Source organism: Molothrus aeneus, chromosome 9, assembly GCF_037042795.1.
Source record: "Molothrus aeneus isolate 106 chromosome 9, BPBGC_Maene_1.0, whole genome shotgun sequence".
In the NCBI taxonomy this organism is placed as follows: Eukaryota; Metazoa; Chordata; class Aves; order Passeriformes; family Icteridae; genus Molothrus; species Molothrus aeneus.
In genome coordinates, this window is record NC_089654.1 from 28,498,235 (window position 1) to 28,637,733 (window position 139,499).

Here is a 139,499-nt window from a genome sequence, read left to right on the forward strand (position 1 = left end):
CAGCCCCAGATCTGGTGAAGAAAGACAGCAGATAAGAAATGTTGGTCTGTTTGGGGCAGACACAGAGGGGTCTCCTGTGAAATTCCCATCCCAAGCTGAGCAGATGAACTGACAGTGACCACACTCAGCACTGAGGTGCCACCAGGAACCTGCTTTGAAGGCAAGAAATTTACCCCAGCGGGGAGAGGGGAAAGGTTTTGTGGCATTTACATTCTCTGAAAAAAGTTCTTTTGTTTAAGATTTTGCTCTTGAGAAGCTAAGAAGCTTCAAAACAAAGAAATTTCTTATTTCATTTGCTTCTCCTGTGTTGTGCTCGTGTGTAGAATGTGTTTGAAAATTGTTTACCCACAAGTGATTATTTCATTAGTCTCCAGTGTAAGTTGTTTTAACTCATTAGCCAGTCAGGGCCAAGCTGTGTCAAAACTCTAGAAAGAGTCACGAATTTTCATTATTATCTGTTCAGCATTCAGTATCTTTTCTGTATTCTTTAGTTTAGTATAGTATTCTTTAATATAATATAGTATCATAAAGTAATAAATTAACCTTCTAAAAACATGGAATAAAATGCATCATTCCTGCCTTTGTTGGAGCAGTTTCCCAACAAATCCAATAGGGTTTCATTTCAGGACTGCCCAAGTGTGCCTGCAGGGCTGGTGATTTAAAAAGTGACATTTCACAGCATCACAGGATGGGTAAGGTCACAAGGGACCACCTGAGTCCAACACCTCAGCTCAAGCAGGGTCCCCTGAGCCCAGTACTGAGGATTGTGCCCAGATGGTTCTCAAATATCTCCACTAAGGGAAGCTCCACAACCTCTCAGAGCAACCTGTTCCAGTGCTCAGTTACCATCACAGTGAAGAAGCTTTTCCTCATGTCCAGGTGGGAATTCCTCTGTTCCAATCTCTGCTCATCCCATTGCACGGCAGCACCGAGAGCAGCCTGGCTTCCACCCTCTGCACATCCCCTCTCCAGGCACATACAGGCACTGCTCAGATCCTCTCTCAGTGCTCTCCTCTGCAGGATAAGCAGGCCTGGAGGGAGCTGCTGAGAGCCCTGCAGCCCCCCAGGAGTCACCCAAACAAGTGTGTCACAATCAGGGTGGCACTTCGGAACACAGCACCGGAACACTGCACCATCATGATGACTGCTGGTGAGTTCCCCTTTGCTGGGGGCTTCAGCCCCTCTAAACACACCCCAAAAGGTGGAAAAAGGGGGGGGGGAGGGAAAGCAAGATTAAGTTTTGAAATATAGGTTCTCCCTGCAGCACAGCTGTGCCTTGGAGGAAGAGGGCATTTCCAGGGGCACCCAGCCACCAGCAGGCTGATGCCAGCACACCTTCCTGCATCCAGATCTTCCAGAAATGAATAAAACTTCACAGGGTGGTGGGAGGTGTTGGCCACTGACACTTGCACTGAGTCCTGGGTGAATAAGCTGTGTTATTCCCAGTGTCCGGGTGGGGCAGAGGAGCACAGCTTGTGCCCTGCAGCCACTTCCCTTCTCCTGCCCTATGGATGTCACCACACTTGTGTCCAGCCTCTGTGAACCTTTGCTGTTTGGGAGGCTGCCATTCAAACTCCCCAGCTCCTGCATGCTCCTGAACCTGGTGCTTCCCAAAGAGCCTCTGCCACACATCCCAAATCACATTTCACAGACTGTCCCAGCTCCAAATCCTCCCCCTGCATGAGCACAGGACAAGCTTGTACCACACATCTCCCAAAGCTGATTCCCCCCCAGAACTCCTCCTCTGGCTCACAGCTTGCCACAAAGCCCAGGTAACTTTCTCTTCTCCCCCTGTAGCATCCATAGCCTCCACGGACATGGGGTTGCTGCTGCAAGATGATGTTTTTGTTGACTTTTTCAACATCTTTCTGAGCCTTCCTGTAAGTCCACTCTGCACCATCAAACCTGAAGCCTTTCAGAGCTCTCCTCAGGTGAACTTTGTGTGGCATTAGAGGCTGCAGGAAAACTGGGAGTTCACCACGTTCAGGCTGGAAAATGAGGGAAACCTGAGGATCTCAGCTTGGAGATAAAGGGTCTAAAAGGGAATTTGATGCCCTTCTGTGTAGTGGGAACTAACTAGAACAGCTGGGCTCTGTGCTCCTCTGCCACCCTCCATCTCTTTCAGCTCTCCCTTTGTGTTTTAATGCAGATTTTTGGGCAGACACCCCTTTACATCAGTGGCATGGGCCGGTGGTGCCTGTGGCCAGAACTGCCGAGCCACCTGGTGAGAACTTGTTAGAAGGGAGGAGCGGGAGGAAGGGCACAGGGCAGGGGAGGGAAGGAGCCGGTTTGGCACTGCCAGGGCCGCTCTCTGTTCGTGCATCTGTGAGCGATCATTTCAACCCCGGCCGTCGTTTCGCTGTTAAGCCCTGGGCGGAGCACGATCCATTTAAAGTCCTGCTGCAGTTTATGGGGTCTATCCATAAACACCGAGAGCATGTGTGGCGGCACAGAGGGACACAAACATCATTCCCTTGTCCTAGATCCCTCCTGAATTCAACAGGAGCCAAGCCCTGCTGGTCACCGGGCTGGCTCAGCCCTCCCTCCCCACTCGTGCCCGTTCCCCACAGCCCTTGCAGCGCTCAGATCCCAAAGCAAACAGGAATCCCCGCTCCTCTGGAAGCCCCCGGGGAGCTGCCATGCCTGGGCTCTGGGAAGGCGGGTGAGGAAGAGGAAGGAAGCCCTGCAGGAGCTCGTTTTGGGCACGGGCAGCGGCTGTAACTGGAGTATCCCCCTTGTGCCTCAGCACCACCATCGCCATAAAGCAACGGGGCTCCTTCCCCACCTCCTCCCCCGTAGCAGGGACCTGTTACTCACCCTAAAAGCCCAGCAGGATCCTGCTCCTTGCTCGCAGCTAATCCTCTCCTTGGGCACCGCAGGATGCCAGCCCCGCGGCTTTGCTGGCTTGGTTGGAAAAGCACCGTCTGCCTCACTTCTGCAAATCCAGCCTGTGCCTGCACCTCGTCCTCTGCCAGAAGCTGCTGGCTTTCATTCGCTCGGGGGAAGCAGGTGAGTCATCGCGGCACGGAGGAAATCGGATCGGCTGCTCCTCTCGCTGCGGGGCTGGCACTGCCAGTGCCTGCCCACTGGGTCGTGCCTCTGCTCCCGCTTAGGAAGGCGTTGCACGTCCCATTTTTAGGGATGTGCAGGGGTTTACCCCAGCACGCTGTTATAAAAGTACCTGCCCAGCAAGGTTTACTGAGGGGTCCAGGGGTGGAGCGGGGCTGGGGAGCATCGTGGGGCACGGGAATGCCGATGGTTTGGGTTTGCTGCTGGGCAGGGATGCTTTGGGAGGACAGGCTATGATCTCTCTTACTGCCAACAGCTCGGGATTTTGCTCACTTTGCCCCTAAAATGAGTCTTCTCCGTCTAGCCAGGTATTTACTCAGCCTGTGTGTCAATTGCCACTGGAAAGAAAGCTGTGGCAGCAGGAATACTGATTCTCATTTCAGAAAAATAAGCAATTCACCGAGGCTTTTCCTAAGTACATTGCTGCTGCTTCTCCAGTCGGGTTGAAACTCGAAGTTGGAGGAAATTGAGGGCAAATCCCAAACTCAGGACAGAAAAGATGAGCATTTGCAAGGAAGAGAGGCACAAGAGCAGGGCATGCTGTCCCAGACAGGAGCGAGTTATCCTTGCAAACACCCCGTGTGCATCCCACAGCCTGCCCAAAACTCCCAGCTCAGGGTGATTTGCTGGTCTCCCTAGAGCAGCCTCTTCCAGGGTGGGAGCTGGAGAGTTTCCTTGGGATCTGGCAGGCAAGCCCTGATGCCCTCTGTGCTGTGTGTCCCACAGCAGAGCTGCTGAACTGGCACGGTGCTGACCAGTGGCTGCTGGAGAGGTGCATCAGCGGGAGCCAGGGCATGCAGCACCTCTGCGCCTTCCTCCGAGGAACTGCAGGTGGGCACGGGATGCTCCACAGCCCCCTCCCTGCCAGCCAGGGCCACCTGCCTGCCAGGAGGCTGGCACAGAGCTGGGGGCATGGGTAAGATGCCCGGGAAAGCTTTGGAAGGTGAGCCAGCAGCAGAGATGGGAGGAAGATGCACAACCGTGGCTTTGCTCCCCTCTGTTCCCTCGGTTTGGCTTCATCCACCCTCGGGGCTTCCGGGGGCTCCTCCCTGTTACAGATGTTTTTTATGAAAAATCTTTTCCTTAAGATTTTTCTTCTTGAGAAGCTGAGAGGTTTTAGGGACAAAATGTAAACATTGATTATTTGTTGCTGTGGAATGCAACAGGTGGATTTCTGATTGGTCTCATGTAGTTGTTTTTAATTAATGGCCAATCACAGTCACCTGGCTCAGACTTTTTGTCTGAGCCACAAGTTTTTGGGGTTTTTTTCTATTTTTAGCTAGCTTTCTGATGATTTTTTTTTTATTCTTTTAGTATAGTTTTAATATAATATATATCACAAATAATAAATCAAGCCTTCTGAAACATGGAGTCAGATCCTCGTCTCCTCCCTCATCCTCAGACCCCTGTGAACACCATCACACCTCCCAACTCCCATCCCTTGTCTGATCTGTAGGGGAAGAACTGATCGACTTCTGGCTCATCACTGAGAGGCTCCTGGGTCTGGATGAGTCGGATGGGAGTCAGAGGGAGCTGTTCTTGTCCCTGGAGCACAGGCTGAGAGCCACTCACCTGCGTGAAGGCTCCAGCATCCTCACCTTCTGCACCACCATCATGGGTAAGAGTCATGGGAGTTGGGATGAGCACTGCCCTTCCAGAGAGGGGATCTTTCCTGGCTGCTCCCAGGGGGATGGGATACCATCCCCTCCCTGGGGAACAGCCTGCACAGAGCCATCTCCCTGTCATAATTCCCTGCATCCATCTCAGGATCCCTTCCAAAAGCCAGGCAGATCCAGTCCATCAGCACCAGGAGGGAGATCCTAAGCAAGATGCAGGAACAGGTCCTTTGCATGATTCAGAGTTACTGGCTCCCTAAATTCTTCGTGCACTGCAAGATGGGAATGGAGGAAGAGGAATTGTGCTGGCCTTTGCTGCAGGAATATCAGGAACGTTTATCACAGGCTGGCTGGCAGCCCCCAGGCCTTGCAGAGCTCCTCCCCACCATGCACATCAAAAGGAGCCAGGGTGTGCCAGGGCCCTACTGCAGCCAGAAGGCCAAAGCAGAGGTCTGGGCTCTGGTCAAGGAGGGGAGAGACAGCCAAGAATTGAAAATGGCCACTTTTCAGGTGAAAGCAGAGAAGCAGCCAGGGCCAGCTGGGAGCAGGGAGGAATTGAGTCTGGATAAGGATGCTGTGGGGTCCATTCCCCCCCAGCAGTCCCAGCATCCTACCTTTGGAGGCAGAGGAGGAGCAACATTTCCTGGCAGACCTCAGTCCAGTGCAGTGCAGGATCTACAAAACCTCTGTAAGGAGAAAATCCCCCCTGACCTGCTTCCCTCTGCATCCCTTGCCCGGCTGCCATCCCTGAAAAAGCCAATCAAGACCTTGGATTTCCTTCCCTGGGCCCTGAGTGCCGAGGCCTGTGCTGGAAGGCCCTTCAGAGATTTCCTGCAGCACCAGAACCGGCCCATGGAGACTCTTCTCCTGGACCTGTGGCACGACCTGGAGGAGTTTCTGCCCGTGGTGCTGGACTCCAGCAGAGAAAACAGCTTCTTCCTGCGCCATCAGATTGGGGAGAAGATCTGCAAGACCTACCTGGAGGACAGCAGCATTGAGAAGCTGCCCTTGGAGACCAGGACCCTTGTGAGTTTGTGGAACCGTCTGATATATGGAGAATTCTCCCCCTGGATATTCAGAGCCCAGAAGGAGATTTGCAAGGTACAGAGGGGTGCTGGCTGCAGTCAGGCTGGGAGGTACAGCTGGCATTGGCACCCCTGTGGTGGTGTGAGGGCTCTGGGGATGTTTAGGAAGTGAAGCATTTGGAAAAGGAAGAGGAAAAGGGATTAGGAAGGGAAGAACCTGCAGTCACCTTGCAGTGGGCCCGGAGAGGAGCATCCTCACAGGTTTGCTGGGCAGTCACTGAACATCTCTGGTGACCCTGGCTAGGTGCACATTCCAGGACCATCCTTTTGCACCCATCATGGTTCCAGCACAACCCCAGTAAAACCCATTTAGCGTCCCAGCCCTTCTGGGCAGCCCCATGGACCAAGCTGGATGTGCAGGCCTGTCCTGGGCATGTCAGCAAGGTGTGAGCCACCCGTGGCACCAGCACTGTCACCCTGCCTGAGGACAATCCCCCTTTGCTCCTCCTCAGGTGCTCTGTGGCCTCTATGAGGAATTTCTGGCTGCTGATGACAGGACATTCCTCCAGTTTATGGTAAGGGGGATGCACAGGGGCATCCTTGGGGGTGTGCAGGCTCCAGTGGAGAGGGAGTGAGGGACAGAGGGAGGAGAAGCCCAGCATTAGCTGCAGTGGTCTGGCATCCCACAATATCCCCAGCCAGTGCTGCCACAGGGTGACACAGCAGATCCTACCCTGCTCCAGCTTCCTGTTCAGCTGGCAGCACTGCAGGCACAACCTGTGAAAGCTCCCCTGGGACAAGCTGTGACCCTGCCTAAAAGCTGGGAGAAATGTATTTACAGGCTTTTAGTGTAGGCATGGGTGGGCCCAGCACTTCTGGGAATTTAGCTGCCCTTTTTTTCCTTGCCCACACTATTAATGTGTAATTATTACTGCTATTTATGTGAGTCATGTGCATGACACACATGGGATAAGGCTGCCCCAGCACCAGTGCCTGGTCAGCACAGGGGGGAAAAGGCCATGCAGCCTCTTAGCCTATGACTCAACCACCCTCAAATTTTCCACTTCTTTTTTTCCACCAAAAAGGATGATATACGAAATCAGAGTCACACAAGCCCTCTTCCCAGACTATTATTCCTCCCGGCATCAGAAATCCCATAAAACCTCCCCAAATTCCAGCATTACCCCCAGAAACCTCCTTGCAGGCAGAACCCCCTGAGCATCCCACCTGCCCTGGTACCTGCACAACCTGTGCAGGCAGTTCTTCTCACTGCAGATGATGTTCTTCAAACCAACTGCTTTCCCAAAATGAAATGTAAAATCAGCAGCTGATCCTGGGAATGTCAAGGAGAGGCTGTCAGGGCTTGGTGTCCTCAAAGACCTGGCTCCCAGAGCCTCAGCCAGGGAGAGCTGAGCATTTTGGAAAAGTCAGCAAAGTCAGCTGGCAGCTCCCAACTGCTCTTAGTGGGAAGCTAATTAGCTGCCCAGGTTTTTTAAGCACCTCTTGTGGAGGAAATCTCCCCTGTGAGGCCAGAGCTGCTCTGGGAGTGCAATTAGCACTTCAGCAGGGTCGGGCCCTGCTCTCTGTGGGCACCATCCCCTGAGCCAAACTCCTCCCGGCGCTGCTGCTCCGCTGTCAGGGGAGCTGCTGGCAGCTTAGCAGGGTTATTTTTGGTGTCTGCTCTCAGCTCCCAGCCAGGAATCAGCCACTCTACCCCTTGGGCTCGGTGAGCTGTGCAAACTGTTTGTCTTTGGGGAGAGGTAAAACCTGCAGGAGGGTTGGGGGAATGAGGGAGGCACTCCCAGGGCACCAGCTGGTGACAACAGCCAACAAAAACAGCACACGAGGCTGCCAGGCTGCTGGGGACACCTTCAGGGTTGTTTCCAGCACTCCTGAGGGGATGTTGAGCCCTTCAGGAAAGCTGCAAGGCCGTGTCTGGCCTACCTCTGGCTGCCTGTACATCCCAGCCAGCTTGAGCTCTCTTTGTGCTCTCACAGGTTCCTTCCAGACTGCTTAAAGCTCAAGCAGAGGTCTAAAGCAGGCAGGTCTGGAGTCTGAGGTGCAGTAAAACATGTGGGTGATGCCTTGTGAAGGCTGACCTAGAACAGAGGCTGGACAGAGCTAAAGAATAAAGCAGGGATTGATTAAAGGCCTCAATGGATCCACCTTGGGCAGCACAAGAGCCCAGCCAGGGCTGCACCCAAGATGAACCAAAATGGTCACAAAATGGACAACAGGTCACGGGGTTTCTCCCTTTTATAGGTTCTGCTCCATTTCCATATTGGAATTAATTGTCCAATTATAGCTTTAGGTTATGCAGTCCCATCCTTCTTGTTTTTCTCTCTTCATTCCACACTGTTTGTGCTCCTGGGCTGAGATTTGGATCATTTGTCCTTGGTGCCCAGCTGGAGCAGGAATTGTTTTGTCTCCCTGCTCTGTGCACAGAGCTCACCATCCCCTGATATGAAGCCCAGACCCACACACTAAAGCAGCACAGAATCTGAAAAACATAAAAGCTCAAAACATAAAAGCTCAAACCTGAGGCATCCCGGGCCCAGTGCTGGAGATGGGGAAGGTGCTCTGTGCCATCACCCTGCCCTGTTCTCACTGCAGGCTCCAGGCATGGATGTCCCCGTGGCCAAGGTGCCAGGCCATGCTGCTGGCAGGTGGGGACATTTCCACCTGTCCCAGAGGATGAACCAGGCCCTGCAGCTGGGCCAGGCCTTGCATGGCACGAGGAGCTTGGAGGGGGTCTCCTCCAAGCACTGGCAATTGCTTGCTGCTCGGGACCTGCAGAAAGGGGGCTCCATCCAGGCAGAGATGGAGCTGCTCCTGGGCAGTGCTGGTAAGAGGGGGCTCTCCATCCCTGGTGGGGCTCATGTTGGCTGAAGCCAGTAAAACATGGTTTATACTCTGGTGGTAGCCCTAAACAGGTGATGGACATCATGGGGTGGGTTGGTACAGTGGGTCTGGGAGCCTTCATTTGTAATGAAAGCTTTGGCAGCTTTTTTTCCTGTCAAAATCAGTCAAAACTGCCCACTGGGATTTTAGACAAGGGCCAGATTCCCTCCTTCCAGTACCAGGGGCACCAAATGCCACATCCCTGCATTGTCCTGGATCACCAGATCAAATGAAGGCTGCAGCAAAGTGGCTGAAGCCCAAAGCCAGCACTAGCTCCTGTAACCTCAGTTTCCACATTTTGGCCTCCTGAGGATGCTGGGACTGCCCATGCTGGTGCCACTGGTGCAACCCCTCAGCTTTGTTCTGTCATGCAATCCTTTGGGAATGACACCAATTTTCTGTGCTGCACTGAAGGTGACAGCAGTCACCTGTAGCACCCCTGTAGCTTGTGTGCCCTCAGTTTTACCCAAGAAATGCAGCGTCATGGGTAGATCATGAAGCAGGACACACAAGGGGACAAGGAAGGTGACAAAACCCAGTCCTCAGAGCCAGTGCTGAAGGGTTGTAGTAACCAGAGGTAATGGACATGGGCTCTGTCCCCTCTCCTCTCTCTGATGCAGAATTCCAGAGGATGATAGCAGATGAGCTGGCTGTGAGCAGCCCCAGCAAGGAAGAGGAGCTCCTGCAGCTCATGAGTGCAGCACTCGGTGAGTCCAGGCAAGAGGCCAGGTGGGCTTCCAGACATCCAGCACCCTTGGGGAGCTCCTCCACAAGGAAAGGCCTCTCCAGCCACCACAGGCTGTGCTCTGGGGCATTAACCCAGCCAGGGAGGGTGGCACTGGGGGATTTCTCTGAAGCAGATGCTGAGGAGGTCAAACCATGAGAGGTGAAGTATTGGCGATGATGTGAGAGATGGGGAGACTGTGAGGTGGTCAAAGAATCCAATTTTATTGTGGACTACAAATGCTTCTAGACTGTTTTAGGAAGGCTTATAATGTTTTACTACAATGACTGGGTTAAAGATCACATAAACAAACTTATACATTTTAAACATCTCTTGCTTGCAGAAGTCTGATGTAATTTTCTTTTTCCAGTAAACCTGTCTGATTGAATCTTCCTGCAGTCTTGATTTAATCCTCAAAGTTCTGTTTGCTCTTGCCAAGGCATCCTGTTATCAAATCTCTTAAGCTAGCCAGGTCCAAAGTCCATCATCTGCCCTGTGTGTCCCAGTATCCCAGTAGTGAAGAGCTCCCTCAGTGTCTCCTGGGCCAGAGTCACCACAGAGACACCACGTGGAGGCTCCAGGGTCCAGCTGTCTGCTGTCACCTCTGGCTGTCACCTGGGAAGAGGCCAGCCCTGTTTCTGTCCCCACAGCTGTTGCATCTGAGAGGATTGCTCGAGAGAATGCTGCTGCTGCTGCAAGGAAGAGGGCAGCTAGAAAACGCAGGTCTGGCACCTCTCACCACACAGCTTTGCTCCTTACCCTCCTTCAGGTGTTTCCCACTGCTCCCCTGTAGTGCCACTGCTCCCTGTTTGCTCATTTGGACCTCTCAGATGTAGGGCGGCCTGTGGGTTTAAACTGCAGAATTTCCAGACAAAGGAGAAAAATTAACACCCCCACCACCCCAGATTCACTCTTCACACCTTCTGCAAATCTTGTGCACTTCATCCTCAATCAACCCCCAGAATGCCACCTGAGCAGTGCTTAGATTCCCAGAAAAATCACTTAAAACCACACTGTGGACTTACATCTCACCTCCTGGGAATACTCCAGCCGTGAGTCCTTGCACTGGGATATAAAGCAAATGGAAAAATGATGGTGAGCACCTGAGCTGAGCTGGTTTCTTCAGCCCAGTTATGCAAATGCACCCTGCCCAACATCCATCCCACCCCAAGGGGCCAGACAGCAACTGCTATAAATGAATTTATTTATGGTCCATCAGCATTGATATTCCATCCAGACCCTCACCCCAAACCTACCAAATCACTTCTGGGCCTGCAGGCTGCTGGACTGGAGGAGGAAACACTGCAGATAAGCAGGACAGACACTCCCATGTGCAAGAAGAGAGTGCAGGGGAGGGTATCTAGTGCCCTCTACCATTGTCCAACCTCCTCCAGGACCAGAAATCCAGTGAGACCCCAACCCCAGGGCCATCTCCTATCAGCTGCTCCACACCTTAGCCCCTGTTCTATCAAACCAGTGCCCTCCTCATGCCCCTGGCTGCCCTTGATGCTCTCTCTGCTCTCCCACCTGGCAGGCTGGAGGAGGAGGGTGAGGAGTATGAGGACGACGAGGAGGATGAGGAGGATGAGGATGAGGAAGAGGAGGAAGGACCCTACTATCAGAAGAAGAAGAAGCAGAAACAGACGGAGAAGCAGAAAAAGACAGGGAAGGAGAAAAAGACAGAGAAGCAGAAAAAGACAGGGAAGGAGAAAAAGACAGAGAAGCAGAAAAAGACAGGGAAGGAGAAAAAGACAGGGAAGGAGAAAAAAACAGAGAAGGAGAAAAAGACAGAGAAGCAGAAAAAACAGAAGCAGAAGAGGAAGGAAGAGGAGCAGGAGCAGCAGCAGGATTTGTTGCCCTGGAACAGAAAGCCCAGGTCTAGGCGTCCTCAGCTTGTGCAGGAAGGGACAGGGGACCTCAAGACACAGAGGATGGTGAGGAAAGACCCTGTGTGAGGGTGTTTGCCAGGCAAGGCAGAGGGGAGGTGCTGTGAGACAAGGGATGCCACATAAATGGGGTGAGGGGCTCAGACTTGGAGAGCTGCAGAAAGGCAGCAGGGAAAGGCTCCCTGAAATAGGGGTCTCCTCCAGCCAGGTCTCATTGAGCTCTTGGAGATCTATTTCACACCCAAGATAGCTCAGCTACCTTAGGAGGCATAAAATCAGCAGGATGGCTTCTGTGGTAGTGTTGGAAACAAAAAGGTTTTAATAAAAGGCAAAAGAACAAAACTTTTTACAGAGAAAAACCGAGCCAGGTGCAAGAGGTCCTTGCACCTGGTAAAACACCCCACAAAAGCAATTAGTTTCTTTGTTCTCTTCTTTTTCTAGTGAATTGCTCAGGCAGGACTTTTTGGCTTCTGTCTAATTAGCTATCCTTAAATTTGAGGTGAAGTTCCCCAGGTCCCATGAGATGCCTTTTTCACTGAGGAAAGAAACTTCTGGGCTTTTTTCCTTTTTAAGGAGACAAAGCATAGTTTTGTCACTCCATCAACAGGGGGCACATTTCTACAGCTCCCTCCTGCAGGCTCAGGACTGGCTGAGGGATTCACACCATCCCCCGTGGCCAGCAGGGAAACTGAGAAATGCTGGAAAGCAGAGATGATGGCTGGGACACAAATCCCACTGCCAAGGCTGCTCCAGCTCACAGGGGTGGGTCCCAACAGGAGGGCTCAGCCCCAGTGCTTGTGGTATTTTCAGGGGCCCCTCTGGCAGTAAGGAAAGATGAATCTTACTCCATGTTCTTAGAAGGCTAATTTATTAATATAATATAATATAATATAATATGTAATATTATATTATATAGAATGTAATATGTTATCTATAATGTAATTTATATTATATTATATTATATTACATTATATTATATTATATTACATCATATTATATTACATTACATTACATTACATTACATTACATTATATTACATTATATTACATTATATTGCATTATATTACATTATATTACATTATATTGCATTATATTACATTATATTATACTAAAGAATACAGAAAGGATACAGACAGAAGGCTTAACAAGGTACTCATGAAAAACTCTTGACTCTCTCCAGACCCTTGACACAGCTGGCTGTAATTGGCCATTAAGTTAAAACAATTCACATGAAAGCAATCAAACAATGACCAGTTGGTAAACAATGTCCAAACCACATTCCAAAGCAGCAAAACACAGGAGAAGCAAATCAGATAATTATTGTTTTCCTTTTTCTCTGAGGCTTCTCAGCTTCCCAGGAGTAGAAATCCTGGGCAAAGGGGATTTTTACAGAAAATATGATGGTAACACTGACACTGATGCCACCTGTGTTGTGTCCCCACAGGCATGGGCCTGGGATGCCATCCGGGAGCTTGTCAGGAGCTTCTGCAAGTTCAAGAGGGACATGAAGAATCAAACACGCCGTGCAGAATTTCAGGAGTTTCTCCGTCAGGAGCGAAGAAACAAGAGGGAAAGTATGTCCAGTGTGTCCTGCCACCCCTGCTCCTCCCTCCCCTGGGTTTAGATAGAGAAGAAAATGGAGAAAACCTGTCCCTTACCTCCCACCACCATCACTTAGTGCCCTGCTATGCTGTTGCATCTCTCTCAAGCAATGTTGTTTATGCAAGTTTGCATCCCTGCCTAAAAAAAAAAAAAACAACCCAAAACAGGAAACAGTAAATGGAGCTAAGGTGAGACAGGCCAGAAAAACAAACAAAAGGAAATTGTTTTCTGGGTAACAGGGAGCTGGCCTGAACAGAAAGTTTACACACAGGTTTGAGAGGAGGCAGGAAAAGCAGTTAGAAAAGTAATCTACTCAACACAAGAAACCCTATTTTGATCAAGAGAATTTTGTATATGGGGGAAACAGATTTTTTCCCTTTCATCCTCACTCATTATCTGCTTGTAGGCTCTGTGAGGGCCAGGGCCAACAGCTAGACAGACCAGCAGGCTTTAGCAACAGGCCATTCCCTGTGGAAACAGTGAACATAAGCACTCTGTGGGTGCAAAGAGGAGGAGGGAAGGAGGAGATCACCAAGCCAGAGGGGAAGGTGTAGCTCACAGGGGTAGAAAGGCCCCAGGAAATTGCATGCAGCTAAGGGAAGCCCAGGTGAGGTGAAGGAGCAAGCCCAGTGCTGGCCAGCAGCACACAGCATCTCTTCCCCTGCCTCAGACTTGCCTGTCAAGGAGAAGAAAAGCAAAAGTCCTGCCAAGAGCCCCCGCAAGGAGAAGGACAAGGACAAGGGGCAGCAGCAGAAGGTGACGCTGATCAAACGCCGCATTTTGGACAAACAGATCATCATCGTCAACTTCCTCGTGGATGACCTCCGCTTTTACCTGGAGATAGACAAGTAAGTTCTTCCTCCACCTCCTTCTAGGTGCTTGGGCACCTGGTGCTACAGAATCCCAGAATGGTTTGGGTTGGAAGGGAGCTTAAAGGTCATCTCATTCCAGCTCCCTGCCTTGGGCAGGGATGTGTCCCACTGGACAAGGTTGCTCAGAGCTCCACCCAACTTGGCCTTGGCACCAGCCTGCCTTGACTATGGCCCAAACCCATCTCTGATGGAGACCTCCAAAGCCCCCATTTCAGCCTGCACTCATCCCCTGGCTCAGGGTTCCTGTTTGAACTCCTTTTGCTTCGGTAGTCCCAAGCGATTCAGCATTTGGCTACACCATTCTGGATGTCCCAAGTGTGGTGGCATTTCCCCCTTGACTTTGTCCACGTTCCCAACAAACCTCTAAGCCCAATCCATGGCCAATGGGCACAAAACCTGCAGCCAATATCCCCAGAACAGGCAAATCCCCAGCTTTTAGTCCTCCTCTTTTCCCAAGAAGTGAATCTGTGACCATGAGGGTGGCAGAAGAGGGAGGTGGCTTTCCATTCCTCCTGTGTCACTGCTCCATGGGATTGCTTTGAGGATTGAGGGTTGAGGATTGCTTTTCCTGGCCAAGCAAATACCAAATTGTCAGATTAAGCCCTTTTCTGACCCAGAGATGGGGCAACTGAGAGGCATTTAAAAAACTTTTATTCCATTTTCAGTCTCAAGTGAAGTGAAGACAATACACGTCTGGGTAACAGGGAGCTGGCCTGAACAGAAAGTTTACACACAGGTTTGAGAGGAGGCAGGAAATGCAGTTAGAAAAGTAATCTACTAAACACAAGAAACCCTATTTCGATCAAGAGAATTTTGTATATGGGGGAAACAGATTTTTTCCCTTTCATCCTCACTCATTATCTGCTTGTAGGCAGATAATTCAATCTATTACAATCAGAAGCCAATTATTTCTTAATTACAATACACTATAAGCATTTCTTGGCCTATCAGCTTTAGCCACACCATGCTGTAAATGCCTTAAAGCCAATCACCTAAAATTACTCCTCATGGGTCCCACTGCAATGCATCTTTCATAGTTCTATTTCTCTAAAGTCCTTAGTCTTTTTTGCAAGGCCAAAGGAATTTAAGAATTTTCTACAAATGCACTTCCCACACCAAATTAAGCAAGAACAGGAGTGTCTAGCCTAGCAGTTAAGCAGCACTTGTCTCAGAGCAAGACCCCATGTGCCTTTGCAGGTTTTCCAGGCTGGCTGATGCCATGGAAGATGCAGAACCCCAGAACATGGAGTCAGAAAACTACGGTTCCTTTCTCAAAAAGAAACTTGAGGTCATCAGCAAACTTTTCCTGGACTCTGAGATCCCCCCCAAGCTGAGGGTGAGACCCCAGGATGTGCCCAGGAAGGCTGCTCATCGCTCAAGGCCATGGCAGCACAGCTGTGAACAGTGGTGGGGAAAGAGGAACAGGGTTTGGATCTGCTGGGGGGGGGTTTGGGGTGTGCTCTGGAGCTTGGGGCTTCCACATGGGCTGGGAGGGGTGGGAAGCAGCCCCCCAGCAGGCCCTGATAAATTGAGAATAAGAATGTGGATAAGGATGGGAAAGATGGGGAAGATTCTCCAGCATTAACTACTGGAGAAATGCCAGGCCTGGGGTGCCAGGATGGTGCTGCACACCACCAATCCAGTCCTTTCACTCCTCAGAGGCCACTGTCACCACCATCCCCTTCCACTGCACCCACCCCAGCAGCTCTGCCATCTCCCCTTCCCACAGAAATCCAGGTGGGATCCTGCCCTTGTGCCTGGGGCAAGCAGACAGGATGGAATTTGGGTCTGTGCTTAGAGACTGCTGAGGTGGGGTCAGGCAGAGAAACCTGGCCCCATCTGAGACATAAACTTTAAAGAATTCCGGGATTTTATAGGAGCTGAGGTTTTAGTTAGAGATAAGCTTTATTTGAGTTAATCAAAATAAATGGGTAAGCCTTGATGAAGTTAAGAGTGAGTAGTTAACTAATAACTGATTGCTTGTCAACACTATGTTTGGTTAGCTGGGTTTGTAATGAAGAATATAGAGACTGATAAATGGCTTTTGGAAACATAAGACAATTGTGGCCTCAAGATGGGGAATGGGAGTTCTACCAAGGGTTCATTTGTTATATTTGCATTGAGAAGGTAGAAAGGTCAGAACGAAGAAGACTTCATTTACTTCCTCATTTTGGGACCCCTCCCCATGAAAGGGACCACCAACCCATTTCAAGGAACAAACTGTGCATGTTTAATGGCTTTTGAACTAATAACCATACGAAGCAGGGACTAGGATATACCAAAGTTATGAATATGCATTTGTATTTTAGATATTCAATACTTGTATAGATGAAAGGACTCTGTAATCACTGTGAATTGCAGTGTGTATTTGGGAGCTATCCCATAATAAACACACACTTTCTAACTCTGAACTTTTAGTGTCCATCACAGTTGGATATCGGCACTAGATCAATATCCATATTGGGAATGGGATGTACCAAAGTTATGAATATGCATTTGTATTTTGGGTATTCAATACTTGTATAGATGAAAGGACTCTGTAATCACTGTGAATCACAGTGTGTATTTGGGAGCTATCCCACAATAAACACACACTTTCTAACTCTAAACTGTTAGAGAGTGTCCATCACAGTTGGATATCAGCACTAGATCAATATCCATATTGGGAATGGGATGTACCAAAGTTATGAATATGCATTTGTATTTTGGGTATTCAATACTTGTATAGATGAAAGGACTCTGTAATCACTGTGAATTGCAGTGTGTATTTGGGAGCTATCCCACAATAAACACACTCTTTCTAACTCTAAACTGTTAGAGAGTCTTTGTCCGTCACAGCTGGATATCGGCACTAGATCAATATCCATCTTTTGAATCAATCACATCAGGAGTGCTGCAAAGTGCTTTGCTCTGCTCTGTGCCCAGGTGAACATCTCTGAGAAAGAGAGGGATTTCATCCGGCGTTCATCCTCCAAGGGGCCGCTCACCCGCGCCATCTACCACAACGCCAAGGTCACCCTCTTCCCCATCCTGATGTACTTCTGGAGAAGGTACCTCTCCATCCCCTCTCTGCCAAGGTGGAGGAGGCTCTGGGCATGCCACCCTTTATCTCCAGCCACTTGTTCCTCTGCCATCAGGGAGGTTCCCAGGGAGGAGTTCTGGGCATGGAGAGGGACATGGGGTGCTCCCAAGGAGGTGTTCTGGGGATGGAAAGGGACCAGGGAGGAATTCTGGGCATGGAGAGGGATCAGGGAGGTTCTCAAGGTAGAGTTTTGGGCATGGAGTGGGATCAGGGACGTTCCCAAGGTGGAGTTTTGGGCATGGAGAGGGATCAGGGACGTTCCCAAGGTGGAGTTTTGGGCATGGAGAGGGATCAGGGACGTTCCCAGGGTGGAGTTTTGGGCATGGAGAGGGTTCAGGAATGTTTTCAGGGAGGAGTTCTGGGCATGGAGAAGGATCAGGGATGCTCCCAGGGAGGAATTCTGGGCATGGAATGGGTGAGCAGCGGTGAGCTTGAAATGCAGATGAGATTCTACCTCAGCTGGAATTGTCCCCTTGGAGCTCTGCTGTCCCCGCTGTTTCTCACACAGGTTCTGCACCTGGAAGGTGATGAGGACCTTTCAGGCCTACCAGGAGTTCAGCAGCTTTGGGATTCCTGAGGAGGAGGAGGAGAGCTTTGAGCTCCCTGAGGGGGACAGGAGCTCTCAGGACCCCAAGGGAGGCAGGAGCTCCCGGGGCCAGCAGCAGGACAGGAGCTCCAAGGTCCCGCAGCAGGACAGGAGCTCTCAGGAGCCCAAGGGAGGCAGGAGCTCCACGGTCCAACAGGAGAAGAGCTCTCAGGAGCCCAAGGGAGGCAGGAGTTCCACCGTCCAACAGGAGAAGAGCTCTCAGGAGCTCAAGGGAGGCAGGAGCTCCCGTGGCCGCAAGGAGGGCAGGGTTCCAGCCTCTTCACCAGCAAAAAGCCCCTCCAAAGCAGCCAAGAACCCTGGTCCCAAGAAGCTAGAGGCCATTGCCTCTACTACACATCATGCTCCAGGTTGGTTCTTCCAGTGCAGAAACACCCAGACCTGACATCTTTTAGGTTGACCCCCTCCTTCACACAGCTTTGAGGGTGTATGTGGTGCAGGCCTGCTGGGAAAATGGAATGGATTTTTTTTTTTTTTCCCTGTCAAAATCAGTCAAAACTGTCCAGTGGGATTTTAGAAATTTTCTTTGGTGAATAGGGAAGTGAGCACAGAGACTTCCTATGCAAAGAGCTGTTGCATAATTCCTATTTATTTCAATAGCCAAGTTAAAAATAGTCAGGCACACCCCCTGCAACAGAAATAAAAACCCCCAATCTTTTGGGCTGCAAGTCAAATGGGAGCAGGAAAAGGAGAACAACTGTGCAGCCAAACACCAGGCATTCCATGGAGGGTGCTTGGAATATCTGGAGTGGAGAATAAGCTCTAATCAGGCTTTGAGGTGACATCTCCAGGGAAAGAGATGTTTTTTCTTCCTCAGCCCCTTGTTTAGTTTTGATACACTGAATAACTCTAAACTGGAAAACACAAAGTGATGCTGAGCGCTGTCAGGCTGCCTGACAGCCCTCTCCTTGGCTTGAATATTCATTTGGAAATTGTCTAATTGATTTTTGATTAAAAGGGAAACCAAAATAGGCACATACTAATCTTGCTTTGACGGATGAGTGGGCGTCAGCAAGCTGCTGCTCTGCTCCCCTGTCATTTATCACTGTCAAGTTCTGGCTAAAAAGCAGCAGAGTTCGAGGATTTGGATGGCTCCAGGCAGGTGCTGGAGCTCCTGCTCCCCAGCAGGGCTGAGGTGACACAGCCCTGTGCCCCAGGAGTGCCAGGCCATGTCCATAGCTCCAACCACCTCACCTCTTGGCCATTCCCATGGAAAACATCCACTCTTCAGCTTGGGTCTCCACCTTGTTACAGAGGTCTTCCAGGACCTTCTCAAAAGTCGTTGTTTTAATGCAAAAGTCACAAAAAAAAACCTCATCCATCACAGATGTATTCCAAGCTGGTGATAAGGCAGAAACCTTGTGTTAGAGTGGAGTTATCCAGTGTTTGCCAGGATCTTCAGGGAGCAGAGAGAGTGACGTTCAAACCAATTCAGATCAGAGATAGGGAGTTGTTTTTAACACTAGAGGGTGGTAAAACACTGGTTTAGGTTGCCCAGAGAAGCTGAGGCAGCCCCATCCCTGGGAATATTCAGGATCAGGTTGGATGGGGCTCTGAACGACCTGAGCTTAGTGGAAGGTGTTGGGGGCTGCACTGGATGGCTTTGAAAGGCCCCTTCCACCACAAATGATTCTGTGTTTAAATCAGTGCAAACTGCTGCAAGGCTTGGGGCAGTGCCAAGCAGCAGAGCCCGTGTTTAACCACAGCCACAGAGAGTGACTGCACTGGGAGCTGCTCTGGACACACAGAAAAGACCCTGATCTCTCCAGGATGGACATTAATCCCACAGGGACTACACTCCCCAAGCCACCTCTCCTTGCTGCATCTCACAGGGATGAGTGAGACATGGGGTCAGAAAAAACAGGAACATTTATTTTTAACACCAGCCAGGCAGGAAAAACCCCTCAGCTTGCCTGGCACGTGGGGGACAAGATGTGTGACCCAAAATAGCTGCTGTGTCTGACTGTGCTGATGCTCACACCAGCTCCCAAGACACTTTTCTGCACTTTATGCTTCCAACAATGACCTTTCTTTAAGGGTCATCTTCTAACCTTTAGGTAAAAACCTTTAGGTTAAAGTTTTACTTTAACTTTTAACCTTTAGGTTAAAATTTTACCTTCAGGTTAAAAAATTGCTTTTGAGCTGTCATTTTAAAAAAAATTTAAAATTGCTTTTGTTGCCTTTTAAAAAGCACTGAAACTGCTGAGGAAAAACACCTGTAAATGCAGAAAAACCTCCTCCTCTTTTATTTTGAGGGATGTGCAGACCTGGTTTGAGCAGGGCTGGGTGGTGGCAGGCAGGGACCCATCTGCCATCATCACTGTGGCACTGTCCTCAGGCAGGCACAAAGCCTGGCACACCTTTCTTTTTGTAGAAAAATTCTTTTTCCAGTTTGTTTTCTCAATCATCCACGGATGTGGTTCAGAATGCTTCAGCTTGGCAGCTGAGAAATGCACAAGCTGAATTACTAAAGAGTGTCCCAAGAAATTTGAGGACAAACCTCCTAATGAGCCTGTATTAAAAAAAAAAATTAAAATGAAAAATCTCCCATTTTTGCCCCAGAGCCAGGGTGGGACATGTCACCCCCGAATTGTTTCACTGTCAAGTCCTTGCTCAGCCATCCTTCCTTGTGCTCTGGGTAACCTCAAATGATTGGAGGGGAGCAGCAGTGCTGTCCCCCCTCTTTTGCCACCAGAGCACTGCATGTCTCTCCCCTCCCCAGGTAAAAAGGCTCTCCTTTCCTACACAATGTCAGATGGCCTTGGGCTCCTGCTACCACGGCCCCCAAAGAAAACTGAGCCTCCAGAGCAGCACAAAGGTGAGGAAGCACTGAATGGAGCACTGAATGGAGCCCTCCTGCTCCTGGGGGCTGTGGGGATGGCAGCTGGGCTGGAGGGCTCCCTGCAGCAGCCCTGGTGGCATCTTTGTGCTGTTGTTTCCCTCAGCTGCAGATGCCAGTGGGGAGAAGAGGCCCTCGCTCAGTGAGCCCGCCCTGCAGGCTGGGTAGGTGCTCCCAGGGGTGCTCACCTCCCCCAGAGCCCAGCAGCACAGCCTGTGGCCCCCTTAAATCACAGGGCTTGGTGCAGGATGCTGGGCAGCCCCACCAGCTCTAGAAACAGCCACAGAAACTCCCAGGTGCTGCACAGAGCCTCTGTGACCAGAACTGCTCCTTGGGAACATCCCTGATCCCTCTACATGGCCAGAGCTCCTCCTTGGGAACAGCCCTGATCCCTCTACGTGGCCAGAGCTCCTCCTTGGGAACAGCCCTGATCTCTCTACATGGCCAGAACTCCTCCTTGGGAACATCCCTGATCCCTCTACATGGCCAGAACTCCTCCTTGGGAACATCCCTGATCCCTCTACATGGCCAGAGCTCCTCCTTAGGAGCATCCCTGATCCCTCTACATGGCCAGAGCTCCTCCTTGGGAACATCCCTGATCCCTCTACATGGCCAGAGCTCCTCCTTGGGAACATCCCTGATCCCTCTACATGGCCAGAGCTCCTCCTTAGGAGCATCCCTGATCCCTCTACATGGCCAGAGCTCCTCCTTGGGAACATCCCTGATCCCTCTACATGGCCAGAGCTCCTCCTTGGGAACATCCCTGATCCCTCTACATGGCCAGAGCTCCTCCTTAGGAGCATCCCTGATCCCTCTACATGGCCAGAGCTCCTCCTTAGGAGCATCCCTGATCCTTTTCCATGGCCAAAACTCCTCCCTGGGAGCACACAGCCATGTGCTACCCCTGCTCACCCTTTCCATGCCCAGAACTCCTCCTTGGGAACCTCCCTGATCCCTCTCCATGCCCAGAACTCCTTCCTGGGAACATCCCTGATCCTTTTCTATGCCCAGAACTCCACCCTGGGAACATCCATGATCCTTTTCCATGCCCAGAACTCCTTCCTGGGAACATCCATGATCCCTCTCCATGCCCAGAATTCCTCCTTGGGAGCATCCCTGATCCCTCTCCATGCCCAGAACTCCTTCCTGGGAACATCCCTGATCCTTCTCCATGCCCAAAACTCCACCCTGGGAACATCCCTGATCCTTTTCCATGCCCAGAACTCCACCCTGGGAGCATCCCTGATCCTTTTCCATGCCCAGAACTCCACCCTGGGAGCATCCCTGATCCTTTTCCATGGCGAGAACTCCTCCCTGGGAGCACACAGCCATGTGTTCACCCCTTCCATGCCCAGAATTCTTCCCTGAGAGCCTCCCTGATTCTCTTAAATGCCTCAAACCCCTCCCTGGGAGCATCCCTGATCCCTCTCCATCCCCAGAACTCCACCCTGGGAGCCTTCCTGATCCTCTTCCATGGCCAGAACTCCTCCTTGTGAGCACACAGCCATGTGCTCACCCCTGCTCACCCTTTCCATGGCCACAACTCCTCCTTAGGAGCATCCCTGGTCCTTCTCTATGCCCAGAACTCCTCCCTGGGCACTCAGAGCCCTGTGCTGGTCCCTTATCACCCTCACCCTGCCTTCAGCACCAGCAGCCACTGATGCAGCATCTCTCCCTTCCCTGCAGGACCTAAGGGAAGCTCAGCCCTCCCAAAGCAACACCCACACAGGTGTGATCCAAGGAAGCTGAGCAGCCTGGACGCAGGGAATTGTTTGCACTCAGCAAGAAGAAACCTAAAAATAAAACAACTGACAGCATCCTCCAGCTTACCTGGTGACAGCACAGCAGCTCACAGCTCACAGCCCTGGCAGGGAGGTGCTGTGTGACACATGCTTGCAGCTGAAACACCACACAAATCTCCTTCCTCACGTGGATCTGGGAAATGCACCTCAGCTCCTCACCTTCCCACACAAATGAAATACTTCCTGTGGGTAGCAAGGCTGAGAGAGCCCATTTGGTTCACTTGCCCAGCTGGGTGCTGAGATGGGGCCTGCTTTGCAAAAGCCTTTCTGAATTTCCAGCAAAAATCAGCTACTGTCTGACTGGGGCTTCAGCATGCTTTGTTTGGTGAGGTTTGGGTTTTTTGTTGGTTTTTTTTAAGCCTGTGTGTGTTTACAAAGCACGAATCATAGCAAGGGCCTTAATTCTCGCCAGGTGAAACTGAGTCAAAGTGACTTTGCCAAGTCACCAGGAAGCTGCAGAAACCACACATATTCTTTGGACCTTGTGAAGAAAGGACCACAACCTTTATCAGTTTGTCAGAGGCAAGCTCTCAGCTTTGTCATTTTGAGCTATTTTTAACCACTTTTTGATCCCACATCCTAGAAGAATACATCCTGGGAATAACACCAGGTGCATTGGAAGGCAGAGGACAACATGTTTCTTATTTATCACTTCTGATTATCAACACTTTGCTCTGGAGGATCAAAAATACCCAAACCCAAGAACATTTATTTAACTGAAGGGCCTGGGAAGCTGATACCATTCCTACAACACAAAATGTGACCAACTCTCAGAACTGCTGTGCTGGAAGTTGATTTTGCCCTGAAAGCTTTCAGCCCCAAAACCTTGCTGTGTTTTTATGAGCTTTTCACCAATGCTCCTGAGCCCAGCTGAGCCCAGGCTCTCTAAGGCCTCACAGATGTGCCTGAAGCTCAGCACAGCAAAACCAAAGCCTAAGAACAGCCTTCACTGCACTGCCTCTGTGGGCTGCTTTGTGGGTTTGTTTCTCAGAGCAGCAGATGAGCCACGGGGAGCTGGGAGCATCCCTGTGCACACAAGCATCTACATCCTCAGCATGCCAGAGCCAGGAGAGGCAGCACCTGAGCCCATCACTGGGCTCAACCAGCTGTCCTGGGGAGCCCCAGCAGAGGAGAAAGGCAGAGGCACGGCAAATGCAGGCAGGAGAGCAGGGCAATGGAGCGTGTGGGCTCAAATCACAGCCCTGAGGCAAAGGCAGCACCTCTCACATGGCCATTGATGTTGGCACAGCTCACAGCACTAATTCTGGCAGCTGGTTCTGCCCCCAGCTCCCCAGGGCTCCTCCATGGGGCTGTGCCCCAGACATTGCCACAGCACCAGCTGCAGCACTGCCCAGCAGTTTTCCATCCTGCCCGGTGTCTCACTGGCCCATCCTCCTGGCAGAGGCAGCCTGGTGTTTTTTACAGAATCACAGAATCACTGGGTTGGGAGAGACTTCCAAGATCATCAAATCCAACCCAGCCCCAACAGCTCAACTCAACCCTGGCACCCAGTGCCACATCCAGGCTTTGTTAAACACACCCAGGGATGGGGACTCCACCACCCAGACCATTCCGGAACTTTATCACCCTTTCTATAAAAAACTTCTTCCCAATATCCAACCTATATTTCCCTTGGTGCAGCTTGAGGCTGTGTCCTGTGGTTCTGTCAACACTGCCTGCAGAAGGAGCCCAACAGCTTTGCTCAAACTCCTCAAGCCATAACCACCTTGTTAGGGTGAGGAAAAGGCTCCTCCCAGCATGCCTTGCTGTGATATGCAGATTTAATGTATCCCATTGGCCCTTCCACCCCTGTGCCCTCATCCCATTGGCCCTGGTGTTCTGCTCCACCCCTCAAAATCCATATATAAACCCCTGCTTTCCCCGTTTGAGTAGCTCTTCACCTGTTGACTCTTGTGATGAAGAGGCTCAATAAAAGTCTCTTTGGAACCCCACAGGAAGAGCTGAAATGACCTGGAGTGAGCACAGATGTGCCTGTTCCATCAAGGTGTTTTTTCTAAGAAGCTTCTTCAGGAAAGCTGTGGCACTGATGCTCCAGGAGCAGTCTGCTCTGTAGATGCTGTGCTTGGATCAGCTTTCTTCTCTGGCACCAGAACAGAGCACAGGAACAATCCCTGGAAATTCTTCCCAGCAGCCAGATCACCCCAGAGAGATAAATCACAGCCTGGCTGGGTTTAGTCCCTGCTCTGTTTTGAGGCTGCCTGTTGTGTAACAGCAGGAACAACAAAATCTTGTGCCAGCTCTTAGTGCCTCCCCAGCCAGGGTGCCCTCTTGCACCTGCCTGCTACCACAGCAGGATTCTCCCCTCAGTGACATGGGGACAGCAATGAAATCACCACATCCCTTAAAATGTAGCTCAGGTGCTGTTCTTGAAGGGTTTCAGTTGGGATGGATTCTATGTAGGACCAAAATAAAGAGTAGATTTTCCCACAAGGGAAAATGCTGATCAAAACAGGGCCCTGACATTATTTTTTCACACTGGGAAAATATGCAGTGATGTTTAAAGCATGTCAATGAAATATTTGTATGGCTCTCTTTTAAACACAGCATATTTTGTAGATGATAATGACAAAAAGAAGTCATAGTAGAAAACTTACTCACTTCTCACCATTAAGGTAAGTGCCTCAGCCACAGTGCAGGCTCATATGCCCATCCTGACCCAGCCCTTCAGTGGAACAGCACAGTGAGGGTAGAAGTTGCAAAGGTCCCAGAAAGCAGGAAATGTGGCATTTTACAGGGGGCTGGAGGAGCCCAGCCCATGGCCTCCCTTCTCTTCATGCAAGAGCAGAAATGCTGCCATGGCCCAGGGCACCCCATAGCCCCTGCTCCCCCCACTGCTGAGACCTGAGCACGCATCTCTGGGTGTCCTCCTGCCTTCTGGGCATGAGAAACACACGCTGAGCAAGAAAACAAAAAAAGAGCAGGGAGGAAAGGTAAAAAAACCAAAAATACTGGTGCAAGAGGAGCCAGCATTCTCCAGGTTGCATTTTCTCACCAACAGCTGCGTAGTCAAACTTTCAGAATGTACTTAAGAGGTTCCCAGGAGCCTCAGAAGGACCTTTGCTCCAATGCAGGAGCACTGATGCAGCTGGTGGTTTGACAGTGCTGCAGAACCTCTCTTCATGTGCAGAGGGGATGGGGGAACCTCCTTTCTGAAAGAGCGTGGAGTCAGTTTTCTAGTCAAGTTTATTTCAACTTTATTTCTGCATGGGGTCATTGAAAGAACAATGATTGGAGTTTGGGAAGAAAACCCCACAAAAACCAAACCAAAACAAACAAAAAACCCCACCAAAAAAGCACCCCCAAAACAAACAAACAAACAAACAAGCAAACAAAAAACCAAAAATGAACAAACCACCAAACAAAAACAAACAAACAAACAAACACAAAAAAACCCCACAAAAAACCAAACCAAAAAAAAGAAACACAAAAAAACCCACAAAAAAATCAACCTTTTCAACACCTAAAAAATATTTCCATAAGCAACATACAATAACAGAGCAAATCAGAGCACCCAAAGCTCATGGTTGTTACACCAAACTCCTTGGAATCTTTCCTAATTCAAGTCCTCCATCCTCCACACTCCTACAGAGTATGGGTGTGCTTTATCCCATCTCCTTACCCACATCTTCAGCTCTTTTTGAGGTGAATAAATAAGCAATAAAAGGAGTGATGGTGGATCAGACATGGGGCAGGAGGCAGTGACATCCTACAGAGGAGGCTCCTGGAAGTCTGCGAGGTGGCTGTACCTGGGGTTCTGCCGTAAGCTGTTGTACACATACATGGTGAGTTCTGGGAAAGCCTCCAGGAAATACTCAGCATAGTCTTTTATTTTGTTGGTGATCCTGAAAGAGAACAAAAGCAAACAGGATTTTTAAAGCCTGTCCAAGGGGAGGATGTCCTTGCAGAGAAAAAGCCATTTCAGAGAGGCTTTCTGATAACTTGGAGAGGTTTCCTAGAAATCCCAGAGCTGCAACTTTTCTACTCCTCAATCCTTTTTCTTTTTCTTTTTTTTTTTTTTTTTTTTTGGCTATTCCTCCAACACCTCCATCTGTCTTTCACTTTCATCTTGGGTAGATCTCTCAGGCACGTGGTGGGGATTCTTGGGCTTGTCCTGGGCAAAGACAGGACTTGGTCATCCTTGTGGGTCCTCTCCAACTCAGGATATTCTCTGAGTCTATGGCAGAGGCAAGGATGAGAACACTTACTTTTCATCTTTGTGTTCATCCATGTTTCTCATGAGCCTCAGGAGTTGGGTGACATCATTTCCATATTTGGTAGGTTTTGCATTCCTGGGTTTTTCCATGGCATGTAAAATATCTTTGTCAATCTGAGAGAAAGCACACAGATTATTCCCTGCCTTTCACACCCCACAAGAACCAAAAGACTTTGAAGGTTTGCCAACCAATTTGAGAATTATCAACCCCTTTTATCACCCCAGTTAGCAGAGCTCCCTTTAGCATCAACATCTTCTGACTACATGCCTTCGACTGAATTGTTTTTTCCAGTTGTCTGTATTTTGTGGGGGGCTACTTTTTCCAGTTCCATTTTTAAACATTCAGAAAATCTGCCTGAATGTCCAGCTCAAACCTGATACCAACCCAAATTGAAGAGGATTACCGTTTTGGTCCACTGTGGATAAGGAAAAGCTTTCTTAGTGGCATTAGGATCCTGAAAAATACTTTTTTTGTTTCGGACATCTTTGATTTTATTCCATACACTCTTCAGGAAGTTGAACCTGCTGTGGGATGAGAAGCTTCATTAGCTGCAGTGGGATCTCCCAGTGGGATTTCCCAGCACTACAGGCAATTCCCATAGCAAGATTCCACCTCCTTTGTACTCCCAGGCCTTACCTCTGATTGCTCCAGAAATAGGGATGTTTGCTCAACCCTTCCAAGCCTCGTTCATCAGGAGAGAACAGGCTTTGTACCAGGTCCAGAGCCTCCATGTAATCTGGGGAATTACGAGCCAAATCCTCAATCCCAACTTGCTGGAGGGGTTTCCTACCCCCTATTAAAATGTAGAGCACAAGCCTGCCCAGGGCCTGCAAAGAGACATCAATGCTCCTGTGCCACTGGCACCCAGCCTCAGCCCTATGGAAGAGGACTCGTGTCCCCAAACCCTGCAGGGGCCCAGAAGTATAAAATACACACCTGTTGGAACCCTGGTCACTGAGAATTTGAGACTTTCTGTACTGACAGGCACTGACCCCCAGGAGAACACTGCATTTGACCTGAGGCCGTGGAGAGGGTTCCAAAATTGAATGATAGAACTGAGATTGTGGGTGTGGAGTTTGATTTAAAGTGTGTAATATCACATGGTGGAAAACTTAGAGTTTGAGTTTTAGACTATAGTAATATACATAAAGCAAGATGGAGGTTTTAGGGCCATGGCTGGTCCTTCTGCTTCACCTTCGTCTCCGTGGGTTTGGGTGGTTTTGTGTAATTGGATAAAAAAGTCCACATTGTGGGCTACAGGTGGTTGGGTTAAAAGTAAAAATAATTTAGGTGTCACTTCTTAATTGGACAGTTTATCCTTAAAAGCTATGTTGAGAGAGATGGGGCTCCATTTTTAGTTTGTTAGAGTGAAGTGCTGTAGAGCTCACGGTTTGTGAGACTGCAATATAGATAAGAACTAATAAATATCTGAGTCCCAACAAGAAATACCATCTCACACATTTCATCCCAACCCTGGCAAAAAGAAGTTAAGACTCAACACACCCAACACAAACCTTGAAGCTGTGTGCACCAGGACAGAGGAGATGGGCATCCAAACCAACATCCCTCTTATGCAACATCTGTCACTACACTGATTTCCCCACAAATCAAAGCATTTTCTAGCTGGGAATGCAAAAAGCCTTTCCCTAGGACCCACAGTTACAGAGCACCCAACATTTTAAACCATAGGTTGGTTCACAAAGAACTTACCTGTAAATCTGACTTGACAAGTTCTTCTTGGCCTTCAATCAATCTTCTTTTATTACCAAAGTCCGCCAAGTAAATTTTGCCACCTAAATCTGGGGAAGTAAGAGAAATTGTTAGCAAATAAAGGTGGCAAACCTTCATTTGGTCCATTGCTGAATTCTGGATGGCCCCTTCTTTAAAAAACAGTTTCTGGAGGCATCTGTGATGGGTTGGTCTGACTGCAGAGCCCTGGAGAGGCAGGCAGAACTAATGGGATGTGTAAGCTTGTTCTCTCTGTGAACCTGTCTGTACCTATTTAAAGAGGAGATCTGTCACAGACATGTTTTATGAAAAATCCTCTCCTTAGGATCTTTTCTCCTGAGAAGCTGAGAGGCCTCGGAAACAAAATGTAACCAATGGTTATCTGCTGCTGTGGAATGCAACAGGTGCATCTGGGACTGCTCTCATGTGGTTGTTTCTAATTAATGGCCAATCACAGTCAGCTGGCTCAGACTCTCTGGTCAGTCACAAGATTCTATTATCATTCCATTCCTTTCCTTTCAAGCCTTCTGATGAAATCCTTTCTTCTATTCTTTTAGTATAGTTTTAATATAATATATATCATAAAATAATAAATCAGCCTTCTGAAACATGGAGTCAAGATCCTCATCTCTTCCCTTGTCCTGGGACCCCTGTGAACAGCGCCACAGAGATCTAAAGCCACCCCCTTCAGCACAAAGACATCTCTACTTTTACAGACAGCTGTGAGGCACCTTCTTCTCTAAACTTCAGGGAGAGCAAAATTGCTCTCCCTGAAGTTTAGAGAAAACATAAAGAAATGAAATGAAAAACATAAAGAAATGAAAACATAAAGAAAGCAAAACGAAAACATAAGGAAATCAAAACGTAACCTATTACGAAGTTCCTGGGCTGTAGATCCTGGTGAGCAAATCCAAGGGAGTGCAGCTCTCTCAGTGCCTGGAAGATGATCTTCAGAGCAGCTTTGTAATCCTTCTGGCCTTCAGGGTCCTGCAGGTGCTCCTGGAGGTTTTTCTCCCAGAGTGGGAAGCACAAGTACATGCAGCCTTTTTCCTTCTCGCACTGGAAGAGCTTCAGTAGATGTTCGCTGTGAGAACATTTTTCAAGGAACTCTTTCTCTCTGTTACCCTCTGCACTGCGGGTTATTTGCACTGCCACCTCTGTCCCTCCGTGGAGCCCGAGGTAGATGCCATCCTGAATTTTCTGCTGGATGTATGGAAATGTCTTCAGTTTGCCAATCATGGGGCGATACATTTGATCCAGGTTTTTCAGCTGGGCCCTCCAGCGTTTGCTGTGTGGCTCCCATGCTCTGGGGGTCTCTGGAACAAACCTGACCTCGTGCTCACGAAGAAGGTTTTCCATCCTGGGAGAACGATTCCTCCTGGCAACAGCAATCAGGTTCCCACGGTCCGTCCTCGCTCCCTTTTCACACAACAACTTTGCTATTCTGCAATCATCTTTCTCCACAGCCACCATCAGGGCTGTGTTGCCTTCCTCATCTGCATCATCAATATCTATCTCATCCTTCTCCAACAGAGCTGTCACCAGCTCCGGGCTCTGCATTTCAACAGCCAGGATGAGGGCAGTTTTCCCACATTCATCTTTGCTCTTCACATCCACACCGTGCTCCAGCAGGAAGTTAACTATGGGCACAGGTGACTCATGCTTTCTTTTGCCTGAAGCCTCCTTTAGGGCGTGGATCAGGGCATTCCTGTCTCTGTTGTCACAGATGTTCACGTCAGCCCCCATCTCCTGGAGCAGGATTTTCACAGCCGAGAACTGGCGCTCCCTGCAAGCGTCCATCAGTGCTGTGGCCCCTCCTTTGTGCAGCTTGGCTTTCTCCTCGCTGGGCTCCCTCCTCAAATTCACCTTTGCCCCTCTGCTGTAGAGGAACCTCAAGGCTTCCTCCATCCCGTACCATGCAGCCTCCATGAAGGCTGTGAAGCCATTGATGTCCTGCTCGTTGATGTCTGAGCCCTGCTCCAGGAGGAGCTCCAGGACCTGCACGTTCCCTGCAATCCCTGCCTCAATAAAGGCAGTGCCCCCATTGTCCTTCCTGGCATGCACGGAAGCTCCTCTGGCCAGCAGAAGCCGGACCAGCTCCTCCTCATTGATTCTCACTGCAGTCTGCAGGGGTGTCCAGCCACTGTCCACCTTGGAATTCACATCTGCCCCTTGCTCCAGCAGCTCCAGCACAGCTGTTTTGTCCTTGTTGTACACAGCAGCATTTAGCTCTGAGTTAAGGACTTCTGCTGTCTTCGTCCTGGGAGGGGTGGAGGTCTCCTGGTTGTGAGCTGGGGACTCCATGGTGCTCAGAGGGAGGGCTCTGGGCTCACCACCAGAACCCAGGGCTCCACAGGAGGAGGGAGAGGTGTGGTGGTCACAGGGAGGGCTCTGGGCTCACCACCAGAAGGATGAGAGAGGTGGGATGGTCACAGGGAGGGCTCTGGGCTCACCACCAGAAGGATGAGAGAGGTGGGATGGTCACAGGGAGGGCTCTGGGCTCACCACCAGAAGGATGAGAGAGGTGGGATGGTCACAGGGAGGGCTCTGGGCTCACCACCAGAAGGAGGGAGAGGTGGGATGGTCACAGGGAGGGCTCTGGGCTCACCACCAGAAGGATGAGAGAGGTGGGATGGTCACAGGGAGGGCTCTGGGCTCACCACCAGAAGGAGGGAGAGGTGGGATGGTCACAGGGAGGGCTCTGGGCTCACCACCAGAAGGATGAGAGAGGTGGGATGGTCACAGGGAGGGCTCTGGGCTCACCACCAGAAGGAGGGAGAGGTCCAGGGCTCAGTGCTTTCAGAGTAGGGCATGTGCCAGGCGTGGCCATCGAACACTGGGGGCACTTTTGAGGGCTCTGTGGTCTTCACCTGATTAATGAACAGAAAATGCTGTTTCATTAGGCTGTGAAAGCTCACCATTTACACTCCATATGTCCTGTGAGAGGGGCAGCTGAGGACAGCAGTGCCAGTGCCAGCTGGGAGAGCCAAGGCCTGGAGAGAAGCACAGCTTTAGCACTGATGGACCCCTTGTTTCCTTGCCTGGCCCCAGACCCTCTCACAGCCCCCCTCCCACAGGTGTCCCTGCTGCTTTTGCTGTAAATTCATCTCACACTCATCCCAGGTTACCTGATAAGCCATCAGTGTCAGGTGGAGATGGGCATTCCCCTTCAGTTTTGGCTGGCAGCCACACACAGTCCTGACTGCCCCTGATCCAACACCTGCAGTGAGACAGAAATCCTTAATCCCTCCTGCTTCTACAGACCAGGAGGAGACCCCACCTGACAGGAAGCCTCTCCTAAGCTTTTCACCATGTTAGGAGATTGATCAGGTAGGGCTTAATTTGCCTTTTTCTGTGTGGTGTCTAGAAAAAGTGGAGCTCCAATACCCATTTTCTGATCAGCACTTTCAGGAGTTACTGCCTGACAAGCTGAACCGGAAATAAATTACCTAAACAAATCAGGAAAGGGATAGAGAAGTCTTAAGTTATAAAAGCAAAGTATAAATTTACATGAATTTACCCTCAGGAAAGCCAAAGATTGGTTATTGGATGGTTTCTATCCCCTGACCAAGGAATAAACACAGAATTTCAAGAAACAAATACAGCATTTCATTGATTTCGATGCTTTTCATTTTCTTGTATTAATTTCTATACCTTTAGCCACACATTAAAAAAAAAAACAAAAGTTACTTTCCTGGCCAGAAAAGCAGCACAGCATCCCCTGGGCACAGTGGGGCTGAAGTTCCTCACCTCTGTCAGGACAGCAGAACCCTGGGGAGGAGGAAGAGAGGGGCTGAGCACCTTCCTCCTCCTCCTCTGAGCAGCAGAGTCACAAGATCTGCACTCCCGGAAATGTTTCAATATTTCTATCCCCGCCCCACTGACTTTTGACCATGCCCGGGTGTCCTCACGTGTCACCCAGCCCTGCCTGCTGCCACCCACAATGACACAGCCACCAAGGTGTCCCCAAATATGTGCTGGCCCTGCCAGGAGGATGCTGGGGTTCTGGGGGAGGTGCATGCAGGAAAGTAAATTTTTTTTTTAGGTATAGAAATTAATACAAGGAAATGAAATGCATCGAAATCAATGAAATACCATGTTTATTTCTTGAAATTCTAGGAATTTTGTGTTATTTCCTGCTTGGCAGGGAAATAAACCATCCAAAAACCAATCTTTGGTTTTCCTCGGGGTAAATTCATGTAATTGGTGCCTTTTTTTCAGCATGCAGCAGAGAAATCATGAGCCAAGTGCTCTCCCCCTGCACCCAGACCCTGCTCAGAAACATCTGCTCAGTAGTGCTTCAGGAGCTGAAGGCCTGGAGGCATTGAGTGCATCAGGGCTGTGGATTTGTGGGGGCATTTGGGGTTTCATTTTAACCTTTTCCTCACTGTGAAAAATGCGTATTTTATGATTGCCTTTCTGCAAATATTCAAATGAATATTATATGTGTTGTGTTAGAAAGTGATGCTGTACTCATTTTCTTAATTAGTGTGTTAAATACAGTTTTAGGTTATAACATAATGTTAAAATAGAAACTATGCTGTGTAAGATATTTTTTTTAAAGAAAGGAGTCGGACTGAGATAGCAGCCACAGGACACCTGAATCTTTCAGAGAAAGAGAATTTATTGCTCCATTATCAGAAGAAATGAACTTCTTCCTGCCTCGCTCAGCCCTGGAGACACCATCAGCATTCAGAAGAAGAAGCTGACACTGCCCAGACAGAATCCTGTGTTTGAATGGAATTTATGCATCATGGATGAGGTGTATGAATATGCAACAGGCTGTTGCTTTTAAGGGTTAATCCTCTGTTAACGTGGGTCCTTTTTCGGGCTTATTTTGCCCAGAAAAAGGTACCCAGACTGTCTGTAACTATTTGTTTCTGTTGTCTCACTCTGTCCTAATCCAAATTGTCCAAATTATTATTACTCTAATTATATTGCTATTTTTATAACCATTTTATTATCCTTAAACTTTTAAAATTTTAAAACCAAGTGATTGGCATTTTTCACACTCACCTTTTTGGCAAATCCATCCATGTGAGGGGATTAAGTGCTGCTAAATGACGCCCAGGGAGTCGCTGAGCTGCAGATATGTGGGTTCCTCCCTGGCATTACCCTGGCACCCTGCCCCTGGTAGGCAGCTCTGTGTAAACACCCAGCCTGCCCCTCCAGGCCCTCCTTATCTGCCTGGAAAGCCTGTGCAGCAAACACACAGGAAGAGCCCAGGCTCTGGTGATGGCCCACCCAGTTTCCTTTGTGGGGGTACCAGCTGTGGGTTTCTCTGGGTCTGGATTGAAGGCACTTGAGATAGTATTTCATGTTCAGACTCAAGTGTTTATTATTTCTTATCAGTGAAACAGTCTCACTACTGTGAGCTCAGCAACTTTTCAGTAGAAGGCACAAAATGGCCAACAATCTCTTGGTACAAGGTCTCCTAAGACTAATCTATCCTATTAAGAGCTGACACCTGGATTATTTTCCCAATAACTGATCCCAAAGAGCCCACAATGAGGACTTTTCTGCCCAATTGCAAAATGCCACCCAAACCCATGAAGGAGGAGGAAGAAGAAGCATGAAGAAGAAACACAGGACAGCACCCTGTGCCCTCCATCTTGCTTCCATCCATAACACACTAAAAATCCCAAAACCTCAATTTTTCACCCAGTGATACACCTACACTGCTCTCTATAATCTATTCCACACTTTTGTGGATTCCAGTCTATCTTGAAGTCTGGGAAACTTTCTCCATGGATGAGGGTCAGAGTCAGTGCTGCCCTGGGGGTCAGGGCACCCCAGAGCAGACAGGGAAATATTCCCAGTGCCCTGGGTTTCCACATCCTTCACTGCCCTGTGAGATGAGATGAGCTCAGCAGAGCCTGTGCAGCTCCCCAAGGCACCTCCACTGCACTGTGCCAGCAGCAGGATGCAGCTCACACCTGAAATCAGGCTGGAATTGTATCCATCAAATCATCCCCGACTTTCCCTGGTGCCTGGGCACATGCACAAACTGGGAATCTGCATTTGGACATGGAGACATGGCCTGATACAGGCACAAGGGCAGGGAAAAGCCCTGAAAGGGCAGGGTGGACTTTGGCTGGCTGGGGAAGAGCTTTTAAGGTAGACAAGTACTTTTGGATTAAAATTTGGCTCTTCTGGCATTTGAATTTTGTAAAGCTCAGCCAAGGTAATAGTTTTTTAAAGGTAAATAGATAATTACAAGGTCTTGGCTTGTTATAGTCAGCAATCTCATTTTGGCTCTCATTATAATTTGAGTGATCATCTCTATAATTGTAAAAACTGTTTCTGGAGTCTGCAATTGTGCAGAGCCCAGTGTAAGGAGGGGATGATGTGTGGGACTAAAAGAGAGGCGTCCCATCTCTGGGTGCAGCCCTGTGTGTGTTTTCTGTGTATATCTCACTCCCTTGCTCACATCTCCACGCCAGCTCTCACCAAACTCTGCCTCTGCAGGAGTCACATCCCGGTACCTTATTGGGCATCCTGCTTCCCACAGCATCCACAGGCTCTGGGAACATCCCATGGTCTCTGCATGGAATTCTGCAGGGTTTGTGCTGCCACAGGAGGCCTTGACACAGCCCCAAAGGGACAGAGACTGTGCAAACTCAGGGGCAGTCTCCAGTCTGTCCCACGGCTCTCTGGATCTCATTTGAATTCACAGCAAGAATCTCTCCCAGTTTGACCAGGGCTGTGGCTGCAGCTGCTGGTGCTCAAGTAGCCATTTTCAGGCTGCAAAGTAGACAAACAACCACAGCAAGGGCATATTTCGGCTTCAAAGCCAGTAAAGACATCCAAAAAAGCCAAAAGGCATTAAAAAAAAAGGCCAATATAACAACATCACATCACCCACCCCCCCGAGTACAGGAGCCTTCTTCAGCTTGCTGGTTTAATTAAAATCATTTATTATCTTATGGTGGGAAGATGAAAATCCCTAGGATGGTAGGAATCCAAACCCTACAGTGGTGGGAATGAGGTGTTTGCAACCAGCAGGGCTGTGGCAGGAGTGTCCTGTGCCTGCATCCAGTGAAGAAGGGTTTGCTGCCAGTGTTTTCCTGATCCAAATTGTTTTTCACAGAGCCCTAAGTTTGAACTCTGAGTCCCTGCAACAGGCAGTTTCCAGGGAATGAAAGGGTCTCCAAGGAGTAACAGAGCTCCTCTCCACCATCACCATTCTGTAGTCTCTGGGTTATGGAGTTCCTGCTGTATTTTTGTACATCTGCACAGTCATTATTTGCCCCCACGCACCCAGGGACTCAGGAGATGAGCTGCTGAGACACAGACAGCAGGGAAATCAAGGGCACAGCTAAACAAATCTCCCTTTTCCTCCATTCTGATGGACTCACACCCATTTTTGCATCCCTTCCCCTGAGATGACATCTCCCGAGAATCCTTGTCCTCCCAGCAGCCACAAATAGACACAGAGCAAAATGTGGCAACAAAAACTGCCTGCCAAGGGCAAAATCATTTTTTAAAGGAGCTATGAATAGTAGGATGAGGTTTTTTCTTCATGTTCCCTTCATGTGCTTTCCTATTATATTTCCAAGTGGGAATATCCCAGGGTTTATGTGCTTGGCCGTGCTGATGTGACTCTCAGTGCTGGAACACAACCCTGGAAAATAATCCACAGAAGGATGGCAGGTGATGCTACCCATGGAGGAGCATCAGCCACTTCTCACAGAATCATTTAGCTTTGGGAAAGACCTCCAAAGTCATTGCGTCCAACCTCCATGGTCATTGAGTCTAACCATCATCCATCATTGCCAAGTCCAGCATTGAACCACATCCCCCATATCTACGCCTTTTCTGGAGTATTTTTACCTTTTTTAAACTTCATTTTTTAGTTTTTTTGGTCTACTGCTCAATCCTCATCACCACCAAAAAAGAATTTTTAGCCAGCAGGGAAGGAGAGGTGAGGGCAACAAGGAGGCAGGTAGGGACCTCACCAAGCAGGGCAGCACATCCCAGTCCCTGGGCAAAGAGAGCAGGTCAGAGGCATTTAAAACAGCCCAGAGCAGCCAAAACAGGTCAGAAAAGGAGTGAGGCTGAGCTTAGATGCCTTTCCCAAGGAGAGCAGGTGGATCTCCAGCAGGATTTCTCCCAGCTGTTCCTCATCCCCATCCTTCCCCCAGGCTGTGGCTGTGCCATGCCCCAGGCTCCCCTCCAGCGCAGGCAGCCCAGCCCTGGGGAGGCAGGAGGGCTGGTGGATTAAGCCCTTTTCTGACCCAGAGATGGGGCAACTGAGAGGAATTTTAAAGACTTTTATTCCATTTTCAGTCTCATGAGAAGGGTGAGACAATACAGGTGTTACAATTCACACCATCACAATCAGAAGCCAATTATTTCTTAATTACAATGCACTATAAGCGTTTCTTGGCCTATCAGCTTTAGGGTCTCCAAGGAGTAATATATTAGAGTAATATATTATTATATTAGAGCATTATATTATTATATATTAATATATAATAATAAATATAATATATAATATATTATATAATATATATTGTATATAATAATTTTATCCCCTTCAAGGCTTTTATAATAATATATATATAAAATATATAATATATATTATATATATTAATATATAATCATATATTAGAGTAATATATTATTACTCTAATTATATTGCTATTTTTACCATGCTGTAAATGCCTTAAAGCCAATTATCTAAAATCACCCCTCGTGGGTCCTACTACAATGCATCTTTCATAGTTCTATTTCTCCAAAGTATCCAGTCTTATTTACAAAACCATCCTTTAAAACTTGTTTCTTGTTCCATTTCTCTCTCAATGTCCGTCCTGTTCCCTGGCATTTCAAAATCAGCATGCTTTATCTCAAGGTTTGCATTCACATGCACACTATGTGAACATTCTGTCAAGAATTTTCTACAAATCCACGTTGGCTGCAGACCCCAGCACTGCCCTTGGTGCCCCAGCAGCAGCAGAGAGCAAGAAAATCACCTCTCATCGTTCCTCAGCTCCCGAGGCAGCCCAAGGGCACAAATCCTTGAGTGCAGCTGGGGTGGATTGGCAGCCTTGGCATTCAGCTGCCTGCCCAGGGCAGGGGGAGCACATCACTCATCAGCTGTGAGTGCTGGCACCTCGTTCAGGCAAAGGCCTTGCAGAGGGAGCTGCAGAGGATGGCATCCAGCTGCTCCCTCCCTGCTGCCTGCCCCGGGGCTGGCAGAGCTCTGCAGGACACGGGAGAGACGTTTGGCGTGCTTGGAATGGCTCAGTGCATCCCCTCTGCTGCTGAGCTTCCTCCAAAAACATACCCAGATAGCATCTTACAGCAGGCCTTTCTTGAAAAAGAGAAATAAATCATGGATGTGCACACATGCAGCTGAGCTTCCTCCAGAAACATACCCAGATAGCATCTTACAGCCTTCCTTCATGGCCTTTCTCTAAAAAGAGAAATAAATCATTGGTGAATACCCATGCAGCTGAGCCTTCTCCAGAAACATACCCAGATAGCATCTTACAGCCTTCCTTCATGGCCTTTCATTAAAATGAGAAATAAATCATGGATGTGCACACATGCAGCTGAGCTTCCTCCAGAAACATACCCAGATAGCATCTTACAGCCTTCCTTCATGGCCTTTCATTAAAATGAGAAATAAATCATGGATGTGCACACATGCAGCTGAGCTCTCTCCAAAAACATACCCAGATAGCACCTTACAGCCTTCCTTCATGGCCTTTCTCTAAAAAGAGAAGTAAAGCATGACTAAACCCATGTAGCTGAGCTTCCTCCAAAAACATACCCAGGTAACATTTTACATCAGGCCTTTCTTGAAAAAGAGAAGTAAATCATGAATGTACATACATGCAGCTGAGCTTCCCCAAAAAACCATATCCAAATATGCATCCATATCCAATAAGCATCTTAGAGCCTTCCTTCATGGCCTTTCTTTAAAAAGAGAAGTAAATCATGACTGTACACACATGTAGCTGAGCTTCCTCCAAAACCATACCCAGATAACATTTCACTGTTCCTTCACAGCCTCTCTCTAAAAAGAGAAATAAATCACGGGTGAATACCCATGCAGCTGAGCCTTCTCCAGAAACATATCCAGATAACATTTTACAGCCTCATGGCCCTTCTTTAAAATGAGCAATAAATAATGAATTTACACACATGTAGCTGAGCTCCCTCCAAAAACATATCCAAATAACATTTCACAGCATTCCTTCATGGCCTTTCTTTAAAATGAGAAATAAATAATGAATTTACACACGTGTAGCTGAGCTCCCTCCAAAAACATATCCAAATAACATTTTACAGTGTTCCTTCACAGCCTTTCTTTAAAATGAGAAAAAAAATCACAGATGCACACACACGCAGCCTGCTGCCACACGTGTGTATCCACGGAAAATGAAAAGCTCAGAATTCCTGCACTTAAATATCTGCACATCCACCGGGCTAAATCCTCATCCTAGTGCACTCCTGCATCCCCATCCATGTCCTAGGAGCACCCCAAAGCTGCCTGGTCCCACTGGAGCAGGGATCTTCTGGCTGCTGGGAATGCTCCAGCTCCCAGGGCATGGGGAAACAGCTTTGTTTTAATTTTTTTTTTTTTTTCCCACCAAATAAATCCACTCCTCCCCATCCTGGCTCATGGAAAGCTGGCCCAGGAGCAAGTTTGTGTTCACAGCCTGGGGGCAGGGCAGCGCCAGCCCCATGGTGGAGCTCAAATCCCCTCAGCTGCTTCCAAATTTGCAGCCTCCTCCCTGGGAAACTTCAGCCTGGCTTTATTTGAGTGACCACAGCTGGATGAGGAAAGCTTTGGCTCCAATGTCTCAAATGTGGTTTTGTGGGTTGGGTTTTTTTTTTTTTATCCCCTCTCTGAGGCTTTAAGGTTTTGTTGTATGAGCACTGGGTTTTGGCAGCAGGCATAGCTGGCTTTTAGTGACTGGGTTTTCTCTTTGGGAAGCAGCTCAGAGGAAACTGGGCTGCAAATGGGATTGTCCAGGATCAGCTGTGGGGTCTAAGAGCTGCCACCGAGGCTGAGGCTCAGCTTGGGCCATGGATGATGCAGCAAAAATGGACACAGCCTCACATTTCCTTCTAAAGAAAGCTCAAAAAGCTTTTAATTCTATATTTTTATCAATTCTTTTTTAAAAATTTAATTATACATTTTATTTTAATAATTTAATTTTAATTAATACTTTTTTTAATTTTTATTTTTAAATAATTTGATTTTTAATTAATTTTCTTATTTTCTTATTTTTATTTTTAAATAATATAATTTTAAATTTATCTTCTTATTTTTATTTATACATCATTTATTTTAAATTAATTTTATTACTTTTTTAAATGGAGAATCAGTTTTAAATTAACTTCAAGGTGTGCAAGACAAAGTCTTCAAATTTTTCATTCAGAAGCTGCAGGTTTTTTTTAAAAAAAAGGCAACAACAACAACATTTTTTTGATTCTGGCTGCTTCTAGTCTGCCTTACTGCTCTCTTTCCTGACAAGTAACTTAAATATTTCCTGGCTACTTTCCATCTCATTTCTTCCCTCTGACACGGACAAAGATCAGATAGAGATGCAAACTGCTATGATCCCAAATCACCTGGCTTGTAGGACAAGGCCATGCTTAATTTAAAAGGAAATGAGAGGTTGAGGGGGAGCTCAGCCTGCTTTCCTCTGGATGGGTGGGGATGGAGCAGAGTCCATGTGTTTTACAGTGCCTGCTGATCCTTGGCCCCTGCGTGGCTGTCACAGGGCTCAGGAGCTTCTCCTGCAGCTGCAGCTGCTTGGAAAATGCATTTGAGTGGCAGGGGTGGCTTGTGCTTGTGAAAAATGCATATTTTATGGTTGGCTTTTGGCAAATATTAAATGAATATTATATGGGTTATGTTGGAAAGTGATGCTGTATTCATTTGCTTAAGTAGTGTGTTAAAATATAGTTTTAGGTTATAACAAAATGTTAAAATAGCAACTATGCTATGTAAGATTTTTTGAAAGAAAGGACTTGCACCAGATAGCAGCCACAGGACACCTGAATCTCTCAGAGAAAGAGAATTTATTGCTCCCTTATCAGAATAAATGAACTTCTTCCTGCCTTTTTAAGTCATGAAGGCACCATCAGGATTGAGAGGAAGAAGCTGACACTGCCCAGACAGAATCCTGTGTTTGAATGGAATTTATGCATCATGGATGAGGTGTATGAATATGCAACAGGTTATTGCTTTTAAGGGTTAATCCTCTGTTAATGTGGGTCCTTTTTCAGGCTTATGGTGCCCAGAAAAAGGTACCTGAACTGTCTGTAACTCTTTGTTTCTATTGTCTCATATTGTCCTAATCCAAATTGTCCAAATTATTATTACTCTAATTATATTACTATTTTTACAACCATTTTATTATTCTTAAAGTTTTAAAATTTTAAAAACAAATAACTGGCATTTTTCACATGCTCCTAGTGACACCTTGGAACATGCACATCCTGAGTTATTCCCTGGGATTCCAGCTCCTCCTCATCAGCCCTCTCACACTCTGCTGATGCAGGCCAGTTAATTTTGGCTTCCAGAACATGCAATAAATAGAAAGAAGGCAACTGAAATAAAACTATTTTTCTGTTGGGTTTTTATTCCAAGCACTTCTTCGGGCTGCACTGGGCTGCTCCTCTCCAGCCCTGGGTGCTTCCATGGAAATCTCTTCCCATGCAAACTTCCCCTCCCCTCCCAGAGCATTTGAGGAAGCTGCTCAGACCTCACTCTGCACAGGAATAAGATTTTTTTTAACCTCTCTTATACCAGAGAGTTCCCCCCTTGTCAATTAATTCAGTCATCAGGTGTGTTACTGACAAAAATCAAGTATTTTTTATGTCAGTGACCCAAAAGCAGGGTTTTTCCCTGCATGCTCTCAATTTTATGACATTTGTGGTTTTACTAATAGCAGATATTGGGAACTGCAGTGCTGTAAAGGGCTCAGAAATGATGAGCAATACAAGCAGCACTGCATACCCTGGCAGTTCATATATTGAAAGCTTCACTTCTGCTTTCATGCTTTCTATGAATCACTCCATTTTCTTTGATAAACCAAATACCACAAAGTTTTATGCCTCAAAAGTCTTCACCCTTCCTCTTCTGCTCTTGACACTGTCACTTTTAAAGTGACTGGAAATGCCCCCTGAGTCACCCAACACAGGCAGCTTTGCAAAGTATCCAGAATTAGAATGTAAAATTTAATTGAAAGTCCATGACCAGAAAAATAAAGACCCAGCCCACGTTGTCAGGGTATTTTGCTCTTTACTTTTATTTTATTTTTATTTTATTTGATTTTATTTTGTAAGGACAATGTTACGTCAGCAAGGAGAACAGACCATTGTGCATCGCTCGCTTCAGTTACACAGCAAAGGTGGTTCCAGTTGTAAAAATAAATAATAAATAAGAAAGCAGCTGATATCTCCCTGTAAACACAGCCAGGACAACAGCCAGAGGCTCAGAGGTGGGATCAGGATGGGGGTGGTGGAAGAGGGCTCGGAGTAACATCCCCAACCTGGTCCTTGGTCCCTTGCTCTGCTCAAGCAGCTGTGAAAAGCCCAAAGGATGCTGTGCTCCGGATGTTGCTGAGACAGGGGGGCAAAAGAGAGTTCCCTTGGCAAGGAGTGAGTACCAGTGGGATAAGGATCTCCAGGTTTGGTCTCTGGGGATAAACAGAGCCCTGGAAAGCAGCTCTCAGCAGGCAGCAGTGCTGGTGGCACATTCCCCAGGACCAGCACAGGCCCCACATCACCCACCCACCCACCACTGCTGCCAAGTGGGACCCACACCTCTCCAGGACCCCAAAATTCCTGCTGAGAGGGACTTTCTGAAGAGCTGCCCCCAGGTCTGGACTGGGTGGGTGTGTCCTGCCACCCCCAAGTCACTGAATTCACAGGATGGTTTCGCTCACTCCACGGGCTCCTGGTAAAGTGCTGTGGCTGCAGACTGGTTTCACCATCCAAGGGAACACCAAACCCGATTATAAACCCAGGCAAAGCCCTGGGTTTTCTCTCCCATGTGTGAAAATCAAGTTTCCCATAGAGTTGCTCACCAAAGTACCTGTTTGACCTCTCTGTTCCCTGCCTGGGACAAGTTGCAATGCCTTCCACATCTTTAAGGGGAGAGAGGGAACAGCATGGGCTGCAAAGCATCCTTGCACTGCCATCCAAACTCTCTAGCAGCTCTCATTGCTGCTACTGGTGTACCTTGCTCCAAAATTGTGCTACAAATCTGTCTGGTCCTCTCAAATTATTACACAGAAAAGGTGGGAGGCATGCTAAGTGCTACAACAGCTAAAATAATTTAATTTACAAGCTCCTCAGAGCAAGGTATACACGTGTGTGCTTTCAGCAGTGCTGCTCTAATAAATATAGCTATAATAATAATAACAATAATGATGAAATAAATAACAAAAACAGGGATAAAACATCACACACGTGACTTAAGATCAGGTGCAATCTGAAGGTCGTGGAGCTCAAGCGAGGGATGAAAACGTCACTGCACTGGAAGGAGGTGGAAACTTCGATGCAGAGCATGCATAGGACACAGCTGGAGGATCTTGGGGTCAGGGGAAGGCAGGCTCAGGATCCCTCCAGCTGAAATTGCCACGAAGTCTCAGGGCTTTCATCCTGGCCATTCCCTGCGAGCAGGAGTGGCAGGTCCTGTGGGTGCTGCTTGTGGCAGTCAGAGAGCAGGTGGGAGCTCTTGGGTTGTGGGTGCTCAGGGGAATCCCATCTCTGAATGAGCTGAGGTGCACTCGCAGCTCAGACCCCATTTCTTTCCGTGTCTGCAGTGGCAAAGGTCTCCAGCTGAGCTGTGAGGGGAGGCTCTGGGCTCCCAGCCCCAAGGAGGGAGGAATGTGGGTCTGGCAGCTCCTGAAGCGCTCAGGGTGCTGGGGATCCTGCTAAAACCCCACAACTTCAGCCGGACCCCCGCCACACAGGCCTCAGCCCTCACAATCCGCGTCCCACCCCGTTCCTGGCCCCCTGGCTCGTCCCCCAGCTCAGGTCAGGTGTGCGAGCGCTTGCTGGTGCCGCGGCTGGCGGCCTGCCTGCTCATGTCCTGGTAGGAGGCGGATTTCAGGAAGCGGGGGTAGGAGTCCTTCTCCATCAGCGTGCGCGTCTTGGCCTGCGCCTCGTTGAAGCAGGCCGAGGTGGCCCCCGAGAGGTTCTTGCGGGTGATCTCCCTGGTTTCGTGGTCGATGTTCACCTGCAAGGCAGCAGTGCCCACAAATGTTAGCTCCTCTTCTACATGAGGACAAAACCTGGTTTTAATTGGTCTTCAGATGTAGATGAAGATGGTTACAAACCTTTCTATCCCTTCACTAATGCAGCTCTGGGGTTTTTGGGGTCTCCCCAAGCCTGGCTGCCATGGGTGTCTCAGACAGCGAAGTCCAGTTAAGCACAACCTGTCCAAGCCCTTCAGGCAGGCTCCAGGGCCACAGGCAACTTTAGCAAGCTCGGCTCTTAAGTGAGATTGTCACTGTGATATTTTCTGAAAAATCCCTTTGCCAGGATTTTTTCTCCTGGCAAGCTGAGAAGCCTCAGAAAAGAATGAAAACAATAATTATCTGCTTACTTTAGAATGTGGTCTGGAGATCGTTTACCAACAGGTGCATCTTTGATTGGTTCCATGTGAATTGTTTTTAATTAATGACCAATCTCAGCCAGCTGTGTTGGACTCTGAGGAGTCAGTCACCAGCTTTCATTGTCATTCTTGTTAAGCCTTCTGTCTGTATCCTTTCTCTTTCTTTAGTATAGTTTTAGAATAGCATTTTTAATATCATATCATATCATATCATCATATCATATCATATCATGATAAATCAGCCTTCTGAGAACATGGAGTCAAATTCTCATCTCTCACCTCGTCCTGGGGACCCTCACAAACACCACATGAGATCAGCTCTTTGGTGATTCTCAGCTCATTAGTGATTTTCAGCTCTTTGCTTGCTAAATGCCTTTGGCAGACACAGGGAGAGAGAGGAGAAGGCTGTATGAGGTTCCACAGAGGTGTCTTTATTGGCAGCTCCTGCCAAGGGTCTCAGTGACAGCTCTTCTCTCAAACTGGGCAGAAATAGGGGTTTATACAGGGTGTAGGGGTTTTGGGAAACAGTTCAATAGTAGGGGTCAAGGCAAAAGTGACCTATCATCTCACAGAGCGATAACAAGGGTCCAAAGGTGGAAGAGGGACTTCTTTTGGTCCAGTCATCATGACTAGGCACTTCTTATCCTAGACAACTGACCACCACAGACCTTGCAGGCCCTGTGCCTGCTACACTTCACAGTTAGACTCAATTTATGTTCCAACATTATGTGATGGACCCCACAATGCTAGATCATGAACAAGAGCACACCTTCCCACTGACCCAACAGCACTTTCATAAAACCCACCAGGATATTTCATTCCTTTCCCACCCTATTTGATGTGACAGAAAATGATCTCACCTCCCTGGGCGCCTCATTTTGGACAAACTCCTCGAAGATCCTGTTGGCTTTGGAGGCCAGCTTGGTTTTTGAGCGGGTCTTTTTGAAGTCCTCGCATGCCAGCCAGAAGTCGAGGTTCTCCTCGCTGAATTCAGTCTTCAGGAAGGTGTGGAATGCATTTACCCCACCTATGGAGGGGAGAGAAGAGCACTTAATGGGAAAGGAGGCGAGGGGAAGAGGGCCAGCAGCAAACACTGCCTGGGGAGCGTTGCCCTGGGAGCTCAGACCGTGACATCCACAGATTTCCTTTCCTTCCGGGCAAATTCCACCCTCTGAGACACCGCTAATTGGCCTCTAGACTCCAATAAAATCCTTTCCCACAGACAAGTAATCCTCTGGTTTTATTTATCTGACCTTTCTGTAATGAGGCTTCAGAGTATTTTCTTTACAGCTTCGGGAAAGAGCTAATTCTACCTAAGGAGAAGCGCGCTGACGCATCGGAACGCTGCAGGAGCCTTGGTTCTGATTTCTCAGCCCAGATCTGGGGGGAACGAGATGCTGAGGACGGGAGAGTAATTGCAGCAAGGATTTCAAAGCTGTGCTGGGAGGGTGGATTAAGTTACAAAGCTAGAGATGCTCATTAGCCATCACAGCACGTGAGAAAGACTGAGAAAAAAATACATTTGGCCCCAGACTAGCGCTTCCCCAGACTTTGGCTGGCTGGGGAAGAGCTTTTAAGGTAGACAGCTACTTTTGCATGAAAATTTGGCATTTCTGCCATTTGAATTTTGCAAAGCTGAATCAAGGAAATCTTTTTTTAAAGGTAAATAGATAATTAGAAGGTCTTGGCTTGTTATAGTCAGCAATCTCGTTTTGGCTCTCATTGTAATTGGAGTTATCCTCTCTAACTATTATAAAATCGTAAAAAATTTTTAAAACTGGTTTTGGAGACTGCCATTGTGCAGAGCCCAGTGTAAGGAGGAGATGATTGGGGGAATCCATAAAATCAGAGGGTTTTGGGAAAGCTGCAAAAGGCACACCAGAAAAAAATACATTTGGCCCCAGACTAGCACTGTGGAAGGACTTTGGCTGGGTGGGGAAGAGCTTTTAAGGTAGACAACTACTTTTGGATTAAAATTTGGCTCTTCTGGCATTTGAATTTTGCAAAACTCAATCAAGGTAATCATTTTTTAAAGGTAAATAGATAATTAGAAGGTCTTGTCTTGTTATAGTCAGCAATCTCGTTTTGGCTCTCATTATAATTTGAGGGATCATCTCTATAATTGTAAAAACTGGTTTTGGAGTCTGCAATTGTGCAGAGCCCAATGTAAGGAGGGGATGATGTGTGGGACTAAAAACAGAGGTCCCATCTCTGGGTCTGGAGGAGCTGCCTGCACAGGGAGAGGGAGCCAGCATCTCACAGGAGCCCTGTGCATCACAGACACACAGCTGATCCCAGAGTAGGAAAAGGGCAAGGTTATCCACTCAAACAGCTGAATTCCTGCTCCCTGTGGAAGAGCCATCCCCTAAGGCACAGGACAGACAGACAGAGGGCAGCAATGCAGTTGTCTGAACAAGCCTGAGGGGAGGTGGCTGCATGGCTGTTTCCACCAGCCACCCAGACACTGCCTTCTCCCCAGAGTGGGGAAAGGGGTGCTTTGGGAGTCCCATGTCGTTCCCCCTGGTGGGCTGCTCCTCAGGGGATGCCTGTGACAGTGCTCCTGTCCCAAGGCAGCAGTGAGACAACACTTTTGACCCCCAAAACCACCCAGCCAGAAGGAAAGGGTAGGCAATGAGCCCTGTGCCTCAGATCTGGGCAGGAAAGAGACCTCTTTCTGAACCCTCAAACACCTCATTTGAGGAGGAGGCAAGATTTCATCCTACACTGACTCCAGTCATACAGCTCACTGTGAGTACATTTGTCCTACACACTCTCACCCAGAGAAGAAAACAAGATGCTACTCACTTTTGCTCTTGAGGAGCTGGTCAAAGGACTCCCTCCATTCCAGCACCTCTTGGGAGGAGTTTCTGGAAAAGACAAAAAGGATGTGAGGCTCTCTGTCCAGCGGTGAGGGACGGGAGCACTTCAGCTGAGCAGCTCCATCAACGGGAGACAGCAGCATTCAGCAGGAAACCAAAGCCAGGGGCCAACATCCATTACCTGTGGGCTCTCTTTCCTCTCTCCTCCCTTTCTTTCACCTTCCCTGATGGCTCACCCGACCTCATCTCCATGCTGCTGGCCAGCAGGTTCTCTAGGGGCTGCTCAGAAGAGCCCTTTTGTGCCGACACGAGTCCACCAGGCTCTCTAGGGGCTGCTCAGAAGAGCCCTTTTCTGCTGGCCCAGCAGAGCCTCCTCTGCAGGAAAACCCCCTGCCCTCAGCACTGATATTCAGTGTTCTGTGTTTAATGCTGCCTGCATTCCCTGGGGATCCCAGCCGCTGGTGTGAGGCACCAGGAAGGGCAGGAGCCCTGCGGGATCCCTGCCTCTTGCCAGGGCCCTGCTCTCTGTGCCTAATGCCAGAGCATCCGTTCCCTGCCGGGTTTTATAGCCGCTGGAGCAGGGGAGTGATCCGCCTTCCCGGCCCGCCTGGGTGGGACTACACGGAGGGGGAGCCGTGCTCTGTGCTCTGTGCTGCAGATGGGCAGGAGCATCCTTCGGGAACGGGCTGCACCCGGGGCAGAGCCGTGCTTGGCTTACCTGCGCCTGGAGCCCAGCTGCAGCTTGCTGGAGCTCCCACTCCTGTGTCCCAGCTCGGGTTTGTGAAGCAGGATGCCCAAGCGGGTCTTCAGATCCTTGGCTCTGGAAGGGAGGGAGTGAGGGAGGGGTGAGATGGGATCTCTGGACCATCAGTTTGCCGCCCCCACCCCTGGCAGGGGCTGCACCCCTCGGGCTCGGGGGGACAGCCCTCGCCCCCCAGCTTCAGCCACTTCTTGGCGCTCTGCTATGGGAAATAAGCGCTCCCCCCTTGCTTTCCCTGCTCCCTGGCAACCGCGCATTAAGCCTGGGGGACCGTTTTCTCCTGCTCGCTTCCCAGGCGGAGACACATAGAATATAAAGCGCGATCTTTCCTCTGGGACAGGTAAAAGCTGCTGGAGCCCCCCCCGAGCTCCCCGGAGCTATCCTGGTTCCTTTCCCCACCCCACTCTCCCGGCATCACTCCGCTGCTCCCAAACCGCTGGAAAAACAGCGATTCCCTTCCTCTCGGCACAGCGGGAGCATCCCCCTGCTGCCTGCCAGGCTGCTGCTCCCCTGCTCTGATTTTCGGGGTGCCCCTGGGCTCCCAGGAGCCTGTCAGCAGGCCGTGGGGAGGGCAGCGCCATTCACCTACCCCATGGCTTTGGGAGGCAGCACTGATGCTCCTGTGCCAGGGGCTGTGATGCTCCTGTGCCAGAGGCTGGGATGCTCCTGTACCAGAGGCTGGGATGCTCCCGTGCCAGAGGCTGGGATGCTCCCGTGCCAGGGGCTGGGATGCTCCCGTGCCAGAGGCTGGGATGCTCCTGTACCAGAGGCTGGGATGCTCCTGTGCCAGAGGCTGGGATGCTCCCATGCCAGGGGCTGGGATGCTCCTGTGCCAGAGGCTGGGATGCTCCCGTGCCAGAGGCTGGGATGCTCCTGTACCAGAGGCTGGGATGCTCCTGTGCCAGAGGCTGGGATGCTCCTGCCTGTCCCCGCGGCGAAAGCACGGAGGAGGCACGTCCCTGCCGGGAGGTGTCTGCGGCAGCAGCAGGGCAGGAGAAGCGGCTCCTGTCTGTCCCCAGGGTGCCCCCGAGGTGCTGTGGCCCAGCTGCTGTTTGCGTGCCCGCGGCTCGCTCAGGCGTCCCCAGGCGCCCATACAAAAAATCAGGGTTTAAATGTCAAGCCGGCAGCGTGGGGCTTGGCAGGAGGAGCAACATGTCACTGAACAGTTCGGCAGTGTTGACAAAAATACTCCTGCTGCTGTCAGCTCGGAGCAAGTTGTGCAGAGGCAGAGCCAGAAAACCCCTGGTGTGTTTGTACAGCCCTGGCCAGCCTCCTCTCTCTGTCCCTGCGCTGGTTTCACCTCCGTGTTCCCGTGCTGGGGAGCAGAAGGGATGCAGCCACAAGGAATCACTTTGTGCATCCCGGTTTCCACCCTACCATCACATCGGCGGCAGCAGAGGCTGGTCCAGGTGCGACCCCTCTGCCTCCCAAAGCGCCTTACCTTTCCAGGCAAGTGATGGGCAGCGCGGCTAAGCCCCGGCACATGCTGAGAGCTGGGCACCCAGGCATCCAGCAACTCATCGGCTCCTCCCGGGGGTGCCAGGGGCTGCGAGAGGCGGCTGCGGGCACCACCTGCCCCGCGGTCCCGGGCTGGCGGCTGCGACAGCGGAGCGGAGCCGCGCTTTATATGGGCCGGGAGAGGGGAGGGGGACCCAGCATCACCGCGGCCTCCAGCCAACCAAAAGCTGCTCAGGCAGCGCCCCTGAAGAGGAGAGCTTAGGTAAGTTTGTGTGTGCTGCTAAGGGAGGGGAGAGTGGGAGGCCCAGGCTCGTCCTTGAGCATCACAGTCATCGCCGCTTCCTCGGGAACAGGAAAAAACAGGCTCGTTTTCCAGCGACGTGTGGAGCCTGCTGATGAAGCGGCGGCGGGTGGGAGAGCAGGGACAGGACAGACGCTGCAGCCCTCGCAGAGAGCCGTCAGCTCCATCCTGCTGCTCCACTCCGCTGCCCCGGGGCTTCCAGAGCTCTGCCCCAGTGGTTAAACCAGGGGGTGGCAGCCCCCAGCAGGGTCAGGAGGGTTTGTGCTTCCTGCGGGGATGCAGATGGAGAGGGAGGGTTTAATGTTTCCACTTCTCTTTAATGGCACTGCCAGTTCACAGCTGGAATATGTAATATATATATAATGTGCTGGCTGAAGTTGCACTTCTTCATCACAAATTCCCTGCTGGGTGTATGTGCTGAGAGGAGGGAAGGGATGCACATCAAAGGAGCCAAAACCTGGGAAAGCATCTGATAATGGAGGATCCTGATGAGACCTGGAAATTGAAAGGAGATTAAAAGCCAGGGAGAGGTTGGAAACTGGAGGGGAAGGACTGAGCCAGCAAAAGAGAAAAATGAAGAGAAAGGGTTAAAGCAGTGCACAGTGCACAGCAGCAAAGCCCAGGGTCTGGGGCTACAAGAACCAGAGGTCCATGAGCACCAGCAGGGCCCTGGAGAGGTCAGGCTCACACAGGATCCCAGAGCTGCCCTCCCTGCAATTCCCCAGCTCAGCAGCTCTGGGAGGGAGTGACCTTAACAGCCCCTGCTCATGGCCAGCCAAGCACAAGGCCACAGCTGCCACCTCCACTCCTCATCCTCTCCCTTCCTCCCTGCTATTCCCAGCTCAGACGTTTTTCCAGAGCTCAGGTTGTCTCCTCCCCTTGCTGCCTGCATTCATCACCCACAGCACATTGCCAGAGCATCTTTCCCTTTGCCAGAGCAGCTTTCCCAGGAGAGATGAACTGTGCCAGGAGAGAGCCAGCACGAAGCCATCTGGGCCCTGGGCAAGGGGGAAAGGCTCCTCTCAAGCTGCCTTTGGGAGCAGGAGCATGAGGATATCTGGGTGGGAGACTTCAGGAGGAGCATGAGGCACCTCAGCCCCACTGAGCAGTAAAGGAGAGTCCTGTCTTTCTCTCATCACTTACAGAAGGCACAGAATGGTCTTGCTCATGGACAGACAGGAAGGATGCATCACATCAGGACTAATGACTGAACACTCACTTTGAGCTCCTCATGGAAGAGCAGCCTCTCTCCTGATGGCTCTGGGGATTTTCACTCAAATAATCAAGTTTAAGCCTTCTTGGTTAGCAGATACTCAGCTACAGATAAATGGCTGAAGCTACACCAAGCTCTCATTCATGTCTTCTCTGTGCCTTAAAACCAAGATTAGAGCTGTGATCCTTGCTGTGGATTCAAGGGAAGAAATGGAAGAGTAAAGGAGAGAGGGCTGGAAGGTTGCCTTTGCCTGTACAGCTGCTGGGAATGTCTGTGCACAGCCACAGGATGTGCTTGGCATCAGTTTTGGAAGGGCCCCACCAGTCTGGATCTCCGCCCCAGTTGAGCAGCACGCTGGGAACGCTGGTGTCACAGCAGCAGTGGCATGTGGGCATGGGCACAGGCTCCTGGCACCCGCACTCTGCTCTTCCACAGAGCCACTCAAGGGTCAGGGTTGGAAAGGAGAGCTGGAGATCATGCCAAAGCAGCTTGGCACTCACCTCCCAGCTGCAGAGGGTTTAGGGTGGCAATGCCCCTTCTCCTCATCCCCCACATCTCCATCTCCTCCCTGGCCTTTCCATATAAATGCTGTGGGAATGTTCACCTCTGTCCCTTTCCCCTCTGGAGCTGCAGCCCATCCTCCCAGCTGCAGATGTGCAGAGTCACAGGATGCTCTGGTAACCCTGCCTGGTGTTTGAGGCATGGTCTGAGCAGGTCATGCCAAGAGGAAAAGCTCCTGGAGGCTGGACACGTGTGCCAGGCACACGGGACAGATGATTTCTGGCTGCAACTCCATGGAGCCTGGCACAGCCACCGTGCTGGCAACCACGTGCTGCTCACAGCAAATGTAACTATGGCAAAAACACAGCTGGCATGGCAGCAACTGCAACTGGTGAGCAGCCTGGGGGATGTGAGCCAGGGCAGAGAAACTCTGCACATCTCTGCCTTGACATTACAGCCTGCTGAGCCCCCCTCTTGGCTTCAGGCCCTCTTTCCCTGCTGCTTTTCCCCAGAGAAATAAAGAGCATTGGACAAGTGTGTGTGTGTGTGTGTGTGAGGTTTTTACCTTGTCCCCTGTGGCAGCTTTTGAAGCTCTGGGCTGAGGTGAGGCCAAGCTGACAGTGAAGCTGCCCATGGTGAGAGAGAGAGAGCTCGGGAAGGGAAGGGAAGGGAAGGGAAGGGAAGGGAAGGGAAGGGAAGGGAAGGGAAGGGAAGGGAAGGGAAGGGAAGGGGTCACTCAAAGGCTCTTTCTTTTTGGGGACCACAGGAGGCACAAAGGTGTTTGCTGCAGAGCTGGCTCTGGGGCTCAGGGCAGTGTCAGGTCTGAGCCCTGGATTGGGAGCAGGATTGGGCTGTTCCAGCAAAGTCCCCCTGACCAAGGCTGGGACAGCCCCTGTGCCCACCGTGCCAGAGCCCCAGCTGACCCCTGTGCTCCCTGGAGCAGCTTTTCTGCCTCTCCCCTGCCGTGGGGCTGCTCCAGGACAGGCATGGGCTGCCCTAGGTGAGGTATTTCATCCTGCTCAGCCCTTCCCAGGGTTATGCAACAGCCTGGGAGCCCAGCCCCGTGTGTGTACTCAGATGTCTTCATGCTGCTCTGTATCTAATTGAATTACGTGCTTCCTGTCTCATTTAGCTTAGCAGCCTCCCGCGGCTCCGGCCCCGTGCCCTCCATTATCAGCCCTTGTTTTGGAATACAAAAAAACTCTTCTGTGTCGCAACGCCTGGGGCCAGGCTGCCTTCCCAGAGCCCTGCCAGCGCCAATCCACCTCCCAGCCATAGGGTCGGGCTTCATCTGCACCAGGAAGGTCCAGGTTGGGAGGTGGCTGGGCTGAGAAGGCACCCACAGGCAGCATTTTGGGGGTACAGCCACCCCCAGCAGCAAAACACACACACCCCATCAGCCCCAGGCATTGGTGTTTCTGGGTTATTTGCAAAATGCCAGCAACTTTGGAAAACACAAAAAACAAAGGTTTCAGCTCCAGAAATGGGATGGGGAATGGGAAAACAAGGGTTTGGTGATAGGGTTGGGAGATAGCTGGGCTGAGAAGGCACCCACAGCCACCTTTGGCAAAATTTATGGGGGTACAACCACTGGCTTCACCCCCAGCAGCAAAACACACACACCCCATCAGCCCAGGGATTGGTGTTTTTGGGTTATTTGCAAAATGCCAGCAACTTTGGAAAACACTAAAACCAAGGTTTCAGCCCCAAACTACAGAGATGGGGTGGGGAATTGGGAAAACAAGGGTTTGGTGACAGGACTGGGAGGTGGCTGGGCTGAGAAGGCACCCACAGGCACCCACAGGCAGAATTTTGGGGGGGTTACAGCCCCAGCAGCAAAACACACACACCCCATCAGCCCAGGGATTGGTGTTTCTGGGTTAGTGTTTGCAAAATGCCAGCTACTTTGGAAAACAGAAAACCAAAGTTTTCAGCTCCAGAAATGGGATGGGGAATGGGAAAACAAGGGTTTGGTGACAGGACTGGGAGGTGGGCTGGCTGAGAAGGCACCCACAGGCATCCACAGGCAGAATTTTGGGGGGTTACAGCCCCAGCAGCAAAACACACACACCCCATCAGCCCAGGGATTGGTGTTTCTGGGTTAGTGTTTGCAAAATGCCAGCTACTTTGGAAAACAGAAAACCAAAGTTTTCAGCTCCAGAAATGGGATGGGGAATGGGAAAACAAGGGTTTGGTGACGGGGTGCAAAGTGCCCTTGTGTATGTGCCCCAGTGCACAGCCAGGCTCTGAGGAGAGTTTCTGGCAGGGGTATTTTTGTGGTTTTATACTGTTCAAGTGGAATAAGGGGAAGATGCAGAAATAGTTTTGGAAGGGGAGGCAGGGAGAAGGAAAAGGGGAAGAGCCAGGCTGAGCTGTGCTGTTTTGGGGTCTCACTGCAGGCAGGCTCCCCAATGAGTCTGTCCCCAATTCCTCCTAAACCAGAGGGGAACCACAGAGGTGGCAATCAGGGATGGGCAAACCTGGAGGCACTCCTGCCATGAAATCAGGGAGGTGCTGACTGCAAAGGAACAGAAATGGGAGGTTTAAAGGCCCTGCTCATGTTTCATAGCCTCTTCCTCCACCTGCAAGCTGTTGATGAGCTCTGGATGCGTTTAAGGAGGGAAGTAAGCCAAGGAGATGGGATGGAGGTTGGGGATGGGGTTTGGTGGTGGGCTTGGCTTAGACCTGATCATCTTAGAGATCTTTCCCAGCCTGAGAAATTCTCTGATGGTGCCAGGGAGGAGCAGGGAAGCTGCCAAGGCTGAGACAGCAGCCAAGAATTTGCAGTAGCCACATTGCAGCTGGGGCTGGGCCATGGGCACAGCTTGTGGGACAGGGACAGTCAGGGGTGGCTGTGGGACACCATATCCATGTGGCTGCAGGTGAGCCTGGCTCCATCTGGGCCTGCCCAGCCCATCCAGGATATCCCAGCTGCCCATGAAGGATCCCTCACCCTCACCCACGGGGAGTTTGATGGATTCCCAACACTCCACATTCACATGAGGCATGGGAGGAAATAGCTGCTCTGGAAATTTGTAGCAGTGCAGAAAGAGATTATTGAAATAATAATAATAATAATAATAAAAAAAGAATAATTAGAATTACAAATGAGGTTTTCAAGGGGCAGCTGTTACCCACTCTGCCCACGTGCTCACTTTGCACAGCTGCACAAGGAGAGGTAGCTGACAGCAGGTACTTTTAATCTTCTCTTTCCGTTCCCAGCACCTGCTTTTTAAAGCCACTGAACAGCCAGCAAAAAATGCTAAAAGATGATGGCTAAATATATCCTAACTAAGAGGAGAGACAGAGCAGCACTAATGGCAGATCCTTCCTTGGATGCATTCAGATGGGTTTGGCTCGGCGACAGGCTGAGGGGAGAAGCAGCAGATGAAAAGGAAAAACAGCAGAAGAAAGGATTTAGGGGCAAAAATAGGGGGGATAGAAAGAAGCCAGAGGGACTGATATATTCCACTAGACCCATTTCCAGAGGAAAATTTACTTTTTGGTTTTAAATGCAACACGTGTGTGTGCAGAGCACAGAGCAAACACTCACCTTTCACAGGGAGAGGGGCACCAGGCAGGGTGGGAGCCCTCGGTGTGCCCAGGGCCAGCTGAGATCCAGGTCACTGCTCTTCCTGCTGGCCAGACCTGCTCAGGAGATGCTCAGCCCTTCCTCACTGCAGCCCCACATGGTTCCTGCAGTAAATCTCTGTCCTGGGTTGTAGGATGTGGCTGGGGTGTGTGTGTTCTATTTGCCATCTGTCAGAGCTGGGGCAGTTCTCTGCTGTTCATTGGGCAGTTTTCTTCATCTCTCCCACAACCAATCCTCCCTCCAGGAGATCTCTGCTGTTCATGGGCCATTAATTATTAATTATCTTCTGTCCGTGGCCAGTGAGTGTCCCTGCAGTGCTGATCCAATCCCATCATCCCATGGGGAGATGCTCCGCCCAGGGGAGGAGCCAAGCATTCCTACCTGGATCCAATCTGAGCTTTGGGACACCCCAGCAGCCTTTGCCCAGTGCATTCCCAGAGGAGCAGCTTCTGCTGCCCTGCACTGCCAGAGGAGCCCAGGCCCATCTCCAGCAGCCCTGGAGCTGCAGAGGAAAACTCCCCCCTTGTGCAGGATCCCTGCTCCAGCAGAGCCACAGCTGGCACTGCAGGAGGGCTGAGCCCCCATGGGATGGGGCTGTGCCACCCCCTGACACACAGGGGACAGGGACTGCTCTCACTCTGGCAGTGCTTTGTTTTGTATTACTGCATTTTTTATTTTATTTTTATTTTCTTCCCTAGTGAAGAACTGTTATTCCTGTTCCCATATCTTTGCCTGAGAGCCCCTTAATTTCAAAATTATAATCATTCAGAGGGAGTGTGTTTGCATTTTCCTTTTCAGGGGAGGCTCCTGCCTTCCTTGGCAGACACCTGGCTTTCCAAACCAAGCCAATCTCTCACCATGCAATTTCCCACTAAGACCTAACCTCACCCCAAGTACCCTGCTCCCTGCCCCTGCTAATCCCTCCCCTTCCCCCCTTGCTGCCCAGGATTGCCCTCAGCTGCTGCCTGACCCTTCCCCAGCAATCCCAGCCCCCTCCAGACTCCCCAGACTGCCCCATGACTGGCTGGTGACTCTGCCCCTACTCCTGCTCATCCCTCCCTGGTTTATCCCACCAGGATGGAGCAAGCTGAGGCCCAGGTGTGAGCTGCCTGCTGGAGCACAGGGTGGCTTTTTATGGTCTGGAGAAAGCTCTTCATTTGCTGTTTGCTCTTTGTGACGTCATCATGCTCCATCCATCCATCCATCCATCCATCCATCCATCCATCCATCCATCCATCCATCCATCCATCCATCCACACTGCTCCCTTTCCCAGGAGCCTGTGTGTGTCCCCCACTGCTGCTCCTGATGCAGGGAGCAGGTTCAGCACTTGTTCCCACCTCTGGCCATGCTGCTTTTGGGATTTGGGGCAGGGAGTCCGTCACTGGCAGCAGCAGGGATGTGTACTCAGAGAAGGACAGCAATGTGCTGCTGGAAGACTCCTGGGATTTTCCTTCCTTGCAGGTCCTACTGACTCATTTGGGACTCATCCCCCCAAACTGGACCTCTGGGGAGCCTGGTTCTAAATTGCTCCAACTGAGCCATCCACAGCTTGGAGCCAACCCATCCCCACTCTGCTGCCCCATCCAGCATGTCTGCACCAGCTTCTTCCCTCCTCTTCCTCCTCAGCAATTCGGCTGGGAGACACCCCTCCATTCCCAGGATTGCAGCTTTTCAGACACTCAGGCAGAGAACAAATAGCCTCAGGCTGTTTATTACATCCTCAGGGTGTCTATACAGCAGGGGTGTAACACTGCACAGCGTGGTGACACAGCTTGGTGGGGATTTGTGGCGTGGCTGAGGAGCTTCTCCAGCCTCCCAGGGAACAAGGGGAGCCTAACAAACAAGCAGCTAATGCAGGGGAACCCGGGGAGCTGAGCCCATGCCTCTCCTTGAGCAGGAAGGGATCAGACTGAACAGCCTGCCTGGCCTGCCCCAACACCAGCAGCACTGCAGGGGCGGCAGCTGCAGCAGCAGGAGCTCCTGAAAAGAAAAGCATTGCCCAGGGAAGCACTTTTGAGCTGTTCTTTCTGCCTGCTGGCTCACTTCTGAGTTCACTGAGTGCAGCAGAGCCATCCTCAGTCTCTTCTGAGCCACCCACGAGCTGATTTGCAGAGGAACCAGGTATCTTTGTTATTTCAAGCAGCCTTGCTGGGTGTGTGGGTTTGTAGTCAGGTCCTCAAGGGGACACTGCCATCCCACCAAGGTGGAGGTGCCAAGGAGCTTAAGGACAAATCTGAGCTCTGGTTTGGGTAACTCACAGAGGAGTTGGGGGGAGAGGTTATGAGGAGATGAGATCTTCAGTGGTGGCTCTTAAGGAAGGGGGATCTACCCCAGGGTGTGCTTGTGCCCTGCTCTCTTTGTTTCCAGGAGTGTCCTACAGAGGTCTGCAGGAGTAAACACAGCAGAAGGTGCCTCCTTCCCCTCCCTGCTTTTCAGCTGGTGGCTGCAGGCACTGATAGAGCAACATGAAGACATTTCTCTCAGGATAAAGCTGTTACCCACACTAGAAATGCAAAGCTGAGCAGCTCCTCATCCATCAAGCTTTAGAGCCAGCCTGGGGCCCGCAGCACGTGAGGCAAACTGGGAGCTGTGGGGCTGCTTGAGACAAACAATTCACAGCACAGCTGGTCCCCAGAGCTCCCTGGTGCCTCCAGAAGCAGGCACAGCCTTTTCTCCCGTGCCTTTTTGCCAGGAGTGTTGGATGTTTTTGGTAACAAGCTCGTCCCCCTGTGCCACCTCCCTCCCACGGCCTCAGCTCGCTGAACTCGCGCCGAGTTCACCGCAGCCTCAGATTAGACACACATCCTCCTGCAGGAGGCACAGAGCACAGCGACTGACTTTGCTGAGCAAATACAACCCACACACCTTTATTGAGACTACTTTTATAAACCAGAGAGCCACAGGGGTGCCCAGCTGTGAGTGACCCCAGCACGGACACCCTCCGCCCCAGCCAGCCCCTGCCACAAGCACTGCACGTGCAGCCTGCATGGGAGGAGGAGAAAAAGGAGGAAGACAAAAGACTTGGGGACAAGATGAGCCTCTGCAAAGCCCAAGGGGTGCGTGGTAGACAGAAGCATTCTGGTCTAGCAGCAAAATGAACTTTAATTCCAGTTCTGGGATATAATGCTACGATGCCAGAGAGAGCACAGCACCAAGGAAGGAGACGACTGCAGCAGCCCCAGGGATGGAAGATAATGCAGAAGATGATGTGAAACGCTTTCTTCTTATATAACGGGCAGGGAAGAGCTTTACAGTGGCAGTAGGAGGTGTGTAGGAGGGAGATGGCATGACCAGAGATGAGTGCCTGGGGAAGGGAAAGGCAAAGAAGAGAGGAGGGAGGGATGGGGATGGAGGAGAGGCAAGCAGGGGCAGGTTAGGGGAGTCCCAGGCTCAGACAGATGAAGACAAACAGTGCTGGTGGACAGGAAAGTTTGGAGTGCTTCGAGGAGGAGGAGGAGGGAAGACAACCAGGACAGGAGAGAGAAGGAGAGAGGAGTTTGGAGGGAGAGGAAGCCAGAGGCCCCCAGGGAGGGGAGAGCTTGCACTGACAGGTGAGAGGCACTCCAGGACTGGCATGAGGTATGCTTTGCTATTGCTCTGAATGCTGTAAACATTTTGGTTTTGTGTCTATCATCAGTGAACATTCAGTTCAGTTTGATACATGTGCTCTTAGGGGTAACTGGGAACCTAGCAGAGTTTTACATCTCCTACCACTACTTGGACTTACACACGAGGCAAACACAACACTGGCTAAAGGTCTCAGTTTATGTCATTTGTGCCTAATTCTCCTATTTTAACATGCACATCTATGTCTCAGAAAAGCTTCTGTAGTAGAGGACACTAAATAAGATACAGATGAAGTCACATGCACTCTCATCCACCCACACCCCCAGACACACACAGCAATTTCCCCCTCCCTTTGCCCTTCACACCTCCCCAGCATGGGCAGCAGGGACCCCTTGGTGCATTAATGAGTCCACCAAAAGTGGTGGAAATCATCCCAAGCCTGGCTGATGGACCAAAGCAGGAGAAACTTCAGACCAATTAGAGTTCTGCATCCGACCCTGCAGTTAACACCACCTGAAGCTCACAGAAAAGGAAATTTGTAAACTCTTTTTCCCTTCTGCCATCAATCTACCTGGGAGCTGACTGGGTATGGGCCAGCAAACAGAATAAAAAGAACTGAGTGAACCAATTTTTTTTCTCCCCTCTCTTCATGTGATGGCACATTTTAACAATGCTCCAAACAGGAGGAAAATTTTGGAGGTGTGTGCTTGTGGAGAGGGGAAATGGGTTTGTAGGTGGTGAGTATCCCTTTCACAGCAAGAAGAGATGAATCAAGGATAGGATATTTGCCCTTGGTGGGAATTAGTCACCACTCAGCTCTTTCCAAAGCTTTGGCTCAGTCATGATTTCCTGGATCAGGCCCTGGTTTAAGGGGTAGAGCTACAAGCTGCTTATTTTGATTCAATTCAGAACAGCATTTGTCATAAAAGAAGCAGCAGAAGCAGCTGGTGCCATTTTCTTGTTTAAGAAAAATAGAATTTTACTTTAAATAACTAGTCTGCTTTCCTTCCAGAGAGACAAACTGCAAGAGCAGCAACAAAAATAACAAGTGGTAGACTCAAATGCCTCAGACAATACTTTTGCTCCACTCTGTGTTCTAAGATGCTGTTCCCAGTGGAGGGAACAATTTACTGAGAAAAACACTTCTCCTACATCAGCCAGCCTGATTCCAGCTCCTGTCACCACTGCAGCAACGACATCTCCAGGTGTGCCCTGCTGTGAGCAATTCCCCAGGTGGATGGAGGAGAGAAAGGAGCTTGGATTTGCAAGGTGTTGGCCACTTTGAAGTTTTCTTTGAGTTCTGATGTGAAATGAAAGGAATTCCAGCACCAACACTGCTGGAGGATCTCATGGAGAGATGGAGTCACACTGGACATGACCAGGGAGTCACACTCTGGACACCAGGGGAGCCTGGGGATTGTCCCCACTCACATTCCTGGACACAAGCCCCTGGCTCCTGCTGTGTCCCCTGGCCTGGCTGTCTCTGTGGCCCTCCCCAAGGTGCTGCAGAGCCCTGGCTGGGGTGCCTCAGCTGGCCCTAGAGGTCAGCACCACCCAAGCCCACTCAGAAGGTCTGTCTAGAGAGCTGTCATGGCTTTCTGCCTTCTCTTTAAAAGCAGTGACTGCCTCAGCCTCCTTCTGCTGGGCAGCTCTGCAATGCTTTTTGCACATACAGGCAAGAGGAAGGTGGAGAGGAGGAAGGCAGGGCCAGACAAGGTTGCCTCCCTTCACCACTTGCAGCATTTGTTTGATGCCACAGTGCTGGGAAGCTGAGCTGCCCTTTGGCAGCAGGGAGTAAAACTGGGACCACAGGCTGATGCCTTAAGATTTTAACTTTTGTATTTTTCAAGTCCTACACTGTATTAGAGTGTAGCTCTAAACTCCATGTAAAGTGTAGTTAATTCTCTCCACATTTTGGTCAGACGAAACAATTCCTCTGGGTCTGTGATCCAAAGACACCTTACAGCCTCAGGCCCCAAAAAGTATGAACAAAAGTGAACTATGGGTGAGCAAAATGAGGGTAAATGACTTCATTGCCTGAAGCTGTAATTGGAGGATTAACCCCTGATATGTAAATGGACCAAACTTATAATTGTCTGAAAAACTCATGACCATTGTCCATCCTGGGTGTAGCTGCTCTGTGAGGATTTTGACTGCCCAAGGTGTGCCTATTGAAGGCCTTTAAAAAATACCCACTTCATTCTCTTAACCTTGTCTAGCCTCTGTTCTCGGCAGCCACTCCAAGGCATCAGATTTTGGTGACCCAGATGGGAGAGGATACTGCAAAAGCAATGCCCGTGGGAGATCCCAGTCTGTGCTGGGTTACACAGGGGTGGCAGACAGCATTTCTGGGAAAGGGGGGCTCCCCCAGCCTCTGCTCACAGCCAGAGAGGGCAGATTTCCATCCTCCCTTGCAGGTCAAGCCATGAGTGTGTCACTGCAGCAGAGCTGGGTTTGTCCTTCTTGCTCCCTACCCCAGGCAGGGGCTGTGAAGCTGGTATGACTCCTTCTGTCTTACATTACAAAATGTGGGTGGGTGTGTGTGTTCTATCCCCATCTGTCAGAGCTGGGGCAGTTCTCTGCTGTTCATTGGGCAGTTTTCTTCATCTCTCCCACAGCCAATCCTCCCTCAAGGAGATCTCTTCTGTCCATGGGCCATTAATTATTAATTATCTTCTGTCCATGGCCAGTGACTGTCCCTGCATGGCTGATCCAATTCCATCATCCCATGGGGAGATGCTCCGCCCAGGGGAGGAGCCAAGCATTCCTACCTGGATCCAATCTGAGGTGCTGGGACACCCCAGCAGCCTTTGCCCAGTGCATTGCCAGAGGAGCAGCTTCCTGCTGCCCTGCATTGCCAGAGGGAGCCCAGGCCCATCTCCAGCAGCCCTGGAGCTGCAGAGGAAAACTCCCCCCTTGTGCAGGATCCCTGCTCCAGCAGAGCCACAGCTGGCACTGCAGGAGGGCTGAGCCCCCATGGGATGGGGCTGTGCCACCCCCTGGCACACAGGGGGACAGGGACTGCTCTCACTCTGGCAGTGGGTTGTTTTCTTTGTTTTCTTTTTTTGTACTATTACATTTGTATTTTAATTTTCCTAGTAAAGAACTGTTATTTCTGTTCCCATACCTTTGCCTGAGAGCCCCTTAATTTCAAAATTACAACAATTCAAAGGGAAGGGGTTTACATTTTCCATTTCAGGGGAGACTCCTGCCTTCCTTGGCAGACACCTGGCTTTCCAAACCAAGACACCTTCCTACAGCCCAGGCAGCAGCAGGTACAGGCAGTGACGTGTGGCTCTGTGTCCTTTGCTTCCACCTCTGATTCCTTCCACTGGTGATTCCTGTTCCACATTGCTCAGGTTCACCAGACCTGTCTCACTGTGCCTTGCCTGCCATAAAGCTTTGGGACACTCAGCTCCTGCAGGATCTGGCTCCCTTGGAGAAATCATGGCAAATCTGGAGCTTTTTCCAGGTGTCCCTCACTGCTCCCACTTTCAAGCAAGCAGCAAAAAGTTTGTGTCAAACTGTGCCACGTCCAGACCCTGAGCTTTGTGTCTCTTGTGTCCCATGAGAGGCCTCAGCAGCCCCAGGAGCTGTGTCACTGAGCCTGGTGTGGCTGCAGAATATATATATATAATAATATATGCATTATATATATTATTATATATAATAATATGTCACCTCTGTCACCACAGGCCAGCCCCAGCTCCTCAGGTGTCCCTGGGTCACTGCTGCTCTTTCTGGCCATTCCTCTGGGAAATTTACCTGGAGATGGGATTTGCCTTCCAAAAACCTGGAGGATTCTGCTGCTGACCAACCAGGCACTGAAAAGCAGGTTTCCCTACTAACATAAAGTTTGCACTTGCGCTGTATTTAGATTTCAGTGTCATGGAGAACACAGGAATGCACCTCCAGAATAAACCCAACATGGTTACCACCTCTGTCTTGATCCTATTTGTCCCACTGTCCTGCACATCATCCTTGCAAAAAGCCTCAAAAAGCTGTTTCCTACTTAATTGATGGACAGTAATTTTTAATATCCAGGCAGACTTTTTTTTATCTTCTTCCAAAAACATTTTGCTTGGCTTTAGAAACCATTCTACCTCATTTACACCACATTACACAAAGTCTATATCAGCTGCTTTCTGATGTATCAAAGCCACCCAGCACCCTTGTCTGGAGCAGAGGTTCACAGCCTCTGGTCTGGGGATGACTGAGAGAAAGAAAAAGATCCATGGGGTCACTTTCCAGGCCTTCATTAAATTAAGAAAAGAGACCTCTGGTCTGCCGGCTCAAATCCACAGACAGGCTGTCTGCTTCTCCCCTCAAAAATATCGCAAGAATCTGCCAAGCTGGAGCAGCAGTGCCATGGAAATGGGGCCATCAGATGGAAGGAATTATTGCCCAGCCCAGAGGAGGTGCTGCACCCCTGGCATGTGCACAGAGAATTCTCCTGCAGGGGCCATCCAGGCTATGGGAACAGGGCCAAAGGGCCCCTCACACCCCACTGCACACCCCAACACCATCCTGCTCACTCCATGCTTTGTGTGCCACGGGGGGCAAGCACCCTGCAGCAGGGCCTGTGTCCTGGGGAGCTCTTTGCAGGGCACTGAACCCACAGGGGACACTCAGAGAATGGGAACAGTCAGTAAAAGGGAAATAACAAAAATAGAAATGGGATTTTTCACGTTGCCACTGGCCAGGTACCCCATGAAAAATGCCATCTGCTGTGGCAGACGGGCTTTGTGCTTTTCCTACACCCCAGCAAGGGCCAGAGGGTTCCAACAGGTCCTTCCTGAGGAGCCACCAAGCCTGTGGCAGCCAGGAGCCCCTTTGTGCTGGGCTTTGGTCCAGTGCCCAGCACAACAGAGCCTGAATGATGGCTGAGACTGAGCTGCCACACAAATAAATAACAGCCACAAAAAAAACAATCATTCACATTAGAAGACTTGCCTGCCCAGTCCTAGTGAGGGCTTTTGGGATTACCTTCCTCATGAGGAAAACTCAGCTCCTTGAGAATATTCTGAGCCTCCATCCCTGAAGGAAAAGGGGCAGTGACAGGGTGGCAGCCAAGCCATAAGGTGTGCAAAATAAATGGGGAGGTGAGAGCTGAGTTTGCTGATGGTTTCCACTTCTAGAAAGGGATTGAACCCTGTGCCTTTGTCTCCTCTCTCCCTCCCCTCAGTCCCACACCCCAGCAGGGTGAGAGCTGAGTTTGCTGATGGTTTCCACTTCTAGAAAGGGATTGAACCCTGTGCCTTTGTCTCCTCTCTCCCTCCCCTCAGTCCCACACCCAGCAGGGTGAGAGCTGAGTTTGCTGATGGTTTCCACTTCTAGAAAGGGATTGAACCCTGTGCCTTTGTCTCCTCTCTCCCTCCCCTCAGTCCCACACCCAGCAGGGTGAGAGGTGGGCTGGCTTTGGCTTCCCAAGTGTCAGCACTGCCCTTGGAGCCCTCCTGAGCACAAGGGAGAGGTGAGAGACAGGGAGAGATGTGTGGAAGGATGGAAAGGTGTTATTTACACACAAACCAACCCAGCCATTTCAAAGGAAACCTGCCTTGCCCACAGGTGACCCTGAGAGGGTTGTGGGTTCGTGCTAGACAGAGGGAACGACTGCAAGGTGCTACTGCTAACAAAAAACAAAAAAAGCACAGATAGTCAAAGAGTCTTAATACCACGCCTGGATCACTCTCTGGAAGCTTCCTCTGCTCCTTCTCCCTCTTTTCCCATTCCCACTGCTTTGAACACCAAGAAAGTTTCACATTTGGACATGGGATTTGGCTGTTGAGGGAAGCACGTGTTTTCTGAGGGCCCCGTGGCTGTCCTAGCTGAGCCTCCTCTGGGTCTGAGACAGCAGGTCTGTGTAAATTTTGGATCTCAGGAACCTGGGGTACGAGTCTTTCTCCATCAGGCTGTGCACCTTCCCCTGAGCTTGGTCAAAGCAAGAGAGGGAGGGCTCCTGCACATTTCTTCTGGTCAGCTCCCGTGTCTGGAAGTCTATGTTCACCTGGGGAAAGCAGCAGAAGAGAGTTTGGCACTGAGTGTCCAGCTGGCCTCCTTCACATGGCTCATTCCCTCTCTGCCATGGCAGCAGAACCAAGGTCCTACCCCTGCCCATGCCTGAACAGCCCCCACAGTGATTCAGGGCTGTGAATTCTGCCCCAAGCCTGGAAAAGTTGGGTTTATAGTGATCTGAGCACTTCTGAAATCACTTTATTTTTACTGAAATAACTTTTTAAATGACTTTCATTCAGACTCTTAGGCAGCACATCACCTAAAGCTGCTGACTCAGCCTAACCTCTCTCCTGCTCCCTCTCTTCTTCACCACATGCCTAATAAATGGGTGAATAAACTTTCAACTGGGTTTAATCCATTAGTACATTCTTATTAAATGTCTCCAAACTTGGCTGATCTAAAATAAACTGATTTTTTCCCATAGCAGCTTCATGTTACAATATCTGGAGGAGAGGCTTGGAAAAATAAATGTTATGACTGCCATTTGTTTGCAAAGGCAGCCAGTAGAGTTTTTCTGCTCTCCTTCCCTAGCAGGGTAATCAGCATTTTTTAGGGTTATTGTCTGGAAGGAAAAAATGGCTGAAAAAATGTTATTTGTTGTTATTAATTCAGTGTCCAAACTGGAAGGAGCCTGGAAAGCAAAGCTGTCTGCCTCAACGTGGATGTCAGCAGTATGGACTGATAATAATTTCATATTCTAAGCATGCCAAAATTATGTAACAGTGCTAAGGAAACATCACCACAGGACCAAATTGTAGGAAGGATGCCCATCCTACCTGCATTCCTATTTCTAATCAAAAATCAGCCTTCCAGTCCTTAAAATCTCATTTGGCTTACTGAATAACTGTGGGAAAGTGCTCAAGGAGAGCATTGAGACCCCCACACACCTCAGTGTGAATCTGGGTCCTTCCCAGTGGCCTTGCAATGGCCTTCCCAGCTGGGAGAGGGAGGAAAATGAGGAAAATGAGCCCTTTTTGGGTCCCTGACAGGCACCCATGGAGGAGCAGGAGGGGCTGGATGCAGTGAGAGCCCCCCTGGCTGTGCTGTGATTGCAGTGACACAAGGTAGTGTGGTCACCAGGCAGGACCTGGCAGTGCCATCAGCAGGACCTGGCAGTGCCATCAATCTGCTGAATGCTTGAAAGAGGATTTAACAATCCCAGGCTCCGGGGTGGGACTACATCTTCTGTTCAGCTCAGAGTTATTGTTTGTATCTCTCTGGAGGTCTGGGTGAGGGGGGAGTTAGTCAGAAGCTCTCCTCCCTTGGGAGTCAACAAGTTACTCACAGGATTCACAGAATCACTGGGTTGGGAGAGACCTCCAAGATCATCAAGTCCAACCCAGCCCCAGCACCTCAACTCAACCCTGGCACCCAGTGCCACATCCAGGCTTTGTTAAACACACCCAGGCATGGGGACTCCACCTCCTCCCTGGGCAGCCATTCCAGAACTTTATCACTCTTTCTGTAAAAAACTTTATCCTGATATCCAACCTGTATTTCCCTTGGTGCAGCTTGAGGCTGTGTGCTCTGGTTCTGTCAGTGCTGCCTGGAGAAAGAGCCCAGCCCCAGCTGAGCACAGGTACCTTTCAGGGAGTTGTAAAGTAATAAGGTCACCCCTGAGTCTCCTTTTCTCCAGGTTCAGCACCCCCAGCTCCCTCAGGGCTTTGTTCCACTCATGGGTGGGATGGTCCTGTGCAAGGTGTCCTGCCAGGGAAGAGCCCAACAGCCTGCTGAAGGCTGACAGAAATGACAGGAGCACTGTGAAATGCTCCTGGGGAGAGCTCAGTGAGGTTAGGAAATGTGGGTTGAGGTTGCCAGTGAACTCCCTGGCTGTGACTAATTCAGTATCATCAAAGCAGTTGCCCTCATCAGGACTGAGTCAGGGTGAGCAGAGGCAGCTGGAGCAGCCACCATGGCATGGCCACCGTCCTTAACCACGCTCTGAGAGGGAAGGGAGAGAGGGAGAGCACCCAGCTGGGGGTGACAGCCCTGCTGTGTTGCAGTGGGATGCCATAGCCTGTCTCAGATATCCCTGTTCCCTCCCCAGGTGTGCCAATCACCTCTCCCTTCCTCTCCCTTGCCCCTGCTGAGTGCTGTCCGTCAATCTTGGCATTCCAGAAGGGCCTCGAGTGATTGGCAAAGTTCAAAAGACGCCTTAGACCCCTTGAGGGGCATTGAGCCATCCAGGTGTCATTTGTCCCCTGAGACTCCCTCTCCTGTACCTGGCTGGTGGCTCCCTACCCCTCCCCTGCCCCTCTCCTTGGGGTTCAAAGACACAGCAACCACGCTGTGGTTCTGTTGGAGCTGGTGCTGCATTCAGAGCCCTGTGTGCCAGGAATAAAGCTCTGGATCCAAACCCTCCATCAGAACCGACTCCTTTCCTTCACCTCGCCTTGAAGCTTCTCCACCACAGCTAAACCTGAGCTCCTGCATGCCTGTCCCCAGTGCCAGCTGCAGCATCCAGCCAGCCAAAGGTGTCTCTGAGGTGAGACCACCTCAGCTGCTGCCCTTGGTCAAGCAGCAAGGGCCGGACGAGCCCAGGCATGTTCAATCCGGCAATATTGGTATAAAATTCCAACCCTGCTGGGTGCCCTGGGCATGCTGTGGCACCCCATACCCACCTCCCGAGGGGCCTGCACGTCGATGAACTCCTCGAAGATGCGCTGGGCCTTGGAGGCCAGCTTGGCCGCCGAGCGCGTCTTCTTGAAGTCCTCGCAGGCCAGCCAGAACTCCAGGTTCTCCTCGCTGAACTCGGTCTTCAGGAAAGCACGGAAAGCTGCCAGCCCATCTGCCAAAGACACACAGGCAGGAGAGGGTTGTGGGAATCCATAAAATCAGAGGGTTTTGGGAAAGCTGCAAAAGGCAGGCCTCAGAGACAGCAGAACTGGGATTGGAGCTGAGCAGCAGCCATGAGATTGGTCAGCAGAAAAATTATGTAAGAATGGAAAAGCAAGGACAAATAGAACAATGGTCTGTGTATTAACACTTGTCTAGAATAACTCCCTAAGCTACAGAAAAGTTTATCTAGTGAGATATTAGGAAGTTTTAAGCTTAATAATGGAGCTCTGTGCATTGTGTTTTAAGGCTTACAAGCAGGTATTGTATTCAAAATAAGCAAACATTGTTTTAACCAAAGGTACCTGTGCTTATAGTGGTTGGATAGAACTACTGTCAATGTGCTTTTGCTTTGTGTGGTTGGTCAAAAAACTTTTAAAGTAAGTTGTAACATTGATTTCTTAGTCTACTGCCTGGGATGTGAGCTGGTGGCATCTTCCCATTGTCATAACCATGGAATGAGGCTGATGCTGGAAAATCAAACAGCTCAAGGCACATTCCCAGCAGTCCTGTTGGTGATTCGTACAGAGACCCAGCGATAAAAGTGATGCCTTGAGGAGCTGGAGCAGAGGCTAGGCAGAGTAAAGAGGAATAAAGTGGATTTTATTAAAGGCCACACCCCAGCAGTACCAGAGTTGTGGCTCTGTCTGGATGGCTCCAAGATGGAAGCAAAAGAGATCATGAGATCTCACATTTCTGTAAGTTTTGGTCCATTTGCATATTGGAGTTAATTGTCCAATTACAGCTCCAGCCCATGCAGTCCCATCCATCTTGTTTTTCTCTCTTCATTCCACGTTGTTTGTGCTCCTGGGCCTGAGATTTGGATCATTTGTCCTTGGTGCCCAGCTAGAGCAGGAATTGTTTTGTCTCCCTGCTCTGTGCACAGAGCTCACCATCTCCTCATATGAAGCCCAGACCCACACACTAAAGCAGCACAGAATCTGAAAAACATAAAAAGCTAGAACCTGAGGCATCAAGAGAAGGCAGGGAGCTGTTCCAGTCTCAGACATCCTTCCACTCACCCCAGCCTACCAAAGAAAATTTGATATTTCTCCCAAGCTCTGCCATTCCAGGATGCATCCATAACTTACACCACTGATGAGCCAGGCTCCTGTGAGCTGCCGCAAAGCCAAACATCACTTGATGTTTTCCTTTGCTAAGGTGGCAAAAGGCTTTCCTTGGGACTGGAACACCCACCCTTTGGAAAATTACTCATGGAATTATCAAGGTTCAGGTCATGTTAATGCCACACTTTATAAGGCCTTATCTGCCACTAAGAAAACCTTCAATAAAACGTGGCTGATGTGGACTTGTCCCCTATGTTTTCTGTCATTTTCCTTTATTGCCTTGTGCCATTTTTATGGCATTTCCTCTCTGAGAGGAAAGCTCTCAGAGAGTCTGTTACAGCTCCAGTAAAGGGGAGAGGGAAAGGACTTAGCCTAATTACAGCTTGTCTAGTCAGTGGTAAAAGTGTGCTTATCACTTGCTAATGCTCAGCAATTGTGACATTTCAGTAATGCAATCTGAGTCAGCCAGGGCAGATTAGAAATATGGAAAGATTTATTAAGCAATCTGTGTTAAACCCCTGCCTGGGCCTATTTATGGACACAGCCATTGTTTTTTATTTCCTTTCCCTGAACAGCACCAGGGGAGTTGATGCAGCTGAAGGCTTCACACATCCCCTTTCTCCTCAGGATAAAGTTAGATTCTCCTTTTTGGTATTTTCTTTCCAGTAATGTGCTTTTAACTCTTCCTGGTCTTTTGCAATAGCATCCAGGTTTTTGTAGCTCATGCCTGGAAAGCTCTTGGCTACTTCCAAGCAACTGTCTAAAAATATTGATGGAATTGGGGATGAACCTGGTGAGGTCAGACTCCTTGGAAGGATGAAGGGAGCAAGGACAAGGCATGTCCAGCCTCTCCTCCACCACCATCCTCACATCCTTCTGGGCAGGGCTGCTCTTGATCTATTCCTCCTCCATCCTGGACTGATTTTGGGGATAATCCAGGGGCAGCACCTTGCACTTGGTCTTGTTAAACCTCGTGAGTTTTCCATGGGCTCATTTCTCAAGCTTGTCCAGATCCCTGTGGATAATCCTAACATTTTCCCAAGCAGGCTGTTCAAACAGTTCCTTCTATATGCTGTATATGCTAACTATATGCTCTATATTAGATATAGCATATGCTATAGTATATATATATATATGTATACCCACATATTTATACATATATATTTATAGAATGTATAAAAATATATCTTATATATTATATGCTATTTATATGCTCTCTATATGCTGTATATATCTATTTGCTATGTGTGCTATGGATCCATAGCAATGTAACACTGTCCTGCATCTCCTTTGCATGTCCTAAACTTCTTCCTGCTCCCCTTGTTTCTGGTAATAACTTAAGATATTTTCCAGCTCCCTCTGAAACCTCAAGCCCTAAGCAGTGGCCCTGGGTATTGAACAGCACCAAAAAATCCTATTTCTGCCTGTGTGACAGTCAGAAGAGATGTCTGACTGCCCAGAGCCTCAGAGGGAAAAGGAAAGGCCAGACAAGCCCAAAGTACAGCCTAACCCTCTCTTCTCTGCCTTCCTCAAAGCTCCTCCATTTGGGTTTTTTTTTGCACTGGCTGCTCCATCAGCAGCCTGCTATCAGCATAAAAATGGATCCATCCCATCTCAGCCATGCTCCCTCCTGCTGTCAGCCCCAGAAATAGCTGCATTATTCCAGCTCCTCCTGACACTTCTTCCTTCAAGCAATTTTAGGAGGAGATCAGGGCTTTGCACTGCTAGGGTAGACAAAAAAGGGGCCTCTCATCCAAGTGACAGTGCACATTGTGGGTCCAAGCCTGGGGCAATGTTGTGACATCAGCCCCAGAGCAGAATGCCAAAGGAGCAGGGCACCTGCCCTGCTATTATCCACCCTGGATAGGTAAATATGGTGATGGATAAATATGGTGAAGGTGAGGGGTGTTGTAGAGCTGCTCCCCTTCCTGAAATCTGGGACACAGAAACATTTTCCAAAACCTGTGTCCCCCTTAGTGCCTGTAAAATTCACGGGGCTTGTGTGAGAGCAAGGTAAGGACTGGAGAGCAGAGCAAAGAGTGTTTGCATGCTGATATATTTCAGAAAGAAGGAAATAAAACAGGGAGAAATTTCCAGTTCTTCAAGATCTATGTCATTTTATCAATCATCAGCTCCTAGGATTCCTGACATTAAATATTCCAGCACACAACCACACTGCTATGTCTCTGCAGTCTCTGCTGAGGTCTTGCTCCCCTGTCTCTGCCCTGGTATTTTTTTTCCCCCCTTTTCCTCTACAACAGCCCCAGAGCTGCAGCACTGACAGAAGATCACTTGCAGGAATAGCAGTGTTGCATGAAAGTACCACATCTGCAAGAGGACAGTAATGCAGAATAGGATACCTGAAAAATAGGATACCTGAGAAACAAAATACTTGAAAAATAAATTACTTGAAAAATAAACTACCTGTAAAATATAACATCTGAAAAATACAATACCTAAGAAATAAAATACCTGAAAAATATCATATCTGAAAAATAGAATATCTTAAAAATATAATACCTGGAAAATAAAATACCTGAAAAAAATATAATACCTGAGAAACAAAATACCTGAAAAATAAAATACCTGGAAAATAAAATACCTGGAAAATATAATATCTGAAAAATATAATACCTGAGAAATAAAAAACCTGGAAAATATCAGATCTGAAAAATACAATACCTGAAAAATAAAATACCTGAAAAATACCATATCTGAAAAATATAATACCTGAAAAATAAAATACCTGACAAATGTAATAACTGCTAAAAGAAGGGAATGTCATGAGTGACAAGGAGAGAAAGGCATTTGCTACAGCCCTGCCCCAGAGAGCAGCTGCAGCAGGTTCCCCTGGGACCAGGAGGTTTCCATGAGCTCTGCCTCCTGCTCTCATGTCAATCAGCTCCTTTTGATCCTGAAATAAGTTTAGACAGTGAATGGATAAATAATAGTGTCTGGCTGTTCTCTGCTTTTTTTATCCACTCCTGTCATGCAGTCCCCAGAGCCTTGGAGGAGCTGCAGATGGTGAGGCTGAACCTTGCCTGGGACACTTTGGGTGCAGGAGAGCTCAGCCCTGACTGCCTGGTTTGCCATCATTGTCATCTTTAACCCTTGACTGCCTTCCCAGCTCTGCCTGACTGCCAGGTTTGGGCAATCAGTGCCTGAAGTTTGTCCTGGAGCAATGACAAGTGTGACTGAAAGGGCAGGAGGGCAACTGGGCACGGGAGCTGCCACCACCTGAGCTGGGATTTGACCTGGATATTGACTTCAACCTGCTCCTCTCCTTCAAGGCTTTCAAGGAATGAGCACTCATGAATGATCAGCATTTCAAAGCTCATCCCACATAACTGGACATCTTTTTTTCCCAGGACAACCAACCACTGGAGTGCAGTGTGATACAAGCAGGAGAGAGATTTCACCTCCTGAAATATCCCAGTGTGCAATTCCAAAGAAAGCAGAGAAATAACTGGACAACTTTTAACTTTTCAATTAACTGGACAACTGGACATCTTTTTTTCCAGAGCAACCACCACTGGAGTGCAGTGTGATATGAACAGGAGAGAGATTTCACCTCCTGAAAAATGCCAGTGTGCAATTCCAGAGGAAGCAGTGTACAATTTTTAATTTTTTCATTAACTGGACAACTGGACATCTTTTTTTCCAGAGCAACCACCACTAGAATGCAGTGTGATACAAGCAGGAGAGAGATTTCCCCTCCTGAAATATCCCAGTGTGCAGTTCCAGGGGGATGCTTTAGAAAGCACAGAAATTAACTGGACAACTTTTAACTTTTTTAATTAACTGGACAACTGGACATCTTTTTGCCAGGAAAATCACCACTGGAACACAGTGTGATAGGAACAGGAGAGAGATTTCACCTCCTGAAATATCCCAGTGTGCAGTTCCAGGGGGATGCTTTAGAAAGCACAGAAGTTAAAAGCAGGATCAGAATTCTGCAGAGGCAGCAGCACAAAATCATCCCCAACCTGAGGCCCAAAGGCCACTCAGGAGGACAGGATGTGCTGCTGTGGCTGCACAGCCCTTCAGGACAACCTTTGGACAATTATTCAGGAATTTGCCTCAAGAGCTCTGTGCTTGAAGCCAAAGGAGGAAGTTGATCCTGGTGGAGCAGAGGAATTGAAGGCAAGGAAGCAGAGCTTTTTACTGGATGTTGAGAGTCTGAGGGAGAATACAGCATGAAGCAGACATTTGATATTTTACTTTTACAGTGTAAATCTAAGCTTCAAAATGCCCTGCTCTCCTTTCAGACTGACTGAGGAACGTGCAAAGGGGATTTTGCAAGTGCTCAGACATTGCTCAGGATCCTGCAGTGCTGGAATCTGAAATGCAGGGAATTCTCAGAGCCTGTAAGCCAAAGCTTAGGATTAAACACAGGGTTTGATCTGAGACCTTGGGAAAGGCTTCCAAACTTAGGTGCCAGAAGTGAGAATGTGGATTTTGAAGCAGAGACACTTTAAATTAAGAAGAGGAAAGTTTAGAGTTAAAGATATAGAACAAATAAAGGTAAACAAGGAGTTTAGGATGCAGTGCTATAGGTTTGTGTGTCATAACATGATTGGCTAAGGAAGCTCACACTCTAGCATGAGTCCACAAGACAAAATATGTAAGGATTGGGTCAAAACCATAAATATCCTTGTTGGCAGTGATTTATTGGTTAATAAATCCTTAAAAGGGCTTGTAACTAGAGGTCTTGTGACCTGACCTTCTGAACCATGCTGTGAAGGTGTGAGCAAAACTTGCCCTTCCTGTCTGTGTGGAAGATAAGAAAAAGAAATGGCATCGTCTAAAAACTTCAGAGATCTAACTCAAAACTCCTTCAACAACCCCCATACTTGCAGATCATCTGTGAGTGAGGCAGTGCCAGGAATTTCTGGTTCATGAATGGGTAGAGCCAGGCAGGTCAATGACCATGTGAGGACAGGGACTCCTGAAATCCCATTCAGGAGATGGAAAGTGGATCCTTTCAGCACGAAGGGACTGAGGTGGGGAGCAGAAAACACAAGACAGGGCTTAGCTAAGCTTCATCAGCACGAGGAAGAGCCCAGATTAGTGGCCTAAATCATTCAGGCAGTTTAATAACCAAGCACCTGCCACTGTCAGAGCAAGAAAGCAATGCCCAGTAATTTATTTAATGCATGTGTTTCACCCCCTGAGCAAGCAGGGAGCAAAGGGGGGGTCTCTGTGGCTGGTGGATGGATGGATTGGCTCCCTAGAAGGTGCTGGGAGCAGGGCTGGAGGGACAAGGTCACAATTGCTCTGCACAGCACACGAATGAGCTCCCACTGCTGCTGAGCAGAGCTTCCCTCCATCTCAGCTGCCTGTCAGCAGCACAATGCTAATGCTCTTCTGGCTCAGAAGAGTAGGCTGGGATATTCCTGTGCTGTGTAGGAAGTGAAGGAATGTGTAGACAACAGGAGGAGGAGGAGAACAACAATAAAGTTTGGGAGGAAGAGAACGGAGATCACAAAAAGAAAATCCAGAGAAAAATCACCTTTTCCTCCAGATTTCAAAAAATCTGGAGAAAAATCACCCTTGAGATAAAAGTGGCAATTCAGGATGAATGGTTTTGGTGCAGGGGTGAGAAGTTTACCAAGGGTTGAGGACAGACTGTCCTGCTGGATGCTGGAGGAACAAAAATCTGTGTGTCCAGCCCTGTGGGAGATGCAGAATGAGACTGTGGCTTGTATTTCCCTCCAGCAGCCTGTCAGAAGAAATCCTCATCTGGCCAGCTCCTGGGCACGGGCACAGGGAGAGGATTACTCCTCAGTTACTCACAGGCATGCACTCACACATGGGGACCACGCTGAGCTCACTTCCCTGGCACAAAATGGGGAAAGTTGCCAAAATCCAGCGTGTTAAAACCACTGCTTTTCCTCCCTGGGCACCCAAGGAAACACTGCACGTGGTCTGTCTCTTACTCTGCCTCTGTCTCTTACTCTGGGGTTTATTTTCCCTGACAAGAGCAGCATCAGGCTCCCCTCTCCTGTTGCTTGCTCAGAAGCCCTGACCCCAGGGACCATGGCAGGGAGCTCAGACAGGTGTAAAATAGGGATTGTCTGCCTGACCCCAGCGTTTCTGAGTTGATTTGCTCTGCCCATTAACAAAAACAATTGGGATTTCATTGCACTGACCTATGGATGTGGAGCTGCTGCATCCTGCTGCTCAGCACTGCTCACTCCAGGAGGGATGAGGGAATTCAGTCCCAAAAGGGAGGTGGGGAGAGCCCTCCTGCATTTCCTGCTCACAGTGTCTTGTTAACTCAAATAACTTGTCAGCTCAAATTATCCTTTGAATGGCTTGGGGAATAAATCCAAATCAGACCAGTCTGTGCAGAGACAAGGGCATTACCCAGCCTGGAATCACCCAGGAGAAAACAACTGCTTCAAATCCCAAGGGATTTCAATCCTCCTCTCACAACAGGATCAAACATTACCTGCACAGTCATTCATTCTTCAGAAGGGTGAGAGGAGATCAGGGGGAGCTCCCCAGGGCTGTCACACTTCAAGGGATGTGTGGCAAAGGTGATCATGGAATCACACAATGGTTTGGGCTGGAAGGGACCTTAAAAATCCTCTCATTCCAACCCCTCTGCCATGGGGGAAAACAACTGCTTCAAATCCCAAGGGATTTCAATCCTCCTCTCACAACAGGATCAAATATTACCTGCAGTCAATCATTCATTCTTCAGAAGAGTGGGAAAAGAGCAGGAGGAGCTCCCCAGTGCCATCAGCACTTCAAGGGATGTGTGGCAAAGGTGATCATGGAATCACTCAATGGTTTGGGCTGGAAGGGACCTTAAAAATCCTCTCATTCCAACCCCTGTGCCATGTGCAGGGACACCTCCCACTAGACCAGGTGGCTCAAATCCCCAGAGACTCTCCATGGAATCTGTGTAATGCATGACACTGCTCAGGTCACTTCTGTTTGAAAACTGTGGGAAATGGATTTGTAGAGAATTCTCAAAGCCTGGCAGAAGGCTCACATAGTGTGCATCTGAATGCAAACCTTGAGATAAGAAATGCTGATTTAGAAATGCCATAGAGTAGGACAGATATTGTTGAGAGAGAAATGAAATTAGAAATAAGTTTTAAAAGATGGTTTTGTAAATAAGACTGGATAGTTTGGAGAAATAGAACTATGAAAGATGCATTGTAGTAGGACCCATGAGGGGTAATTTTAGATTATTGGCTTTAAGGCATTTACAGCATGGTGTGGCTAAAGCTGATACACCAAGAAATGCTTAGAGTGTGTTGTAATTAATGATTGTGATGGCATGAATTATAACATCTGTATTGTCTCACCCTTCTCATGAGACTGACAATGGAATAAAAGTTTTTTTAAAGCACCTCTCGTTTTCCCCACCTCTAAGTCAGTATAATCCAACAAGAAACCTTTTGGAGACTCATGAAAATAGGAAAGGAATAGGAAGTTGTTTTGCCATCTCCCAGAGTGCTGCAGATCTCTGAACTTGCTCCCTGTACGAGGGCAGCCTACTCTGCTGGGCACTTTGGAGCCCTCTTGGGGAGCTCTGATCCACATTCTTGCTCCTTGGAGCAATTTTGCCACTTGTCCAATATAGGAATGTGCCCCTTGTTGATGGAGTGACAAAACTATCCTTTGTCCCTTTATAAAGGAAATAAGCTCAAAGTTTCTCTCCTCAATGAGGTGAAAAGACATCTCCTAGGACTTTGGGGACTTCACCTCAAATTTAAGGATAGCCAATTGGACAGAAGCCAAAAGTCCTACCTGGGCAGTTCACTAGAAAAAGAAGAGAACAAAGAAACTAATGGCTTTTGTGGGGTGTTTTACCAGGAGCAAGAATCTCTGGCACCTAGATCAGTTTTTCTCTGTAAAGAGTTTGTTATTTTGCCTTTTATTAAAACCTTTATGTTTCCAACACTATGACAGAAGCCATCCTGCTGAATTTATGCCTTCTAAGGTAGCTGAGCTATCTTGGGTGTGAAATAGATCTCCAAGAGCTCATGAGACCTGGCTCAAGGAGGTACCCATATTTCAGTCCAACCCCTGGCAATGTTTCCCACAAGGTCTGCCCTGTTTTCAGCTGCTCCATCAGCTCCTGAGCCCTGCTCCAGCACTTTGGGGTTTATTTTACTGGAGAACAGTTTGCCTGGAAGGCACCAAATCCATCTGACTGCAGCAAAAGCACCACACAACCCCCTGAAATCACAATCCCCTTCCCAAAATAAATGAGCTGTCCATCTAGTGAAGACACTTTCTGACAGATGTGTCAAGCACAAGTGCTCTACCTGCTGATGCTGTGAGCCCCAGGGGCAATTCTCCCCAAGCCCAGCTGGTGCTGATCCCATGCCCCCAAGCAAGAATTCCAATTTTCCCTGGCTAATGCTGGGAAAATTCTCCTGAGCAGTCACAGGGAAATTAGGCTGGAGCAGTTCTGTCCTCCTCTTGGCACTAAAAGCAGAATTTTTGCTGGCAGCTTCCCTCACAGACAGATGCCAGCAGGCCAGGCACAGCTTTATTTAATCCCAGATTTTGGCCAGTTAAGGCATAGGGCTCCCTTACCTGTGTAACATCAGCACATCCTAACAGCAAAAATGCAACTTGTACAATATCATTAATTCCATGAGTATGTGCTGTTCTCTCCTTTAAACCAATGTAACTAAAATAACACTTCTTTTTCAACAGAACTTTTTGTATTTGCATCATTATAACCCTTGATTGCCAGGCTGGCAATTCCAGAAACTTCAGGTGCAGAGCAGTTATAAAATATTCCTTTAGAAAGTAGTTTATTAAACAACAAATTTTTTTGTCACCAACCAATCACCAGGCAATGTCACCGTGACTGCTGATAAAAATAGATTAATTTAAATTTTAAAGATCACCTTCTGTTGCCATTAGGAACTGAATATTTTTCATTAGAAACTGAATATTTTTCATTAGTGCCAGAGAGTTATCAGAATTACTTTCCATTGTAAGAGATGGGAATGGTCTTGATAATTCATTTATCACTCTCTAAGGCTAATTTATTAAAAAAAACAGACACCCTCATGGAGGCTGCTGGACAAAATCATTGAACTGAGGTTTGATTTTGCATTTTTGCAGTAGTCAGCTGAAGAGGGAAGAATCTGTATAACATCAGGACACAGGTGGGTAAATTCACTGGGGTTTGTGATCCAAGCCCTTCTTCTGCAGTCTAATAAAGAAAATTTCTACTTTTACACCACTGAAGAAGAAATGGGTTTGAGTTCAGGATGATAACAGGGGTGTGAAAATCCTGCCCTCCCCTTTCTCCATCCCCCAGGTACCCTGTAATCTCCTTGCTGTATTTTCCCCTTCTTGTTCTGAATTTCCACAAAAGAAACGCTCCTTTTTAGCCATACCCAGCTACACCATATTTTTTTTCCCCTATTGGCTGCAAGAGCAATGATCTCAACTAGATACTGCTGCTAAAATTACATCCTGCTTTTTCCTGCCTTGGTCAGCCTGCCTTTTTAAAGTTGTCACTTAATTCCCTGCCAAAACTGTTGTCATCTCAGTAGAAACCTGGCAAAATTACCTTAAAATTAGCTTAATAATATAATTTACACTTACATTTTAGAATGTAAGGAAAACCTGGGTCTCTAAGCAAGCCAGACAGCTCCTTATTGCCATGAAAGAGTTCAGCACCCACGGTGGCTTTTCCCCAGCCTCAACTCATTTGGGTTTTTTTCTTCATGAATGAACCCATACTGGGAACTTTGCTTTGTTTATAATTTCTCTGTGTGAAAATGCTGCTGGAGCAGAGCAATATTTGCAGAAGAGAACTCACAGGATTGAACAGAGCAGGGGTTGCTGATTATAGGTTGGCATGAGGGCTCTGGATGTGAAATTTTTGGGTTTGCTGTGGTAACTGCAGCTCAGGGGGAACAAGGGGGATTCCTCTGTGCCAGGGCAAGCTGGCCAAGGGTGCTGAGCTGGAAAAGGCAGCACCTTGGGCTGAAGGCTTTAGCAGTTGTGGTTTTCCTTGTGGTCAGGAGCAAAGATGTGAAGGGAACACACAAAACTCTCCTTTTTCCTGCCTGTAAAGGATGGTGACTGCTGGGGAGTGAGCAGCTCTGGGGGACCATGCCCCTGGACAGGGGTTAAGGGAAGAGGAGGGGAAAAAAAGGTAAAATTTGATCTCTACTCACATTTATGGGACAAGAGGACATCAAAAGAGTCTGCCCATCTTGTAGCTTCTTCTGTAGACAGTCTTCTGTAAGGAAAGGAAGGGGCAAGTTACAGACAGCCCACAGCTGCTCCTCCCCTCTGGAGCTGTTTGGTGAGGACATCGAGGAAGGCTGGGATTCCTCTCACCTGATTTTGGAGGTCTAGGGTGTAGAACTGAGCCAAGTGACCCTGGGCTTCCTTTAGAATCAGGGAGGAGATCCCAAGGGACCCGCAGGGACTCAGCTCACATCCCCAGGCAGGCGGGTAAAATAGGCCAGATAATTCATACCCAAAAAGGCACCAATTTTTCCTCATTGACTCTGAGCAGAGGCCCAGGAAACGAGCTCAGATGCAGACATTTACATTGTAAAAGCCAAAAGTCAGGCAAAATGGAACTCAGCTCTGCAGAAGTGTTTATTTCTCTGGCTTGCCTTTCAGGGGAAGGACAGATCTTATCTCAGGTGGAAGCAGGGACTTGTGATCAGATGAGTCCCATCCCACACTTCTCAAATCAGGACTCTGGAGGGGTTGAAGCATCTCCCTCCAACATTTTGCAAACCATCACCCGAATTTTTGCGGTATCAAATACAAGGCTGAGCTGAAGATGACCTGAAATTTCGGGTCACCCCTTAGAACAAGCCAACTGCTCAGGCTTTGATTTGTGATGACAGAGGTGTAAATTACATCCCCAAAGAGGTGCAGACGTGTCCCACACCCAGCAGTGGGGACGGGGAGCACGTCCTGTCTCACAGTGCCACAGATCCAGGAATTTCCCGAGGCTGCTCCTGCTGCATCAGTGCCGGTTTGTTTTCCTCCTGGAAGCGCTCACAGCTCGTACAAAACACAACAAAAGGAGGACAATACTGCAGGGGGAGAGGTGGTGGGTGGGGAGGGGAAGGGCAGGAGTGGGGTTGGGGTGGGATGCTGCAGCTATACTCACTTCAAAGCCCGGTTGGGCTTGTCCGGAAGAATAGCTGTGAAATCATTATATGAGTCTGATTTGTGAGACAGGCAGCCCAGGCGAGTCCTCATCCCTCTGCTCCTGTGGTCGAGGTGGGGAAGCAGGGGTGTTAGCAGGGGAAAACCAAAGAACAAGGATGATTATAAGTCTAGCCAGCTTGGCAAAAGAAAAAGAACAAACCCAAAAAAAAAAGGAAAAACCTCTGTGCCAGGTCTGTGTCCTTGGTTCCCTCGTGTGTGAGAGGGACCCTGAGACATCTCCAGGCTGATGTTAAGGGTGAACACAGCACCAGAGCAGCTGAAGGCTCCCTCACACCAGGCTTTCAGCTGCCTTGGCTGGCAGAAAGGCTTTGAAGGGCTGCATTTGGGGATGGTTTCTTGGAAAGTCCTGCTCTGGTCGGGTGTGGGAGGAGAGCAATGGGCAGCAGTACAAGAAATTGGTCACCACGTTCCAGCAGCACCAAAAACAGCACAAATACCTGAGGTGGAGGGGGCTGGAGGAAGGAGAGGGGTAGGAAGGCACCTGCAAGGTGAGCCTGTGCTGCAGCCCCCTGAGTTCCCAGCCAGGATCGATCCCGAGCGGCTTCTTTAGACTCAGGATTACATAAGCAGGATCAAACTGCCTGTTTCCTGACACGCTTACCCAGGCAGAAAATGGCTTTAAAGCTTTTTTCCTCTAAATTTCAGCCCAGCCCCAGAGCCTTCAATCCTGTGCCAGCCCCTGGTGTCCTTGCCCAGCCCCTTCCCAGGACAGCAGCCGCAGCATCCTTCATTACATAACCCGGGATGGGCAGGACAGAGGGACAGGGAAAGGGAGCACATGCATGGCACGGGACTGGCATCACCCTCTCCCCAAAAAACACGTGGGGGCTGCTTCTTGGGTTTGCATGGGCTCTGTGATCTGCCTCTCCAGCCTGAGGGTGTCTCCCCTTGGAGATTGCCTGGATATCAAACTGGGCCGTTCTCTCCTCAGGACCATGGGAGGAACATTCAGCTACCCCATCTCCACTTCCAGCTGCTGGATCTCCTTTGGAGCTGCTGAAAGCTCTGCTCCCAAACAGATGCCCAATACTCTCTGTGGCTGCACAAGTAGAGCATTTTTTTCCCCTTCCATCTGTAATTCTTGCAGAACACTTCAGCACCAGTGCCTGAGCCAATCTGTGGCGCGCCTGTTTCCCCCTTCCCCTCCCGCCCTTCGGAGAGCTTCTATTATTGCACATTTTAATGTAATCTTCAAGCAAATTAAATGTTAATTAAATGCACCGAGTGTCTCCCTGGTGCAGCACAGGCAGCTCACAGCGTTTAACAAGCACAAAAAGCAGGAACTCCTCAGCCACAGGAATTGTTGCACAGCCTCCAACTACGGCCCCACGGCCGTGGGCACTGCACAAACTCCAGAGGAGAGCACAGGGAGTGCCACATTCCCAGCTGGACACCAAACCCACTGCAGGATCCTTCTCCAGATGCCTCCTACCCCCGCCTTTCTGTGCCCTGCTCTGTTTGCTCACGAATTTCCCAGCAAGAGGTGTGACAGGCGTCAGCGCAGCAGCGCTGCTCCCATTCCCCTGGGATGCCTGAGATCAAGGGACTGCAGCAGGGAATCAGAGCAGGGAGCTGGTTCCTCGTGGAAAACACTTCTCTCAGTCAGGATTTCCAAGCCAGGACACAGGGGAGAAAGAGGGGGAGAGAAATTGGGTGTGCAGGAGGTGGAGAGGCAAGGGAAGGGCAGCAGGGACACTGCAGTGGGCAGAGGGGCTTGCTGGACGAGGTGGACAGGGACAGGATGGCAGGGGTGGGGATGCACTCTGGTTTTTCCAGTTACCTCCGTGGGATCAGTAAGGCAGCCATGCAGGCATCCAGCTATGGTTAACCCTTTAACTGGCTGGCTTGGACCTCAGTCAGGGCTGCTTGCAGGAGGCAGGAGTGCAGGAAGAAGGGATTTACTGTTTCATGTCCTGGCACTTAAACATGCACCAAAGAATCCTCTTTGCCAAACCAAGAAGGGCCAGTTGTCCTCAACCCATTTGATCCTTGCCTCCTAGAGTGGAAAGTCAACTGTTCAATGGAAGACGTTGAGAGCTGAGGGGTGGCCACAGAGCAGAGACAGCATTTCCTTCTAACACCAGGTCAAGTCCAGCTTCAGGTCTGAAGCAGTGTGAGTTTGGTGTCCCAGCTCACCAGGGAGCAGCAGGAGTTGGCATTATCCCACTCATCCTCCAGCACCTCTGAAGGTTTCTCCTCAAGGGGCAGAGCTCCAGGCTGGCCTTGCTAGGAAGGGTCACAAACTACATCTTGTGCCTGTCCCTGCAGGTCATGGCTGGTGCCAGTGGCCAGGCATCACGGGAGAGCTGGCACTGCAAACAGAACAACAGCAGGACTTCACACATCTGCAGGGGCTGCTCCTTCACCACCAGGGCTCAGGCACTCACACAAAAATCACTCAGAGCAAGCAGGGCCTCGTTGGGGTGGTGGGAACCTACCAAGGAGATGTAGAGCCTGGAAAAGGGAGGAAGGAAGGAGAAGAAAGGGGAGGGAGGGAAGGGAGGAGGAAGGAGGGAGGGAGGAAGGGAGGGAGGAGGGAGGGAGGGAGGGAGGAGGAAGGAGGAGGAAGGAGGAAGGAAGGGAGGAAGGAAGGAAGGAAGGAAGGAAGGAAGGAAGGAAGGAAGGAAGGAAGGAAGGAAGGAAGGAAGGAAGGAAGGAAGGAAGGAAGGAAGGAAGGAAGGAAGGAAGGAAGGAAGGAAGGAAGGAAGGAAGGAAGGAAGGAAGGAAGGAAGGAAGGAAGGAAGGAAGGAAGGAAGGAAGGAAGGAAGGAAGGAAGGAAGGAAGGAAGGAAGGAAGGAAGGAAGGAAGGAAGGAAGGAAGGAAGGAAGGAAGGAAGGAAGGAAGGAAGGAAGGAAGGAAGGAAGGAAGGAAGGAAGGAAGGAAGGAAGGAAGGAAGGAAGGAAGGAAGGAAGGAAGGAAGGAAGGAAGGAAGGAAGGAAGGAAGGAAGGAAGGAAGGAAGGAAGGAAGGAAGAGGAAGGGTTCCTCGTGAGCCTTGGCACACTGGGGATCACTGGTTGACAACTCTCACATCAACAGAGAGTGAAGGTGAGATCCAGCAGGCAGGAGAGCCAGGGGACAGAGAACAGGACTCTACAAAGAGCCAAGGCAAAGGTTTCTGGTTTGCCAGGCTCCAGGTACCCTCCATGTCATGGTGTCACTGGGAACAACCGAGGAGGAGCCCAGGGAGCTGATGAGAGCTGAGAGGGTGTGCAAGGAGCCAGGACCCTGCTCTGCTGGGGCCTGGGGACACCCTGGAGCTTGGGCTGCCCGGTGCACCATCCCTCTTAAACCCTGATTACATTAAAAAGGCACAAAGCCTCTTCCCCACTAAATTAATGGAGCTGGGATTGTGCTGCAATGCCAGTGAGCGCATTCCCTAAATCCTCGCCCCGACCGGCTGCTTCTCTGACTGAAATCAATCCTTGTAATTCCTTAAGCCCCTCTAAATTTCCTCATTAACAGCCTCACCCCCATGTGGGGCCACAGCACATGACTTCCTAGAGTCCAGCAGCTCCTGCTTCCCTTTGCCACTGCTGCTCCGAGCTGGCAGAGGAGCCATCCGCTCTCTCTCTCCCTTGCAGCCTCCTCCAGCAGCCTGAATGTTGGGGTTCTGTTATGAAAGGGCCTTCTGCTCACCCCCACTGCCACCCACTCAGCCCCCAGAGCAAGCACCCAACTTCCCTGGGACCCCAAAGTCAGTCTGACTTCGGGGGTGCTGGGACCTGCATTCCCCATGGAGGCAATCCCACTGCTCAGCTGGCATCCCCGTGGATGCTCCCTCTGTTTGCAAATAAATCCAGTCAGTTTTGACTTTAAAATATAATCTGTGGTGGCTGGCAAATTGCAATAAAGGTCTTGGTGAGAGGTTTTGCCTCCCCTGCTCCATCCTTCATCCTGCCTCCCCCTCCTATGGAAGGAATCCAGTGAAGGAGAACCACCAGCCTCATCATGGATGAGTTTTGGGGGTTTCTCCTTGACAGACAGCAAGGGAGGGCTGTGATTAGGACGTTCAGGTTATCAAACCACCTGGGCAAAGATAAAGAAGCCATCCCAATACAAAAAAAAAAAAAAAAAAAAAAAAAAAAACCAGCAGCACAAAGGTTAAAAAAACCAACCAAACAAATAAACAGAACGGGAAACCGTGAGATCTCTCGGGGGGCTTCGGGAGATTAAGACCATCTATTCACATGCAGAGAAAGCCAGGGGGAAAAAAGGAGCACGGAGGCACTGCAGACAGACAGACAGACAGACAGACACCGAGAAAAAGATACTCACTGCCTTTGAGCCGTCCTCCCTGCCGGTGGGTCTGTGCCGACAGCGTGCTCACAGAGGCTCTGGGGAGACAGCAGAGCTCCTTCAGGGCCAGCCCCCTGCTCGGGGTGACGCCCCTCCCCTCCCCTGGCAGCGGCAGCAGCGCAGCCCAGAGCCGCTCTCGCATCAGCCCCAGCCCGGCTGCGCAGCCGGCTCTGCTCAGGATTCCAGCGCTTCCCAGCGCATCCCCGTGCATCTCAGCGCTTCCCAGCACATCCCAGTGCATCTCAGCGCTTCCCAGCGCTTCCCAGCGCATTCCGGCGCTTCGCCGCGGATTCAAGCTCATCCCAGCTCATCCCATCTCATCCCAGCGCATCCCAGCCCATCCCAGCACATCCCAACTCACTCCAGCTTATCCCAGCGCTTCCCAGCACATCCCAGCACATCCCAGTCCATCCCAGCCCATCCCAGTCCATCCCAGCCCATCCCAGTCCATCCCAGTCTATCCCAGTCCATCCCATCTCATCCCAGTCCACCCCAGTCCATGCCAGCCTCACCCCTGGCACCAACATCCCCCAGCTGTGGGCTCAGCACAGCCCCGTGTCACACAGCACTGATGGGGCACAGCCTCACTGAGAGCCCAACCTGTGGGATCTCCATTGCTTTTTTTTTTTTTTGATTGACTAAAACAAGCAAAAAACACAGAAAGAAGAAGAATTACCGTGATAAAAAAGTCCTCTGCAGTTTAACAAGTCATTGCCTGTCACATTCACATTTTCTGAAAAATTCTTCGGCCAGGATTTTTCTTCTGGAAAGCTGAGAAGCCTCAGAGAAAAATGAAAACAATGATTATCTCATTTGCTTCTCCTCTGTTTTGCTCATGTAAAATGTGTTTAAAATTTATTTATCCAACAAGTAATTGTTTCATTAGTTTCTGCTGCAAGTATTTTCACTCATTAACCAATCAGTGCCACCAAGCTATATTGAGACTCTAGGAAGAGTCATGAGTTATTCATTATTATCTTTTTAGCTTTCTGTAAATACCCTTTCTGTATTCTTTAATATAGTTTAGTATAGTATTCTTTAATATAATATAATATAATATAATATAATATTCTTCAATATAATATAATATCATAAAATAATAAATTAACCTTCTGAAAACATAAAATAAAATTCTTCCTACCACAAAAATCCCTGCAAATACAATAATTGCCTTTTCCCTGGAAACTGGTGGTAAACTTGTAGTCACCTTCCTGTCTGCTAGAACAGTGCTGGCCCTGGCACCCTGGTGCTGTGAGCAGGAAACATGCCTTGAGATAGCACATTATCACCAGGCCCCATCCCTGGGGACAGGGGGAAACCTCCTGGAAAAGCACAGGGATGAGCAGCAGAGATCCCAGCTCCCCATCAGCCTGGGTGCCCTCCTGCACTGCCTGGGGCTCTGTGGAGATGTTTGCCTTGTGCTCATCCCCCCCTGGCAAAGCCCAGCTCGTCCTGGCTGGGATTATTCACATCTCCACTTATCAGAAGACAAGCACTGCAAAAATGCCCTGGCCAGCAAAATCTCCTCTCAGCACAGTCAAAGGTTGAGGTCCATCCTCTGCCTCTGTTGCCACAGGCTGCTTTGGCCAAATTAAATAACAGTCATCTGCAGCCCTTGCCCCAAAACCCAAGCCAAATTTAACTTCTAACGTGTCATTTTTGGTTTAATAGAGCATTTCCATGCCCCCAGGTGGCCTCTGGGCATTGCAGGGGGTCACGAGTGCCAAGGTTTTCATAACAGTCCCAGGACACCCCTGAGCTCTCACTCACAGACACATGGTGGGCTGGAGGAGGTCACTCAGGTGTTCAATCCACACAGCTCAGGGTGATTCTGCTCCAGTATTCAGATTCTTTGAGATTTTTTTTGCAGTCCCAAACAGATCAGACTCTGGTCCACCAACACTGAGTGGGAGAAATTCCTAGATCATGAGGGTGCTCCCACGTCTCCCTCTGCTTTTATATATTTTTATTTTTTTTATATATTTATATTTTTATATATTTGGGTTTATATATATTTTACCTGTTTATATTTTATATTTTTATATTATTATATTTTTATATTATTATATAATATTTTTATATTTATATTTATGTTCATATATAATTTTTTATATAATTCTGTATATTTCTATATTTATATACTTATATTTTTATATAATATATTTTCTAATTTATATAATATAAATGTATATATGCATATTTAACTATTTTATGTATTTGTATGTGCATGTGTATATAAATATAAATAAAATCTAAATATAGAAATAGAAATAGAAATAGAAATAGAAATAGAAATAGAAATAGAAATAGAAATAGAAATAGAAATAGAAATAGAAATAGAAATAGAAATAGAAATAGAAATAGAAATAGAAATTTCCTATCTTGATACAGATATCTGATTTATATATTTATATAAATATATCTTTAATAAATTTATATAAATACATATTTTTAGATATTGCCATCTCACAGCCATCACCACAATGAGAACCCCAGTTCCTACTTCTCCAGTACCTCCTTAGACCCTTTTTGTGAGCACAGGGAAATCCTGAATAACACACAAATGACTTGGAATGCCAACAATTTTTCCTTCTCATTTCCTGGGGCAGGTGTGAGTTAATAGAGAACAAGAGTAAGTGAACTGTTCTGACACAGGCACTACAGGAAATGTAATTAAATTGCAGATAAAGAGAATTACAGGGTTTTTACAGGGTAATATTTTAGAAAGCTTCTGTGCAGCAGGTTTATAGCAAATTCCTCCTAAAACAGCCCCCCTGCTTCCGACCACTCTTTACTTTCTATTTAAATGCTTTTCATAAAATAACTCATTTTGATATTAGACTTGAATCCCATCCAGAAATTTAAATCTCTCCAAAAATTACTCCAAAGCAATTTCCTCCTAACCTGGCAGCAGCAAACACCAGCAGTGACCACGTGCAGCGTAGGGAGTGTTGTGAGCAAGGGCAGAAGGGAATTTCCCAGCCTCTTCCCTACACATCAATCTCCCTCTCCAGGGTCTTTTTTATTTTCAATGCCTCCCTGCCTATTCCAGGTGTTTTGAGCATTGATCATGGTTCAAATGGGTTTTATCCAAAAAAATCTCATCCAGACCAAACAGCTCCACCAGCTTCAGTTGCTTTTACTTTGTGATTTTTCTTTGGCAGCATCTCTCCTGGCTGTGCCGTGCTCCAAGGGCCTTGTTCAAGCTTTCACAACCTCTTGGTCCAAGAGGATTTTTCCCTCCTGCCAAGGAAAGCACTTTTCCCTTTGCTGTGGTGCTGGGCAGCTCCATCCCTGTGGGTGAAGTCACTCCCTGGTGTGTTTTCATGAGACCCTGCTGCCTCTGAGATCTTTCCAGAGGATGCTCAGCACCCACAGCAAGGTGCCCCTGCCCATGGCAGGAGGCTGGAACTCGATGAGCTTTAAGGTTCCTTCCAATCCAAACCCTTCTGGGATTCTGTGTGGGCTCTGTGGCTGCAAAATGCCAACCACAGGGGCTGGCTGCCTCCCACAGCAATCCTGGCTCTGGGAATTCAGGTGAGCTGCAAAGCCTGCCCCAGGCTCAGCCACAAACCTGCACCTGCAACCCAGGGGGGATTTGGGCTTTTGCTGCACTACTGAAAGGAGTAAAATGTCATTTGCTCTCCTTCATAGTCATTCCAAATTTATCCAGAGTGGCACTGATAAGAGCCCAACCCCAAGGGAATTCAGATTAGTAATTAATTAATCACTGTCCAGAGATTGCTCTTCTCCAGCACCATTTGCAATTAAACCTGGAAGGAAAAATTACTTGGAACTTGCATCCAGCTCTGCTCACTGTGCCAGGCTGCCTTGTCTGAAAGCACACTTGGTCCAGCACAAGGTGACTGCCTTGCAAGGAAGGGATTATGATTGGTGTAGATCACAAAACAAACCACACACTTGTCTTAATTGCAAACAGAACCTCCTTCTAAAAAACCCCAAAAATCTCAGGTAATGTGGACAGCAGGAAATGTCCACAGATGAAGCTCAGAATGTCAACTTAAGGAGTTGATTTATCTGTTCGTCTTAAGCCTCAAATCATTCTCCAGGTCAGGCCTGGCAGGAAGGAAATCCTAAAAGGTGAAAGAAGGAGAGCCAGAGTTTCAGGGACAGGTGAGGAGAGCAAACATCTCACACGTGCCCTGCGAGGCAGGGCAGGAGATGGGAGACACCCACCGAGCCAAACTCCCCTAGAAAATGAAAGAATGCGTTCAAAAATAGAAATAAAACCGAGTTACATAAAGCGAGATCCGCAGATGTGTCCGTGGCTCGGCTCGAGAGCGTGGCAGCTATTTGAATTGTCCCCTGTGCCAATGACAAAAGTGTCTCCTGGCCGTGCTTGTGGCTCCTGGGCTCGGTGGCCGCTGCAGCAGAGCAGATGCTTCCCCTGCTCCCTGCCCAGTCCCTCCGGGCACGCAGGACACAAAACCAACAGCAAAGCAGGGCAGGGAGCTCCAGGCTGAGGAGGGCAGGCAGGAACCAAAGGGAAGAATTTCCCCTTTAAAGCACTTTATTACAATTTCATAATTGTTCTCCGAGGAAACGCTGCCGTGGCCAGAGGCAGCTCCGCGGAAAGCAGCGCTGGGGAGGATGCTGAGAGTGAGGAGCAGGGAGGCAGAAGGGATTGGGGCTGACACAGAGATGCTCTGTGCAGCCTTGGAGCCCTCCCAGCTCTCAGCATCACTGCTCTGCTGTCAATATGGCAGCGGCTGTGCACGGCTGGGGAGCTGGGACAGACCCACCGCGCCAGACAGACGGACAGACAGAGCTCCACAGCGATGCCCTGCCACGGACTGCCCCGTGCCTCGCAGGGTTGGATGGAGAGCTCAGCACGGGTCAGGGAGCCAGCCCTGCTGACAGACAAGGTTAATTTTCTGCTGGGAGATCATCCGAGGTGCTCGCAAGCAGCCTGCGTTCTGTGAGCTGACTGCTGCAAACGAGCTGTTTATTGAGTGTTAAAAATCAGCCCCAGAGCTCGAGGTTGCAGCCCCAAAGCCATTTATGATGGACAAGGTCTGCTTCTGCTCTGCTCTTATCGCTGGTATTCCACAGACTGGGGCCTGCAGGGCATCCAGCTCCCAGAGCAAGGATTTCCTGGGGCCATTCCCTGCTCCCCACTGGATACACTCCCACCACGGCAAAACACCTGAGCACGTGCTTAGCTTTAAACCCCTCATCCGGAATGAAATACAAACACTGCTAGCCACCAGGGTGAGCTGGGATTTCTCTTTCATCCATCTCTGGAGGCTGCCGCTGCTGGAGCCTGAGCTAAAGTATAAATGAGGCGGGCGAGATGAGCTCGTTCTCTTCCTCCAGCAGATTTTTCTTTCATAAAAATGTCTGATGCATCCAGCAGCAGCTTCTCCTCGGCAGAGTGGCTGCCAGCAGTGCCCGTGCCCTGCCAGGCTGCAGGGAGATGCCAAAGCCCAGATGGGCAATGTCCCCAGAGCTGCATGGCAGGGGGAGAGGGTGCCAGGGTGATGGGGCAGGATTGTCCCAGCGCTGCTCTGGGGGCTGCAGGGATGAGAGAAGGGCAGCCCAGCAGGGCAGAGGAAGCTCAGCCCGCTGATTCTGCAACCTGTGGGCTCCCCAGCGGGAGGAATTCCACTGCATTCCTCTGGGATGGGGCACAGCAGCCCGGGAGGATGCCGGCAGAGCGGGCCCCTTGGATTTGTCACCTGTGCCAAATAACCAGTTCGTTTCCCAGCTGTGCCAAATAACCAGTTTGTTTCCCCCACCCTTGGGAGAGCAAGGAGCTGACCCTCACCGCTGTGGGGGTGTTACAGCAGCAAATTTACAGGAGCAAAATAAACCTGGTTCTTCCCCAAAGGGTGCACATGCCTCTGCTATCTGCAGGTTTATCTCCAGCCTCGGCTCAGCACAGCTCTCTCCTCTCCAACACGGAATCTTTTCGCTCCAATTGGTCTCATTTTTAACCAGCTCAGCCCCAGCACTCAGTCACAATGTCACAGAGACCCAAATACTCAAAGCAAACACAATCCACCATTTTAAAACCACAACAGTAGCAAAGCAGGGCGGGGGGAGATGCCGGGATGCTGAAGATCTCCGAGGTGCAGGCACAAGCACAGGCTCAGGCTGGCCTTTTCTGCCAGCATCAAAGGCCCAGCGCTAATCCCATTGCAACGGAGATCACCCAGCACCGGTCCCGCTCCTCCCCAGGCAGGGCTGGGCTCAGCCTAAGCAAAGCTGCTCTTTCCCCGCCTGCTAATTAATTCCCAGCCGTGCCCGTGTCCCTTGGACCATTCACAAGATGCCACGGGAAGATGAACGCGGGGACAGCAGCACCGCAGTGCCATTAACGGGGTGACATCCCAGCATCACCCTTCCCCTCCCACTTTGCAGAGTCACCCTTCCCCGCAGGAAACCGGGGCAGGAACAAGGCAAAAATCCCTCCTCCCGCAGGGATGCAGCCAAGGGAAGGCCTTTCATCACCCTCCTGCCTCTTACCTGTGCTGCAGCTACCTGGCTCTTGGTTCTCCATGGCCATGGCTGGTTGGGGCCCTGAGGAGCTGCAGGGTCCCGGAGCATCAGGGCGGGTGTGGGACCTGTCCCAGCCCCGTTACCCCCCCCAGAGTAGCAGCACCGTGCCCCTTCCACTGTGCCCAGCCCCATTATCCCCCCCAGAGCAGCAGCACCGTGCCCCTTCCACTGTGCCCAGCCCCGTTATCCATTCCAGAGCAGCAGCACCCGTGCCCCTTCCACAGTGCCCAGCCCCGTTATCCCCCCCAAAGCAGCACCGTGCCCCTTCCACTGTGCCCAGCCCCGTTATCCCTTCCAGAGCAGCACCGTGCCCCTTCCACTGTGCCCAGCCCCGTTATCCATTCCAGAGCAGCAGCACTGTGCCCCTTCCACTGTGCCCAGCCCCGTTATCCCTTCCAGAGCAGCACCGTGCCCCTTCCACTGTGCCCAGCCCCGTTATCCCTTCCAGAGCAGCACCGTGCCCCTTCCACTGTGCCCAGCCCCGTTATCCATTCCAGAGCATCAGCACCGTGCCCCTTCCACTGTGCCCAGCCCCGTTATCCATTCCAGAGCAGCAGCACCGTGCCCCTTCCACCGTGCCCAGCCCCGTTATCCATTCCAGAGCAGCACCGTGCCCCTTCCACCGTGCCCAGCCCCGTTATCCATTCCAGAGCAGCAGCACTGTGCCCCTTCCACACTGCCCAGCCCCGCATCTCGTGGGAAGAAGGAGATCTGGTGGAAGGAGGGGGGTTCGAGAGGAGAGGGAAGGGGGAGAAGGGAGAGCGGGAGCTCTGGCAGATGCAGACACAGACACACAGACACAAACACACACAGACACACAGACACACAGACACAGAGCAGGGCTGGGGCAGGGGGGCACTGCCTGCCCGGCTCAGCAGTGCCGCGGGATGGCTGCTGGCCTCGGGCACCGGGAAAGGGACGGGAAAGGGATGGAGAGGGATGGGAGAGGGACACGTAAAGGACAGGAAAGGGACGGGAAAGGGATGGGAAAGGGACAGAAAAGAGTCAGGGAAAGGAGAGGAAAGGGACAGGAAAGGCATGGGAAAGAGATGGGAAAGAGATGGGAAAGAGATGGGAAAGAGATGGGAAAGGGACAGGAAAGGGATAGGAAAGGGATGGGAAAGGGATGGGAAAGGGATGGGAAAGGGAGAGGAAAGAGTCAGGACAGGGACAGGAAAGGGAGAAGAAAATAAGAGGAAAGGGACAGGAAAGGGATGGGAAAGGGACAGGAAAGGGATAGGAAAGGGACATGAAAGGGACATAGAAGGGACAGGAAAGGGGCAGAAAAAAGACAGGAAAGAGACAGGAAGGGGACAGGAAAGTCAGGGAAGGGATGGGAAAGATTCAGGAAAGGGACAGGAAAGTCAGGGAAGGGACAGGGAAGGGACACAAAAGGGACAGGAAAGAGAAAGGAAAAGGATAGGAAAGGGACAAGAAAGGACAGGAAAGGGACAGGAAAGGGATCAGGGCCTCACACACCATCAGAGCGAGCAAAGGACTCCTTTATTTTCAAAAACTCTCCTTCACATTCCTACTCCTATATTATCTACAAACAATGAAACAAAACTCTCCTTTACTTTTAATTAATTTTAACTAACTAAAACAAAAGAATTCCCTAAACGATAGGGTTTTTCCCTTTTCTTTAAACCTACTCTAAACTAAACACCAAAAAAAACCCCAAAATCTCACACCTATAGACCAGCAAAACCTAAACCACAATATTTCCAATACCAAAAAAAAACTAAGTAAACCAAACTACATCTCACAAATAAACCTTTCTAGGTTTATCATCTCTTTTAAAACAACAAAACCACTGTTATTTAATATTATTAATTTTTTATATTAATAAATACTTTACATATTAAATAAACAAATTTTTCCATTTTTCTCCAAAAAAAACCTTTTTCCCAAACCAATTAAAAGAAAAACAACTTAAATTTACTTTTCTAGAAAAAAGCCTTTAAATATTTTTCTCCCAAAATTACCCTAAACCAAAACAAATACAATTTTTGGGCTCTGTGGTCTTTGTTTGCTGTCACCTGGGTGTGGGAAATAGATTTATAGAGAAATCTTAAAATTTGATAGAAGGATTATATAGTATATATTTGTAGGTAAATTTTGAGATAAGAAATGTTGGCTTAGAAATGTTATGGAATAGGATAGATACTGTTGAGAGAGATATGAAATTAGAAATAAGTTTTAAAAGATAGTTTTGTAAATAAAAATTGATATTTTAGAGAAATAGGACTATGAAAGATGTATTGTAGCAGAACTCATGAGGGGTAATTTTAGATAATTGGTTTTAAGGTATTTATAGTATAGTGTAGTAAAAATTGGTAGGTTAAGAAACCTTTATAATGTATTGTAATTAGGAAATAGTTGGCTTTTGACTGTGATGGTGTGAATTAAAACACCTGTATTGTCGCACTCTTCACATATAATATAAATAAAATAAAAGTTTTAAATAAAATAATAAATAAATAAAATAAAATAAATAAATAAATAAAATAAAAATAAATAAAATAAAAAATAAATAAAATAAAAAATAAATAAAATAAAAGTTTTAAAAATGTTTCTTAGCTGTTCTATTTTTGGGTTAGAAAAGAGTTTAATCTGACAAAATCAGTGTTTTGGGCGAGGAATAAAATACTGGTTAATTCTGTGTTGTGAAATTGTGTGAAGACATGAACGCCTTCATTATATTATATATTATATATTATATATTATATATTATATATTATATATTTGTTATATATTATAAATGTTATACGTTATATATGTTATATGTTATATATGTTATATATGTTATGGTATATGGTATATGTTATGTTATATGATATATATTATATATATAAATTTTATACATAATATATAAACCTTTAAAATAATAATAATAATGGTAATGATAGTAATAATAGTAATAGTAATAATAGCAATAGTTGTAATAGTAATAATGATAATGATAATGATAATAATAATAATAAATCAAACTTTAAAATTTCTCTACAAATCTATTTCCCACACCTGGGCAGGAAGTGATTGCGGTGATAGATCAGCTTTTTGTGGATGACTCCATTTTTCCTTTGAAGATAACAAAACCTTGAGCCTGCTGCTCCCCAGGGACACTGAGGGATGCCATGGGGGCATCCTGAGCCAGGGCTGCACATCCCAGAGCACCAGCTCAGCCTCCCCTCTCATCCCCATCATCCTGATGCAGATCCAAAGGGCTGGCAGGGCTGTTTGGGGGGTGTAAGACACGCCAGCCCTGCCACCTCCCCTTTGGATGCTGGCAGGGAGCTGCTGGCAGAGCCCCCTGCAGTCCCTGACACACCCAAAACGGGGGAAACCAGAGATGCTGCCAGAATCCTTCCCAAAAGAGCACCAATCCCTCACCCCACAGATTTTATTTCTCTAAAACATTGAGACTTAGAAGTATGATCCTCTGGGAGGAAGGGAGAGCTTTGCACCTCATGCCTTTTTCAGCTTTCCCTTCCCCTCCTCTGCTCCGATGTTTTGCTACTCAGATCTCAGCTGGGAGAGCTCAGTTTGGTCAGAAGGGTTAAAATGAAGTCAAGTCAGATGTTTGAGGTATTGTACCCTCCCCAAAAGCCCCACTCACCCGTTTTTCTCCAAGGCTTCCCACTGGTGTTTGCAGACACATGGATCTGTAGCCACAGGGCTGCTGTTAATAGAAATCAATGGGTGATGCATGGAATTACAAGTGCAGAATTTCCAAGTCAATGCCCTGCCCAGCAGTTAACCTGGGAGCACACCAGGCCCATCCCCATCTCTGGGTGCCTGTGTTCAGTCACACACCTTCAAGACTCACCTGAAATGATGAACATTCCCACAGTACAGGATAGGATCTGTCCTACCCAGCCAAAATCCAGTATCCTGCCTGCTCCACTGGCCTCAGGATATTGGCACCCAGCTCCAGGAAAGCCCCTCCTCACAGATCACCCTGCCAGGAGCTGTCAGAACAGATTTCAAGTCTCAGCATTTCATCAGCCCTGCAAGAGAAAAGGTCTCGCTGTGGGTCTGTGGCTCTGGACGGATTCTCTGCCTGGAGCAGCACATCCAAGGCCCAAGGGATGATCACTTCAGGGCCTTTAACCAGGTATTGAAGCCTCAGGTTTGAGCTTTTATATTTTTAAAATTCTGTGCTGCTTTAGTGTGTAGTTCTGGGCTTCATATGAGGGGATGGTGACCTCTGTGCACAGAGCAGGGAGACAAAACAATTCCTGCTCCAGCTGGGGACCAAGGACAAATGATCCAAATCTCAGCCCCAAGAGCACAAACAACGTGGAATGAAGAGAGAAAAACAAGAAGGATGGGACTGCATGGGCTGGAGCTGTAATTGGACAATTAACTCCAATATGCAAATGGAACAGAACTTATAAAAGTGAGAGACCCTGTGACTAGGGACCCATTTATTGTGACCATTTTGGTTCATCTTGGGTGCAGCCCTGGCTGGGCTCTTGTGCTGCCCAAGGTGGATCCATTGAGGCCTTTAATAAATCCCTACTTTATTCTTTAGCTCTGTCCAGCCTCTGTTCCAGCTCAGCTTTGACAAGACATCAGTATCCCATCCTCATTCCCACCACAAGAGCAGCAAGGAGCTGAGGTTTGGTGCCATGACAAAATCATGATTGTTTCTCCATCCCAGAGAGATCCCAGTGGTGCTGAGGAGCTGGATCCCTTTAGGATGCTGAAATGCTGAAATTGGGAGCACTGTCACTGCAAAGGGGGGTGTGGGGCTCTCTCTTGCAGCTCTCTGTATTACTGACACCACTAACAAAGCTGCCAGGAGTCTCTGAGGATGCACAGCTTTCCTACAGCCCAGGGCTGGGAGATTTCCAAGTGACATCCATTCTCTGTAGGGCTGTTTTTCATGCAGATACACTGCAGAGCTATCGAGGAGGGTGGGCAAGAACCATCTTTGGAGGAAATAACCCCCATATCTGTGTCTTGTGGGGAGTGAGGAGCTGCCTGCTCTGTGCCCCAAGCCAAACTCCTCATCTCTAGGAGGACAGACACTCTGGCAGCCTTGGAGGCTGGGATCTGACTGTCCCAGAGGGGAAAAAAAAAAGGGCAATTTGATGATTTGCAGTGTGGTGTCCAGGACTTGCAAGGGGACACTGTCAGTGCCACTCTCTGTCACCACCATGAAGGTGCCCCCCAGCTTCACAGGGGCAGGGACAGCTTCTCCCTGGGTGACCTAGGATTTCCAGCTGCATGTGAAAAAGCAGGTTTGTTTTGTATTGCATGCAAGATCCTAAACTTAGCGAGCAAGATGTTAATTTGGGAGGGGAAAATAGGCCATATTTATGTAACTGTGAAAAGCTGCAGCAAAGGCTACGGATCCAATGGGAGAGGACCGTCTGCTCCCAGCTCAGGGCTTTTGTGAGAGCTCCAGCAACTGCATATTCATCTCCCCACACCCCAAAGAACCAGCTTTGAGGCTTTCCAGGCTAAGAATAGAGGTCTTGTTGTGTTTGCTGCTCCACGGGCTGGGTTTTTGTCCGGGATTAGAGGCACCAGGGTGTGGAGCTGCAAACGGCAGCATCTCCTCCTGCCTGTCAGCCCCGGGCCCAGCAGGGCTGGAGAGCACAGAATAAAGGGTGAATTCATTCCCAGGCACACAGGATGGCATTAGTGCTGGCCCTCTGCTCCCAGAGACGTCCCCCGTGGTGCATGGGGGCACCCACAGAACACGACTCCCTTGTGCACAAACAAAAACCCGAGCAGGGCAGCTGGGGCAGTGCCACCACTGAAATTAGCAGCTCGTCCTGGCTGTGAAGCTGATGGCTTGGAGCCACCTCGGGTCCCTGCAGGGGCAGACAGCTCCCTGCCAGCCATCTCTGTGACATTTCTGTCCCCTGCCACTCACGTTCTCTGCCCTACTTAAAGCAGGTTGGGAATCCAGCAATGCCCAGCCTTGGAAATTGGAACTCCAGGGATTTTCAGACAGCCCTGCACTTCAGGGGTCTTTCAGCTCCAGAAATCATCATGTGGCAGTGCTGGTGCTGCTGGGAAGCAGCACAACACTGCTCCTTGTTTGGCTTTGAATTTGTCACCCTGGGGCTCTGGGGAAGCCCTTTAAGGGCTGAACTGGGCTCACAAATGGCAGCAAAGTCGTTCCTGTGGGGAAACCAAGAGGAGAAGGAATGGTGGAGGCTCCTGTGGCCTCTGGCTCCAGGAGCCTCCACATTCCCTGAGTCTGGGGCCATATTCCTGGACACATCCTAGAGCAGCAAGGGATGAGATTTCCAGAAAGGATGGTGATTTTCCACTTGGGTACTTGTAGCCAAGTGAGAGGAATAGTGGATTTGTCTTTACAAACAAGCTGTGGGTCTGCTGGGAGATAAAACCAGCACTGGGAGATAAATGGGAAACAATGGGAAGGATTCCACTGATTGATGAATGGGAGAAGAGATTTGCTTTTACACATAAACTTTAGGTTTGCTGATAAACAAAATTAGACACTGAAAGATGAAAGAAACAATGGGGAAGAAAAATCCCTAAATTCTGTAAGAATTAAAAATGAAAAGGGAGGGTTGGACATTAGAGGGAAATCTCTGGTATCAGGTGTTCTGGGAAGTCTGAACCTCTCAAGTACCTTAGCCAATGGGGAAAACCCCCTAAATTCCATAAGAATTAAAAATGAAAAGGGTGGGTTATACATTAGAGGGAAATCTTTGGGATCAAGTGTTTTGGGAAGTCTGAACCTCTCAAGTACCTCAGCCAACGGGGAAAGAGAGAAGGGAAATGCAGCCGGGAAATTGGGATAAAAAGGAGGCTGCGTGCTCCAAAAATTTGAGAGATCCCAGGGGAATGCCCCATGGCCTCTCCCTTTATTGGAATAAAGTAAAAAGACTTCCCTGTCTCCTTTTTGGACATAAACCTCTGGTGTTTGTGGGTTAATTTTCCTGACATAAGGGCAGCACTGAGCACAGGCACTGGCTGCAGACAGCAGGATGACTCCTGTCCACCTGAAGTCCAGCCTGGGAGGTGAGGGAGGCCACCACATCACAGGTTGAAGGCTATGACTGATATGAGGTGGTGTTTTCAAATAAATGGGGACAGAAATTGGTTTTGATGAAACATGCAAGGAAATGCTCTGCAAAACATGAATCCCCTGAGAGAATGCACAGTCTCTGGAGAAGGTCTTTCTTGCTAAAACATCACATAACAGAGAAGTCTCTTGGGAAAAGACTCTCTCCTAAAATAAATGCCCCTGGGAGCGACTGTCTCGGCAAAAACAAAAAGGAAAAAAAGTGTTCTAAAAGCTGCTATTGATTCTGTATTTACCCTCCCTGCAGCAGCAGCACACAGAGCTCAGAGGTGAGCCATCATCTTCCATGCTCCTTCCTAATCAGAGCTGAGAAGGATCCAGCAGTGATCCTGCTGCTCCCTCATTTCCTCCCCAGCACTCAAACCTGCTCACTGTGAGCAGCAGCTCCACAAAACCTGTCCTGGACTCGTCTGGCAGCTTTGTGCAGCCCCACAACGGGGCCATCCCACCTGCTGCTGTTTGTTCAGCCCTTGCATTGCCAGAGGAACATCTGGGAACGCTGCTGAGCCTCTGCTCCAAGCACAGGGACACGTGGGTGTCTCCCCCCTGTGCTGTGTGACCCCAGCACCGTTTGGCAAAGAAGGAGAGGCCAAGCACCAAGTGGTGCTTGTCCTGCCCAGGCTGTTGGAATTAGCCACTCTCGTGGTGCTGGCCACCATCCAGGCACTTGGCCAAACACAGTCCAGACACTCTGACCCTGAGGATTGGCTGCCATGCCTGGAAAACCACGTGCCAGCTCTGACTAAGCACCTGCAGGTTATTTTATCTTTCACATTTCCATTGGTGTAGCTCAGCAAAACCCAGAGCCACGCTGGCAGCCAGCAGAAAATTCCTTACAAACAGCCACGAGTGGGGAAGGCCTGAAAATCCTCCAGGAAATACTCATGGAGCAACTGAGCACTGAGGATCTGCTGCAGGGGGCATTGGAGACCAACCCCTCTGCTGCTGGCAGTGCTACAGAGCCAGGAGAGATTCTTTGGATGCCTTTAGGAGAGGAAGGCAGAAGCATTCTAAAGCCTGGTCTAGCAGCTTGTTAAGACCTACCTGTCCTCACTGTGGTTTAAGGCATAAATCTGTATTTATTGCCCAAATTCTGCATATCCTGCAGTCCTCTTTTCCATAGCAAATGTGTGCAAACAAGGTGACCCCCAGAGAAGGGGTTTATATTTCAGGATGTTCCATCACCTTTAGCCTTTAGCAGCAGGAAAATGAGGTGTTCTTGAGACAAGAGGAGTTGATCCAAATCCATTCTGAGCTCAGACTGATTGCAAAGACAGCGTGGAAGCAATTCCCAGGAGCCCTGTGGACTTCAGGCAGCACCCACAGAACACAACAGGATACTGTGTGAATAACATCTCCCTAAAAATCCAGTGTGGGGGACACAGTCATCCTCTGGGACCGTACAGTTAAAACCAAGAGAAACAGGCAATGAGATCAAGGAAAAAAATAATAATGAACTTCCTCAGCTACCTAAGTATGAGCATCTCTCTGTCTGGGAAAACAGATGGACAGAAATGGGACAGAAGTGGAACAGAAATGGACACCTGCTAAAGAAGCTGGAGTGGTCACAGCACCTGTGAGTGGCCCAGGGCATCACAATGCACAGCACCCAAAGAAAACCCCATTTATTCACCCACAGCAGTCTCTGCCTGCCCTGCTGGCAGGAGGAAGCAGTTTTTTCTGTGCCAGGCTGGCACTATACAGTTAAAACCAAAGGAAACAGGCAATGAGATCAAGGAAAAAAATAATAATGTACTTCCTCAGCTACCTAAGTGTGAGCATCTCTCTGTCTGGGAAAACAGATGGAGACAGAAATGGACTAAAGAAACTGGAGTGGTCACAGAGCGTCACAGCACCTGTGAGTGGCCCAGGGCATCACAATGCACAGCACCCAAAGAAAACCCCATTTATTCACCCACAGCAGTCTCTGCCTGCCCTGCTGGCAGGAGGAAGTGTTGCCACATTTCTCTTCACAGAGAAAAGCAAGGCACAACTTCCCAAGAAATTCCTGAGATTCACATTCTCTGAACCTCAGAGAAAGAAAAAACAATTCTTCTCTTATTTACTGCTCATTTTACTTGGGTTTGTTCACAAGTAAAATACATTGTAGAAGATTGTTTACCTAAACAAATTAGTAATTAGATTCTGGTGTGAGTATTTTGATTCAGTGACCAATTGAATCCATGTGTGCATGCTGGGACTGTCACTGACAGTCACGAGATGCTGTGCATTGTACAATTGAGTGCTTGGCAGATTCAGTTTAGATGTAATATAATACAAAATAATATAGTATAATAAAGTAATTAATCAACCTTCTCATAAGATGGAGTCCTCCTCATCATTTCTCCCTGCCACAGAGCTCAGCTTGTTCTGATAATGTGAAAAACGCCAATCACTTGTTTTTTAAAATTTTAAAAATGTGATAGTAATAAAATTGTTATAAAAATAGTAATACAATTAGAGTAATAATAATTTGGACGATTTGAATTAGGACAATAAGAGACAGTAGAGACAAAGAGTTAGGGACGTCCGGGTACCTTTTTCTGGGCAGCACGAGCCCGAAAAAGGACCCACGTTAACAGAGGATTAACCCTTTAAAGCAAGAGCCTGTTGCATATTCATACATGTCATCCATGATGTATAAATTCCATTCAAACACAGGATTCTGTCTGGGCAGTGTCAGCTTCTTCCTCTGGATCCTAACAGCGCCTTCGAGGTGGGAAGAAGTTCATTTCTTCTGATAATGGAGCAATAAATTTTCTTTCTCTGAAAGATTCAGGTGTCCTGTGGCTGCTATCTCACTGCAAGTCCTTTCCTTTAAAAAAAAGTATCTTATAAAACATAGTTTCTATTTTAACATTTTTTATAACTTAAAACTACATTTAACACAGTACTTAAGAGAATTAATACAGCATAACTTTCTAACACAACACATATAATATTCATTTTAATATGTGAAAAATGCGTATTTTATGATTGGCTTTTCGCAAACATTAAAATGAATATTATATGTGTTGTGTTAGAAAGTAATGCTGTGTTAATTCTCTTAAGTAGTGTGTTAAATATAGTTTTAGGTTATAAAAATTGTTAAAATAGAAACGATGTTATGTAGGATACTTTTTTTAAAAGAAAGGACGTGCAGTGAGACAGCAGCCACAGGACACCTGAATCTTCAGAGAAAAAGAATTTATGGCCCTCTTATCAGAAGAAACCAACTTCTTCCCACCTCAAAGGCGCTGTTAGGATTCAGAGGAAGAAGCTGACACTGTCCAGACAGAATCCTGTGTTTGAATGGAATTTATACATCATGGATGAGATGTATGAATATGCAACAGGCTGTTGCTTTAAAGGGTTAATCCTCTGTTAACGTGGGTCCTTTTTCGGGCTTGTGCTGCCCAGAAAAAGGTACCTGGACTGTCCCTAACTCTTTGTCTCTATTGTCTCATATTGTCCTAATTCAAATTGTCCAAATTATTATTACTCTAATTGTATTACTATTTTTATAACCATTTTATTACTATTAAACTTTTAAAAATTTGAAAAACAAGTGATTGGCGTTTTTTACCATAATATTTGCGAAAAGCCAATCATAAAACGCACGCATTTTTTCACAGATAAGGAAGCAGCTTTTCTGTGCCAGGCTGCAGCCAGGCACAAGGCAGCAGGGAGCAGCTCAGCTCTGGCCCAGCAGGGACCGGGATCAGGGCAGCACGCAGGAGCACATCCTCAGGAGCACAGCCCCAGCCCCAAAATGGGGAAATCTGGGTGAGAGCAGCAGGAGGAGGCAGCCGTGTGTGTGTTTTGCTGTCTGCAGGGCAGCTCACGCCCAGCGTGGTGTTTGCCTGTGCACAATGGGCTCGGTTTGTTGACTCGTGTTCAGCTTGTGACCCAGCTCAGCAGCCTCTGCTGGCACAGCAGCTGCTCCTGCTGGGCTGCTCCCTCCAAACCCAGCATCTCACACTCACTGAGGGCTTCCCATCACCATTGCTCAATTTATCAAAGCTCAAAACCTCTCCTTAGGTTTTAGAAGAAAACTTACCTTTAGGAGGAAACCTACCTTAGGTTTTAAGTGTTTCTGTTCTGCTGTGGTGTGCAGCTTTTAGCTTTATATTCAGTGTTATTGGGATCTTTTCACAGGGTGGTGAAGACAAAACAATCCTGTTCTAGCTGGAGACTCAAGGACAATCTTCAAACTTCAGGCCCAAAGCATAAACATGAGGAGCGTGGGCAAGCAAGCAAGGAGGATGAAACTTCATCATTTGAAGCTGTTAATTGGACAGTTAACTCCTAGATGCAAATGGACTAAAACTTATAAAAATGTAAGGTCTTGTGACCTCTTTTGCTTCCATCTTGGAGCCATCTGGGCAGAGCCACGACCAGAGCCAGTGGCTCTGGTACTGCCAGTGTGTGGCCTTTGAAGGCACTATATATATATAATAAATATAAAAAAAATATAAAAAGATAGAATTTAATATATATAATAAATATGAATAAAATATAAAAAGATAAAAATAAATATGAATAAAATATTAAAAGATATAATTTTATATAAATATATTAAAATGTATATTATATACTTATATATTAAATACATACATATATAATTATTTTATTGAAATATTAAAATATATAAATATAAAAGTTGAAATATAAATTTTAAAATATAGATATAATATATCAATATAATATATATAAAATCATAATATATAATATGTATTTAGAAATAAAATATATTATTTCTATATATTATATAAATATAATATATAAATATATCTAAAATTGTAATATGTTATATATAAAGAAAATATATATTATTTATATATTATATCGATATAAATCTGTAAATATAAATTAATATTTATATATAAATATATAAATGAAGTGAAGGCACTTCAATAAATATCCACTTTGTTCCTCTTAACTCCATCCAGCCTCTGTTCCAGCTCCTTAAGGCATCACACTAGCCTACAGATTCTCAAATTTGTATTAGTTTGCTCACAAATATAGGAAACAACATTTTCTATTCACCATTCCAGACTGAATTAAAGGACCTGAAAATACCCATTTAATTTACTTTATAGCAGCCTTCCAGTACCTAAAAGGAGCTTACAAGAAGCCTGGAGAGGCACTTTTCACACCAGCACTTCCCCAAAACAACCACATGGTTTTACCTGCCCAGCACCTTCCAGACCTGTGTGGTTTTTTCTGGTTTTTTGTCCTCCTGCAAGTCAAAATCAAACTGATCTGCAATTATCCAGGTGCCCTTTTTTCCTATTAGAGCCAGGTACTGAGTGAGTTTTACAGCAGTCAGGTTCCTCACCTATCCACCCAAATTTATCAGAAAGCACCACAAATTCTTCTGAAATCCCTTCAAAGCTCTTTATTGAAATTGCTGCCACCCAGGCAGCCTGATTTCCCAAGAGCCCTCCTGAATGTAATTTTTCCCCTCTATTCTAAGCAAAGTCCTCACTATTTGTCATTATCACCAGCAGTGCTACTCAGCACTTCTTTCTCTTGAACTTTCTAAAAATGATAACTATGAAAAATAATTATTTTGGCCTTCCTGGCATTTTTTGATAGTTCTTTGTGTCCCCAAGATTATCCCACATGGACATTAACAGCCTGAGGAGGACCAAGGGGAATGCTGACCTCGTTTGCTGTGATTAGCAGGACCACTGAAAGGAAGGGTTGTCACAGTCAGAACAAGTATTTCTTACATTAATGGATCATGATGAAGCAAAATGCATTTTTCCTGCAGGTTTAGAGAATAAAGCAAGCCCAAGGTTACAAAGGGGAAGTGTTTTTATTCACTGAGTAGTGGCACCTTTAGGTCAGTGTCACAAAAAGCTCATTCCCAACAGCCCAACACTCCATCTATCATGAAATGTTATATGGCAAATTTATCACTTCACCTCCAGGGAGGGAGAAAAACCTCCAAACAAACCTGCAGCAGCTCAAAAGCAAAGGCAAGTGAAATGCAAGAGTTGCCAAAGAGGTCATAATTCAAATTGAGCTCAATTCAGTGTTTTTACAGTGTTAGGCTCAAGTGCTGACTGTGGAGAGCAAGGTGGGTGAAGCATCTCACCCTCCTGAGCACCTAAATCCTCTTTTATGATGGACACAGCCCCCAGCAGAATTCTCCTCCTCAATTTTCCCAATCCTCCTGGTATACTTAATAAATAAATGAGCACCATATATCCACTTCCACATAAAATGACATTTCCTGATTATGAATTTGTTAAAATGACTACAGCTTTCTATAACTGCACATTACATGGTGCCTATTCTTCACTGTAGGATGCATAGTAACACAGAATTTATATATCTACACATAATTTGTACCTCTAGCTTTTAGTTCCCACTCCTGTGAAAGACTAAGGAAAAAAAGCAGCAACCTCTTTTAGGATTTCAAAAGGAACAGTAACCCCCAGGAAAGCACACAAAAATCTTCTGTGTCACTGGCTATTTAAAGAACAGCTTCAGTATTTCCTACTGTTGCATAATAGATTCTGATTATTTTGACACGTTTCAGTATTTTTAAATCTTTTTAAGCTGGAGCCATGGGGAGGCAGCACGAATTAGCTGCACCTTATTTTATTCCTGTCAGCTAATTTCTAGATCCTCCAAAGCTCAGTTATTTAGTCCTGTTCTTTACCAGAACTGCAGCAGCTGCTTTGGGAGGCCATGCAGTGTTCTGGGTCCAAAATCTGGTCCTGGATGAAATAATGAAAGGCTGCTCATCAGGCACCCCTCAGATGCTTTGATCAGTTGCTGCCAAAGAAGCAGTGAGGAGCAGAAAAAAGGGATGGAAATGACCTTGATGTGAAGAAAAAAATGTCTGCAGGCTCCCAGCTTCAACAGCAGGTTTTTTAGGTAGCATTAACAAAATTATAAACTCCCAGAAACTGCCTTTCAGAAAGCATCATTCCAGCTGAACATTCCTGACTACAAAGCACATTAATTCAGTCAGCACAGTTATTTAACTGGTGAGTCTACATTTAATAGGTGTTTATATTCATTAATATTTATCTCATCTTCCACAAATGAAATTAGTAACAGCATGCCAGAGATTTTCTCCACATGGCTCCTGCAAATGCATTAAACCCAGCTATCTCCAGAGGCAACTGTGGGCAGAGCTTGGCCCTGTGTGTTTCTGTGGCAGCTGTGCTAAAATTATGCTCCTCCCATTAAAAGAACCCTTTTTTTTTTGCTGGATCTGGCTTTAGTTATACAATATTAACAGTGAAAATAGGAGCTGAGAATTCATGGCTTCATATGCTTTCAGTTTAAATTCTATTTAGAGAATTCTCAGGATTTTTACAAGACATCTTAAACATCCAAACCAAGATCTCGCCTTCCATAATTGCTTTACTATGAATCTTTTAATAATTATTTCATTATTAATAATTATTATTTCATTATTTTAACAATATAATCCTTTACTATGAATATGACAGGGTAGCTTTTATTTAAACTCATGCCTTGAAAAGAAGCATGGGAGGTTAGAGATGAGTGAGCTTTAAAGTACTCAGAGAAGGAATGGTTTGGGTTGGGAGGGATTTTAAACAACTTCTAATCCCACGCCCTGCCATGGGGAAAGGGACACCTTCCCCTATCCCAGGCTGCTCCAATCCCCATCCAACCTGGCCTTGGACACTTCCAGGGATCCAGGGGCAGCCACAGCTCCTCTGTGCCAGGGCCTCCTCACAGGGAAGAAAGTTCTGGAAGGCCACCATGAGGTCTCCTCCCCAGGCTGTTTCTGGGATGCTCCCTCTGGGACAATATCCTGTGGCACTTTGAGCTGCTCTGCCCATCATCCACCCACATCTCCTCATGGCTCTCTGGCAGCCTTGTACAAAGCTGAAAAAAAAGGGCAATTCCACACTTACCAGAGCTGTGTCATCCTCAAGAGAACTCCTGGCTCTGGGCAGTGTTTGGCTCTGCCTGATGCCTCAGGTTTTGGTTTTTATGTTTTTCAGACTCTGTGCTGCTTTAGTGTGTGGGTCTGGGCTTCATATGAGGGAATGGTGAGCTCTGTGCACAGAGCAGGGAGACAAAACAATTCCTGCTCCAGCTGGGCACCAAGGACAAATGATCCAAATCTCAGCCCAAGAGCACAAACAACGTGGAATGAAGAGAGAAAAACAAGAAGGACGGGACTGCATGGGCTGGAGCTGTAATTGGACAATGAACTCCAATATGCAAATGAAGCAGAATTTATAAAATTGAGAGACCCCATGACTGGGGATCCATTTTTTGTGACCATTTTGTGTTCACCTGGGGTGTAGCTCTGGCTGGGCTCCTGTGCTGCCCAAGGTAGATCTAATAAATACCTAATAAATCTCTACTTTAGCTCTGTCCAGCCTCAGTTCTAGGCCAGCCTTGACAAGGCATCCTGGCCATTGTTGTTTTGCCACTCAGAGTGAAGTGATGCTGTGTGAAAGGATGGGACTCACTCAGCCCTTCTCCTCAGAGCCCTGCTGCTGTAATTGCTGTCAAATTAGTTCTGTTCATGCTGCAGGAAAAAATCTATTGAAGGCTTTTCTTTCCCAGAACCACCCTGGATGTCTTTTCTCTTTACATATAAAGAAAAATAATGGCAAGGAAAATTGAATAGATGACAAACAAGGAGGCTGCATTTCAAGGGACAACATCAAGGAGCTGAGGACTTCATCTCCAATTCCCTTCAAATTGCTCAAGTAAACAATAAAATTTTCAGGACTGAGAGAGGGTAATATTAAAATCCAAGAGTACACTGTGATTGCTGTTTCAGAGAAAACAGCCACCAAACAGGCCCTTTGTACCAGCTGTTCTCAGAAATGTTTTTATACTGTTCACTTGGGCAATTAGAAAGTGTTGTCCAAATCTGTTTCTTGCTTTTTTCAGATAGAGTGGGATCTTTTTGAGCAGTTAATATTTTTTAAATATATATATATAAATATGGGATTTAATGCTAGTTTTTGTACCAAAAAATACCTAGTCACTGGAACTGAAGGTTGGTAAATACTAACAGCAGGATGCTGGGGAAAAAAACCCACAAAACAAGCAACAAGAGCATTCAGCTTTGGCCATCCAGCTGTCCATGGGTGTATGAAAAGTCACTGCACAGAAGTCATACAGGGATTTCCCCAGGAAAGTAGGTGAAATTACCTAAAACTGTACAGCTTAAAATAAATGTGAATGAGAAAAAAAAGAGAGGATATTAATTCATGAAGTTATAAGCAGAACAGAAAACACATAAGAAATTTGAATATCATTACTTCTATAAGCTACATGGGAAAGTGCCTTGTGCAATGATCAGGTGAGAGGTTTAAATTAAGCATGAGGAAGTAGTTTTTAGAATAACACATAATTTAAGAGAACTCAAGGCTATAAAAATACAGAAGGGAGTCTACAAGAAAGAGGGGGAGGTACTTTTTGCAAGGGCATGTAGTGACAGGACAAGGGGATAGAAGTTTAAAGTGACAGAGAGCAGGTTTAGATGGGATATTGGGAAGAAATTCTGCACTGTGAGGGTGGGCAGGCCCTGGTACAGGGTGCCCACAGAGAAGCTGGGGCTGCCCCTGGATCCCTGGAAGTGTTCAAGTCCAGGCTGGACAGGGCTTGGAGCAACCTGGGATAGTGGAAAATGTCCCAGGGTGGAACTAGAGGGTCTTTAAGACCCAACCCAAATCAATTCTTGGATTCTATGATTCTATGAAATACAAACACTGTTAAAATATAACCATATTAATGGTGGAACCATCCACAATGCTTTTCTTCAGCTCTGCAGTGAACACCAAGGCTATGAAAACATAACAAGCAAGCTGGCTCCTGATGGGTTATTAGAGAAAAATGTGAGCAATCCATCTGAACATATCTGTCACGGAGCTCTGCTCACTGAGAACTGTGCCTGGCACAGCTGGTGACTGCATGGAATCATCATTTTTTAATTACTGAAAACAAAGCTTCCAAAGGAACACAACAAACTAGAGCACAAGCCTGGAATCAGAGCCCAAATATTGAGATGTGAAGTCATGTGAAGCTGACATGGGGGATTTGCATCTGGCACTGTTTAGGTGGCTCTGGTTGTCTCTGCCTGTTCTGTGAGCACAGGGGCTCAAGAATGCACCAAGAGTGCTCCAAACACACCCCAGTGCAGGCAAAGGTAAGAAATAACTGGGGGAAAAATAGAAATCCATACATCTGAGAGCATAAATTCTCTTTATCCTTCTGCTTTTAGCAATAGAGATTCATTTTGTCGGGCTGCCTGCATTCAGTGCAGCATCACTGCTCCTTTCCTCACAGTGGGAGAGGTGGAATCCAGAGCAGCAAAGGCATTCCTGGGATTGGGAATGTACAAAGTCCCACCTCCTGCCCACACCCAGGATAAAAAAGCAGGTACAAATCAAGCTGCAAACAGCTGAAACCATTCTTGGAATATTTCTGACTTTTTACAAATGCTAATACTTTCTGTTTTCAGCAGAATTGAGAATTCATCAGCACTCTGAACCTCTGGGTATCTGCAGCACAGGATTACACAAAGCTGCTGTGATACATTGCAATTTGGTAAATTATATTGTAATTTAGCTAAACTCGAGAGAGACACCAGGACAATACAGGATTAAACTCCATATTAAATTCTGGGAACACTTTCTGTCTTTGTAGCACTTTATACAAATAAATTGACCCAAACCACCTGGAATGGCTGAAATCAAAAAGCTGAAATTTCTCCCCAACTTCACCCAACCAGAAATATTCTGGATAGGCTTGGAAACTTTTAAGAAATAAAAAAAATTAAACTAAAATAACAACTCACACTTTGGCTGCTGAGAATGCCACCAGCATGCTAATTCCTGTTCTGGAGAGGGAGGGAAATATACTGAAACACACCAGAAATTGATATCTGCTTCCACAAAAGGGTAGTATAAATTTACTAGAGGCTTGTTCTGGTCAAATCTATTGAAACATACAGAGAAGGTTCTCCTAGAGGTGGGGAATAATCATTTTACCAGTGTTTTGTTCAGATCCAACAGAAGAAAATCAGTAAGAGGTGGGGTCAAAGAGTGCAGAGGCCCCACATCCAACCCTGGTTCCTGCTGGAGCACTCCTTGCACAAACCCATTGCCCACCCTGACCTTCACATCCCACCTGTGCCAGTGGTGAAACTCTCTGGAGTGGAGAGCATCATGTCAGGGAACATTCAACCTCACTTTCTTACCTAAAGAATAATTCTTAACAAAGGAGTCCAGGATTTGGCATTTTCTAGCACAGCTGACAGAGCAGCATTTCTCCACAGGTTTGTCTGATCCAGGGAAAATAACAAAGAGCAGAAGCAACAAGGGGTTTGTGATGGTTTCAACATCTCTTTTCAGGATCACAGGCTGGCATCTTCTCTCCAGCAAGCAGGAGATTCTGGTCTGCAATAGGACCAGCCTTGATTTCCATGGGTTTCTTTGTAGTGCCTGTCTACTCTTGTTCCTACCAAAACATGCAGTGTGCCAAGCAGATTGTGGTTTCAGGGATTTTCTGTAGATTTGGCTTCCACAAGTCCAAGCACAATCTTACACAATGCTCTATAAAACAAAAAAAAAAAACACCTTAGTATCTTCTCTGTGGCAACATTCACACAAGCCTGGCAAACTCACACTTGTCTTGAAGCCACCTTCATTCACCAATCCAATTACAAATGGTTTTCCTGGATTTGGGACACACCTTTTCACATTTAACCTAATTGTGGCAGGACAGCAGCAGCTCTTGAAGCCACCTTCATTCACCAATCCAATTACAAATGGTTTTCCTGGATTTGGGACACACCTTTTCACATTTAACCTAATTGTGGCAGGACAGCAGCAGCCCAGACAAGGTGTTTGGCTGCACTAAAAACATAGAGCAGAAGCAACAAGAGGTTTGTGATGGTTTCAACATCTCTTTTCAGGATCACAGGCTGGCATCTTCTCTCCAGCAAGCAGGAGATTCTGGTCTGCAATAGGACCAGCCTTGATTTCCATGGAAAAGAAATTTCCATTTCTTTGTAGTGCCTGTCTACTCTTGTTCCTACCAAAATATGCAGTGTGCCAAGCAGATTGTGGTTTCAGGGATTTTCTGTAGATTTGGCTTCCACAAGCCCAAGTACAATCTTACACAATGCTCTATAAAACAAAAAAAAACCACCTTAGTATCTTCTCTGTGGCAACATTCACACAAGCCTGGCAAACTCACACTTGTCTTGAAGCCACCTTCATTCACCAATCCAATTACAAATGGTTTTCCTGGATTTGGGACACACCTTTTCACATTTAACCTAATTGTGGCAGGACAGCAGCAGCTCTTGAAGCCACCTTCATCCACCAATCCAATCACAAATGGTTTTCCTGGATTTGGGACACACCTTTTCACATTTAACCTAATTGTGGCAGGACAGCAGCAGCTCAGACAAGGTGTTTGGCTGCACTTCTTCTTTCTAACTGCAGGGATTCCCTCATCTAGCAGTGGGTAAACAACCAGCAGCCAAAGCTGCTTGCCCAAGAGGGCTGTGCATGGCTGGGAGACAGCTAGCTCACATGTTTTAACAAGTGCTCTCAAAAAGAATGTTCCAGGCAGGGTTACATTTCTGCCTGAGCCTCCCAGAGCATCAGCTTCCCCTTGAACACTTGATAATCCTAATTTGGGACTCAGCAGAGGTAAACAGCATTTGCCTTTGCAAGCAGGTGCTAAGCAAGCAATATGCTACTCCTGATTTCACAATTAAGAAGCAAAGTTCAGCACATTTTGTTTACAGTTACTATAAATAATAGCCTGGGGGGAGTGAAGAACTTTAGAGAGTAACTTATTTATTTCCTATGTTCCATGACCTCAAACAAGCCTATGACATCCCTGCTTTGGGAACACAGATGATCCTCAAGCAAATTCCATGCAAATCTTAATCACACTACCAGTGAAGAAACGAAATCAGAAAATCCAGCATCCTCTAAAGCAGCAGTCTGAATACAACACACAGCCTGCAGTGGCTGCACTTTGCATCACCACTGACAAGGCAGGAGAACAAAAATATCTGGTCTAAGTGCCCCAGGGTGACTTTCCTCCCTGCAAAAACAACAACAAAAATTAAAGATTTGTTTTTGAAGTCACAGAATGTCCTCAGTTGGACAGGACCCACAAAGATCATAGTTTATCATGGATCTGCTCAGGGATCTGTTTTTCAGGTCAGCTTCTCTCTGAAAACTTATCCTCACTCCATTACTGACAGCTTCTACCCAGAGGAAAAATAAAAAAAGGTTAACTACAGATGAATTGATTTCAAATAGAAATGAATACCCCATATGAGGAAAAAATGAAGGAATTCAGTGTTTGGCTAAAATGAATGTGAACACAAATCCAGGATTGTTCTGTTTTGTTTTAAATAATATTTAACCAGTTCTGAGACTGAAAATAACAATCATGCCAGAAACAAAGAAAGTATTTTTCTTTTACACATGTAACTCCATCATTTTATAATCTGCAAAGGAGCAGCAAGTCAGCTCTAGTGTCACTTTCTATGGATGGTACTCAAAAAAACCCCAAAAACCACTCTTAAGAAGAAGAGCTGCCTGCATTACTGATTCTTATCAGCAGGACAGTCCAGTATTTAAAAAACAACTGTGCACACCAGCATGCAGTGTTATCCATGATGTGGAGACTGAGAGAGTGGCCAACCCTTGGAGCAGACCAGGATCTGCCAATCTGCAGGAGAGGCTGGAGCTCAGTATCAGCTCAGACAAGAACTGCAGTCTTCCTTCTGTCCTCCAGCACCTCCTCTGGCATATGCTTCCTGCTGTCCTTCCCAGCTGGGACACAGAGCTCTCCCTTTTCTTCCTTTGCACCATCTTCATCGAGGAAACTCTTTTCCTCAGTTTCTTCACCTCCACCTCTCCTCAGAACAGCCACTGTGGGTGTTGTGGTGTGGGACAGGGATGATCAGTTCCCTGGGAGGAGCTTGCTGCTGCCTCACCACCACTGCAGCAGCAGGTTTGCAGAGCTCACAGGAGCTCATGCTGTGCTCCCACAGATTTCCTGTCATCTCCTGGAAGGGTCAGGGGTCACAAAGCCAAACTGACAGCTTGATGTTGTAGAGAAAGCCCAAAGCTACACTCAGGCAAAAGCACACAGCCAGGAAAACTTTATTTATAAACATACAAACTCCTGGATGACTGTGCTGAAAGCACCAGGACCACAGGCCCCAAACACAGATCAACACCTCTTTGATGAGTATTACAAGGACAACTGTTGCAAACATCATCCATGCTTCTCTCCCTCTCCTTTGAAGGGAAAACACAGCTGAGTGTGAATTCCCCATGGCCAAGTTCTGCATGATCTGGTATCCTCCAACAGGAGACAAGTTGTTGGCTGAGCTGCAGTTTGGCTGTGCAGTGTTCAGAGCTCTTGGTCCAGCAGTTTTATTGTCACAGTGCTCAGCTGGTGTAATTTAATGAGGATCATGATTTAATTCCTGCCAGGGAAGGTGACTATCTCCTCCAGATGGGAGGAGGAAAATAAAGCAAGGGACATGTAAAACCTGAGGGTTGGGAAAAACCAAACCCCATCTTCCCTCCAAAATGACACCCTAAAGCAAACAGTCTCAATATCCTATGCTAAAATTGTATTATTTGCTATTGCTTTTTTGCATGTCCTTCCCATTATCTCCCAAAGATGAATTCCTATCAGGAAGATCCCTTGTCTACCTCCCACTCCATCCAGCACAGTGGAGTTGGTCTGTCCCCCACCCTGCCACAGCAGCTGATATTTCCTGAACTGAATCCTGGCCTTTAGAAGCTGTAAGCACCTCTGGTTGATCAGATCAGCTTACACCACTGGTGTGAAGTCAGTTTTTCTTTGCCTCTTTTTCTTCAAGAGGCCAGGCAACCTGAATGTGATATGGCTCTAGTTCTTCTGGAGTTCTTGGGAGCCACCTTCATTCACCAATCCAATCACAAATGGTTTTCCTGGATTTGGGACACACCTTTTCACATTTAACCTAATTGTGGCAGGACAGCAGCAGCTCAGACATGTAAATGTAAAATGTAAAAATTGAGAGTTGGGAAAAACCAGAACCCATCTTCCCTCCAAAATGACACCCTAAAGCAAACAGTCTCAATATCCTATGCTAAAATTGTATTATTTGCTATTGCTTTTTTGCATATCCTTCCCATTATCTCCCAAAGATGAATTCCTATCATTGATAAGGGATCATAAGAAGATCCCTTATCTACTTCCCACTCCATCCTGGAACAGCCACAGCACAGTGGAGTTGGTCTGTCCCCCTCCCTGCCACAGCAGCTGCTATTTCCTGAACTGAATCCTGGCCTTTAGAAGCTGTAAGCACCTCTGGTTGATCAGATCAGCTTACACCACTGGTGTGAAGTCAGTTTTTCTTTGCCTCTTTTTCTTCAAGAGGCCAGGCAACCTGAATGTGATATGGCTCTAGTTCTTCTGGAGTGACATAGTCTGGAGCATTGCCCATCAGGTCTCGTCCCCTGAAGGATTTTGGAAAGGCAATGACGTCCCGGATACTTGGAGCGTCAACAATGAGAGAGATCAGCCTGTCAAGTCCTACAAGCAGAAAACAAATTGGTCAAACACTTGAGTTATGGCTCTGTATTACCTCCCCTGAGTCAGAAAAATCAGAAAGATTGAGGAGGTAATATCACTGAGCTTGAAGAAAAAGAGTGAAGCAAGTTAAGGGAGGAAAAAAATTAATCTCAGCTGGTAGCAGAGAAAGAGATTTGCCTCGAGAGCAGAAATGTCTACCAAAATAAAGCTTTTCAATATTGCAGGAAGCTCTGTAACACACTAAGGGCTGCAGGACACAGACAGCAAAGACAGCATAACAAAACTTGGGCAGCTGAATGGCAGAACACTGTCAGAGCTCTGCTTTACAGCTCAGGGCTCTGCATCAAGCAGTTTGGAAAGATTACAGCTACTGAGAAGAATTCAAGAGGAACAAAAGGCTCTGGGTGACTGGATGGAGGAAAGTCAAACTGCAAGACCACAGGTTAAAAAAATACCTTCATTTTTTGTATTCTTTTTTATTTTGGTGAGTGTAGGGAGAGTGTTGTTGGTTGGTTGGGTTTTTTCCCCTCTTTCTTTAAACCATGAACTTGCATTGTTCTAGGGAAAAAACCAAACCCTGACATTTTCTGAATTAATGAGCAAAACAGGTGAGAAGAGGATGGAAGTGAGATGGCAGCAGAAGGGAAGGGTGTGAAACACAAAGTGCCATTTCTGTGCCACATCTCCAGGCAGGCAGCACAGGGATCCTGCTCTGGCTGCACAGGAATGGGGACAAAGCTGACCCAGCCTCATTGAATACAGGGTTTGCAGATCAGCAGGTAAGGACCATCCTTAGAGCCACCAATGTCCTTGCTTAAGGCCTAAACCCCACTGTGACTCTGGGGAGGAACACCAAAACTTTCTGCTCTTGGTGACCAGGCCTCTGTTTCTTTCCAAAAAGCTGCTGCAGAGATGGAAGCACCAAGGCTTTTCCTAACAACCATGAGCCTTTTTCCCTGGATCTAGTATTAAAAAAACTAACCAAACAAACAAAAAATCCCCAAACAAACAAAAAAAACCAAAACCCCACTAAAGACCTGCAGCTGTAGAGCTACAGATCACTTACCCAAAGCAATTCCTCCGTGAGGTGGAGCTCCAAATTCCAAAGCCTCAATCAGATGGGAAAGCACCTCAGAGTCCTCCTGCAAAATCACATTAAGAGGTGTCACTGGACAAGCAATGCTCCTTCTGTTAGCAACACAAGATGAAGGTACAATGAAATCATCCATTGCTCAGGGCTAGGAGTTATGTCTTTATCTGAGAAGATGAGTGTTTCTTTCAGACTATGCAATTAATATTTCAATTAATCAGTGCATTTAAATCTCCAAGAGATCATTAGAGGCATCTGTAGGTGTTACCTTCAGCACTTTCTCCAGCACAAAACGCTGCTGTTCTGCACTGTGAATTCTGATGGAGCCACCTCCAACCTCATTGCCATTCAGCACAAGGTCATAGTGCTGGCTACGGACCTGCAGAGAGACAGGACGGGCACCTCTGTGAGGCTGGCCACAGCTGCACCCAAAAACAGCCTGCACAGAGAGGCCAAAGACACTGGGAATGAAGCCCTGGAGGCTGTAAAACTGCTCTCTCAGGGGTACATTGCAATTCAGGTATCAGTCCTGCTGGAGGTATGGGGTGCCTCTGACTGATGTGGGAAGAGAACAAATCCTTTTGAAAGGTTTATCAAAGCTGAAGCAAATGAGATAGGTCAGAATATAAGATTTCTGTTTCCTGCCAGCTCCTTTTGCTGGGGCACACATGAATGTTTGCTATTTGCAGTAATCAGGAAGCCATCTCTTCCAGACACATACAAGATCACAGAATCACACAAGGGTTTGGGTTGGGAGAGACCTTAAAGATCCCCTAGTTCCAACCCTCTGCCATGGGCAGGGAGACCTTCCTCTATCCCAGGCTGCCCCAAGCCCTGTCCAGCCTGGCCTTGAACACTGCCAGGGATGGGTCAGCCACAGCTGCTCTTGGCAATCTGTGCCAGTGCCTCACAGGGAAGATTTTTATCCTAAGTCTACCCTCTTTCAGTTTAAAACCATTTCCCCTCATCCTATCACTGCTTGCCCCTGCAAATATCCCTCTCCAGCTCTCTTGTAGCCTCTTTGGGCACTGGAAGGACTCTAATGTTGCTCCTGAGCCTTCTCTTCTCCAGGATGTACAACCTCAGCTCCTTCAGCCTTTCCTCACAGCACAAGTGCTCCAACCCTTTGATGATCTTAGCACTCACCTCTGGACTCATTCCAACATATCTACATCTTCCTTGTGCAGTCAGTCCCATGAAACAACATCTTTTTTTACACTAAACCCAGCTGCTGCTTGCCTGGTTTTCCATGGGAGCAGCTGTAAAAAAGCCAGCACGGCAGGCATGAGGTTGGTTACCTTTGTGGGATCAGAATACAGGAGGCTGGCATCTGAAGGATGAGGGGCAGTGAAGGGGTGATGAGCAGATTCCAGCTCAGTGGGATTCTCAGCCTTGGGGAGGAAAAGGGGGAAATCCACCACCCAGAGGAAGTGAAAGGCTGTGGGATCACGGAGTGCCAGCCCAGCTGCCTCCAGGAGGTTGGCACTCAACAACCGCGAGGCTCCTAAGGCAGAGCACTGCAACAGAGAAGGGAGAGATGAGCCAGGGTGGTTTCACCATCAGGGAACTCACTCAAACATCCATCAGGCAGAGTGTTCCATGAAGGAAGTACCACAGATAGCATCAGCTGGAATGCATTGCTCCCCTGAACACTTTAGCCTCCTATCCTGAAATGTATCACCTTCCTGCCAAGGCAGCAGCAGCACCAGGGTTTGACAGACACCAAGTAAGGAGCTTGGAAGTTTGTGTTTTTCCAGCTATTTCATCTTCAGAACTTTCTTAGACTAACCTCCAGCTCCACACATGTGGATTAACTGGGGGACCACATGTAAGATGCACACTTTGCAGACAGAGAAATGAAGGCACAGAAGAGAATACAAGAAAATGTTGGCTATTGAGCAAAGCATGACACCTTATAATAAAACAATGCTCTGTTTTATTGTTTTATTTATCTCTATTCTTGCCAGCAACATCTGATGGCAAAAATAGAGAGAAGGGTAGAAACAGAATCTCTCACCATTGCTGCTGATAAGTCATGCACTTGTGGGAGACACAACTACCTAGTTGACCTCATTTTCCGATCTGTTTGATGCATCAAAAATGAAGTTAAAAAAAAAGAAGGCACTGATTTGTTGCAGGGTTTTTTATATTTCAGGCTTCATTTCAGTTACAAGTCCTGCCCAGAATTTGACTGGGGGCCATAAAAGTAATAGGCACATTTCATGCTTTATCTGCTGTTGCTATAGCTGCCGTTCCAGAGAAACAGAAAATTAGATGATGACCTATTTTAATAAGAAGAAGAATTAGACTAAGGTCAGATAACATCAAAACCATCATCAGCAACATTCACCTCACAGAGCCACCCAAGAAATGCCTCCTACCACTTGCTTGTGTTCTCCAGCTGCCAGCAGCACCACATCACCCTCCTGCATGTTCAGTGCTTGGATGAGCTCTGACTGCTCCTTCTCACCGAGGAACTTGGTAAGCAGAGATTTCAAGCTCCCATCAGGTCTGCAGATAATTTCCATGATTTCCTGGAAAAAGGTTAAGGGTATGTTCAGTGCAGTGCTGCCCTCTCTTGACTTGAAGCGTTACATGCTCAGGCTCTGACTCTCAGCTATTAAAAACTGCTCTCCTACCTCCCTCTGCCTTTATCACATTTTGTCACTCACCCTTCCCAAAGCCTCAGAAGAGTTTCTGTCTCACCTGGTTAAACTGTGATTTTGCAGACTCCTTCAATGACCCCAAGTCTTTATTTGTAAGATACCTCTGGGGAAAGAGTAAGAGAAGACACAGCAAAGATCAGCTTGGAAAACCTGACTAGGAATCAAATCTATTGACTAAGCTGGTTCCAAACTTCTCAATTCTTTTGTTTCTAGTTCAAGTTCTTATGAAGGCTGTGGAACAGGACAGGGTCCTTAGCACTGGGCTGGGTGTCTGCTCTGAGGGCTCCTTTCAGGAAAAGACCCCTCCAGATCTACTATTGTTTCCCCCTCTCAGAGATAAATGTATCTGGTCAGCAGGGTCAGATCACTGCCTCCAGCCTGCAGAATCAAGGTTACACCACCACACTGTGGATGGGGAATGCACAGCTCAAATTGGAGGAAGAACAGAGAAAAAAAAAACTGGGCTGACTCTTGCATGCAAAGCCATGCAGTAAATGAGGAGCTGCATCAAGATCTTGATTATTTTTCAGCTACTCCAGTATTTAGGGTGGGTCTAGATGCCACTTTTGTGTTGCTGTAACAGACACCTCTGTGCCCTCTCATGGGAAGCCACTAACTTGCACTTTGTGCCAAACTGAAAGGAATCCCAAAGGAAACCATGGCCATGAAGCCCTGCTCCCCAGATAAAACACAATATTTAGAGGATTTGTTTTTTCCATACTGTCCAAGCTATAAAGATGCCTACAGCCAGAATTAAATCTGTTTCCTTGCCAAAATGCAGGGCTGTGTCAAAAGTCTTCCACATCTATTATGCACCTTGATTTTGGTCCATGACATTTTCATGCCAAGACATGAACTGTACCCAAAAATGCAGCTAAAGCAAACAGGAGAAAGACATGGAACCACCTGGTCCTTCTCTGCCTATCCCAGAGCTGTGCCATGCCCAGCCCCAACCAGGACAAATCTCCTGTCACAAGGCACAATTTATTATTGAGATGCACATCAAAAAGGTGCTAGAAACCAAGATGAAACCATGAGAGGGTTCCCTATCCTCATGGGATCTTGTAGCTCTGCTGTTTTCCTCCTCTTCCTAAGGGTAAAATACTCTTCCTGCTGCCTTATCATTGTAACACCACTCAGCCCCACCTAACATGGACTACAACCAATCCCAAGCTCTCTTATGAACACCAGAAATAGCAAGGAACATTTCCATACCAACAAAGGAATTCAAATTAGCATTTTATTTATTCCACCCAAACCATAAACAGGATGTAAGAGCATCACTTACCACTCCCTGAGGGATACAAATGGCTTTGATAGAGCCATGTGGGTAACTGAGGGCATTCTGCACAAAGTGAATGTTTGATCCTCGTAAAACATCACTGATATCCATGATCTGACAAAGGAGAGAGCACAGGAAAAAGCACTGTTGGTAGGAATACAAAGCAAAAATTCCTGCACCTGTGTCTTAACACCTTCCACACTATTCCCTTTTAGAAGCTTTTGCTCTTAAAACAGTCAAGATGCATTGTTCCCTACATCACCTTTAAAATCAAGTTTTATTAGAACATGTATTTTTCACAGGCAACTGATTAAATCCTCTCTTCTTTCCATTTTGCTGCACAAAGCAGCAACAATGGGACAGGCACCTTGGGTAAATTACAGCACTCAAAACTCCAGCTAACCATGTATACATGATCCAAAGGTTATTAAAACCCTGACTGAAAGGAAAAGCTGAAAGCTTCCAATGGGCAAACCCTCACCTTCATCCCAAAGCGAGTGTCTGGTTTATCAGTCCCATACTCAGCCAGTGCCTCCTCATATGTTATGGAAGGGAAAGGAGTCACAATGGAGCCTCTTTCCTCAGGCCAGGAATGTTGCAGGAGGCCCTCTATGAGCCTCTGGATCCCAGCTTGATCTACAAACGACATCTCTATATCTATCTTAAAACAGAGAAGAGGGGGGAATTCCACATTAGCTACAGGTTGTGCTTTCATAGTGCTACTTGTGAGTACAAAGCCAGGAGAACAAGAAACAATACACAAAATGACATCACAGCATGACTGCATCAGGCCAGGAATGTGCTTAGGATCACCCTCCAGGCTGATGACTCAGCCAACAACCTCCTCAGAGAGGGAATGAGGTAAGGATGACAAGGACACAGAAGCAGCCTTGAGTGAACCAGGCTAACTCAGCCTGGGATTTCAAGGCTGAGGGATGGGATGTCTGACCTAGCAGAACAGGAGGAGATGGTATCATCAAAGTCAAATCACTGCTACAACGCAATTCCCACATCTGCACCTGGGGCACTGCAGCCAGCCAAGGACAGGAACCACGCGCTCATCCCACACCAATTTCCAAGGCTGTGTCTGTGAAACACACACCAAAGCAGCACCAGACTAGCACAGACTAAGCCTCCAGAAGGGAAAACAGCTCTGAGCCACTTGGCTTGAGGAGCAGGAGCAAGGCAGCAGAGGCTGGTGATTACCTGGGTGAATTCTGGCTGCCTGTCAGGCCGTGAACCCTCGTCCCGGTAGCAGCGAGCGACCTGGAAGTACCTGCAGTGACACTGTGACTTAGATCATGATTGAAAGTATCCTCAACTCAACTGGCCATAGGACTGATCATACAAAGAGAAGGAAAAAAGAAGTAATACAGAGAGAGAGGGCTCTGTTCCCACAGCAGATGTTCTTTGCTCCCATCCCTTCAAAAGAATGGAATCATAATGAGCCCTATCCATCTCCAGCCATATGTTCCAGAGGCACATGGAGACTGCCAGGTGAGCTGTCCCCCAAGGGCAGCACACTCAACTCTTTATTCCACCTTCACTCCACTCCAGGACTCTCCTAACAGCCATGCAAAGCTCTCAGACAAACCTGGCCTGCAGTTCACTGTGTGAACAATTGTCTGTCTCCCTGTTCATCCATTTGATTTGGAGAAGTAAGCCCAATTCAAAGCTTTGCACTTGGGCACCCTGACATGCTTTTCCTTGTCTCAGTCATGCTCAGCTGCCCAGCCTCACCTCAATTAGTTCTCTAGGTTACTCCTGGAGCAGCTTTCATCACACATTAGATTTTCTGCCCTTCAGGAAGGTTCTGCTTCAGATCAGGTTTGCATTTAACACAGGAGTAAAGATTTCAGCTTTCCAGAATGTTACATTTCATCTGACTATAAAGTCTCAAGTATTTAAGGATCCCTCTTCAAGACACAAATCCTTAGCAGTGAGGCGTTTTTTTGAGAAGTTTCCAAACTTCACAGATAAAGCAATCAAACCCTAGACAGGACATGCAGAGAACAGGAGTTCAAGAAACTCTCACCTGTCCAGGCCTCCAACCATGAGGAGCTGCTTGAACTGCTGAGGACTCTGTGGCAGAGAGTAGAACTTGCCTGCTTCCCTTGAGGGCACAAGGAATTCTTTGGCTCCCTGGCATCAGAAAGAGAATTTACAGAGTTCAGCAAGTAAGTGGCCCCAATTCCTGACAGAGCAAGGGGAAAGGACCTATTTCTCCCATTATGAAATCCCACATGTGAGGAAATGGCTGTTTGTACATTACACTTCACATTTCTTAAGCAACTTGGTCCAAAGTATCTGAAAGGAGAATTCTCTACCTTCTTCTCTGAGAGCCTAATGTATAATAGACCATCCAAGACTGGGATTTAAATGCAAGAACTCCAGGGTAGCTGCATCAACAATTCCTCAGCTACAGCTCTCTTCTCTCTGACTATTTTTGAAATGAAAGAAATGAATAGAAGATCAAAAAAATAATTTACTTGAGTATGATCTCTACAATAACCTACTGGTTAAGAGATAAATCCTGAAAAGAGAGTGATTTCAAGTTTTTTGGGTTTATAATCCCAGGGTAGACTTGCATTCAACATGTGCTCTACAGGGCAGAAGCTGACCTTTTTGGAAGGTTCAAAATTAAGACATGAGTTATCATCTCTCCCTTTCTCTCCCTCTACTTTTAAAAGAATTTGTGGATGATATCAAAAATTTCACAAGCTGTTATTTAGCAAGGGAAGAGCAACGAATGCTGAGTGGCAACTGGAAATGATTCAGCCCTGACTGTGCAGCTGTAGGAGGCCAAAAAGCATCACATACATACCCCTGGGGTTCTTTTAAACAGAGTTGGAGTTTCTACATCCACGAACCCTGGGGAACAAACACAGAATATGCTGAGAGGAGGGAGAACTAACATGACAGAGTAGGCTAGAGTAGGGTTAGTCAGCAAAATAGGTCATGTAGCACACCATGGAGCTCCTCCAAAACCAACACACTTTCACTACTTCTAATAATTATTCCTGTAATGACAGATCTAAAGGCTCTGAGCTACTCTGATGTCCTGCCAGAACTGTTGATGACACAGGACTCCAAACAGGCTGAAAATGTGTTCATTCTCTAACTATTCTAAACCAGGCAGATTTCCCAAAAAGCACTTCCTGATTTTAAGAGAAGTAAAAGCCCTAAACAAAATCCATGCCTCTGACATGCCTCAACTGGGTGAGCAAAAGAGAGCAACTACCTGCAAAGAGTCTTTTCTCATTGGAAACAGCTAATTTGAAACAGGTTGCTCAGAGCTTCATCCAACCTGGCCTTGAACACTTCCAGGGATGGGGCAGCCACAACTTTTGTGGGCAGCTTCTTCAGGCCTGATAACACCCCACCACAAGCAGACATTTCCTTACTAAGTATGACCAGTTTGGAGCAGCAAGTTGGTTAGGAATCTCTGCCAGCACAAGGAAAAAGCAGCAAGGAGAGCTGGAATGTGTTGAGTTTGTGAGGGTCCCGAGGATGAGGTGAGAGATGAGAATCTGACTCCATGTTCTCAGAAGGCTGATTTTATATTATATTATAGAATGCTATGCTAAAACCTTAGTGAGAGATGAGAATCTGACTCCATGTCCTCAGAAGGCTGATTGTATATTATATTATAGAATGCTATGCTAAAACCTTAGTGAGAGATGAGAATCTGACTCCATGTCCTCAGAAGGCTGATTGTATATTATATTATAGAATGCTATGCTAAAACCTTAGTGAGAGATGAGAATCTGACTCCATGTCCTCAGAAGGCTGATTGTATATTATATTATAGAATGCTATGCTAAAACCTTAGTGAGAGATGAGAATCTGACTCCATGTCCTCAGAAGGCTGATTGTGTATTATATTATAGAATGCTATGCTAAAACCTTAGTGAGAGATGAGAATCTGACTCCATGTTCTCAGAAGGCTGATTGTGTATTATATTATAGAATGCTATACTAAAACTGTAGTGAGAGATGAGAATCTGACTCCATGTTCTCAGAAGGTGATTGTATATTATACTATAGAAGGCTATACTAAAACTGGAGTGAGAGATGAGAATCTGACTCCATGTTCTCAGAAGGCTGATTGTGTATTATATTATAGAATGCTATACTAAAACTGGAGTGAGAGATGAGAATCTGACTCCATGTTCTCAGAAGGTGGTTGTATATTATATTATAGAATGCTATACTAAAACTGTAGTGAGAGATGAGAATCTGACTCCATGTTCTCAGAAGGCTGATTGCATATTATATTATAGAATGCTATACTAAATCTGTACTAAAGAAAGGATATAGACAGAAGGCTTAACAAAAATGATAATGAAAAGCTCGTGACTGACTCCTCAGAGTCTGACAAAACTAATGGTGATCAGTCATTAATTAAAAAACAATTCACATGAAACCAATCAAACGTGCACCTGTTGGTAAACAATCTCCAGCCAAATTCCAAAGCAGAGAAACAGGGAGAAGCAAATGAGATAATATTGTTTTTTCTCTGAGGCTTCTCATCTTCCCTGGAGAAGCAATCCTGGTGAAAGGATTTTTCAGAAAACATGACAGTGAGACAGTGACAGGAACGTTTGCTGCTCTGAGCAGCTCCCTCACCGTGGAGGTTGCAGAGGTACTCGCGCATCCTCATCACCACGCGAGAGCGCAGCCGCAGCGCCCACTGCAGCCGGGAGCTGCGCAGGTCCAGGTACCGATACTGCATCCGCAGCGCCTCGGACTTCTGGGGAGGAGAGAGGCTCAGGGTTAAGGGACAAAATTCAAACTGCATGGCCAGTGAAGGCATCCTAAAGCCACAGAGACAAAGGAGAAGATAAATAAAGGGATGGTGCTAGGTTGGCGCAATGAGCCCATTACGCACAACCTACACAAATACGGCAATGGCTTGGGAAAAAACCCAAACTGCCCACAAAAGCTGGGGCTGCCCCATCCCTGGAAGTGCTCAAGGCCAGGCTGGATGAAGCTCTGAGCAACCCTACCCATGGCAGGGGGTTTGGAAAACGATGATCTGTAAGGTTCCTTCAAACCCAAACCATTCTGGGGTTCCACAGTCAAATAAAACAGCCTCATTTCAAACTCAAAAACTCAGCACAGCTCCATGTTGAAGATTGCAATGCAAGATGTTTTCAGTTACCATCTCTATGGTAATTGAAAAAAACATTTGGCTTTGTCAAGTGGGCAGTTTGCTTTATCTCTCTCTTTGAGTGACCACATTCACACCTCCCTCTGCTGATAACAGCTACTGAATGTCCCTGCATGGCTGATAAGAACTACAGCATCCCATTGGGAGATGTGAGCCCAGAGGGAGGAGCCAAGCATTGCTACCCAGATACAATCCAGAGGTTTTGAGACACCAGCACAGCTTCTGCACTGGATTCCCCAGAGGAGCAGCAGCTGCCTCTCCTTCCCCTGGATCTTCAGAGGCAGAATCCATCCTTCTCTACAGGATCCCTGCTCCAGCAGAACCACCCCTGACACTGCAGGAGGGCTGAGCCACAATTCCAATGGGACTGCTGCCAACAGCCTGACCCACAGGGTGTCAGGTTGGGTTCTGACTCTGTCAGTGTTGTTCTAGTGTACTGCATTGTTTATTTTATCCTTTTTATTTTTTCTTTTCCCTGTTAAAGAACTGTTATTTCCTGCTCCCATATTTTTGCCTGAGAGCCCCTTAATTTAAAATTTATAGCAATTAGGAGGGGTAGGGAGGGTTTACATTCTCCTTTTCAGGGGAGGCTCCTGCCTTCCTTAGCAGAGTCCTGTCTTTCCAAACCAAGACACCCCATTTCTTTCACTCTTTCCTTTGCCATCAGTGCTTCCAGAAATCTGGAATCATTCAAGTCCTGTTTTCTGCTTAGCTCTAATTGGAAATAAATCCTCCCACCAAACAAACAGCAGCCCTGTTTTAAATACCATCATTCCTCCAAAGTGAAGTGGGGAGAACCACTCTCAGATGTTTTGCCATCACCCTGGGCAAATTCCCAATTTACTGAAAAGCCACCACTTTGATAAGAAAAACAAAGACACCTTGATAAAATCCTTGATTTCAAAAGGCAGCTTCTTGCAGGAGTTTAGGATCTCTGCAGTCTCTGCCTTCACTTCAATATCCCCTGTTGGCATTTTCTAGAACAAAAAGGCAAAAAAATTAAACTCAAAACAGTTAGGCAAAGGTATTTCACAGATGCTCAAAGGGAAAAAAAGAAGCAATGTGATTACCCTCCCTGCCTTCTAACACAGTGTATAAATCAGAGAGCTTCTCCCAAGGACAGATTTCTTCCAGGTTTCCCTTCTGTTCAGAGAAACACAAGTCACCTCACCAAAGATGGCAGCTTCTTTCCCAGTAGCATACTGGTCAATAAACACATCAGCCCCAGCAAAACCACACAGTGTAGGTTTCAGTGAGCATGAGCAGAAGCAGCCCTTAATATGAGTCAAAAAAGGCAAATTATGAGGAACTTCTCAGAACTTCCAGTTCTAAACACCAGTTCTCAGAACTAGTCTTCTTTTGGCTGCATCCCAAGGGAGGACAGGCAGCTCCCCTCACGTAGCACTGAGGCACAGCAAAGTTCCCTTGATCCTCCAGGACTCTCACTATTTACCAGGGGAAAGGACACACAACCTTTCAAAGAAACAAAGAAATTAATAAAAGAAATAAAGGCATTGCTTGAAGCCTGAATTTTAAGTGGACATCTATGAGAAGGATCAAAAAGGAGTTATGATCACAAATACAGTCCTCTTTTTAGACCTGCCAGTTGTATGTACAGTCCTGAAAGATCAGTCTACAGCTGAGGAATGCAGAACATTAAAAAATTAACCTCCGTTTCCTATACAGAGGAGTTTCCTACAGCAGAATATTCCTATTCTGCTGGGAGACCAGCAGAATCAATAAACAGGTGGAACTTGACATGACAATATTTATTTTCAAGCAAAAGCAATTCCCACCACACTTTGAAAGCCTGGAAAATTCAGCTTTCTCCTTGCAAAGGGCAGGGATCCAGTTTAATTTGTGTGTGCCTGTAATGTGCTCTGAGATTCTCTTGTTATCTGACATTGCACTGATTTCACCTCACACTATCTGAGGATGGGCTGTCACACAAGCAGTGGCAATGCTCTGACACAAAACCCACCATAATCCCACCATCCAGGGGTGTTTCCTTCAAAGAATAAAAACTTGGGGAGGCCCCCTCACCCCATCCTCACCGGATTCTCCTGCCCCTGGGGCCGAGGGGACACTGTCCCAGTGACTCTCACCACAGACTCCAGAGGGGCGTTGGACAGCAGCTCCTTCACGTGGGAATGCGCCTGCAGGGAGAGCACACAGCCTCAGAGCAACTCCAAGAACAGGAAAAAGGCACTGAGGCCAAGCACCTCAACCCAAAACCACTCTTCAGGCAGGGGGAGCAGCACTGATGCTTCTGTTGCAGGGTCAGGTCAGGGCTCTCATGACACTGCAATCTACATGTGAGTCAGAGCACTCAGTTTGGCAAAGTGGCTGCTGAAGCCAAGCTTCCAAAGGAAAAATAAAAACACAAACTCATGTTTTGGTAGCACTTACCTCATCCTGAGGAATGATGACCTGGGTCAGTCCCTGGAAATCCCTCAAAACCAGAAACAGGCCTTGTCTGATCCATGTAAAGCACAAAAGGAAGAACATTTTTTTTCACAAATTTAGTAGTTTCTGCTTTTTAGTAGTTTCTGCTTTTTTTTTTCTGGCTACACTTTCAGTACCCTGCAACTCATCCCAAAGCTTTTCCAAGTACTGAATGATGGACACTTTTCCCACACCTGAACAATTCATTTCACATTGTGACCAGCCTCAGACAACATACAAATAACCAGGAGAGGCGAGATTTTAACTTGAGCTTTCATGCATGCAGAGCTGGGATTCTGGACACGTGAATTTCCCTGTTGGGAAACAGAATTCAGCTAAAAACAATTAAATGAGCAATAAAACTAAAGTTCATGTGGAATAAAAACAACAACAACAAAATCCAATCATAAGTCAAAAAGGGGCACAGTCATCCCATAAAAAGTTCCACATGAACAATCCACACTGCCAGCCCCAGAACCATAAATCTTGATTTCGTAAAGCTGCAGCAGGGACAGCTGCCACTGTGTTTTATCCATCAAAAAACTGCCCAATGGGACATGCTCTGGTGTCTTTAAAAACAACATCACCATGACCACATGGCAATCATCCTAACTCTTTTTCCTGGGTCCCCATCCACAACTGCTCAAAAATGAGACACTCAGGACCTCCTAAAATCAAAAAACTCATGCAGACCATCACAGGAGAGCAATGGTGGATGAAACACAGCTTAGAGCGGATGTGGCAAATAATCATCTCCATTTTCACCATGGTTTGCACTTACCTTTGATACTGAACCCATCCATACAGGGTCACCTTCTGTCCCACGTGAGCAGCACGCAGCTCTCCGCATGTGTTGGTCCGAGTGACAAAACTGTTGAAGTCTTAAAAAAATAAAAATAATAATAGTAATAAAAACATATTTTATATATATATAATCTCTCATAGATTTTGCAGATGAGACAGAATAAATAATAGAGTTTTCCCTCCCAATACAATTTATATATATATGGAGAAGCTCCTTCCTATATAAATCTGCACTAAGAGTATGGCATAAACATGAAATGAAGCTAGTCTAAATGTAATTTAAACAGGGATTATTTATGTTTCTCAGTTCATAAAGATACTTGAACATAGCCTTGCTGCAAATTGTTGCCCTGCAAATTCTAGGAGCAAGAGAAGCAAAAGTCACAGATCAATCCTAAGGGGTGCTGACAATTCCACATTTAAATCTAGAATCATAGAATAGTTTGGGTTTCAAGGACCTTAAAGCTCATCTCATTCCAGCCTCCTGCCATGGGCAGGGACACTTTCCACTATCCCAGGTTGTTCAGAGCCCCATCCAGCCTGGCCTTGGACATTTCCAGGGATGTGGCAGCTCCTCTCAGCAGGACAAGGACCTCACCATCCTCACAGGGAAGAATTTCTTCCAATATCCAACCCAAACCTGCCCTCCTTCAGTTCAAAGCCATTCCCCCTTGTCCTGCCACTGCAATTCCTGGTGGTGACACAGCAGAACAGGGCTTAACAAACCAAGAATTCAACACACATGGAGGACACCCACCAAGCAGATGTAAATTTAATAGCTCCTGCCTGAAACAATTGGAAGAAGGCCTCAGCCATGGTTATAGAAAGGTTTGCACAGACCTCCGTGTGCCTGTAATTATGGCCTAAGTCATAGATCCAATCACAACCACTTACAGAATGTGCAAGAGGCTCAGCTTGCAAGGCGAAGCCTGAAGGATACCATTACCTGGACATATATAAATAATTCTTCATGACAGCCTTTAGAATTAGAAGAGATTTAGACAAGCCACTTAATAAGGTGATACAGGGAAAATAACTTGTGATATTAATCGATTCTGGGGACTACCCTGAGCTGTATCCCGGGAGAAAAGGCACCCAAACCTCGAGGGGACGGGATCAGCGCTCCTCCTCACCTGGAGCCGCAGGTGCGGCGGCAGCGGCCGCCCGGTGCAGCGCTCGCACCAGCAGCCGGGGCAGCGCCATCCCCAGCCACCCCTCAGCCAGGAACACGGGGAGGAGCGCCGCAGACCTACGCGAAGTGAAAAACGTGAGCTCCGGAGGGAAAACGGGGAAAAGAGGAAACCACATCCGTCACGGCCGCCTCCTTCCCTGAGCGCCGCCCGCCCCAAAGATGGCGGAGGGGCGCGCCCCCCGCGCGGGGGCCGACGGGAAGAAGTTCGAACGGCGCCGGCGGGCCGCGGCGGCCATGGCGGAGGACGCGCCTGAGGACGGCGCGGTGCGGACCCTGCCCAGCCTCAGGCGGCTCTCCCGGGCTCTGCCCTTCGGACGGAGCCATGGCCGCCTCGGCATCAGCCCCAGCGGCCGCCTCATTGTACCAGCGCTGTGCTCTCAGGTAAGGAGAGGCACCTCCCTGTCTCCTCCGTATCTCCCCCGTGTCCCCTCAGCCGCGCTGCGCCGCGCCGCGCGGGAAACTCAAACTTGAACCTTATTCCTTTCCTTCTGTTCCCCGCTAGGAAAAGGCGGACCCGCAGAAAACAGCGTTCCTGCTGCGGAAAGCCTGGACGCTGTACAGCGTGACCCCCATGTACGGCTTCCGCCGCGCCCGCCTCAGGGACTACGCGAGGCTGCTGGGCGCCTTCATCGCCGCCGAGAAGCATAAGGGGCTGGCGGTGGAGGTGGGCGTCGAGCTGGACATCAAGGTGGCCCTGTCCAGCCTTGCCGACATCAGGGGCAGCGAGCTGGACCAGGCTGCCCTCCTCGTGCAGGTGAGGGCGCTGGTTTTGTTCGGATGGAACGCTCTGTCTTGAAAGAAAGCCCCGAAGTTAAACCCTAGCTGTGTGGAATAGCTACTGTGATTTAATGAAACTGAATCGTGTCTATTTTTAACTGAAACGGAACACTTATAGACTTAAGCTGTGTCGGGGAGGTTTAGGTTGGACATTAGGAAGAATTTCTTTACAGAAGGGATGATTAGACATCGGAATTGGCTGCCCTGGGAGATGGTGGAGTCACCATCCCTGGAGGTGTTTAAGTTAAGACTGGATGAGACACAATCAAAAGCCTGGTCTAATGACAAAGTTGAGCTTGGTCACAGTTGGACTTGATGGCCTCAGAGGTCTTTTTCAGCCTAATTGATTCTGTGATCTCCCCTAAGCAATGCATAAAGTAAAGAGCAAGTTTGAGTTCAACTTTTTAACAGCATCATAGTATGACTATACAGAGCAATCTCTGTCTGATGTTTTAGTTTAGCAGTTAATTTGCTGCCAGGACTTGGATGGGTTATTTTTCTTCCTAGATGAAGCATGATCCCACTTCCTGGCCAGAGCTTAATTAAATTTCTGAAATGCTTTGCCTCAAGTGAAATGTGCTACTGAAATGTCAAGTTCATTGTGGCAATGGTTGTACCATGGAATGTACCATGGGAGTTAAGCAGCATAAACTCAGATCTCAGGACTGTTCCTAAGGAATTTAAAGTGCTTTTTCTGCTGTTTTCAACAGAATTGCATTCAGCTTTTAGGGATGTCATGGACAGACTGAATAATTGTATGTGTTTGATAGATAATCAAGGAAAAAACCCACTTTTTTAGTCTTAAAACTTTAAATCAGTATCTGTTTTTAGCTGATGGAAAAAAAGCCATACTTGCTTTTCAGCACTGCAGTGCTTTTCTTCTCCCCACCACAGCTCTCTTCGAGGTCACGAGGCTCCTCCAGGAACTCTGAGGACAAACCGGTGTGGTGGGGCTGGTTCTGCTCCGTGTTTGGAGATGAGCTTTCTGAGAACGTGCCGGAGCACTTCACCTGCCTGCCCCTGTTCCTGAGCCACGGCGCCGAGAGCTACACCGCCCTGGTTGGCAGCTGGTTCCAGAAGACTTTCGACTGCTGCTTCCGCCGCCTGGCCATCAGCCCCCTGAACCTCAGCTGGATGGTGGCCATGTGGGCTGGCTGCAAGCTGGACAGAGCTGCCTCTGCCGTGGAACTCATCTTCTCCGTGCCCCGCCTGGCGCAGCCCCTGGATATTTCCTACGCCATCCACCCGGAGGATGCCAAAGCTCTGTGGGACACGGTGCAAAAAACGCCAGGAGAGATCACCCAAGAGGAGGTGGATGTCTTCATGGACTGCCTCTATGCCCACTTCCACAGGCACTTCAAGATCCACTTGTCAGCTGCGAAGCTGGTGAAGGTTTCCACAGCAATTGCCTCGGCACACTGTGATGGGATTGTAAAGGTGAGGCCCTTAGTAGCAGGTTGTCCTAATGCTGGCCAAATAAAACAGCTGTACCTGAAAGTCTCATGGTTCTTTTGCATGATTCCCTACAAGGAATTGTTAAACTCTCAGCTTTTACTAGTCATATTTACCTTTAGAGGTGGGGCAGCTGCCAGCACAGTATTATATTACTGTGCTGCAGCAAAAGCTCTGTGCCTGGGGCAGAAATAGGTGTATTAGCTGTGGTATGAACAGGAAAGTTTCTTAGGCCATAAAAAAACTCATTTTGGAGTTAAAAAGTTCCCAAACCTCAAAAAAAAGTTCCTAGCTTTCTAGTACTGTAGTTATTAAGACACAGGCAGAAGACTCCTTCACATGTAAACCTTTTCATGAAGGTGCTGGTCTTTCTACAGAGGTTATCTCCAATATCCTTCAAACCACAGAATATTAATTCTTCAAGCAATATAATATTTTCTTCTCAGTGAAAGAACAGTTTGTGTAAATGCAGTTGTTTAAATTTACCCTCTGATGAGGAGCACATTGCTTCCTTTTATCTGTCATAGCTTAAAGCTGTCTGACACAACTTTTCCTGTTGCAGGTAAGTACACAAAGATATCTCAGGCTTTCTGAAGGGTGCTCCTGTGGAATGTGTGCTGTGTAAATTCAGATATGGCTTTTCATAATGGGATAGGATTCAAGTCATATGCAGTATGGGGAAAATAAAGCAACAACAGAGCAGCTGAATAAACACACAGAACACTTGGCAGTTTCCTTCCAAGCAGGGCTTCAGGGTGGGGGAATCTGGCAACTGCAACTGTTGCCTTGACAGGTTTTTTCCTCTTTTTTTTGCAGATTCTACACAGCCAATACCTGCCTGGAGTGCTGATGCTACTGACTGAACTGGCAATCTCTCAGATACAGTGAGAGCCATTTCAGTAGCTCTTCATACTCAAAATGCTTTCTGTTTGGACAGTCTGTACTGAGAAACTCACTCCTGCAGCATCTTTCCTCTCATTCTGGCTGACTTTGGACAGACTGTAACTCCAGCACTTGGCTGTGTAATTCCACGCACAGCAAAGTCAAGCAGACATTTGGCCCCGAAGAAGGGCTGCAATGCAAACTTGTGGAGCTTCCTGAGCAGCTTTGTTTTCTCAGAGTCACTAATTTCATTTATGGGCAGGTATCAGCTCAGAGACAAACTTAAGTTCTTGATCCAGCTCCCTGGCAGGTATTTCTGTTGTTTCCAAGTTGGTTTTCACTGGACAGCCTAAGCTATGCAGACCTTGGCTAAACTGTGACTACTCTTGGGCTACCCTAAATGCAAAGTTCAGCACACCTGAGAAAGGGTGCATGCTCTACGACCCAGGGCAGAAAAATCCAGGTTTCTAACTCCTTTTTTAGCTTGTTAAGAATACTTGGTAATGGTGATAATGTTCATTTGTGTTCCAGTTGGGCATGAGATTGGACACGAGGCAGTTGTCAGCCTGTTGGTCCTCCCAGGCACATTGATAGATGGGAAAGTGAGGTGTGGATAAGCTTGATAGTTACTAGGCTTTGTCCTGATGTTTGTAATCTTGGATGTAATCCTGTAGGCCAGAGAGCTCTCAGGGTTGGAGCTGTGTGCTAGAATGTGATGTTGGATCCCTCCCTTCTGAAGCAGGTAAGAGTTCAGAGGGACATTTAAGGAACAGAAAGTAGCACCTGCTGAGAGATTTTTGTAATACAGTACTAAATAAAGAAAACCTTTTCCATCTTTTGTCTTAAGGAATGACCACCACTGTCTAATTAAATATATCCTTGCATGGAGCTTATTTCCAATTACAGCTTTCCTGACCAAACCACCCCTTGTTACTTATTAAATGCTTCTGTGAGCAGCAAAATTCCAAGTCTTAATTTCTTCCTTCACACCTGTGCAGGACCTCTGGGAGCTGATTTGTGCTATGACCTTCTCCTAAACAGGGGTGCAAGTTTCCTTTCTCTTCCCAGTGTAAAACTGCCTAACACATGACATAACTGCATGCCTAGTTCCTAACCTGTTTCCAGAATTAAACAAAGAAACATGCACTTAGTTTCAGATTCTTTACTAGATGGATTGTTTTTGCATGTCAAGGCTGAAGTCTGTGGTAATTCTTACCCTGGTAAAAGCAGCTAAGTGATCTTCTGAAGGCCTTGCAGCTCAGCAGCTACTTAAACTATCACTTCTGGTATTCTAGTTTCCTTATTTGAAATATCTCAGACAAAGTTTGCTATCTGGAGTCAAAAGAGCACTGGACAAAGGAGTAAAAGGTCTGGAAATAACTGGCACCTGTATTTGGTTTGAAAATAAGACTGTTACACCCAGGGCTAAGTTTTAAATCTAATGCTCAGCTCCTTCCAACAAATTTCCATAAATAATCTTTAAAAGCCTAAATTCTTATAGCCTCTTTTAACCCCTTCCTTGTGTTGTCCTCATTGTTAAATGCAGTTTTGTGAGCAGAGATAAGATTTAGCCAGATAGCACAGATACTTCCTTCCAGAAAAAGCTGGCTCTGAGTGATGTGAAGGATAACAAGAAACAGCAGCAGAGTTTTAAGCCTCTTTTACTGGGATTTATCTGGGGGGGAAAAAAAAAACCCTCCAGCATCTTTGTCCATATAAACCACAGAAAAACACCTCCCACTGCTTTCATTCACCCCAAGGAACAAACCAAGAACAGCATAGAAGAAATTTATTAAGATAGCACTATTTATACAAGTTACTCATGCTAGAAAAAAGCATAAATGATACATGTAAACATTTGTTTACAGAATACTTGTTTTCCTTGTAAAGGTGCAAATGATCTTCATATGTAAACACAAGAATACCAACCTTTAGGGGGGAAGGGGCTTTTATAAAAGTTTTAATGTCCCATTTATGACTGTAGTGTATTTTTTACTATATTCAAGCACATTAAAGTCTGAGTTACATGAATCAAACTATGAAGTTAAAGAACTTAAGGTGTCAGCACTGCCTTTTTCATCTTAAGAATTGACAGTCCTCTTTCTCAAAATGAAATTTAGTAAGGTCCACAGTTAGATCAGGTGCAAAAGTTCATTCTTCCATACTCAATAGGAATTACAGTAAAAACAGAACTGCTGAGTCTTGAGTTCTTCCCTGCTCTCCCCCCCCAGTCCTGGGTGACTCCACAGTTATTCACAGTGCCAGAAAACAGCCCTTCCCCTCCAAACTCTTAAATGAGCCTCACACCTTTCCCTGCTCTAACCACACACAGGCAAAGTGCACAAAAACCACTCCAAGAGAGGGCTCCATCCATCATGGTCAGGAGTTCTACAGACAGAGACAAGAGGGCAGCTGAGGTGAGGCTGGTCTGAGGTTTTCCAGCAGGAAGGAGCTGGCTGTGGGTCTGCCTTCCAGCAAGAACACAAGAAGTGGGTATCAGAATGAACAGATGATACCTGCACCCTGCTTCAGACAAGAACTGCTATCAAGCAGGCAACAGGAGGAAAAAGGCTTTTAAAAGTGAGCTAGAGCTAGGTGGATTTAAGTTCTGTCAGTGTTGCAGGATAAAGTACCAGTGTGGGTGTAGCCAAAATGTATTCCACACCCAGCTGCATTATTTCTGATATTATTCCTGCATTATTCCTGTGAGTGGTGGGTCCTTTGTAACAGCTGGGACCTGGGTGCAGTGTTCTCTCTCTGTCCTCACAAAGCTGCACCCAGCCTCAGGAGGGTCATGTCTGCCAGTGGGCAGAGTCCTGTCAGGGACTCCCCAAATATCCTATGACTCAGGATTCCATCATTTCATTGGGAAATCCCTGGCTCTGGGGGAGGGATTCAACATTCCTGCCTGGCTTTGAGGGTCCATGATCTGGGGCTTTGGGGACTTGGACACAACCACCACCACTGGACATCCAAAGAAGGACCAGGCCTTTCCACAGGACCAGTGCTTTTGACAAGACCTCATCCATCACTCTAACAGAACTGCAACCACTGTTTAAACAGGACTGGTTTTAAGCCACTCTTTGTGTATTCATTGCATTTACTGTCATCTCTCTATTGAATTGCAACTCTGACTTGAAATCTCTCACAAGGTGTTTCTGTGGGGTTAATTCCTCCCCTGCTGGTTCACCTTCAAACCAGCACAGGTTCACACACAGGAGAGAGGAGAGGAGAGAAAAGCTGAATTTTTGTACAGTAAAAAGGCATTGCTTGAAATCCTTTCCCTCTCACCCTTTCTGGGCACTTGACTGATTCAGTTGAGCGATGAGAGTTCCAGTTCTGAAAAGATACTCAGGGCACCCATCTCACAGCTCTCCTGTCCTCTAAGAGATCCAAATCATACCACAAGGGTTGGAACCACAGTAGCTGGCAGGACACAGCCCTGCCCAAACCACCAGCTGGTCAAAATGCAAGTCACACATATACATATATATATATATAAAATACATATATATATGCACACACAGATGTATATAAAAAGCTGGAATCATCGCTGTGAGCGATACAAAGGAAATACATGATACAAATCAAATGAAAAAATAAATATACTCTGTGCACAGAAAAGCTTCTGTGCAAAGGTGGCACCTTGCAGGTCAAGTACTTTTTTTTTTTGAAGCTCTCTGTAAATAAGGCAAAAGCAATGTTTTCTGTATCACTTTTTTTCTCTTTCGCCCACCAAACAGCTGCCACATCCCCTGCTCCCACAGCAGGAGGGAAAGCAGGAATGCCTCCTCCTGGCCAGACTCCCAGTACAGAGTGTATAGGCTCTACATCAGCATCCTTTTAGGCTACAATAACTGTTACAGTTTGGTTTATTCCAAAAATGTCAAACTATTTAGAAAAAATACGGACATAAGCAACACTTCTACTTTTGTCCAGTGGTTCCCTGGAGTCTGACAACGTGGTCTCCCGCGGGGCACGCTCTCACAGATGTCAGTTTTTAGAATTCCATAGAAAGAGTTCACCGACAAAGAGTTACATTGGAGCTAGACCGTGCATACTAGAGCTGCAAAGAGGTCCAGTGTCAACAAGTCTCTTCAGTTTGTTTTTTTTTTCTAGGAATGAGAAGGCAGGGGACTCCCTCCCTCTGGAAGCTTACCATATATGAGATTCACAGTGTGTCATTTTGATAACCCCCACGCCGCCGCCCAGCCGCCGGTAGTTCATGCCGCCGTACAACCTGCAGAGACAACATTCCACAGTCACACATCCTCCTCCGTGGGGACACCAACCTCTGGGAGCTGCCATGGGAAACACTGAACCATCTTTAATGTCTGCTTAAAGTGAAGAAGAGGCTGTGGAGCACCCATCTTACACACTTCATAAGTTAACAGCTGTATTTGCTCGTGCCTTTTTCTCTCAGAACAGAAACTGCTGCTTGATTTGACACCAAATTTCTGTTAAATAAATACTTGCTGCTCCCTGTCTGGTAATGTGCAAGACAGGAAAGAACTTTGTAAGCTGTAGCTAACCTTAAGCTAGGTTTTGGGTAACACAGGACTAGGCTTAGTCCTCCCAATGCAACTAATTTAATTTGTATGTCTAAACCCCTACATTCAGCTGAAAAGAACCTTTCTTACCTGTCTGGTAAGAAAAGAACTTTGTAAGCTGTAGCTGACCTTAAGCTAGGTTTTGGGTATCACAGGACTAGGCTTAGTCCTCTCAATTCAACTAATTTATTTTTTATGTCTAAACCCCTACAATTCAGCTGAGCCAACTGAGATCTAACACATCCCAAGCACCATCTGCTGACTGCAATGGTGTCTGCATTTCACAGGGATATCAGATCCCTACAGATTGCAGCTGCATGTCCCCCTCTGTGCCACTGGAGCCTGCTGGCAGAACAGGAGAAGCAAGTTCTCCAAACAGCTTTGTTAAAGCCAAATTGCAGCAGAATCATTTCTCAGTCAAGCTGAAAAATAAAAAATATCTTCAAGATACAAAAGAAAGGGAAGACCATGGAAGCTGGTCACCTATATTGAGTTTAGTGGAGGAAAAAACCACAAGCTAATAATACCTTGAATAAGCTCCCAAGCTGTGTGAATGCCTGCCAGGCAGTCACTCCTAACTCTGGACTGTCACAGGGAGTAGCTGAAACCATTCCATAAGGAACCTGATGTATGTACCACTCTCTCCTCAACTGGTTTCCTCAGCAGTTCAAAAGGTCCTGTGGATCCATGGCTCACCAAACCAGGGGAAATTCCTCCACTGCTGCTCATGACAGCCATTCTCACCAGTGAAGGGTTAAACTACTATTATCACTAGTAAGAATAAGAACAATAATTTCTCCCCATTCCCCACCCTTGCTAGATCACCATAGCAGCAAAAATAGCCACAGGAGTTTGATACTTTATGCTAATTGCATTTTGGAATTGAAAACAAAAGCAATTGTTTTCAAGTATAGTTATGACTAGAAAGGCTATTTTTCCTCTTTCTTTTCTGCTCAGCATATATTTTGATCAGCAATTTCATATTATTTGTCTCAGCTTGGTGATTCTTCCAGTGGCTGAATCCTGCTGATTTAAAGGAGAGTAATATCACGTGCTTGAAGTGTTTTGTCTCCACCAAAAGGATTCAGAAATCACTGCCTCACATTGAAAGCAAGAAGTGAACAGGCCAAATTCTACATGGTGGCTGTGAGTTCCTTCTGCTAAAGATAAGCTCAGTTTTACTGGGATGCAGGAGAGACTCAGCCCAAAATGAACAGAAGGGGCATAGTGAGATATTTTTCAAAATGTGGTTCTTTCTTGCAAGGCAAGAAGCCAGAATGGGAATGTTGTGATGGTTCTACCCCACACAAGTTCTGTGTCATGGTGTGTGCCACATTCCTACTTTGCCTGGGACAGCTCTGGCTGGATTTCACTGTTTGATTGCCACATAAATTCAAGTTACCTCCACGTGTTGGCATCTGGATCAAACACCTCAATGGTCTTCAGGTATGTTGTGCCATCAAAGCCCCCCACTGCCATCAGCTGTCCATTCACCACAGCCAGGCCAACCTGCAAAACAGCCATCAGACAGCAGCTACTTAGCTGGGATACTGAAAAGAAGGGTTAAAATGAAAATATTAATGAAACTATTTAATAACCGAGTTTGGTGAAAGGCAGTCTGCAGGAGAGGGTTGGGGTTTTTCTCTTTAGGGCATGGCACAAATAAAATACCCTAAAAAATGAGACATGGAAAGTTAAATATGTATCTCAGAATAGAGAATCTCTCAAAGAAAAAGCAGAGGGTTCCCCTTATTGTCAGCTACAAGAAATAGAACCATCTGAGTGATGATAAATACATGAGAATCTAAACCTTTTCCATACAAAACTTATGTTCTGGACTGAAATTCTTCCCCAAGAAAGAATATCTACCAGCTCACAACACTTGGTTGAAGTAGCAGAACCACAGGCAAGTTCCTGGTCTCAAACCTTTCAGGTTGTGGCTTGGACTACCTGTAATCACCTTTGCCTCCAGACTTTCTATTTAATCTTTGAAAACACTGAAACATCAAAACATGATCACTTCCAGTGCAAAACGTGGAGTATAACAGAAAAAAGGGAAGGTACACATTGTAAAATGGTCCCTGTTTGGCTTTGAGGAAGTCAGGTGAGCTGCAGATACAGCTGCATGTGTTTAGCAGTTTCTATAGAAAGCAAACACAGAAGCAGCTGATAAAAAGTCAATGTGTAATGAGAAACTGAAGTAGACAGTGCTGGACAGGTCACTCTGTGCTTGGAGAACAGAAATAAATATGTGTTCTCTGCCTCAAAAACCAGTGGCTGCTCAAACTGTGAGTCATACTTGCCTCACCAGACACTGAACACTAACACACAGACAGAGCTCAGCCTCTCCTTACCACATAATCCAATATCTCATGATAAACACCCAGAGAATTTCCATCCCCCCAGCCATGATGGCTGCTGAGAACACTGCAGTAACCCGTTGTTCACAAGAAATCACCACCATCAGTAGTGGATGGGAACTTGCTGTCACTCACAGCATTCAGGAGGAGAGGCAATGAAAGCCCAGGAACCCTGTTCCCACACATGCCTCAAGGCAATGAGAGTCTGCTGGGAATATGTATCTGAACACATGCTAACCCAGTTTCCCAGCTTTTTCCTCTCAGCAAGTGGGTGTTTTTACCTCCTCATTCATCCAGAGAGATCCAGGTACTAATTTGATAGTGTTCTTTCATGGTGTTTCATACCAAGTACAGCTATGTCACCTAAAAGCTCCTCTGCTTTGGGCTTAGTTGGCTGCATACAAACCCCAAAAATATTTAAAAACACCCTCAAATGTCTCATTTCCCCATCCTCAACAGCTGTCTGGGGCGTGACTTGGCTATCTCTCCACCCTCTAGTCCTGCTAGAGAGGTTTTTGCAAACTTTTTCCCTCACAGAGAAGAGGTGAAGATGCAGAGGAGGAAGCAGGAGAGCCTTGTGAGAAGACTGACACTTCACTGGGTGCTCTCCCCACAGCAAGAGTGACAATGACACCCTGCCCTGTGCCCTCTGTCCCCACATGGTGACACGTGGCACAGAGGAGCCCACCAAGCCCCACCTGATGCCTGGAGGGGCTACCTAGAACAGGGGGTAGGCAGTGTTAAAGGAGTAAAGCAGGGATTTATTAAAGGAATAAAGTAGGGATTTATTAAAGGAATAAAGTAGGGATTTATTAAAGGCCTTCACAGGATACACCTTGGGCAGTACAAGGCTACACCCAAGATGGATGACCAGTCACAAGTTTTCACACTTTTATAAATTTTGGTCCATTTCCATCTTGGGGTTCATTGTCCAATTCCAGCTCCAGGTGATGCAGTCCCATCCTCCCAGTTTGCTCTCCTCCATTCCCTGTTGTTTGCACTTTTTGGGCCTGGAGATGCAGTGGTGCCCTTGGTTCTGGGGCTGGAAAAGGATTGTTCTGTGTGACTGAGCTGTGAGGAGAACTGCCAACACTTTATATGGAGTTCAGAGTTATGAACTAATGCAGTATGGAATCTGGAATATGTGGGAATCAGAAAAACAGAACTTCCACAGACACTGAAGGATCTGATCTGCAGCCTTGGAAGAAGCTTGGACTGATGTAAAAGTACAATACACAGACATTAAGCAGAAAAATCATAGATTTATGTTTCTATAGTTGTAAGAATATGCTTTAAATAAGTGAGAAACTGTATTGATAAGATGGTGAAGGGTTTGTAATGTAAGGGTGTGGTTGTATAGAATAAGCTAAGAGTTTAGAAGTTACAAGTGTGCAAGTGAGACAGAAGCCACTGGATAAAAGTATCCACAGTGCAGCAGAAGTAAATAAAGGTGATAGGTTAGAAAAGCAAAATAAATTCTGTGGCAACTGTCTATTGGGTTAGAAAGTTCTATATTGCCTTGTAACAAAGAACTTGTGACTCCTCTCAAGCCATGGCTGAATGCTTCCTCCTCTAAAACACCACGGGCTCTGAGACTGATGTTTATCTGAGCAATAAATCATTCTTAGCTTGAAAATAGCCCCATCCCTTCATTTCTAATGGCAACAACGACAGGAAAATATGAAATGTAAAACCTGAGGCATCAGACTCACCCCGCTGCGCCGGGACGTCATGGCCACCACGGGGGACCACTGGTTGGTGCGTGGGTTGTACCTCTCAGCACTGCTGAGCTCTGTGGTGTCATCCCTGCCTCCCACAGCATAGATCATGTCCTGGTACACAGCACAGCCCAGGTGCTTCCTCCTGGTGCCCATGGGGGCTATCGTGTGCCAGCGGTTCTCCTGGGGGTTGTAGCGTTCCACTGCCGAGGGAGGGAGGGAAGGTGTGCGGTCAGCAGGGTTGGCAGGCAGTGGGGAGGGCACTTTTGGACCTCATTTCCACACACCAAAAATGCCATGAACCCCTTTGTTCTCTTTTCTTCCAAAGCCATGAACCCCTTTGTTCTCTTCCAAAGCCATGAACCCCTTTGTTCTCTTTTCTTCCAAAGCCATGAACCCCTTTGTTTTCTCTTTTCCAAAGCCATGAACCCCTTTGTGTTCTCTTTTCTTCCAAAGCCACAAACCCCTTTGTTTTCTCTTTTCCAAAGCCATGAACCCCTTTGTGTTCTCTTTTCTTCCAAAGCCATGAACCCCTTTGTTTTCTCTTTTCCAAAGCCATGAACCCATTTGTTCTCTGTTCCAAAACCATGAACGTGTTTGTTCTCTCTTTTCTTCCAAAGCCATGAACCCATTTGCTCTCTCTTTTCTTCCAAAGCCATGAACCCCTTTTTTCTCTCTTTTCTTCCAAAGCCATGAACCCCTTTTTTTCTCTCTTTTCTTCCCAAGAACTCTTGCTAGTCTCTCTCCTATCTCC

General features: G+C 47.5%; 7 protein-coding genes across 12 annotated transcripts in view; 2 read left to right on the forward strand and 5 right to left on the reverse strand.

Annotated features, from left to right (window-relative positions):
• Positions 1-1,137: 1,137 nt before the first annotated feature.
• RGSL1 (regulator of G protein signaling like 1) lies at positions 1,138-20,388 on the forward strand. Its single transcript, XM_066555203.1, has 21 exons — positions 1,138-1,150; positions 1,265-1,317; positions 1,797-1,880; positions 2,150-2,224; positions 2,880-3,009; positions 3,796-3,900; positions 4,526-4,702; positions 4,852-5,786; positions 6,223-6,285; positions 8,324-8,555; positions 9,232-9,318; positions 9,986-10,058; positions 10,870-11,022; positions 12,402-12,420; positions 12,666-12,804; positions 13,494-13,671; positions 14,893-15,031; positions 16,621-16,745; positions 17,286-17,731; positions 20,104-20,199; positions 20,327-20,388. Exons 1-21 carry the CDS (start codon positions 1,138-1,140, stop codon positions 20,386-20,388), a joined length of 3,384 nt encoding a protein of 1,127 aa, XP_066411300.1.
• Positions 20,389-25,749: 5,361 nt separating this feature from the next.
• Positions 25,750-30,289, reverse strand: RNASEL (ribonuclease L). Its single transcript, XM_066556078.1, has 6 exons — positions 28,855-30,289; positions 27,968-28,056; positions 26,894-27,084; positions 26,661-26,781; positions 26,249-26,370; positions 25,750-25,885 (listed from the first exon to the last, which is right to left on the reverse strand). Exons 1-6 carry the CDS (start codon positions 30,287-30,289, stop codon positions 25,750-25,752), a joined length of 2,094 nt encoding a protein of 697 aa, XP_066412175.1.
• Positions 30,290-41,232: 10,943 nt separating this feature from the next.
• On the reverse strand, positions 41,233-48,738 carry RGS16 (regulator of G protein signaling 16). Of its 2 annotated transcripts, XM_066555671.1 has the most exons (7): positions 48,595-48,738; positions 47,112-47,213; positions 46,697-46,768; positions 46,575-46,646; positions 46,380-46,441; positions 44,435-44,601; positions 41,233-43,196 (listed from the first exon to the last, which is right to left on the reverse strand). In XM_066555671.1, the coding sequence occupies exons 1-7, from the start codon at positions 48,672-48,674 to the stop codon at positions 42,996-42,998; spliced, it is 756 nt and encodes a 251-aa protein (XP_066411768.1). In that variant the 5' UTR covers positions 48,675-48,738; the 3' UTR covers positions 41,233-42,995. The 2 variants fall into 2 exon arrangements, with proteins under 2 accessions (XP_066411768.1, XP_066411767.1); XM_066555670.1 differs by lacking the exons at positions 46,575-46,646; positions 46,697-46,768.
• A 7,176-nt stretch (positions 48,739-55,914) lies between these two features.
• Positions 55,915-83,279, reverse strand: RGS8 (regulator of G protein signaling 8). 3 transcript variants are annotated; one of them, XM_066556181.1, is made up of 6 exons: positions 83,170-83,279; positions 81,030-81,205; positions 78,832-78,933; positions 77,873-77,937; positions 66,423-66,589; positions 55,915-63,793 (listed from the first exon to the last, which is right to left on the reverse strand). In XM_066556181.1, exons 2-6 carry the CDS (start codon positions 81,062-81,064, stop codon positions 63,611-63,613), a joined length of 552 nt encoding a protein of 183 aa, XP_066412278.1. In that variant the 5' UTR covers positions 81,065-81,205; positions 83,170-83,279; the 3' UTR covers positions 55,915-63,610. The 3 variants fall into 3 exon arrangements, with proteins under 3 accessions (XP_066412278.1, XP_066412279.1, XP_066412280.1); XM_066556182.1 differs by having other exon boundaries at positions 80,674-81,205; XM_066556183.1 differs by lacking the exon at positions 81,030-81,205 and having other exon boundaries at positions 83,170-83,273.
• A 27,617-nt stretch (positions 83,280-110,896) lies between these two features.
• Positions 110,897-127,144, reverse strand: DARS2 (aspartyl-tRNA synthetase 2, mitochondrial). Its single transcript, XM_066555834.1, has 17 exons — positions 126,948-127,144; positions 125,792-125,891; positions 124,975-125,041; positions 124,620-124,721; positions 123,447-123,542; positions 122,022-122,145; positions 120,217-120,263; positions 119,428-119,534; positions 118,599-118,668; positions 117,874-118,053; positions 117,399-117,506; positions 116,151-116,213; positions 115,826-115,978; positions 114,743-114,961; positions 113,713-113,823; positions 113,421-113,496; positions 110,897-112,354 (listed from the first exon to the last, which is right to left on the reverse strand). Exons 1-17 carry the CDS (start codon positions 127,120-127,122, stop codon positions 112,167-112,169), a joined length of 1,986 nt encoding a protein of 661 aa, XP_066411931.1. The 5' UTR covers positions 127,123-127,144; the 3' UTR covers positions 110,897-112,166.
• A 21-nt stretch (positions 127,145-127,165) lies between these two features.
• On the forward strand, positions 127,166-130,502 carry CENPL (centromere protein L). Its single transcript, XM_066555835.1, has 4 exons — positions 127,166-127,387; positions 127,509-127,760; positions 128,678-129,220; positions 130,052-130,502. The coding sequence occupies exons 1-4, from the start codon at positions 127,166-127,168 to the stop codon at positions 130,121-130,123; spliced, it is 1,089 nt and encodes a 362-aa protein (XP_066411932.1). The 3' UTR covers positions 130,124-130,502.
• Positions 130,503-131,889: 1,387 nt separating this feature from the next.
• The window catches only part of KLHL20 (kelch like family member 20), a 27,014-nt gene continuing 19,404 nt past the window's right edge, over positions 131,890-139,499 (reverse strand). For 2 of the 3 annotated variants that reach the window (XM_066555862.1, XM_066555861.1), the window contains 4 exons: positions 138,740-138,948; positions 136,070-136,176; positions 134,277-134,357; positions 131,890-134,183 (listed from right to left, as the gene is read on the reverse strand). In XM_066555862.1, coding sequence (XP_066411959.1) covers positions 134,153-134,183; positions 134,277-134,357; positions 136,070-136,176; positions 138,740-138,948 — 428 coding nt within the window. In that variant the 3' untranslated portion in view covers positions 131,890-134,152. Of the gene's footprint in view, positions 134,358-136,069; positions 136,177-138,739; positions 138,949-139,499 lie in introns of all 3 variants that reach the window. The other variant, XM_066555863.1, reaches the window with a different exon arrangement.

What these genes read in the sequence shown, in the direction of transcription:
- RGSL1 (XM_066555203.1), top strand. An exon ending in AGATCCCCCCCAAGCTGAGG is followed by an intron (nt 15,032 to 16,620) that starts GTGAGACCCCAG and finishes CTCTGTGCCCAG; the next exon opens with GTGAACATCTCTGAGAAAGA. An exon ending in GCCTCCAGAGCAGCACAAAG is followed by an intron (nt 20,200 to 20,326) that starts GTGAGGAAGCAC and finishes TGTTTCCCTCAG; the next exon opens with CTGCAGATGCCAGTGGGGAG.
- RGS16 (XM_066555671.1), bottom strand. Translation starts at nt 48,674, where the DNA reads ATGAGTTGCTGGATGCCTGGGTGCCCAGCTCTCAGCATGTGCCGGGGC. An exon ending in CCCATCACTTGCCTGGAAAG is followed by an intron (nt 47,214 to 48,594) that starts GTAAGGCGCTTT and finishes CCTCCCTTCCAG; the next exon opens with AGCCAAGGATCTGAAGACCC. An exon ending in AGAGGAAAGAGAGCCCACAG is followed by an intron (nt 46,442 to 46,574) that starts GTAATGGATGTT and finishes TGTCTTTTCCAG; the next exon opens with AAACTCCTCCCAAGAGGTGC.
- CENPL (XM_066555835.1), top strand. Translation starts at nt 127,166, where the DNA reads ATGGCGGAGGGGCGCGCCCCCCGCGCGGGGGCCGACGGGAAGAAGTTC. An exon ending in TACCAGCGCTGTGCTCTCAG is followed by an intron (nt 127,388 to 127,508) that starts GTAAGGAGAGGC and finishes GTTCCCCGCTAG; the next exon opens with GAAAAGGCGGACCCGCAGAA. An exon ending in ACTGTGATGGGATTGTAAAG is followed by an intron (nt 129,221 to 130,051) that starts GTGAGGCCCTTA and finishes TTTTTTTTGCAG; the next exon opens with ATTCTACACAGCCAATACCT.
- RNASEL (XM_066556078.1), bottom strand. Translation starts at nt 30,289, where the DNA reads ATGGAGTCCCCAGCTCACAACCAGGAGACCTCCACCCCTCCCAGGACG. An exon ending in GCCCAGGAACTTCGTAATAG is followed by an intron (nt 28,057 to 28,854) that starts GTTACGTTTTGA and finishes TTACTTCCCCAG; the next exon opens with ATTTAGGTGGCAAAATTTAC. An exon ending in ATCCACAGTGGACCAAAACG is followed by an intron (nt 26,371 to 26,660) that starts GTAATCCTCTTC and finishes GCTTTCTCTCAG; the next exon opens with ATTGACAAAGATATTTTACA.
- DARS2 (XM_066555834.1), bottom strand. Translation starts at nt 127,122, where the DNA reads ATGTGGTTTCCTCTTTTCCCCGTTTTCCCTCCGGAGCTCACGTTTTTC. An exon ending in CGCCGCACCTGCGGCTCCAG is followed by an intron (nt 125,892 to 126,947) that starts GTGAGGAGGAGC and finishes TATTTTTTTAAG; the next exon opens with ACTTCAACAGTTTTGTCACT. An exon ending in AAATCAAGGATTTTATCAAG is followed by an intron (nt 122,146 to 123,446) that starts GTGTCTTTGTTT and finishes TCTCCTCCCCAG; the next exon opens with AAGTCCGAGGCGCTGCGGAT.
- RGS8 (XM_066556181.1), bottom strand. Translation starts at nt 81,064, where the DNA reads ATGAGTGGGATAATGCCAACTCCTGCTGCTCCCTG. An exon ending in TGTCCTCTTGTCCCATAAAT is followed by an intron (nt 66,590 to 77,872) that starts GTGAGTAGAGAT and finishes TGTCTTTGGCAG; the next exon opens with ATGGGCTGGCAGCTTTCCGT. An exon ending in ACGTGCAGGCCCCTCGGGAG is followed by an intron (nt 63,794 to 66,422) that starts GTGGGTATGGGG and finishes TGCTTTCCCCAG; the next exon opens with GTGAACATAGACTTCCAGAC.